Source organism: Girardinichthys multiradiatus, chromosome 10, assembly GCF_021462225.1.
Source record: "Girardinichthys multiradiatus isolate DD_20200921_A chromosome 10, DD_fGirMul_XY1, whole genome shotgun sequence".
NCBI lineage: Eukaryota > Metazoa > Chordata > Actinopteri > Cyprinodontiformes > Goodeidae > Girardinichthys > Girardinichthys multiradiatus.
Window position 1 is genome coordinate 31,921,332 of NC_061803.1, and position 144,179 is coordinate 32,065,510.

The 144,179-nt window shown below is 40.8% G+C and overlaps 3 protein-coding genes and 2 long non-coding RNA genes across 9 annotated transcripts; 2 read left to right on the forward strand and 3 right to left on the reverse strand.

Annotated features, from left to right (window-relative positions):
• Nucleotides 1-19,621: 19,621 nt before the first annotated feature.
• Nucleotides 19,622-80,927, reverse strand: stxbp4 (syntaxin binding protein 4). Of its 3 annotated transcripts, none has more exons than XM_047377837.1 (21): nucleotides 80,360-80,927; nucleotides 62,947-63,020; nucleotides 62,742-62,837; nucleotides 62,584-62,653; nucleotides 60,498-60,572; nucleotides 54,309-54,394; nucleotides 53,453-53,606; nucleotides 52,443-52,575; nucleotides 50,807-50,898; nucleotides 50,446-50,671; nucleotides 49,841-49,922; nucleotides 48,168-48,247; nucleotides 42,029-42,125; nucleotides 39,225-39,349; nucleotides 38,685-38,774; nucleotides 38,519-38,584; nucleotides 24,775-24,954; nucleotides 24,448-24,564; nucleotides 24,207-24,256; nucleotides 20,597-20,733; nucleotides 19,622-20,459 (listed from the first exon to the last, which is right to left on the reverse strand). In XM_047377837.1, the coding sequence occupies exons 1-21, from the start codon at nucleotides 80,413-80,415 to the stop codon at nucleotides 20,446-20,448; spliced, it is 2,100 nt and encodes a 699-aa protein (XP_047233793.1). In that variant the 5' UTR covers nucleotides 80,416-80,927; the 3' UTR covers nucleotides 19,622-20,445. The 3 variants fall into 3 exon arrangements, with proteins under 3 accessions (XP_047233793.1, XP_047233791.1, XP_047233794.1); XM_047377835.1 differs by having other exon boundaries at nucleotides 50,807-50,913; nucleotides 80,360-80,923; XM_047377838.1 differs by lacking the exon at nucleotides 80,360-80,927 and adding an exon at nucleotides 63,370-63,389 and having other exon boundaries at nucleotides 50,807-50,913.
• A 3,249-nt stretch (nucleotides 80,928-84,176) lies between these two features.
• LOC124875448 (hydroxycarboxylic acid receptor 2-like) lies at nucleotides 84,177-95,226 on the forward strand. The gene is made up of 3 exons (XM_047377616.1): nucleotides 84,177-84,238; nucleotides 91,327-91,750; nucleotides 92,554-95,226. Exons 2-3 carry the CDS (start codon nucleotides 91,355-91,357, stop codon nucleotides 93,226-93,228), a joined length of 1,071 nt encoding a protein of 356 aa, XP_047233572.1. The 5' UTR covers nucleotides 84,177-84,238; nucleotides 91,327-91,354; the 3' UTR covers nucleotides 93,229-95,226.
• A 5,079-nt stretch (nucleotides 95,227-100,305) lies between these two features.
• LOC124874845 (microfibril-associated glycoprotein 4-like) lies at nucleotides 100,306-127,143 on the reverse strand. 2 transcript variants are annotated; one of them, XM_047376432.1, is made up of 7 exons: nucleotides 126,344-127,143; nucleotides 125,998-126,153; nucleotides 103,367-103,516; nucleotides 102,934-102,972; nucleotides 102,050-102,146; nucleotides 101,787-101,954; nucleotides 100,306-101,356 (listed from the first exon to the last, which is right to left on the reverse strand). In XM_047376432.1, exons 1-7 carry the CDS (start codon nucleotides 126,446-126,448, stop codon nucleotides 101,103-101,105), a joined length of 969 nt encoding a protein of 322 aa, XP_047232388.1. In that variant the 5' UTR covers nucleotides 126,449-127,143; the 3' UTR covers nucleotides 100,306-101,102. The 2 variants fall into 2 exon arrangements, with proteins under 2 accessions (XP_047232388.1, XP_047232389.1); XM_047376433.1 differs by lacking the exons at nucleotides 125,998-126,153; nucleotides 126,344-127,143 and adding an exon at nucleotides 103,790-103,896.
• A 1,642-nt stretch (nucleotides 127,144-128,785) lies between these two features.
• LOC124874777 lies at nucleotides 128,786-137,837 on the reverse strand. Of its 2 annotated transcripts, none has more exons than XR_007039888.1 (4): nucleotides 137,758-137,837; nucleotides 133,222-133,304; nucleotides 132,249-132,342; nucleotides 128,786-128,965 (listed from the first exon to the last, which is right to left on the reverse strand). It is a non-coding gene; the product is annotated as an uncharacterized LOC124874777 (long non-coding RNA). The 2 variants fall into 2 exon arrangements; XR_007039889.1 differs by having other exon boundaries at nucleotides 132,249-132,345.
• Nucleotides 137,838-139,196: 1,359 nt separating this feature from the next.
• Nucleotides 139,197-139,472, forward strand: LOC124875428. The gene is made up of 2 exons (XR_007040032.1): nucleotides 139,197-139,353; nucleotides 139,429-139,472. It is a non-coding gene; the product is annotated as an uncharacterized LOC124875428 (long non-coding RNA).
• The last annotated feature ends 4,707 nt before the right edge of the window (nucleotides 139,473-144,179 follow it).

Here is a 144,179-nt window from a genome sequence, read left to right on the forward strand (position 1 = left end):
CTTCCTTCAGCAGCAAAGTATTAAACATGCTGGACAGCAGATGATGATCTCATCGGTTTACTTGTCAGCAACTTGCTGATCACCAGATTACTCCCTATTCAGTAGTAAAGTAGTTATAATAAAGAAATATGTAAGAATAACCTTAATGGATGAAAATGTTATACATGCTGCAAATTTCAACATTAAAAAGTGTTAATTTAACAAGTTAAGAATTATATCCTTACACAGTTTTATTTTGTTTTTATTTTAAAAACCCAACCTGAAGTTAACAGATGTCTATTTGAAACTAATCAGAAACCATTGCAACCTACATGTCATACATATTAATGATCAAAGAAAATATGATGCAAAAAACATCAGAGAAAAATAATCAGGAATAAATGAATAAATCTGTATGGAGCAGATCATTGTTTACAGTGTTGGAAAATCTGGTTTCCAACTATTTGTTAATTAGATAAACCCTAGGTACAGACCCCATTATTATAATCAATAGTTCCAGCAGGTGCTATCTTCATTGCTGTTTTCTCTGCACAAGTTTGTCTTTTTTATGACTTCTCCCTTTTCTAATAATCATTGGTTTTGCAGTAATTATGGAAGTAAAACAGTCTTATATTGCTTATATTGTTAAGTTGTTTTATCTTTATTGAAAATAATATTTTGTTATAACTTGGCTGTAAAGTGGACCGCAAAGTTGAACAAGGTAAGCTTGTAGAAAATTCGGTTTAATGAAAATAAATCCAAACTTCCTGAAAACAACCCAAACCAAAAACATTGATCCAGAAGATAAGTGGTAAAAACTTGAATCAAACAGGATCAACTGAGCAGATCTAAAAGGAGGACATGGCTGCACAGAATTAATACTAAAGCACAGAAACAAGAAAACTATAGTCATTAAACATAATTTAATCCAAAACAGCAATGGCCCTAAATACAAAAATATGACACAAAAACTCAAAAACATGAATAAGATTAAGTAAAAGGAAACACAAATGGTAATTGACATTACAACTCAAATCAGAAAAGACCTGAAACTACAATTCAGTCTGAAAAGACTCACAAAGAAAGGGATGGCAATTAGAAAAGTTTTAATGATGAGAAATTACATGGTTATTTCTTTGGCGCTCGGACCTGGGAGGAAGACATGAATGCTGAGAATGACATGAGTTAAGATGAACATTTGCAAGGTTTAGATTTAGAGATGTCTTCCCCCTCATCCAACACTGGTGGTGGATTAGCGGCCAGGGAGCGAGGAAGCCAGGAGTAGATGTGAAGGAAGATGGTGGAGGTGGGGTGGAGGAGGGATGAGCTCAGCTGACAAGCGAGGAGGAACACAGCCGAAGGTCCTTTAAAAACAAGCCGTTGGAAGGTGATTGGATGGAGAATCAGATGGACAGGATGCTGATTGGAAGGCCGGGAGACGCACAGAAGAGTCATTGGAAGGTGGAGGCGGTGAAGGTGAGTCTTTCATTCTGAATTTATGTCTAAACTCCATTAAAACCACAAAGTGAACACAATACCAACATCAAACATGTCATGACATCCCATGACATGGGAATTCTACACCTTTCATCTCAGTATACACACATTATACACAACATGGGCGCATCATTAAATTCTAAAATAAATTAAAATGTTTGCTTCATTTGAAAAGAATGCATCTGAAATATTATTAAAGGGACGCAGGAAGGAGGAACCAGCCTAAAGAGTCTCAGTCACAAATGCTAAATAAAACTAAATAAATGAATTTGTTGTGGTTCTGGCGCGTCTGCTCTGCCCTGTCTCCCTGGCTGCAATCAGCAGATTAGATGCACCTGGTGGCTGCTGCAGTGTAGTGCAATCTGTGGAATGCCAAGCACCTGTGTCTTCCCTGATATATACTGAACCTGACAAGCAGACAGTACCAGATTTTTGAAAGCCATTGTGTGAGTAGATATCCAGTGTTCCTTCCTGTCTGATCATTGTTCTTGACCTTGCCTTGCTTTTTGGATTTATGCCTCTGCCTGCTCCATGTCAGACTATTTGAATTTTGGTTGTCGACCTTGTTTCCTGCATCTGGTTTATGCCTCTGCTTGCCCCTTGCCTGACGCCTCTTGTCTGAGTCTGAATCTTGGGTCAGCCTTTTTCTGATTCATAGCAGAAAAATCTGGCCAAAAATGGACCCATCACCAGCACAACAGTGGCGTACCCACGTTGATGAGACCCTTTCCTGGTTGGGTTCCGGCATGGAGGAAATAATTTCCACATTACGTTCTGGCAATCTTGTCGCCGAGCCGCCACCGTCACAGAGAAACCACGCCCAAGTAACACGGACAACAGCAGAGGTAAGGGAGCCACGCCTCTCTCCGCCTGAGATGTTCAGGGGAGACTCAGACCAATGTCGAGCTTTTCTAACTCATTGTGAAATTCATTTTGAGCTTCAGCCGTCATCCTTTCCCACTGAACGTTCCAAGGTGGCGTTTGTTATATCTCTGCTGGCAGGAAAGGCAAAACAGTGGGGAACTGCTGAATGGCATAACAGGTCTGCATCTTGTGATCTTTAGGAAACTTTTTCCAAGGAACTCATTCGAGTTTTTGACCCGGTCATTCCAAGTCGTGAGGCTGCAAGAGGATTATTGTCCCTCAAACAGGGTGATCAGCCTGTCTTGATCTATATAATTGACTTTCATTTGTTGGCTGCAGAGAGCCATTGGAATGAGGCAGCACAAATGGATGCATTCATGAAAGGATTAAACGAAGACATCAAGGATGAGCTAGTGACCCGTGACTATCCTTCTTCCCTGAAACAACTCGAGGATTTGGCTGCTTGCATTGATATTCGGCTGGCAGAAACAAGGAAGGAGAAGCGCCATGAGAAGGGTCGCTCATCATTAACTCATTTTTCTGCACACTGGTATGAGAAAAGGAGTCGGTCACCTCTCACTATGGAAAATGATAATTGTGAGCCCATGCAATTGGGCAGAACCAAGATTACCCCTGAGGAGAAAGATCGTCAGAGAAGATTCAAGCTCTGTTTTTATTGTGGAGAGAAGGGACATTTAGCACTCAGGTGTCCACTAAAAGGACAGGCTCAGCAGAGGAAGGGAGGTCTCTACTGAGCCGAAGTCAACTATCTGCCTCCTCCTTCTTGTTTCCTGCCCATTTTCAAACCTCTTCTTTGTCTCTCCATGGGGCCGTGTTTATTGATTCAGGAGCAGACACTGAATTCATGGACAAAACATTTGCAAATAAGAACGGCATAAAATTTATTCCGTCAGCTGACACAAGAAACGTGCTAGCTTTGGACGGTCACAGCATGAACAATTCACATCTCAGGACGGAGGAGATTACCTTAACAGTTGGAGGTAATCATCAAGAAAAAGTAACTTTCATGATCATTAATTCACCTGAACTTCCTGTAGTCCTAGGGGCCTCCCGGTTGCAGAAACACAACCCTCACATCAACTGGAAGAAAAAAGAAGTTTTGGGTTGGTCTGAGTCATGTTCTGCTGACTGTCTTTTGTCTGCTGCTACGGAGGTCAGTGTGGAGAATGAGGTTGAGGAGACATATCCAGATTTATCCAAGGTACCGCAAGAATACCATGATTTAAATGAGGTTTTTAATAAAATCAAGGCCACAGCTCTGCCACCCCATAGACCTTATGATTGTGCTATTGATTTGCTTCCTGGCACATCAACCCCTAAAAGCAGAACATATTCATTGTCTGGTCCAGAGCACAGGGCCATGAAGAGCTATGTTGATGAGGCATTAAAGGAAGGGCACATTCAACCCTCTTCCTCTCCTGCAGGTGCTGGTTTCTTTTTTGTTGGGAAGAAGGATGGTTCATTGAGACCATGCATTGATTATAGAGGCCTTAATGAGATAACAGTTAAAAATAGATATCCCTTTTGATCAGATCCAGGTAGCCAAGATATTTTCTAAGCTGGATCTAAGGAATGCATATCATCTGGTCCGAATCAGAGAAGGAGATGAGTGGAAAACAGCTTTCAACACGCCTATGGGCCATTATGAATACAAGGTCATGCCATTTGGACTTACTAACGCTCCTGCAGTTTTTCAGTCATTGGTCAATGACATTCTAAGAGACATGGTGGGTCAATTCGTATTTGTTTATCTTGATGACATACTGATTTAATCTCAAGATCTGGAAACCCACAGAAAACATGTCAGAGCTGTTCTCCTGTGTCTTCTCCAAAACCAGTTGTTCGTCAAGGCAGAGAAATGTGAATTCCACATAACTACCACTTCCTTTTTGGGCTTCATCATTTCCCCAGATCAAGTGCTTGTCGACCCCTCCAAGGTTAAGGCCATATTGGAATGGCCTCTTCCAACTGATCGCAAGCAGCTTCAAAGATTTCTAGGCTTCGCAAACTTCTATAGGAGGTTTATTAGAAATTACAGCCTGGTTGCTACTCCCCTAAATGCTCTTACCTCTTCCAAGGTGAAATTGATGTGGAATAAGGATGCAGAGAAGGCCTTCAATAGGTTAAAGGAACTCTTCACGTCAGCTCCAGTGTTACGGTCTCCTGACCCAGAGAGACAGTTTATCGTGGAGGTGGATGCCTCAAGCACTGGGGTCGGAGCTGTATTAAGCCAAAGAGGTGAGGATGATCGTGTTCACCCATGTGCCTTCTTTTCAAGGACTCTGTCACAGGCTGAGCGGAATTACGACGTGGGAGACAGAGAGTTATTGGCTGTCAAGTTGGCGTTGACAGAGTGGAGACATTGGCTGGAGGGGACTAAGGAGCCGTTTATGGTGTGGACTGACCATAAGAACTTGGAGTACCTGAAATCAGCAAAACGGCTAAACCCCAGACAGGCTAGGTGGGCTTTGTTTTTTGGTCGTTTTAATTTCTCCCTATCTTACAGGCCAGGGAGTAAAAATGGCAAAACTGACGCCCTATCCCGGATTCAAGAGCCTGAAGAATCTCAGTCTGCGGGTGAAGAGGAGTTTATCCTTCCTGAAACCGTCAGGTTGTCTGTGTCCGGAGTGGAGGTGGAAAGAGAGGTCCAGGAAGCCATTAGAGATCTGCCTATCCCACCATCATGTCCACCTGACCGCTGTTTTGTCCCTGAATGCCTTGTGCCTAAGGTACTGGAGTCTTGTCATTGCTCTCATTTAGTTTGTCATCCAGAAATCAGCAGAACCATTCAGACAGTTCGAACTCAGTTTTGGTGGCCATCGCTGGTCAAGGATGTCAAAGACTTTGTTGCTGAATGCACTCAATGTTGTCGAGCTAAGCCTTCTCGTCGCTCCCCTGCGGGGTTGTTGCACCCTTTGCCAATTCCCCCTCACCCATGGTCACATATTGCAATGGATTTTGTGACAGGTCTACCGGTTTCTAATAGTCACTCTGTACTACTAACCATAATTGACAGATTTTTGAAAATGGTTCTTCTGGTGCCCTTGGAGAAGCTTCCATCTGCTAAGGAGATATTGACCCGAGAGGTTTTCAGGCTCCATGGAATTCCAAATGACATTGTTTCCGATAGAGGACCCCAATTTGTGTCACGTTTCTGGAAGGAGTTTTGTTCGTTGTTGGGAATTTCTGTTAAGTCTTTCCTCAGGGTTTCATCCTAAGTCTGACGGCCAAACCAAGAGAGCCAACTAAGAAGCTGAAACCAAACTTCGTATTTTATGTGAGTCTGACTTGACCAAGTGGTCACAAAATTTGCCCTGGGTTGAATACGCCATGAACTCTATGCAATTAAGTGCCACTGGTTTGTCCCCTTTTCATGTTGTGTTTGGTTTCCAGCCACCCATATTTTCAGTTCAGGAGAGAGAAGCTAATGTTCCGTCCGCCCAAGCGGCTGCCCTAAGGTGCCAAAGAATTTGGAGAAAGGCCAGGAGATCGATGATCAGAATGTCACTGGTTCAGTCAAGAACGGCCAACCGGAGACGGATCCCTGCCCCTAAATACCAGGTGAGGCAGAAAGTTTGGCTCTCCGCCAAGGACCTCCCATTAAGGGTAGAATCTCGGAAATTGGCACCCCTATTTGTTGGACCTTTCCCAATCTCTAAGATCATCAACCCTGTCGCTGTACGACTGAGATTACCCAACTCCATGAGGATTCACCCCATGTTCCACATTTCTCAGGTCAAGCCCTTCGTGGAGCCCCGACTTGTTTCAAGTTCCACTCAAGACAAAAGCAGGTCAGTGGCTTTTCTGATCCCTGCAAAATCTGGAAAGACTACAAGTCACTAATCGCTCTTTCTGCCTCAGTGATTTCTGGAAGCTGTGAGGAGTGTTACCTGTGTGACGTTTTCCTGTGGCTGAATAAACCTTTTAAATTTTCAGTACCGTGCGTGGCTGAATCTTGGGTCCGCCTTTTTCTGATTCATAGCAGATTTGTTTTGACGATTCTTATAAAATGTCTGCTGACAACATTTTAGCTCACATTACAGATTATTATTTGAGTGAAGAGATAAATCATTGAGTCTCACATTAAACTATATAAAAAAGGCTGATTTTCTTCTGGCTTCTGAAAATACTATTTCACAGGTTTCTTGTACAGTGCTTCCATGTTAACAACTGGATGGTTGGTTTAAAAATCATTACTAGTTAAAAAAGCTAATTTAAAATGAACCAAAAAAAAAGCTTGTTTTAAAAGAACTTCTGAGCAGCTGCACCCAGCAGGGAATGACACTGGAAGGGCTTATCCTGAATTGATTAGACAGTAATGATCATGACGACAGGATGGAGAATGAGCTCCTACATGTTGGTCTCAAGAGATGGACTCTGCTGCTGCTCCATCTCCTCTCCATTTGGTTCTGTCTCTGGCACTGAGGCCTCTTCAGGTGAGGGTGGCTCGGGGCCGGTGGCTTCAGGTAGGCTCCATGATGTCGTCTGGGTCATGTGACTGCCCCAATCGATAAAGCAGATGAACTGCAGGTTAATAAATGTTAAGTTGATCTAGTATCAGTGATATTAGTGTCTTCTGCTGTTCCATTTAATTTCACTTTGGACCTGATCTGGAGTTTGCAGACTGTCTAAAGGGATGATTTATCTGGTTCTAGTCTCTGAGCATTACAACACCCAATGGACATCCAAGAGGAATTTGCATCAGTGGACTAGTGTGGCAGTGATAATGTGATGTACTAAGGAGTCTTAGTCTTTTTTTTTCTTTGATTTCCACCAAATCTTTAATGTTCTCAGTTACAGATCATCTTCTCTATTTCTGAGAAATGTGGAATCCCATCTGGAGTTAAATTCCCAGGATGCACAGGGCATGTTTTATCCTCCTTATCTGCTCTTAATCTTGTCCAAATCCGAACAGAGTTTTAAATTAGACTCTGCTCAGCTTAAGTCTCATTATACAAGAACCAACAGGAAAATAAGAAAAGTTGTTGGACAATGCCTATCAAAACTAGATTGCATGTGGTTTCACCGTAAATAAAGGAACAATGCTGATTTGGACCTTTGTGCTCAGTTCCTCTTACTTGACAAAGTATATGACTCCTTCTGTGGTGTAGGCTTGCTCCCAGCCATAAGGGGGACCTGGCAGGGAGACAATAAAGTCTGGATAATTATTTTGTTTTAGTGCTTTGTAAAAGTACTTACACCCTGAGATGTTTCCACATTTTGTCATGTTTAAACTACTTTCTAAGACAGACCAGAAGGAGCAATGCATAATAGTAAAGTGTAAAGAGAATAATATGTGGTTATTATATATTTTTACAAATTTCTGGGGCAGTGTGGCATGCTTTGTTATTTAGCCTGTCTGAGATAATACAGGTCCTTCTCAAAATATTAGCATATTGTGATAAAGTTCATTATTTTCCATAATGTCATGATGAAAATTTAACATTCATATATTTTAGATTCATTGCACACTAACTGAAATATTTCAGGTCTTTTATTGTCTTAATACGGATGATTGTGGCATACAGCTCATGAAAACCCAAAATTCCTATCTCACAAAATTAGCATATTTCATCCGACCAATAAAAGAAAAGTGTTTTTAATACAAAACACGTCAACCTTCAAATAATCATGTACAGTTATGCACTCAATACTTGGTCGGGAATCCTTTTGCAGAAATGACTGCTTCAGTGCGGCGTGGCACGGAGGCAATCAGCCTGTGGCACTGCTGAGGTCTTATGGAGGCCCAGGATGCTTCGATAGTGGCCTTTAGCTCATCCAGAGTGTTGGGTCTTGAGTCTCTCAACGTTCTCTTCACAATATCCCACAGATTCTCTATGGGGTTCAGGTCAGGAGAGTTGGCAGGCCAATTGAGCACAGTGATACCATGGTCAGTAAACCATTTACCAGTGGTTTTGGCACTGTGAGCAGGTGCCAGGTTGTGCTGAAAAATGAAATCTTCATCTCCATAAAGCTTTTCAGCAGATGGAAGCATGAAGTGCTCCAAAATCTCCTGATAGCTAGCTGCATTGACCCTGCCCTTGATAAAACACAGTGGACCAACACCAGCAGCTGACACGGCACCCCAGACCATCACTGACTGTGGGCATTTCCTTCTCCCCAGTCTTCCTCCAGACTGTGGCACCTTGATTTCTGAATGACATGCAGAATTTGCTTTCATCTGAAAAAAGTACTTTGGACCACTGAGCAACAGTCCAGTGCTGCTTCTCTGTAGCCCAGGTCAGGCGCTTCTGCCGCTGTTTCTGGTTCAAAAGTGGCTTGACCTGGGAAATGTGGCACCTGTAGCCCATTTCCTGCACACGCCTGTGCACGGTGCCTCTGGATGTTTCTACTCCAGACTCAGTCCACTGCTTCGCAGGTCCCCCAAGGTCCCTTCTCCACAATCTTCCTCAGGGTCCGGTCACCTCTTCTCGTTGTGCAGCGTTTTCTGCCACACTTTTTCCTTCCCACAGACTTCCCACTGAGGTGCCTTGATACAGCACTCTGGGAACAGCCTATTCGTTCAGAAATGTCTTTCTGTGTCTTACCCTCTTGCTTGAGGGTGTCAATAGTGGCCTTCTGGACAGCAGTCAGGTCGGCAGTCTTACCCATGATTGGGGTTTTGAGTGATGAACCAGGCTGGGAGTTTTAAAGGCCTCAGGAATCTTTTGCAGGTGTTTAGAGTTAACTCGTTGATTCAGATGATTAGGTTCATAGCTCATTTAGAGACCCTTTTAATGATATGCTAATTTTGTGAGATAGGAATTTTGGGTTTTCATGAGCTGTATGCCAAAATCATCTGTATTAAGACAATAAAAGACCTGAAATATTTCAGTTAGTGTGCAATGAATCTAAAATATATGAATGTTAAATTTTCATCATTACATTATGGAAAATAATGAACTTTATCACAATATGCTAATATTTTGAGAAGGACCTGTACTTGGGAGAATGAATGACCTTTCGCTGGGGTTGCAGATGCAAGTGGTTTGGTGCATATCTCTACCAGCTTTGTTAAATAGCTAAAGCTCAGTCAGAGTTGATGGAGAGCATCCGTAACCATTCCTTTTCAATTATTGCCACAGATTCTCTGTTGGATTTATGTCTTGACTTTATCTGAACTATTATCAAAAGTGAACCTCCACTTCAGCCCCAAGTCTTTTGCAGCCTCTAATATGTTTTCTTTCAGAACTGTCCTGTCTCTGGCTTCATCCATCTTCCCATCAACTCTGACCAGCTTTTCTGTCCCTGCTGAAGAAAAGCACTCCCACAGTGTGATGTTGCCACCACTGTATTTATGTTTTTAGAGTGATGATTGGTGTTGATCTTTTTTAACACAGTGTTTTGCTTGTAGACCAAAAAGTTAAACTTTGGTCTTTTCTGGGCAGAGAACCTTCTTCTACATGTTTGCTGTGACTCAAACATGTCTTGTGGTAAATTTCAAAATGGAGCTTCTTGAACCTTTCTTCTTGCCACTCTCTGTTTAACGTTCTCCTTTCCCCGCCTGTCAATTTAGTTGAACAGTCATGTCTTAGTAGGTTTGCAGTTGTGCCTTACTGCTTCCTTTTTCAGGTAATGGACTGAACAGCGCTCTGAGAAGTTCAAAGCTTGGTCAAATATAGTTCTCTTACAAACCTCCGAGGCCTTCGCAGAACCACTTGATTTATACTTAGATTAAGTTACACATATATGGGTTCTCTTTCACTAATTAGGTAACTTTCGAAGGCAATTGTCTGAAAATTACTTTTTAATTACTACTACTAATTACTATTTAAGGGTATCTGTGTAAAGGAGGCTAAACACAAATGCATGCCAGGCTTTTCAGATTTTTATTTGTAGAGTTTTGACACTTCCTCAGAATTATGCACTGCTTTATTTTGGTCTGTGACAAAAAAAGTTAATTAATATACACTGAAGTTTGTAGTTGAAATGGGACAAAATATTAAAAGGTTGAAGGAATGGGAATACTGTTGGAAGGCCTGGACAACCATAATATACAACATACTCCTTCCTCCTCAGAGAATTTGTCTTTTCCTTAATTTGGTAATTATTTCAGATATACATAGAATCCTAAAGCTTCTTCAGCTTCCTTTGTGTCACATTAATATTTGTTGTCGGTCCAAAGTACAGGTAAGAGCTGGGCAGCCGCACGTTGAGTGATCTTATTCAGAGGTATCCAAACGTAACATAAATCACTGCAGGAACATGGAACACATGGCAGTCAAGGATAGAGACCCGAGTTGAGAGATGAGGAACCAGCAATCAACACATGAAACAGACTAACTAATATACTAAGGGAATACAAAGGGCAGTTAATCAAAGGAAGAGGGAACAGGTGAGACAAGGAGGCAGGGAGACAGAAGGAACAGGTGAAACTAATGCAGAGACTAAACATGGGCGAAGGGATTAATTAATAAAAAGACGCAAACCAAAAACCAGAAAGAAAGTCCAAAATGTCACACCGTGACACTTTGAGTATTTGATTTCCCAACTCTTTGGAAATCTTTGCTATTTTTTGTACGGTTTTTCTATTTTTTGTACTTTTTTACCTGCCCTTATAATTTTGAACATTGTTTTGTATCTGTCCTCAATAACATTCAAATGCTTAATGTTTGGCCTGAACCATGTCTTTCAGTTATGCCTAAAGTGGTTGCGTATTAAAATGTCTAATCAATGGCAATTTAGGATTGTTAAAAAATATGACCACACAAAATAACTTAAATAATCACGCTGAATAGTTAATGTCCTGATTGCAGGTATGTTGGAGATAAAATACTTTGAAGAAAATCTCAGAGAACAAAAGTGAAAACAATGCCAGAACAAAAATATCAAAAGCATGGAGGAAAGGCAAAGAGAAAAAAAGAAACAAGGGAGGTAATAAATGAGCAGGACACAAACAGGAGGAAGTGACAGAAAAACAGGTGGGGATACTGAGGGTGTGAGTGTTGGATAAGCGACAGGCGTATGGATTAGATAAAATGAATCAACAGGGGGAACTGAAACCTGAAAAAACTGGAGAAAACCATGGCTGCAACAAAATCAGTAAGCAGAAAAACCACCCTTTACATTAAAAGGATTGCCTTGAACAAATGTGACATCAGGAGTGAAAACACTGAACTGCAGCACAAATTATATCTATATTCTTTTAAAGAACCATAGCAGATGTATTTGTTTTGTGCTCTGGTAATCTCCCAGATGATGTCACGTTTTTGAACAAACGTATTTTAGAAAGGACTAAATCTGAAATTTCATTGTCCAATTTTCTCTTTTATCATAATTCAGTGACACATTACAGGTAAAATAAAACAGACTAAACTCCAGCCCCAGCTTGATTTCAGCTTATTCGTGAATTCATGTTACTCCCTAAAGACAGCTCAAAGAAGAATGTGGCTCTGCAGCAGCTGAGGTACATTAATAAATGCACACAGACACTTCACTCATCAGTTCTTCATGCTACATGTGAGAACATGTCTCAGATCTTCTTCCTGACAGAAAGAGAAATCGTGCACTGTAACTATTGTAACTATCACTCCCCTGAGTCTTTCATTTATCCCTTTTGCCACACGTTTTCCATGAACTTCATCACCTCCTTGCAGCTCCAAACAACAGCTGACATGTATGTACACAGAAAAGACAATGAGGTTCTCACTGCCAAACAAAAATACCAGACCTGAGGCATACAGCTGCTTTGTTTTGCTCTGAATACAAACTTTGATACGTTTCACCATCCAGGCTGAGCGACCTGAGGAACCACAGGCAGGTGTTGAGTGCTGATGACGGGTTACAGAACGACAGTAGAGATCATAACAACAACAACCATCCTCAGGTAGATGCATGGGAATAATCTGCACATGATTTTTATGTTTGTTAGAAAGTATTCAAATAAAGCCTCACGGATGAGAAAGTTCAGGTATTTCAGAACATTTTCCTCTAAAAAAAAAGTACCATTAATTACAATAATGAGGTGTCTGTGACAAAGCAGAATGTTTAGCTGTTATATGAAACATTTATTTCCATACCTGTTTCTTTCTGCTGTAAGGCAAACAATGAGAATGATTGCAGACGTTTTGCCAGAGGTTGTCATCTCTTTTGTCTTTTTTCATACAGCATGTCAGGTGGACTAAAACTGAGTCAACAGACGTTCTATGTCTAAAGAAAAAAACTCTGAAAGGGCTCCAGAGACCAGGAAAAAAAAAACATTAATAACTAGACAGAAATCATTTCCAGATTCAAGGATAGTCAGAACAATCCTAAGAAGGAGGAAATGCATAAGGGATTTAATGACTGAATAATAGTTTAATTGCAGGTTTGAAAGTGAATTTCTCCCATTAACAGTGTAGGAAACAGCATTAGTTTATCTGGTTCTGCAGGAATTACCACAGATTCTCAGGAGTTCATTTCAGTGCTGATCATTAATTATTAATGATAAGCAGCAGAGTTCGGCAGGTTCATTCACTTTACAGTCACTCCATGTGTTGCAACCTCTCAACTCTGGCTGTTCAGTGATCTGCTGCTTTTATCAGTTTGCTCAATGGCTGCATTGGTCATTACTACACAGATGTACCCTAGTTCAAAGGGCGATAAGCCTCTAGAAGGGGCAACTCTTTTTGTCGTGCGTCTTGTCTGAGCATCCTTTCTATCCCAGACCATTTCCCCATTCAAACATCTATTTGTGTACTAACCTGGATGCTCACTTTTACCAAGGAGCCCTTTTCTTCAACTCAAATCAAAATTCAGTATTACATAAACTGAAAAGTAGGGGACGAAATAGAGGAGCTTGAAGTGCACCAAGATTATTATCCTATACTTGCGAAGTTTTCCCATCATTGCAAGCATGGATTTAACAGGTGACCATTCGTTTTGTGCCCTGTTAATTGTTCCAGGTAACCCCAATTCACCTTGTGATGCTATAGAGGATGAAACAGGAATGGAAAATGACTGGATGGAAATTATACTGCTTTTAAGCCAGTTTTCATTGCATGAGCCTAATTTTCCCTTATTTGTTCCATAAGGCAAGATTAGGTTGTTATGTAAGGCTGGTTTGGTGAAAGCATCAAAAACTCAGTAAAATACAAAAAAAGTTGTTTCAAAGAAAAACAGTATATACAGTTTAGGACACGCTATGACAGGCTTTGTGTTTTTTTTTTAAATTATAATTGGACATGTATGATGAATATCCTTTTAAACACTACTGGAAAATTCAAGTAATATAATGAAATAAAATAAAACTTAAGAAAAGGCCTTGTAAAACTTTCTGTAAAATGTAATTGCAAAAACTGCTACTGAGGAGTTTTATCAAGACACAACAATTGTTGGTGTTATATATTAGTTCTATGTGGCTATATGATGTCATATATTAGTTCTTCTAGTTACTTCGGCACTCTTCTACCTGCCATTTAAAAAAATAAAAAAAACAAATGAGGTGAGGTTTGTCTGCTTGTTTTTTTCTTTTGGCTTTACTGTTTATTTTCTTTTGCTTTGTCTGAAAAACAAACTTGTCTCACGGTGTTATTCCCTTCCAGTGAAGCTGTAAATGCAGACAAGAGCCATTACTTCTGCTTTAAAAGTTGAACCTGCAGATTTTAATTATAATGAAAAGCCATGACTCACTGAAAATAAATGAGAAGAAGCAGCTGCTGTTGCTGAAAGCTGCAAAACGTTAATAAGTCTCAACACATCGAGTTTATCGCACCTGAAAAGTGTTCTGTTCGGAGCACCGAGCTGGAGATGGATGATAGGTTGTCATGGTAACAGTGTCTGTCTCATTGTCTGTGGATGCTGCTGAATGCTTTACTTTCTGTTAATTGTCAGTGGTTGAGAAACCTGCTTTCCTGCTGAGGACAAACAACAACATAAGTAAAGGGATCTTGTTTATTGAAGTAGTCTCTCAAATAAATGGTGTGAATTGATGATGACACAATGGAAAGAGCAGTGAGTGCTGCTGCCTCACAACCAGAAGATTCTAGTTCCCAATTCCAGCTGGAGTGTTCCTGTTTGCATCTTCTTCCCGTGCACGGATGGACTCCGTTCGAGTTCTCAGCTTTTTTCACACAATTCCAAAAGTCCTCATTAGGCTAAACTGAGACTCTAAACTTACTTTAGGTTTGAGTAAATTATTGTGCATTTGCCTGAAGGATAACTGGCTAGAGACAGGTATCTGTGGTAACTTTGCCGTAGTTCTACAATGGTTAAGCTGGTACTGTTGTAGGATATATAAAAAAAAGTCCTGCCAGCAGCTTTAACGTTTTAAAGCTGAACCTGTTTCTAGGCAACAAGGGGACTTTAATCTGCAGCACAGACCATACAGAGTAGCTCATATATTTTCAGACTGTGTAACAAAATTCACATTGACTGACTCGTTTTTTTTCTTCCTCATCAATGAAGCAAAGAAAAACCCAAGCAAATATAACACTGCAATTGGACCTCAGATTTATCCGCTTGATTCTGGGATTATCCGCTGCTTCTGTGACTTCCTGTTAAGTTCTTATTATGATGTCCCAAACAAATACTTTGCTTCTCTTATAATGCTGGTGTCATCAGTCTAATGGATTTGTTGTGTTTTTGCTGTCTGTTTCATTTCTACTGACATCATGCTGTGGCTTTTTAAATCAACTTAAACTCTTTTTCATCATGTAACTGCTTTACTGCTGGCAGGATGGTGAGGGATGACTTCACATCTGTCCGTAAAGCTTCCTACTTTCTGAATATGTAACTCCAACTAAAATATCATCAATAAAACTGTTGATGTCTGAATGTGTACTATAAAGGCTGACCTACTTTCTGCGTGAGTCGTGCTCAGTCTTACGGTTCTTCCTCCCTCCTGATTATCTGTCAATGCTGAAAATACGTCTGTGGGTTTGAGACGCCCACATCCTCCCAGTGATGCTCTAAAATAAATTTAGGTGAAGACAACCAATGCAAGCATATCTGCAAGACGGACTTACTGCACAGTTTAAAAACATCCGTAAACTGTACCAGACATGAGATTGTATGAGCTGGAAGAAAAAAGGCTATCAGACATCATAATAAGCACATCTGGAGAAATGTATTACAACTAGTTATTAGAAATGCCTCCAACTCTGCTCCATTATTAAAATAATTTGTTTCATCCAGCTTCTATGAACAACTTTTGAACTGGATCAGTCTACTTGCTGAAAAAAAAGCTTAAATAACACTTTCCAAGCCTGCTTACCTAACCAGAAGCTTTCCGTCTCATAAGCTTCAGATCTACCTGATAGGTCTGGTTTTCCTGAGGTATCGAGTTCCGAATGTTGACCCTATTTCTGTAACACTACAAGCTGTTTCGTTTGAGCTCCTTTCTTCCACAGAGATCACAGTTCAATAAAAAAGTGGTCCCAGATTAATCCTCCACCAACAGATAAGAGGTTCTGCACTAAACATAATAAACATTTGAACAAAAGAGAAATCAGTTAACAGGAAATTATTAACAGATGGAATTTATTCAAACTTCACAAAAAGTCACATTTTCCTTAAACAAAAATTCAAAAATAGGGCAACCAGACCCACCCAAACAGCTTTAGGATGAAGAATATGTCTGCACGAGACAAGAATGATCCCAGAGCTGAAGGGTAATCTAAAATTTTATTTAATGTAGATTTAATGTGGCTATTTGGTTTTTTTGTACTTTTAAATCTTATAAAAAGGCTTATTTTTCATCGTTTCAATATTAGGCTCAAAATAAAAACATGGAAAATTGAGCCACAGGACAGACTTTGATTATTATACTTAATTGATCGGACCTACATGACTGAGAAGCAACTTTCTTGGTGACATTAAGGGTAGCTTTGTAACTGTTGTTGTCTATCTCCATCCATCAATATACCAGAGATCCAGATCTGTCCAAGCTCTGCTTCTGACAAATGTATTTTTTCAATCTTTAAAAGCTTACTTTTAAACACTGCAGGCTTTCTGTCTGCTGCAGAACCCAGGAAATATCTGTGTAAGTCAAATCGTTTTTCTGTTGAGCCAATTTTCAACTTCAATTAAGTAAAACTCTTTCTATCTTGGGCAAATCTTGAAACGGCTATCGATGCCCTTGTTAGCTCAAGACTTGACTATTGTAACACTCTGTATATGGGAATCAGTCAATCCATTCTTCACAAGCTGCAACTGGTACAAAATGCAGCTGTCTGACTTCTCTCCAACGCGCTGAAATGTGCTCATACCACCCCGATTTTGTCTTCTCTCCACTGGCTTCCAGTATGTTTCAGGATAGACTATATGGTCCTGCTTTTTGTTCTCAAGACCATTAATGGCCATGCTCTGGAGTACCTATCTGAGCTTTTAACAGTTCATCACCTTGTCAGGACTTGGTGCTCATCTGAGCATGTAAATCTTCAAGATATAACAAATGGGGAATCGCTCGTTTGCTATTTTTGTTACTAAGATCTGGAACTCTCTAACATCAGAGCTATGATCCATCACTGAGCTGGGAGGTTTTTTAAATCACAGTTAAAAACACATTTGTTTAGAAGAGCTTTAGTTGATCTTTAGTTGATTGATATATATATATATATATATATATATATATATATATATATATATATATATATATATATATATATATATATATATATAAAGGGGTTGGACAATGAAACTGAAACACCTGTTATTTTAGTGTGGGAGGTTTCATGGCTAAATTGGACCAGCCTGGTAGCCAGTCTTCATTGATTGCACATTGCACCAGTAAGAGCAGAGTGTGAAGGTTCAATTAGCAGGGTAAGAGCACAGTTTTGCTCAAAATATTGAAATGCACACAACATTATGGGTGACATACCAGAGTTCAAAAGAGGACAAATTGTTGGTGCACATCTTGCTGGCGCATCTGTGACCAAGACAGCAAGTCTTTGTGATGTATCAAGAGCCACGGTATCCAGGGTAATGTCAGCATACCACCAAGAAGGATGAACCACATCCAACAGGATTAACTGTGGACGCAAGAAGAAGCTGTCTGAAAGGGATGTTCGGGTGCTAACCCGGATTGTATCCAAAAAACATAAAATCACAGCTGCCCAAATCACGGCAGAATTAAATGTGCACCTCAACTCTCCTGTTTCCACCAGAACTGTCCGTCGGGAGCTCCACAGGGTCACTATACATGACCGGGGTGCTATAGCCAAACCTTTGGTCACTCATGCCAATGCCAAACGTCGGTTTCAATGGTGCAAGGAGCACAAATCTTGGGCTGTGGACAATGTGAAACATGTATTGTTCTCTGATGAGTCCACCTTTACTGTTTTCCCCACATCCAGGAGAGTTACGGTGTGGAGAAGCCCTAAAGAAGCGTACCACCCAGACTGTTGCATGCCCAGAGTGAAGCATGGGGGTGGATCAGTGATGGTTTTGGCTACCATATCATGGCATTCCCTTGGCCCAATACTTGTGCTAGATGGGCGTGTCACTGCCAAGGACTACCGAACCATTCTTGAGGACCATGTGCATCCAATGGTTCAAACATTGTATCCTGAAGGCGGTGCCGTGTATCAGGATGACAATGCACCAATACACACAGCAAGACTGGTGAAAGATTGGTTTGATGAACATGAAAGTGAAGTTGAACATCTCCCATGGCCTGCACAGTCACCAGATCTAAATATTATTGAGCCACTTTGGGGTGTTTTGGAGGAGCGAGTCAGGAAACGTTTTCCTCCACCAGTATCACGCAGTGACCTGGCCACTATCCTGCAAGAAGAATGGCTTAAAATCCCTCTGACCACTGTGCAGGACTTGTATATGTCATTCCCAAGACGAATTGACGCTGTATTGGCCGCAAAAGGAGGTCCTACACCATAGTAATAAATTATTGTGGTCTAAACCCAGGTGTTTCAGTTTCATTGTCCAACCCCTGTATATATACTGTATATATCTTTTATATCTCTTCTTTTAAATTGTATTGTTGTGTATTTTATCATCTAACACTTTAAATGTAAAACACTTCTTCGAGCACTAGTTGGATTGTTCTCAAGTGCTATATAAATAAGCTTTGATTGACTGATCCATTGATTGAAGATGAGTTTCTCCCTCTTTTCTGTCATGCTCAAAGAATATTGTGCTTCTAAGAACAACAACCTAATGATGCATTCAGGTAATCTTCAACATTTTTGTGTGGTTTTACACATGGTTTTAATTATTTATCATCAAATCTGAACAAAACTTCAATCACTTTTATGCTGGTTACTTTTTAAAATACTAAAGAGAATAAAATACAGTTGTTATCTTGATTAATAACAATGAAGCAAATGTGGTGAAATTGTGAGACTATTTTTATTGCAGCATCAGTACCATAGACAGCAGCACCTCAGACTGGACGGCCATCCTTCCTTGATTTTATATTTGCTTTTATAGAAGTTTAGATTAAAAGTGTGTAAAAGTGTTCTGTTTTGGTCAAATTTTTTCAATGACCAATACCAATATATAACAGTTGAAAACGGTCAGGGATGTTACTTATGAAATGCTAAATAAGACTTTGGTGACATTTAATGATGTTAGAATTTTTAACTATTTCTCACTGCATGTACAACAATCAAAATGGCTGTCCTGCAGCCATGGGTTTTGAACATTTGAGGCAGTAGGAAGAATGGGCAATGGATCAACGTTTTGCGTAGTCCCTCTAAAGGACGGACAATTTATGTACACACATTGATGTTCTATCGTTCCCTGAAAGGGGTTCAGGAGGTGAACCCCTTTAAGTGTTCTAACTAGGATTCATGCATTCATCTAGTTTGTGTCTAAAGTTTCAGAACCTACTGGGTTTATTAGCAGCTGTTTGCTGTTCTTTAAGCTTTGAAAGGGCCAAACGTTATCACTGCTGAGGCTTAAATTCTACTTGTTTCCTCTCTGATTGGGTACTTCAGGCATCTCATTTATTCTTAGTGGTTATTTGATGTGATTTGTCACTATAACTCCGCCCCAAGGTCCTCATTGGTTGTTGTTGGATCTAAACAAGTCAAGAGTTAGAGCTGATCTGGAACCAGTTTTGCTTAGAGAAAGTTGGTTGCAAACAACCAGAACCAGAAGTGCTTGGGTTCAGGAAAAAGAACATTCAACGCATATAATATTTTCAGAAAAGCAAAACCTAAACCACACTGACACATTTTGCAGCCTTATTTTAACCAAATGTTAGAATTTAATGTATACCCAGAACTTTTAACTCATCTTTAGAGATTTAAAGCTGTTTCAGCCAAAAGCAGAGAAGCCCAGATGTACGGTTTGTTGCTCTCAAACAGAACAGCACCTGAAGTTTTTCAAACCAAAATATTTATTTATTTGATTGTATCAATCACAACCCAGCTGGTCAAACAGAGCAGCAGCTTCACAAAGCTGATTTTGGGTACAAAGAACAACTAATGATCCATGACCTGAATCTTAAGATTTACTCTGAAAGGAACAAACAGCTGATAACTCCCTCCTGGTGTCCATGGGTAAATTGGGTGAGCTGGTTTTCTCTTGATGCTTCATTTTCTTGGCTAATCTACTGCACAAACACGAGAGTTCAGCTTCTAAGACACAAAGCTAAACACGGAGCTGTTAACAGTGACAGAAAGCTACAGAAACTTGGATTCTACATGTATGGATTCTGGATGGAGCAGTAGCTACAGAATGCGGCAACCATTTAACTGTGATGTTGAAGTTTCTGATCTCTATAGATCGATGATGGTGCTTACTGATACAGAATATGGGTCAGAGTTAAGTCTACACCAATATTACAGGAGTTCCACGTGCCGATCACTTCAGATTGATCTCTGATCACAGTGTAACTGACGATGAGTGGGTCAAGCTTTGAAACATTCATATCATCCATCAGTTTTTCCAGCATATTAGCCTGCAGGAATGTTCTGCACAGTTTCTGTTTCAAAGCTCTGTGCAGGTATAAATGCTGAGATGCAGATGCAGACGCTCAGCTTCGCCATAACAAACAGGTGTCATGCAGGTTTGCTGCAGGAGTCCCTTAGCAGGAGGTGAGGAGATGAGGAGCGTTAGGGACGACACTGAAGACGACCGGATGAGGCTGTTGATGTCCGGCTGATGCCTTGCAGACTTTGGTCTCCTGCAGCAGGTGCTTCTCTAGAAGGTCAGCACTGAAATGGGGAGGATAGTCACTCACAGTGGCAGCTTTCAGCTTCATCCGGCAGGAGTGGCATGCAGGGCAGCACAGACACAGAAGAGAAAGAGGAGAAGGAGGAGGAAGAGGAGGAGAGGCAGACAGCTCACTTACAGTCCACCTCTAAGATGGCTCTGACGGACCGTGTGAGCTCTTTTGCTTCCTGGGCAAGCGTAGCTGCCGTCCATGGACTTTTCCTGTAGCGAGGAGGAACTCCGTGAGATGATGAGCTTGCTTTAACATCTCCAGAGCTGCGAAAAAGGAAAAGTTGAGTCAGAGGAGGAACAACTACAACACAAATATCACAAACAAATGCTTTCAAAAGAATTTGTAAAACAGAGTTTGAGCTGTTCTAACCCTGACTCTGAACCCGTTGGACGTCACTAGCAAATATTCTTCAAGAAATGTCTTTTATTTGGTAGCTGGATTCAAATTTACCCCCCAACCCATTTCTGTATGGAGTTGGTATATTCCCACTGCATGTGTGGGTCCTCTTTGGGTACTCTGTCCAAAAACCACAGTCCAAAAACATGCATGCCACATAGCAAAAAAGATCTGGCCTAATTCTGCTACATGCATTATGCAGTTGGACTCAGCCAACATACTCCAAAGAATGACAACCCCTTGGGGGTCCAGAACAGGTTTCCCAGATCTGGAACTCGAGAACCGGAACACACGGTGCTGCCATTTTCATGCTTGACAGCTGGTAAAATCTTTTAGGTCTGAGAGCCTCACCTTGACTCTTCCAAGCATACTTCTTGTCATTGTGTTCAAACAGCTTAATCTTTGTCGCGTCTGGACATGGAATCTTTCTCAATAAGGCATTTGGTATGTTCATCTGTTCAGCTGCAGAGTTCGGTCCGGTTTAAAGCTGTTGATTTTTGAACATAACTTCTTCCTTTGTCAGCACCCTCTCAGTACTGTGAAATGTTAGACCGTCTTCACTGTGTGCAGTAACACTGATGTTCTATTCATTTCCAATTCATGGAAGCCTTAGCCTTGGTGGTTCTTGGGTTGTTTTTGAACATCCTAACCAATTTCCTTCCATCTGAGGTGGGCAGTAAGGCTCTGCTTCCTGACCTTGGCAAAGTGGGAGACATCTGATTAACCTGTACTTACATTCAGTTGTTTGAACTGTTTATTTTGGAATCTGCAGTTGTTTACAAATGTCTCAGAAAGATTCTCCTGTCTTGTATGAGTCTACAATTTGTTGTTTTTAAATTTCATAGAGTTCCCTGGAGATTCCCATAGTTCTGAGTATTGGCCTATAAAATGATTGCTTTAAAATGGATGTTTATGCAGCAAAGAAAAACAACCAGCTGCATTCAAACATGATCACTAATCAGAATCTTCAGCGGTATGACATAATACCTGTGAGTTAGAGCTCATCACTGTTTTCTCTGAAGAAACTTGATCTTGGACGTGGGCTGCTGTTCAGTTGCTGTTAAAGTAGCTTTAAACTGCAGAAAACATTTTATCTGCAGAGCTTCAACCCATGAAAGCTTTAATTTCCTACAGATCTAATGGTGAATTTTCATCACAGCTATACCGACAATTTCTCTGAGACCAACTTTCTTTTCCATAACCTTATTTTGTTACTGCGGTGACCACTGAGTAAATTATGGTTTAAATCTGTGTCAGAATACAAAAAGTCATTAAGGGAGCCTGAACAGGCCATTTATTTCAGACAAAAAGCAACAATGCTTCATGTGTGCTTCCTTTAATGAATCAATGGATCACCGGGTGACCTAGAAACGAACAAGCAGGTGAGTAAAAATAAAAAACAGGACCAGAGGTCCGATATGGGTGTGTGGTGTCCAGCAGTTATGAAACCTCAAGTGTCCCACTGACCTGCAGTGAAATAAAAGAAGCTAGCAGGAGGTTTCATAGATGGATGACTTAATAGCATGACCAAGTGACCGGATTTACAGAGTCCATCTTACACAAGCTGCGAGGGGGAGCGATAAACTGGGATCAAGACACCATGTAGGAACAAAAGGATGAGGACAGATGGAAGGAGACATGAAAAATAAACAGAGAAAAGAAGCGGAGAAGAACCAGGATGAGAAAAGGAAAAAAAGGCAGTTATGAAAAGAAACAGAATAAAAACTGGAAATAAGTTAAAGACTAGTTTGATGAAAAAATATAAAAAGGTAAAATGCAAGCAAACCAAAGCTGAAATCAGTGTTGAAACAGAAAACAAGAAAGTAAAATAGGCAGGGTGAAGAGATCCACAGTGAAATGTCAGTGGGCCAAAAGCATGTAATGATGAATGGGGAAATGTGAAGAAAGAAGTAAAAAGGTCAAAATATTTGCAATCTGGAAGAGTTGCAAGAAATAAGGGAATTCATCTGAGAAATTAAATAGTACAAAGTACTACCATACTAATCTAACTGTATGCAAACCATGTGATGACAATATTGTTATTCATTTATCCATAAAAGACAATTTCAAAGGCATACGAAGAGGAGAGGCAAACACACGTGAAAGCTATCATTTTGATGTAGTAACAAATTACCTACAGAAAGGTTGAAATCTACCCATTTGTGTCTAGAGATTATGACCTCAATCTTTAAGGTGCTCAACTTAAACCGTGCTAGATGATACCAGCAGGACCTGTTCATCCGTGTTGAGCAACCTGAAACTACTTTAGTTTGAGCTTATCTTCATAGGCTGCCTGTTTACAGAATTTAAAGTTGTATCTGAAACACGGTTCTCTAAGTGAGCACTCTGCCATCAGACTGCAGGTTTAGATTATAACTGAAGTTAAAGTTAACCTGTTTGCTTATTTCGAGATGATTAGTGTTGTGTATTGGTTGTACAGTATATAAATAAAGACCAATAACTGGATAAGGAAAAGTAAGTGGTGACCTCGTACTCTTACTTCAGGTCGAGACATTTCATAATGCTGCTGCTCACTGCGGGCGGCCACTAACAGGAGCCAACTTGTGTCCTACCTGAGCTGAAGTGGGCCAAGCTGGACCACTGAGTGGCCAGACTAATGGGTTCTCTGCTGGAGTCATCATTACATGACTAAGTAACACACATTTCAGTTTTCTTCACTTCCACTTATTTCTGTGGACTAATTTGGTGAATTTGGTACATATGTAGCTATTTAGAAATCAAACATACTTTAATTTTTTATTAGTTTTATTAGTAGAATTTTCTTACTTTATTTTTCACAGAAATAATATCAAATAAAATAAAATCCCTAAAATGTTAAAAATACCAACAAAAAAGTTAATAAAAAAACAGTTAATTGTATTTTATTCTGTTTAAACATTTTTCAACATTGTTCTCCCCTCTGTGTATCATAGTTGCATTTATATTTCTAGTAGCACCATTAATGAACAAACACACACTAGATGTGTATATCACCAGCAACACAGCAAGACAATGTGGTATAAATACACACAAAATGCAACCACAGTGCATTTTCTATCATTATGGTGTAATCATACACACACACATACACAAAGACTGTAAATAACAAGCAAAACAAACATGTTGAGACGAAGGCTGCTGGTTGCTACGGCAACCATTTTGCCTGAGGAATTGGAATCGTTAGTGAGGAACTCTAACGAAAAGCAGGCAGCCAATCAACCTTTTGTCACTCTGACACACACCCACACATGCACACACACACACACACAAACACACACACACACACACACACACACACACACACAGCTTCAGTCCACACAGACAGGTTCATATTGTGTACCTGTAGCTCTTTATGGGTCCATGACTTTCCAGCAAAAACTCCTGAATGTTCTGCAGAAAAAGCAGAAAACAAACCAAACATGGTTATGACTCAAACTTTGCCCATTCACCTCCACTATCTCTAGTTCTGAGGGAATACAACACATCAGTTTTTGCTGCAGAACTTTCAGAACTTCCATTCCAGTTTGATTAGGATGCAGAACCATGGAAGGTTCGATTCAGGTTTTGGTTTAATCTCTCACCTCCACAAAACTTAGTAGCTTTCCTGTTGACATCTCTAAGCCCTTTTTGGCCGCTTCACTCTTCCGTAGCTGACACTCCAGTACAGCCACCTTCTTCTTCAGCTCCTCTGTTTCCTCCTAGTTTAGAAGTTAAAGAATAGCTTTTTTACATCTCTTTGCTGAATTAAATGGAACATAAAGTTGTACAGAGCATTGTTTAAATTGCTGATAAGCTGATTTTTTCTCCAGTAGATCCATTTTAACTCAAATGATTTTGTAGTCTTCAGGTAGAGCTGTTATTCTATAGCACGCTGCACGTGACACAGTGTTGACTCAGTAGCGGGTTACCTTCTTGGTCACTGCAGGATGCTCCACCCTTTGAGTCTTCAGCTCAGCGATTTCGGCCTCCAGCAGGTGGATGACTTCCTCATAGTCCATCTCCATCCCCCTGGCCTGCTTTTGGGCCTCCTCAGCCAGCTGGATCCGGGTCCTCAGAGTCCGACTCTCTTCTGCTCCAACTTTGGCCTCCTGCAGAGAGTTTATGGTAAGGGAGGAACAGAAGGTCTTTTGGTGAACATATTACCCAGGAAAAATGTATACAGACTTGGTGTTATGTGCATGACCAGCTGAGCTCATACTGTAGTGCTTTGTGGGATGCTTTTTGCTCTGGACACAAAGGGTTCATTGAATCAGCAGGATGGTAGACCACAGGCAGGTCTGTCGCATCTCAGCGTTTCCCTCAGTTTGATAAGGTTACCAGCATTTGAAAAGCAGCATCAGTGCAGGATTATCTATATTTTTCTTTCTGAAAGAAGGCAATGGCTCTTTTCTTTCTAAGAACGATATGAAAGCACGACAGGTTTGCAAATTGCATCAGACTGAAGTATAAACATAATTCTGGAACAATGTACTTTGGACAGATGAAACCAAATTGGAAATATCTGGCTAAAACACAGCACTATATTTGGAAAAACACAAACGCCTCAGATCTACTGCCAAGCATGGTGGTAAAGGGCTGATGGCTCGGGCTGATTTTGCAAATACAGGAACTGGGCACCTTCTTGTCATCAGCTTCTTTTACAAACACTAAAGGCAATGATTCAGACACTTTTCACCATCTCTGTCTGGTTTTCACTAACAACAATAGACAGAATTGGGTTGTTAACATCATCATGCTGCTGCTATGCCTCTGAGATGCCAACCAAGGAAATCACAGTCCTGCACTGGCTGACCTATGTAGAGCTGAGCTGGCTTCCCCGCTCCAGAGTGTGATGTAGAAGTTACATGGTAATTTTCAGCAAAGACACATCAGGAAGAGATGGTGCAGAATCTCCAACATTTCTCCCTACATGCAGCTTTTACACTGAAGTAAATTGGAGGACATGAGAAGTTTCTTCAACGTCTGTGACACCAACCTGAGTTTTAAAAGCTCGTGTATGCAGGAAAATTATTGGCTTGATTTGTGATCTCAGAACAAGCAGAGGAAACTTAGGGGTTTGCCTCTGCATGCTTATGATGGAAATGTTTTTCGAAAGAGGATCTTAAGAGGATCTTAAGTCCATGTAGTTCGCAGTATACCAAACAATGAAGGTGTTGTAACGGCCTAGTCAAATTCCAGACTTCAATCTGATTGTAATGCTGTGGTGGGACCTTCAGAGAACTGACCGAACAAATGTCTGCTAACCTAAATGAAGCAAAGCAGCATTGGAAAGAAGATTTCCTCCACAGCTCAGAGTTATTGCAGCTGTGGGAAGATCTACAAACCTCTTAACACACTGCTTATGGATTTTGGTTTGGATCTGTTGTTGGTTATCTAAAGTGTCATTTGTCTGATTTTAAACCCCAAAAACTTTATACTAAACGTATTTAAGCATCAGTCTTTTCATGTGGTCCCTACAGGGCTCCACACTTTTTGGGAATGGGAATCAGTCACTCCCATTGCTGGTGGGACCAAACTAGTGGCAGTAACTCTGGTGCATGTTTATCTCATAAAACTGTAAAGTTATCAATTTTTAAAGACTTGCCAGAAACACAAGTACTCTGCTAATATTTAAACAGGCAGCAGCACGGATGAACCCGGGTCCCCACGAAGATCAGACCCTGATCTTCAGCTCCAGTATTTAGATAAGAAAAATCTGACTGTTTGCAAAATTTGTTTAATTTAATTTATTCTTTGCAGCAAATTCAACAGATGCTGGAGACTGAAACAAAGCCAAGAAGACTGTCAGGCCAGAACATTAAATTCTGTTCTTTCCTATCAGAATTCTTTCAGTTCAACATTATTTCTGACAAGGTCATCTGTAAAGATCAAACTGTCTGTCAGGGTTTAAGGAGAGTTCCTGATGTCTTATCAGTACCTCTCAGGCACAAGGACACAATCCTGCATTGAGTTTCTGGTGAGAAATGACATATTTTTTTCTTTTTGGCTCTTTTCTATATCTCATCTGTGAATAAACGTGGTTTGGACTGTCAATAACACATGATCCTTAGGTTCTACCTGTAAAAATCCTGAGAAAAATATAAACATACTGTATGATCACTGTTATATAGTTATATAACATATTTACATTAATGAACTTTTTCCATCTAAATTAATGAGGAAGTAAAATTTTTCCCTATCCAGATAAAGCTATAGCATAATATAGATGATTATAAAAAACGTTCCTGTTTCATTAAGACTTGTTTAAGATGCCTGGAGGTGTGCACCTCAGTTGAAAAAGGTGTAAAATGATTAGAGTTTTATTATTTCCCTGTGGAAAATAATAAGACATGCAAACATGCAGGAAGAGGAAGTCCATCTGTTAACGTTATCACTCCCAGCAGGACTGCTTATGCTTCTAAACCTCTACAAATTGCTGTTCCAAAAAAAGATCTCCGTGTACCACCCATCTGTCTCTGTGAGCTCACCTAGAGTCAGGAAAGTTTTCCTACATCTCTTTGCTGAGTCAAACAAGCTTTTTAGACGCTATCTACCTGGATCATGATTCAGGACTGAAATGAGTCCTGAAAAGGTCTTCTTACCTGGTGCCAAGCCCCTATTTAGGCCCCATCAGACTTTCCCAAACTGACCACTGAAGCCTAGCACGTCCTGGACAATCTCACCTCACAAAAGGAAGCCAGCATCACAGACAAGGCAGTTGCTCACAGATTCGACCTCCATCCTCAATCCACAGCTCCTTACAAACTCTGGTCTGAGACCACCTCCCTCTGCAGCTCAGAAGTAGGGCAGATTTAATTTATGAAGGCTCTGGCTTTCATGTGGTTTAGAAAAAGGAACTTTGGACCATCAAGGTGTAATACTGGAATCATATTTGTCTGAATGTGACATTTGCTGTTTCCATATTTCCTGGACAACAATATAAAACTAGCGAGAGGTCATAATTGTTAGCAAAAAAGATGAATGCATGATAAAAGTACAATTTAGAACAAATTTGAGTTTTAAGGGCATTGCGCATGGCATAGCACTAAAGCGCGCCACCAATATATGGAGGCCTCAGTCCTCGATGCAGGCGTCCCGGGTTTGAGTACCGACCCAAGAGAACTATGCTGCCTTTCTTCACACTCTATTCACCCACTTCCTGTCTGCTTACTTAGTGCTGCAACATTTGAACCTCAGTGGCCAAGGCACTTTAGCATCATTTAACAATGTTTCATAAAAGACCAAAGATAAATCAGAGCAAAGTCCAAAAATTTCCTCATTCACTAATGACTTCAATGCAGGCTGTTGGGAAATTTCTCTTTCAAGAATCTAGAAGCGTACATTAACATGTTGAGAGGTCCCACCGAGGCCGGCTTTAAACAAATGCTTGGTCCCCTCAAATCAATTCTCAATCACACAAGCAATTTAGTGCCACACCAGCTGAAAAACACTTGCATTTTCTTCCAATCAGCATCCAAGCATGAATGCGTAACACATTGCCTACATGTTTTGAACTCATAAAATCCAGCTGTTGACTGATGTTTGTCAGGTTTAATGAAGAGACAGAGAGGGAGATATACAACCAAACAGACAAATTAGACCATTTTACTCATTTCACTTAATAATTTTGATGGTAAAGTCTGAAGAAGAAAAGAAAAAGCAAGACCACAACCATTTTTCTGAATGTCTAGTAGTCTAACTCTCACAATAAAGTGTTGATAATAAAAAACAAACATACAGTAGTGTATTATTACAGCATAATGGCCAAACTCTGTTCTGTGTAGGTAAAAGTCACTTTACCTCAATGAACTCTCTGCATGCAAGCATTTCTACTCCCAGTTGAGGAATCATTTTGCTAGGTAATTAGCATTATAGGCTAATATTTGTTGAAGGCTGAATATAATGTTCTATGATAGCAAGCAGCAAACAAATAATTATGAATAAATAGGAAAAATGTACGTAGCTGTCTGTTCGATTATATTCGCATAATAATAGAGCCAATGTTAACATTAACCACCTAAAGAAGGTTTGTGATTTAAAATGAAAGGTGGTCATTAAGTTGAGCTACGTGAAAGTGTGGTGAGTTATGTTGACTTGGTAATGGTTAATTATTAGTATAATGTTTCAACTCTGTCAGAAAACAGTCATATAATGTTTATTGTTTTCTCACCTGATTCAGTGAGTCTCTTTGGATAACAATGCATAGCAGAACATTGATTTATTTCATTTATAAATTTTGCAGCATAATTCCAAGAAAAGGGACGCTATAAAAGCATAAATATATCCTGTTTTTTTTATTTTAATTTTATAAATTAATTTGGCAATGGATGCCCTTTTTTGGCTTAAGCACCTTTCTCCAAAAATGTACGTGCATGTTCTGGTCTGGTTTTAGCTACCTGGATGTCTTTTGTATTTTCCTCTTCAGCAGGATGCTGTTTCTCAACATCAAGTCAAAGCTTAACAAAGTGAAGGCTGCACCTTAGTGTATATTAGATGAACTCTTAACAGCGTTTTGGGCGTTTCCAATTGACCAATATAATTTTACATTGGCAGTTGATTAACCAATGACCATCACTGATTGATGATGTCATGTTCAACAGACTGTCTTTTTCAAAATAAATGAGCTATTAATGAGTAAAAAGACACAACATTTTGAGATGTGCAGGTTTTTACTTTTCTGCCACCAATGACAACTATTTTGATGTGAATAATTACTAAAAACATTCCAAATGTTGTAAAAAGCAGCCCAAATTTTAACAACCCATCCAAAACAATTTTTTTCCAGCCCAGCCCAACATGTTTAGAAGAAGCCCAACTGGGAGGAAACCCGTGCAGTCTGGCAAATTGCACAATACTACACAGTTTACCCCAATCCCATAAAGAAAACACTAATCAACAACAACATTAAACATGCACATAATGTGTACCCATGATGATGCCCACTTCACATTTCTGCCTCCCCCCTCATGCATGCACAGAACCGGCCCTGGGTCCCACACTGAAACAAATCATGCTAGCTTGCAAATATGTTCTGCTCTCTCCTGATACTATGCCTGTACAGTCAGATTTAATGCCTCCTGAACATACAGTACTGTGCAAAGGTTTTAGGGAGTAGTGAAAAAATGCTGTGAACAAAGAATGCTGGGCTGCACGGTGGTGCTGTTGGTAGCACTGTTGCCTTGCAGCAAGAAGGTCCTGGGTTCGATTCCCAACTGGGGGTCTTTCTGCATGGAGTTTGCATGTTCTCCCCGTGCATGTGTGGGTTCTCACTGGGTACTCTGGCTTCCTCCCAGAGTCCAAAGACATGCCTGTTAGGTTAATTGGTCACTATAAATTGCCCTTAGGTGTATGAATGAGTGTGTGCATGGTTGTTTGTGTGTTGCCCTGCGATGGACTGGCGACTTGTCCAGGGTGTACCCCACCTCTCACCCATATACTGCTGGAGATAGGCACCAGCTCCCCCACAACCCACTATGGAATAAGCGGTAGAAAATGACTGACTGACTGACAAAGAATGCTTTCAAAATGGAAGTGGTAATCATTTATTTTCATCAATCAACAAAACGCAGTGAATGAACAAATGAGAAATCTAAATCAAATCAATATTTGCCCTTTGCCTTTAAAACAGCATCAGTTCTTCTAGGTACACTTGCACACAGATTTTGAAGGAACTCAGTTGGTAGGTTGTTCCAAACATCTTGGAGAACTAACCACAGATCTTCTGTGGATGTAGACTTTCTCACATCTTTCTGTCTCTTCATCTAATCCAAGACACACTCCATGATGCTGAGATCAGGGCTCTGTGGGGCCATACCATCACTTCCAGTAAGTCTTGTTCTTCGTTATGCTGAAGAGAGTTCTTAATGACTTTGGCTGTATGTTTAGGTTCACTCACTTAGCATTTTGTAAACTGATAAAAATAAACAATCATCATTTATATTTCTGAAAGCATTCTTTGTTTATAGCATTTTTTCACACCTGCCTAAACCTTTTGTACAGTACTGTATATTTTCTGCTCGTGTTTAAATACTGCTGTATACACTCAAACTTTTACCCTGCTTGTGGGTAAAACCTGTGCTTTCAGCTGTGTTTTCTCTGCTCAATAACCTCTTGGAAGTCAACACTTAAGGCCTTGGGACAGCTTTTCATGTCCATCTAAATGAGACTCTCAGATGTTGCGAACAACTACCTTCTACTATTTGAACCTTTTTGAGCTCAGCTGAAGAACCACAATCCTCTCAGTGCTTTGTACTTTTACTACAATGTCATACAACGCATTAATTTGCTAGGTTATATACAGTTCCCTCAGAAGAGGAGATGAGAAAAAGCGAGAAAATTATTTCTCCCCAGAGTCAGGACCCTTAATGGTCCATAGTGCGAGGGCACAGGGGTTAAAAATTAAGCCACGACTGCTTCAGGGTTGAGCGGACACAAGAGCTAACTAGGAGGTACAATATGAATTTGACTTTATGTGCACATCATGTAGAGATGGTAAAGTAACACTTTTATTCTAATAACTGGAATTATTACCAGGAAGAGTAATTACCTTGTTGCAAGAGAGAGCAAAGAAATCTGGGAGCAAATAAAATATTGGACTGCAGGTTTTCTTCCCACAGAAGAAATCAAAGCGCTAGGCACAGAATTCAAACAGAAGACATTTTTGCAAAAGGAAATTTCAGCATAGGAACAAGCAAGATTTTTTTGTACATAAAAGCAACGTTTTAAGCAACCTCTATCTTAAAGTAAATATAAGAAATTTCTGCTCCTAAATTGAAAATATATGCTGCAAATTTTTGGAGGACAATTTCACCAAAGTAGGTTCATGTTTTGTAAAATGACTGGCGTGCAAAGGGGGGTTGAAGTCAACCAGTCACCATAATGCCTCTGACTTCTCAAGTGAAGTCAGTTGAGATTAACACACATGGCAGTTCGCTGGAACAAACATAGTTTGTTAATGTTAACGGGTGGCAATTTGCTTTGTAAGGATATAGGGAGGCATGAATACTTGCAGTGAGACGGATGTAGGTTTTCAAGATAAAGAGCAGCAGCGATCTGCTTTCTGCAGGATGAAGTTGTTGACATGAACATAAATCTGAAGTACATTACGGAGTGTTCATCAGAGATCAACATTAACCCGAGGCAGACATGAAGTTGTCATGTTTGGGGGGTTGGCAGGACCAACAGAAAGTATAAATACAGGGGAGAATAGATGAGAAGGCATGGCAAACAGCTGAGAGTAATATGGGGAGTAATGAACAGCAGCTGAGAACAATGACTACAGAGAGCTGAGGGAGAATAATTAACAGGGGCAGAAAGGATGGAACACCGGGAGGAAATCTAAAAGAATATAAAACAAAATGAACCTAAGAATGAACCATGAACCTAATCTACAATGAAAGAACTAAAATAGCAGCAAGAAAAAATAATAAATAGGGAGGAAACAGAGATAATAAAGAAACTCAAACACCTGATAGTAGTATGGTTTTATCTCTACAAAAGAAGGGTATGTAGTCTAACCCATCAGACTCCACTGCCCATCTCCATGGAAACTAATTACCCTCATCCATGTATGCCACCTCACATCTCTTTCACTGTAATATAGTCACACATTATCTATTGTATAAGATTGGAATATCGTATGGAATATCGCCTTCTCTTCAGAAGACCTTTGTACAACCAAAACCCTGACCTTCAATAAATCATCGTCGCACAGAAGAACTGTGTGTCTGTGTCTGATCAACAAACGTGCAGACACAACACTGGTGTTAAAATTAGACTCATCCAGCTGATTTTTGGTGCAGTGTCCACTCAGCATGTACTTGAAATGTAAGGGGTTGTTAGGTAATTGAATGATCCCAGCGTGATGATTTGTCCCTCCAGCTGTGGCCTCGACCATCTTTACAGATGACCTCCAGCTTCAAGGAGAGGGACGATCAACACACCAACCAACTACTTTTTGGAAAAGGAGGAATTATGGAGGAAAGTAAGCACAAGCTGCACAGCCTGACAGCTAAAGGGAGGACAACAGCTAATCCTGAATCAGCTCAGATGAGATGTTTTACCTGTTTCCCATCTGTTACAGAGTTTAAATAATTTCTATATCTTAAAATCAGTGACTAACATCAGAACAAAACAATTTACTGCCCATCAGCTTGTTGTAGAGCATAAATCAGCCCTCAGATCCTTAGTTTAACACATATCTGGGACAACCCAGGACACGCTGGAAGGACCATGTCTCTCGGCTGGCCGGGGAATGCCTTGAGCTTACCCCAGCGGAGCTGGAGGAGGTGTTTGGGAAGTGGGAATCCTGGGCATCTCTGCTTAGACTGCAGTCTCGGAAAAGCGGAAGACGATGACGAGTCTTTAGAATTATTAACTATGATTTCCAGGGACAAACACACACGGGCAACTAAGAGTCAGTGGGTGGAGTCTTTTAATTGAAAAGTTCTATGTCCAAAACTATGACTATAAGGTTAACTGGTTACTCTAAATTGCCTTTAGGTATGAGTGTGTGCATGGATTGTTTGTCATTTGTGTCTGTGGTGACCATGGACTCCTGAACTGTCAAGGTTGTACCCCAACTCCCACCCAATGATTGCTGGTGATAACCACCAGCCCTCCCATGACTCTGCATGTATAAATGGTTATGGGTAGATGGATGGATGGATGGATCTTTGCATTTTGGGAGTAGTTTTCTCTGACATGGATCTTTTCAGAAGATGACTTTTAAAATGTGTTTTTTAATAACTGATCACAAAGTGCCGGAAGGAGGAAACTGTTTATTTATTTATTTAATAGATCCATTCATCTATCATGGAAATGGAAAGCACATCAATAAAGAAAAATAAAATAAAATAAAAAGACCAAACCAAAGTAATACTCAGTTAACATGAAACTGAAGTTGAGTAAACAGTGAAATTATTCACTCAGAGTTTATCTTCAGCGCTGCCAAGAATCTCATCATCTCTTTCGATTGTCAAACCAACAGATCGGAAACATCCTGACAGAGTATTTGCTGTTACCCTACATCTGTTAGCTGCTTCTAAATCTAGACATCGATCCGTTTATGCAACGATACAGAAGCTGAGAGGCAGCGAAGTGGGAGCGAACAAGGCCGAGACCCTTCAGCTGTGAATCAGAACAAACGAACGGGAGGAGGAACTATTTTAGAGCCCAAAAGACGAGCAAATGGAGGCCTCAATGTCCTCCTTCTGCTGAGTGGGTTCAACTCAACCTCCCACACTCTCACACACTCATGTCCAGGAGGCTTTACTCCCATTCTGTGCAGTGTGCATGTGTGTGTGTGTGTGTGTGTGTGTGTGTGAAGGGCTCCACCTGCTGATCTATTTTTACCGAAACATTCAGTCATACAAATTCTAAATTTATCAGACAGCGCTCCTGTACCACCTTCCAAGACAAAAAAATACTTTGATTTTGTTAAATATTTCACTTCTGGGTTTGTGCTGCAACAACAGACATAAAGAACAACAGAAGACAGAAATCTTAATTTTACACCCTCAAGTATAAAACTGGCAGATTTGCATTGTCAGCGTGCACAGAACCTCACAACATTGCTCCTCTGAAACAACCCTTTAGGAGTGTCATCTGACGTGGAAACAAAGGAGGGAGTTCATCTGCTTTGATTCTGCAAACCTTACTGCAAACACACATAGCCTTTGCTGTGCTGACTGAAATATTAACCTTTGGCCGTCTTTCCATGAACCTCAGAGAAGTTCTTTCAAGACTCTTTGGAAAACTATTTCAGGTGACCAGCTGATGAAGCTCATGGAGAGAATGGTAGGGTTACAAAGCAGTAATCAAAGCAAAGGCTGGCTATTTTGAAGAATCTAAAACATAAAAAAGTTTAGATTTATTTCACAATTTTTGTTTACTACATAATTCCATGTGTGTTCTTTCACGGTTTTGATGCCTGTGGTGAGAATCTAGGGTTATGGCAAGAAAAGCTTTCAAACCTGAAAGACATGGAGCTCATTAAAAGCAATGAATACTCAAAAATAGCTGTGTAAACTCTGTGCAGAGAAAGATATTAATCTGAAGTTCTATAAAACCCAATGTGTGCAGGAGCTTTCTTCATGTCAAAATTAAATAGATTGCAAAACAGTTGCAGATATCTTTTTTGCGCTTCAAAGGCAGTGAAGTACGATGTGAACTAATTATGCAGCTGTGTTAAGTATGGTGGCATTTCACTGCAAAAAAATCAGCGAGCAAAAAAGAGATCCGCGCAAGCTGAATTTCAATCCAGGGTTCTTCTCCTTGCATGCGAACGAGCAGGATTTCAACCCGCATGCGCAAGCGATCGAGCAGGATGTCTCTCCTAGGGTGACCAGATATCAAAAACCAAATTCGGGACGACAATGATGCTTATGAGGGACATTGTGGGACACATTACCAACACTATGGTGACATCATAAAATGTAATTTAACAAATATCTTACATTACATTCATCAATCTCTGCTTTGCCTGTTAGTGCACAACAATCAATGAAAAAGACTGAAAATAAAACTTTTTAAAATGTTTTTGGAAGTTTAACAAAACTGTTTAAAAACTGTTTTAAAAAGATTAACAAGGCTTATCAGAAAAAAAAAAAACAACTTTACAAGCTTTTAAAGTTTAAAAGTAATTATCGGCTGCTGTTACCTTTTCTGTCTGGCAGTCATCTCTGGGTTTGAGTAAAAAGGAGTCCATCAGCAGGCAGCTTTTTCAGCTGTGCATTTCTACAGTGTCGCTTCACATCGTGTTCCCTTTTGTGTGAAACTGAAAAATAACTTTAGCAAACTTCCTAAAAATCCCTCAGAGACCACCTTCCACTGGCCTCACCCAGTTATAAAAAATTTCCCAGTCTTTGTTGTAGCTGCATTTTCTTTTCTGTGACATACTTTTTATTCTATTCTGTATAGCCTACTGATATAACCTCTACAAGAAAATCATCTTCTTCTGTTTTTCTTTTACTAGCATCGTGGCATGCAGGTTGGTCATGACGTGCAATGCTGATGCGTATTTTGATTGACAGCTGATGCGGCTCTGTGATGATGACTGCAGCTCTGCTGTCTTTACGTTTCAGAAAAGCTCCAGTCAAATTGTTCTCTGACTTATCAGAATCTGACCCAGTCAAATGCGGGACATTGTTTCTGTTTAAGGGACACAGGGACAGGAGTGAAAAATGCGGCACAGTCCCGCACAAATTAGGACATCTGGCCACCCTAGTCTCTCTTTGGGGGCGTGTTGCTTTTTGGCAGTGGGTGGGTGGATCCAGTCCGCCTCAAATTGCAACACATGAGTGGTTAGTCCATGTCCTCTGTGATTGGCTGTCAAAAGAGGAAGAACAAACAGTGGTAGTGGAAGAGCCAGGACAGCTGCATGGCAGACCATCAGGAGGTAAGTTACATATGTCCTGCACTACATAATTATCTGTGCATATTGGGTGTGACACAGCTTATCATTTCCTTAGCTCGACATTCAATTCAATAATTTTGGTAATTTACTTTCTGTTGCAGCCGCTGTCTGCCAGTGTGATAACTGGTGGCGGAGATTAATCGGTGGTGGCTGTTGGAAAAACGCAGATGTTTCTGTGGGCGTGGCTTTTCAGGACCTCGTCACGGAACACGAAATAAACAATGTTCAACTGAAAGAACTGCAAACCATTGCAAAATACTCAGAGTCCATAACAGATCTTTTAAAATCTTAAGAAAACTTCATAGAAAAGATATTGTATTGCTGTAGTATTGCATATTGCATCTTTTGAAATAATTCTTGCCAAACCTGCCTACTATACAGCTTGTAAATTAAGCAGAACTTGCCCTGCGCTTCCGAGCCTGAGAATCATCAGAGAAAAATCTAAATAGATTTCAAGATGCCAAAGAACAAACCGATCTAAAAGCGCTGACAAATCACTTAAAGCAGGCAGAAATGTTGAAGAGCCAAGTGAGATAAAATAAAATGTTTAAGAAGAACGAATTTTTCCCTCATCATGTATGATATTCATTCATGATGTTTATGTAATATCATACAGATCAAATGACACAAAGGAGAATTTGGGTCTCTTGGAGAAAAACAATTGCCTTTGAAGGTGAATTAACTTTTCCTCTTCGTTTTAGAATAAAGTAGAAGTTTAAAGAAGGTTTGAAATGTGATTTCCGGAACAAAATGGTGAGGAAGCAGGTTGAACTTGTGTTTCGTGATTAAAGTTGAAATATTATGTTGGAGAATAAAGCAGCGATATTCAGAAGAAAGGGTGAACTAGAGAAATTTTTCAAACCCGTGTATTTACGTTGCAGTGTTTAGATCAGCCATCGACGCAGCCACCTACCCACACGAACATCTGGATCCTCCAGCTGCCACCACCAGTTAATCTACCACACCGGCAGACAGCGGTGGCAATGTAAAGTAAATTACTAAAATATTTTAATTGAATGTCGAGCTAAGGAAATGTTAAGATGTGTTACACCCAATATGCACAGATAATTATGCAGTGTAGGACACATGTAACTTACGTCCTGATGGTCTTCCATGCAGCTGTCCTTTCTCTTCCACAACCACTGTTTATTCTTCCTCTTCTGACAGCCAATCACAGGGGACAGGGACTAACCACTCAAGTGTGGCGATATGATGCTGACTGGATCCGCCCCCACCCACTGCCAGGAGAGAAACCCTGCTCGCCCGCGCATGGATCGAAATCCTGCCTGCGCGTATCTCTTTTTTGCTCGTGGACTTTTAGAGGTGATAAGCCGCCATAGCTAAGTTGATCAGCAAAATGTGTTCTTGGGAACACATTGGGACTGTGTCCCAAGCAGAGTTCATACACCCCTATCCCTAGCCACAAGTATCTGCAGTGGTGCATTATATGTAGAATGATTGGTGTGTGTAGCATATTGGCAGGCCATCATTAACAGATATCTGAATTATCTGCCAGACTTGAAATTTGATCAAGTTATTAAAAAATAAAACATCACCTTTACATTATATGTTTGTGAATGGGTCCTAAAAGCACTTCCATCTTGGATCATGGTCAATCTATCCTTAGTGAACGGTTATGTACCCACTTTTTCAGTTTTTTAGGTAGCATTATTTAAATCTCTATCCAAACGTTGTGCTTGTTTTGAATGGTTATTTGAACATATGGACCTCGACCAAATCTCTCCTTTATCAGACAAAATGTTATACAAAGACCAGCAACTTAAATCAGGGATATTTTTCACTGAAATAGTTCAGGTTAGAGTAGTGTTTTAGAGGTTTTCATTGCACACAAACAGCCTTAAGTGATATTGTAACCCCTCAGCGAGGTGAAGGTTAAATCTAAGGGCTGCATTTGATGGAGGCGATCACAGTATTCCCTTATAAAGGCTCAAACATGCTGTGGGGATAAAGGGAATAACAAAAAATTGGTTTAAACATAATTGTCTGACTGATTAAAATTTGTTTACGGCAATGATAAATCTTCCTCATTCTTCGAAGCTTCTTATGGTGCATCACACTGTTCAGTGCTCGGACCAATAGGTTTTACCTTAAATTAGCTTGTTCTTAATGAAAATTCAGACAGTGGGATAAATTGTATGCATCAGCAATGCCATTATTTGCTTGGATTAGAGACACAATTTATGTGTTGTGGTCTGAAATTGAATTTCGATTGGATCTTTGCAGCAGGTGAGATTTACCTGTTTGACTTTAGTGAGCTCGCCCTCCAGCTCATGGTGGACTCTCTGAGACTCAACAAGCTGCTCCTGCAGGGACAAGCAGGAAATTAGGAAGAATATGAATGTTTTTCCCAGGATGAAACCTAGAACAATCCTCTAACATTTTATCAGACTTTTGTGAAATTACCTGCAGAGTCTTGATCTCCCTCAGAGCCTCAATGTGCTCTTTCCTCAACTTCTCCATCTCCTCAAGGTCGTCTGAGTCTGACAGTGACGGCTGCATAAAGACAGAGTAAATCAGTAATGCAGTAATGTTGGGTTAAAAATACTCCTAAGATGCGTTTGTCTCAGTCATTATCAGAAATTCTCAACAGATGACCCAGAGTTAGATGGATTAAGGTTTTTAGACATCTGATCGAGATTCATGAATTCAAATTCTCATTTTCAAGTTTAACATGTCAATAAACAAAAATGTTTTTTGCTAATTTGAGGTGTTAATGTAACTATTTTCAGTAGCTGTTATTGCCAAAAGGCCAGTGTGTGAACTAATGTGCGTGACAGTTATTCGTGAATCCCAGTAGTTATTGCCAGTTGGTTCTTTTGTTCTGAAGAAAATTTTAAGTATCAGTTAAAAATGTTTAATAAACCCTGAAGATGTTTAATTAGTGTGTTTTAGTTCTCTGATCAGCTGCTTTTTCCCCCCTGGTCTTAGAAGTGGAGCTGTTACCGGTGGATCGGTGGGAGACTCCAGCAGGCTGGAGAAGTCGTCTGACATGAACCTGGAGCTTGAATGAGTGCCGAACAGTTCCTCCAGCTGAGGCTTGAACAGTTCTCGGATCAGGCTCTCAAAGTCTGGAGACACAAACAGGAAGCGTTCAACAGGACTCAAGATGAGCACAAAAGCCATTTGACGGGACATGTTGCAGCTCTTTATGTGATCTATGGTGTGTGCTGCTCTCTGCTTCTAAATTTCAGGTTTTGAGTACTGCTCCTGCAGAGAAACGCTGGGGTTTTTCAATTGGATTTTGGATCACATAGCAGGATACAGTGCAGCCAGACTGGTAAGCCAGTCTGCGCAACATTTAACATGCCTAAGAGCTAAATGTTCAAGTTGAAGAGATTAAATAAAATGATTTTCATTTAATAATCATTTGTTGTACATTCTATTTTTGCCCAAATGGGCGGCTGCATATTGTCCTGAACTCTCTCTGCTTTCTGACTGGACTGTTCTCTGGCTGCTCCTACAAAAACAGAACTGGTTTGTTTTTAACTAAAGTGGAGCGCTGCTGATATTAACTCTCTGTCTGAGAATCCTTCGGAAAATATCTTCTGAGCAGGTTAAACATGTTCAGGTTGTCTTTGACAGATTTGTCATAACTAGTCCTAAGTACTACTAAACTGGTTATCATTAATATTTGAGTCAACCCCAGGTTACTTAGTCTAGATGTGTGCAAGTCAGTCATTAAACATGGAAGAAGTGGAGTAACAGGGCCAAAAAGAAGAAGTAGAGTGAGGAAAACTGGTCAAAAACACAATATTCCAACTGCGCAACTTCATTGTATTAAAGGCTGCAGGAGTAACCTGATGGACATCAGAGAATGTTTCAATATGAACATCTGTACAACACCTTGTTTGCACTGAATGATCCATAAATATAAAAGTATTCCGTCCAGCAGGGGGAGCTATTGCAAATGGCTAGGTTCATGTTGTGCCATCCAGACATGTTCAGGCTCATTTGTGGCAAAAAAAATAATCTGGTGAAGAGTTATAATTCTGAACCAAGATTGACAGAAAATATAGAACAGCTTGAGTACTGTGATGATATCTGTGTCTTCACACAATTAAAAACAATGGGAATGTAAAGTCAGATTAAAAAGGTTTTCATTAAAATAGTTGACTCTAAGTTTAGAGCAATCAGTCTGTTTTAGGTCCATCAGGATCAGTTCTGATGAGATACACAATACTGGCAAAAGTATTCGCTCACTTGCCTTGACTCGCATATGAACCTAAGTGACATCCCATTCTTAGTCCATAGGGTTTAATATGACATTGGTCCATACTTTGTAACTAACACCTTTAACTCTTCTGGGAAGGCTGTCCACAATGTTTAATGTGTTTGTAGGAATTTTGACCATTCTTCCAGAAGAACATTTGTGAGATCATAGATTTATGTTGGACAAGACGGTCTGGCTCTCAGTCTCCGCTCGAATGCGTCCCAGACCTGTTCTATCGGATTGAGGTAATGACTCTCAGTAGGATAGTCAGGCTCATCAACACCAAACTCTCTCATCCATGTCTTTAGGGACCTTGACTTGTGCACTGGTCCACAGTCATGTAGGAAGAGGAAAGGGCCATCTCCGTTCCCACAAAGTTGGGAGCATGGAATTGTCTAAAATCTCTTGTAGCATTGAGAGTTCCTTTCATTGGAACTAAGGGGTCAAGATCAGCTCGTGACAAACAACCCGACAGCATAATCCCCCCTCCACAAAACTTTACACTAGGCACAAAACAGTCAGACCAATAGCTGGCAGACAAATACCCTTTCTCCTGGCAACCACCAAACCTAGACTAAGATGGAGAAGTGCAATTCGTCACTCCAGAGAATGTTCCCTTCACTGCTCTAGAGTCAAGTGGCACCAGGCTTTATGCAATTGCACCCTTTGCATTGCACTTGATGCACATGATGTATGGCTTGGATGCAGCTGCTCGGTCATAAAAACTCATTCTAGGAAGCTCTCTACGCAAGTCAAGTAAAGTTTATTTATATAGCGCTTTTCAGCAACAAGGCACTCAAAGCGCTGTACACAAGGAAAAACATTACAATGAAACAGAAAACCAAACACAGAAAAACAAATCAAATGACATTACTAATCCTTGGGGGTTTTCTGGTTCTAATCCAATCTTTCTAATAGAGGTAATTAGCTAATTAAGTCCTCTGTGGTAACGAATTCGTCCTGTGCTAGAAGAAAATTGATAATGTTAATCCTTGAGGTCGCTGGTATGAGGCAGTTGTGGTCCCATCATTCAAATAGTAACAGTCATGGGGACTCACTGAAGTCTAAGTAGAGAAGCTGGGTCACTGGTAGGTCCAAATTTACGCATTGTTCTTGATCCAATCTGAAGGCCACAAGATGTTTGGAGGTCTGTAGCAATTGACTCTACAGAAAGTAGGTGACCTCTGCGCACCAGCACGTCAGCATTGGCTCCCCCTGCTCCATCAGTTTATGTGGCCTACCATTTTGTGGCTGAGGTTCTATCGTTCCCAGCATGGAATTATTTAGCATGGAACATTGATACTGCTATGAAACAACCTGTTAAAAAATATCAGTCCAATGCATAACTCCTGATGATGCAGCGTTTTGATCGAAAAGATAAACTTTAGCTTCTTTACATGGAAAAAGTGCATAAAATAAATCAGATAACAGAATCAGAGTAGAAATTTACAAACTAACTAAGTATGAAAGAACCATGAAATTCAACAGCTGAAGTTGTTTGAATCTCCTTCATGTGACTATAAAGTGATGGAAGTACCTGTGAAGGCCACCGTTCCAGTCAGATCAGCTCGTAATCTGGACCTAAGCGCCTGTCGCTGAGCATCTGTGGGCTTCAGACCGATTAGATCCAGAGCCTGAAATGCACACATACACACTAATCAATACACACAGCTGGGGGTGGTGAAAACATCGACCAGGATGATGTGCTTCACTCTGGTTCTCCTCACATGTTTTAATAGGTTTTACTGTGATCATGGTCTGAGTTCAATTAATAATTCTGTGAAATGAACTGATATTTTAAGTTTATTTGCTCTGCAAACAAACATCACAATCAAAACATATAAATTATATAAATAATATATAGTGTATATATATACAGGGGTTGGACAATGAAACTGAAACACCTGTCATTTTAGTGTGGGAGGTTTCATGGTTAAATTGGACCAGCCTGTTAGCCAGTCTTCATTGATTGCACATTGCACCAGTAAGAGCAGAGTGTGAAGGTTCAATTAGCAGGGTAAGAGCACAGTTTTGCTCAAAATATTGAAATTCACACAACATTATGGGTGACATACCAGAGTTCAAAAGAGGACAAATTGTTGGTGCACGTCTTGCTGGCGCATCTGTGACCAAGACAGCAAGTCTTTGTGATGTATCAAGAGCCACGGTATCCAGGGTAATGTCAGCATACCACCAAGAAGGACGAACCACATCCAACAGGATTAACTGTGGACGCAAGAGGAAGCTGTCTGAAAGAGATGTTCGGGTGCTAACCCGGATTGTATCCAAAAAACAGAAAACCACGGCAGCCCAAATCACGGCAGAATTAAATGTGCACTTCAACTCTCCTGTTTCCACCAGAACTGTCCGTCGGGAGCTCCACAGGGTCAATATACACGGCCGGGCTGCTATAGCCAAACCTTTGGTCACTCTTGCCAATGCCAAACGTCGGTTTCAATGGTGCAAGGAGCAGAAATCTTGGGCTGTGAACAATGTGAAACATGTATTGTTCTCTGATGAGTCCACCTTTACTGTTTTCCCCACATCCGGGAGAGTTACGGTGTGGAGAAGCCCCAAAGAAGCGTACCACCCAGACTGTTGCATGCCCAGAGTGAAGCATGGGGGTGGATCAGTGATGGTTTGGGCTGCCATATCATGGCATTCCCTTGGCCCAATACTTGTGCTAGATGGGCGTGTCACTGCCAAGGACTACCAAACCATTCTTGAGGACCATGTGCATCCAATGGTTCAAACATTGTATCCTGAAGGCGGTGCCGTGTATCAGGATGACAATGCACCAATACACACAGCAAGACTGGTGAAAGATTGGTTTGATGAACATGAAAATGAAGTTGAACATCTCCCATGGCCTGCACAGTCACCAGATCTAAATATTATTGAGCCACTTTGGGGTGTTTTGGAGGAGCGAGTCAGGAAACGTTTTCCTCCACCAGTATCACGTAGTGACATGGCCACTATCCTGCAAGAAGAATGGCCTAAAATCCCTCTGACCACTGTGCAGGACTTGTATATGTCATTCCCAAGACGAATTGACGCTGTATTGGCCAGAAAAGGAGGCCCTACACCATACTAATAAATTATTGTGGTCTAAAACCAGGTGTTTCAGTTTCATTGTCCAACCCCTGTATATACAGTACAGACCAAAAATTTGGACACACCTTCTCATTCAAAGAGTTGTCTTTATTTTCATGACTATGAATATTGTAGCTTCACACTGAAGGCATCAAAACTATGAACTAACACATGTGGAATTATATACTGAACAAAAAAGTGTGAAACAACTGAAAATATGTCTTATATTCTAGGTTCTTCAAAGTAGCCACCTTTTGCTTTGATTACTGCTCCGCACACTCTTGGCATTCTGTTGATGAGCTTCAAGAGGTAGTCACCTGAAATGGTTTTCACTTCACAGGTGTGCCCTGTCAGGTTTAATAAGTGGGATTTCAAGCCTTATAAATGGGCTTGGGACCATCAGTTGTGTTGTGCAGGAGGTGGACACAGTACACAGCTGATAGTCCTACTGAATAGACTGTTAGAATTTGTATTAAGGCAAGAAAAAAGCAGCTAAGTAAAGGAAAACAAGTGGCCATCATTACTTTAAGAAATGAAGGTCAGTCATTCCGAACAATTGAGAAAACTTTGAAAGTGTCCCCAAGTGCTGTTGCAAAAACCATCAACGCTACAAAGAAACTGGCTCACATGAGGACCGCCCCAGGAAAGGAAGACCAAGAGTCACCTCTGCTGCGGACGATAAGTTGATCCGAGTCACCAGCCTCAGAAATCGCAGGTTAACAGCAGCTCAGATTAGAGAACAGGTCAATGCCACACAGAGTTCTAGCAGCAGACACATCTCTAGAACAACTGTTAAGAGGAGACTGTGTGAATCAGGCCTTCATGGTAAAATAGCTGCTAGGAAACCACTGCTGAGGACAGAAGAGGTGAACGGATGGACTCTACATGCCTGGAGGAGGAGGTGTGATGGTGTGGGGTGCTTTGCTGGTGACACTGTTGGGGATTTATTCAAAATTGAAGGCATACTGAACCAGCATGGCTACCATAGCATCTTGCAGCGGCATGCTATTCCATCCGGTTTGCGTTTAGTTGGACCATCATTTATTTTTCAACAGGACAATGACCCCAAACACACCTCCAGGCTGTGTAAGGGCTATTTGACCAAGAAGGAGAGTGATGGGGTGCTGCGCCAGATGACCTGGCCTCCACAGTCACCAGACCTGAACCCAATGGAGATGGTTTGGGGTGAGCTGGACCACAGAGTGAAGGCAAAAGGGCCAACAAGTGCTAAGCATCTCTGGGAACTCCTTCAAGACTGTTGGAAAACCATTTCAGGTCTAATTTGCTGTCGCTGGTGATATTTTAGAGGTTCCTATGTGAAATTTCCCTGGGCTTTTTTCTTTTTGGAAAAAATTTTTATAAGCCCAAAAGATCTCAGACAATATCCCTGTCTGGGGGGACATGGGTCATTGGGTTAATCAATATGATGGAGAGAGCTTCTTTGCCCTTAAAACGAGCAAGAGCGTGGGGGTTATGCAGCTGTGCAATCTGTTCCATTTCTTCCAACAGTTTCGTCAAACTATTTAATTGATTTCTGCACTGGATTCACGAGGCAGTATGAGGTAAATATATTTAATGGCAATTTTACCCATCAAGTCCAGCAAATGGGAACAGTTTGCACTTGTTCATTTTATCAAGTCACAGTTGCTGTCTTCAGCCACAGACACAACAGATGCATTTTTTTAATTATACGTTTAATCAATCCACTTCAGTCCTTTGAGATAGTATTTTTTTATTTATACATATATTTTTTTACATTTTTACATATTGACATACAGATTTTGCAGTGTTAACACAAATGGGAGATAATTAGCAATGTTTTGGGGTAAATAAAACATTTTCCAGATTTCATTTTCCTTTAAGTCTTTCTTAGTGTTATTTAAAGTAAATAGAACGATCTGTGTCTCTTCGGCTTGTTGTGCCTTTAATTGTTTTCAATACCTTTAAAATGTCGCGTGTTATTGTTTCCCACTATGTGTTTTGACCCCAGCCATGAACCTTTTCGGAATAAATATATCGCATTAACCTACTTCCAGCTCAGCCCAGGGAGAAGAGGAGTTAGACCTGAGCAAAAACACCGTGTTCCGACATGGCAGCCTCTACCACACAAATCCCCAGCAGCACAACCGGACAGAGGGACACAGCATGTGTGAGTTGTCTCCTTGCTGGCAAAAAGGCACTCTTCAACTTGGATCCAAAAATGACTATGGTCACATAGGTCAAAGTCAAGTAATGATCTGCTGTTCAAAATAATCAGCATTCATTTATTAAGGGAGTAATAAGACAAGCAAGGCTTGACTTTCCTTTGAGGCCTACATAAGCTACAGAAGCTCCCAAAAGACGTCTCGAAGTGAAGCTGTTTTCCCCGGCCTGACAGAGAACAACGGGACCGCAGCATTGCACGCCTCCCTTGCGTGCACGTGCAGGTAGCTGCACCGCGGCCACAGAAGGAGCCGCAACGTGCCCTTGTCATACAGTTCGGCTGGTCCAACTAAACAGCCAACCCCCTCCCAGCTACTGATAGTCCCTTTGATCAGCCACAAAAGGATGACCGGACAGCTCAACTTCCCAAAATCACCTCCCATTCAGAATCCCTTATCCAAAATGGTAATGTTTAAGCAGAGAATTTAGTTAAGGATGAAATAATCTGAAATGTTTATTTCAAGAAGTTTGCTTTTTGTTGTGTTGAGAAACTCAGCTATTGAAGTGCTAGCAGACTAGCTGCTCAACTAATGAGCACCGCAGGGACTACAACAACTCCCCCAGAGAAGAGCAGGGGAGAGTCCACCACCCAGCAGCCACATCGCAGAAGCCCCAGGGAGCTGCAGCGACGAGCCCACAGGCCCCGCCAGCAGCCGTCTATGCCCAAGCAGATTCAGCCATGGACCCAGAGACCCGAGACCCCAGGACATATCAATCCCCAAGCAGAGGCCCGACAGAAGGGTCTACATGGTCCAAACTAGCCCGCCAACCAGAGCCACCACAGAATGAAATAGTTCCAACCCCATGAATTCAGCTTATGGGCAAATTCTTGTATTTTAAGAAATTGTGTGAATTTATTCCATGTGTGCGCAGAGTTTTGCTGTTCAGTAATGCCAGATGCTCACACCATCTTCTCTATTGTCCCAACACCACCTTATTGGTCTGGTGCTCATAGGACAACACTTAACATACTTAATGAAATCTTAAAATATAAATAGCAAATAAAATAATCATAACAATATTTACAACAAACGTGAAGATATCTTTTTTTTATGTACTGTAAATCTTTGTATCAGACAGCTGCAAAATCCAGTCTCCAGTGTTCATATGTTTCTGCCGGTGAAGACTGACTCTCATTGGCTGTGTTGTTTCAGAGCACTGAAAGCGTCAATCTGATTGGTGCCTTAATTAGAAATTATAATTCACTTTCACCCATCTGACTCATGATGGCGATGTTTTAGGCTCTCTCAGGTTGCTAAGACATAATCTGTTTTTGTCATGATCTGCACCTGTTTGTGTTTCTGTTGATTGCACTCACTTGATTTCTGTTAAGCCTGTTGTATTTAAATCCATATTTTCTGTTCCCTTATTGTAGGGTTGTCTGTTTGTCCAGCTGCTTTGCTGTGAATCCTGCTGTTCTAATACTCCTGCCTTTCTCGCATCACAATCATCTCTACCATCATCTATGGTCTGGCTTCATCATTATCTTCAGGTTTCCAGAGCACTGCAGCCCAGCCAGCCTCAAGTCTCCAGAGCTCTGCAGCCACTATGGATCCCAACTCCTTGTTGTCCTTATCTTCATCTGCTGTTACAGCAGTTCCTACATCCTTGGAGAAAGCAGCTCTCTGCAATAATTGTGTTTTGAGTTCTTGCAGTCTTTTAAAGGCCCCCTCTGCCAGCCCTGTTTGTGTAGTTTGGTGTTATTGGTTCTCTTATTTTTGTGTGTGTGTGTGTTGTAATGTCATGATTCGCACCTGTTTGTGTTTCTGTTTGATTGCACTCACCTGATTTCTGTTAATCTACGTTGTATACGTTGTATTTGCTGTGAATTCTACTGTTCTGTTACTCCTGGATGTTGAGTTTTGTGCCCTGTGGGTTTTCTTTATTTTATTAAATGTATGCATCCACCATCCACCTGCTCATGTCCTGCTGCCACTTTGGTCCCTCACCACCGCAAAACCGACAGTTTTAAGTCAACTTTCCATTTTAGTCGACAATTTAAGCATTTGAGCCTGTTTTCTTTTATCTTGGGACAGACATCATGTTTTGTGATAAAAGGAGAAACATGGAAAATGCAACCTACTTTGAAAGCAACATGATGATTGACAGAAATGAAGGCAGCTGAGCCTTGAAGATGGTAATCATCTCAAATTTCCAGTACTTGTTCTCTCTGAGTTTTGATTCCGTTTTCATGTGGATTCACAGAATGATGAAAAGTTTTCTGATAAAAACTCTTGATTTCACTGTTTGGATCTAAATACATGACTGCAAAGCTGTTTCTGCAGATGAGCACCCTGAACTAGATGGACCCACTGAGATGGAGCTGTTTTTTCTAAGAAGAAACAGTTTTCCTTCACATTTAAACCAGACCCCAAACTGACCTGTTCCAGTCTCTCCAATTTGAATCGACAGCTGGAACTGAGTGAACATTTCCTTTGAGGGGCCTGACTGCTCCCAGAATCTGAAACACATAAACACAGATTTTAATTTCTGTTCAGGTGGTTTTTACACTTTTACCAGAAGTTAAAATATGAGACCAACCTCAAATCTGTACAGTAAACCATCACACAGAAATAACACGTTTCTTTATTTTTAATTGCATTGTTCTCAAAGCTACAAATAAGAAAGCCATGATATAAAATGGTGACTTTTTGTTATACTGTCCTACAATTATTGATTTTCATATTGTACACTAAAAACAAATATAACAGAATGACCTGAGAAGTGAAAATTCAAAATAAAATGATGGTGATGCAGATTAACAGAAAGTGTAAAATGTTTGAGCTGGTTTTACTGGAGTGACCTTACATTATGACGTCAAAGATGAAAATCTGGATAAATTAACATATGGAGGGAGACCTCAGGATTCCTCTCACACAGAGATGTGATCGAACTTCACACCTCTGAAGCCAATCACAGCCGAGACCTCCCGCCCACATCACTTCCTCCATCCTCCTTGAACCATCTGCTTTGCTGCTAATGTAAACTCACAGTTTAGAGGCGCTCTGCTGTTCACAATCTGTCTGCATTTACAATCAGGAGGTTTTGATGAAGCCACAAACCATCACAAAAACCATCTCAGTATTTAAATGCAAGCATGGATGAATGTATGAGCTGTACTAAAGTGTGACAGCGATGGATATTGGTTTATATAGCAGAGGTCTGGAACATCAAGGTGTATCATCTGCAGGTCTAGTTGTATCTGCAGGTTTTTAGTTGCTGGACAGGTGGTTATTTAATCTGATACAAAGTCCAAAAAAGAGAATGTGCAGCTGGAATGATTCTTTCAGCTACAATCATGGAAAAAAAAAAAATATCATTTTTTATTTCTAAGGTTTTATAACTTAATAAAAATTATCTGTTTTTTTTCCTGAATGAAAAATAATTTAATCAATTCCTAAAAACAGACACCACCCTGGAATATTGCATTTCATTTATGCCAAACGTCCATTGCTTTGGTGTCCAAATAATAACATTTTTCACTCATTTGTCCAAAGAACATTATTCCTGAAGTCCTTGTAGTTGCCATCTTTCCCTCTGACAAACTTTAGTCTGACCTTAATGGTTTTCTTAGAGAGCAAAGGTTTTGTAATAATCTGAGGCTCAAGAGGCAAATTAATATATTAATATAAACACAGATACAAAGAAGATATTATATCAGGGCCAATTCAGACAGAAATAAATATGTGGTGATCAATTGTTAAAAAATACAAATCCAGCCAAGCAAGTCAGACTGGATGGAAAGTTGTATTAAATGGTACTTTACAAATATTTCAGCAATGAAAGCTAGCAGTTAGCTTTAAACCCAAAATCATCAATCTTTCGGGATTTCTTTTTCAGCTCTCAAAGTTTACACACAAACTTCAGTTTAACAGATTTTAATTCTTAGCTAGAGAGAAATAGAAGGAAACTTCCAGGTTTCAATCTAGAAACATGGGATTGTTAATATTCTAGCTCTCCTGATGAGTTTCTGTGAACCTTCCGGTTGTGTTTCCGGTGAGAGTTCTCCTCATTTAATTGGTATGAATCTTCTTTAGAGGAAACAGGAACTCACTGGGGTTTGTGTCGACGCTACTGTCACTCTGCTGTGCTGAGGACACCCCCGTCTGCTCCGTTCTGCCTGGAGAAACTCGCACCTGAAAAACATAAAATAATCCTGCTGAAGAGAAACTGTGGCAGGTCAAAGGTTGAGGTCCTCCTCAACTCAGACATAAGCTTCCAATGAGACACATACAGTATTTATCATTGACTGTTTTGCTGTAAATTACAGTAAAATGCCAAATCCTGAAAGGCTTAAAATAAAATTTTGATTTTTCTGACACAGTCCCAACTCCTGTTTTATTCCCTGTCTCTCTGTTTGCTACATTTAGGGAAGTAGGCCCTCTGCTTCTAAAAAAGCATTTAGGAATCCCATAAAACAAAGACAAGGTGACTCACCGAATCACCGAGTTAACCCGTGTTTTAAAGTCAAGCCATAGTTTTCCAAATCATTTACAACAGGTTAAATAGTTCCTAGTCTATCAATCCAGCAGCAGTTGGATCCTGTGATGAGAGTTATGTACCACCTGACCTACAGGTTTGGATCTAAATATGAAACGTTATATTGTGGTCCATCAGTTTCTGTTCATTGTGCAGCTTTAAAACTTCTGCGTCTCAGACCTGGGTGACGTTGACCGGTGGCAGCGTGTCGCAGGTGGGGTTCCTGCTGGAAGTGATCTTTGTGACCATAACTGGCTGTGGAGCCGCGGAACTCATCCCGGGGGCCTTCGTCTGGGGCCCGGCTCCACCGCCACACCCCTGCAGACAGACAGGGCTGTGGGAACCACTGCTAGAGCTTGACGACGACCTCCGTCTGATGAAGGCGATCTCTACTGTGGGGTCTGGTCTGCAACATAGCATACGGATGTGTTTAAAACCATTATTTTTCCCTAATAAGCCTCTTCGTCTCATACAGACATTTAAACATTCTGCAGATCAGATTTAATCCTCCTTAAGTCTGTCTCTTTTGTTTGTGTTGGACCTGAGTTTGGTGCGAGTCAGGGTGCTCCTGACCTCCTCGTACGTCACTCCGATCAGAGATTCCTTGTTGATGGACACCAGCTGGTCTCCCACCTGCAGCCGGCCATCCTGCAACACAGGAATTATCAGGTCCTGCTGGGTACCAGCCCACCTATGCCACTCTGAGCAAAACTTTCTGAAATGAGGTTATCATGCTGATTTTTAAAATAATAAGATGTGCATTTTTTTCCAACTACAATAATTAAATTGAAATAAATATATTAATCTGACACCTGCAATAACAATATGTACATAACATTGAATAACCGTGAGCCTGTGCAGTATCCGGCTGTCCAGCTGCCAAAATATGTGCAGAAATGTCGTAAACTAGGGCTGAAGGAATTCTGACTGAAGTGCAAACATTAAAAGAAAATTGAATAAAATTGCTCAACATTTTCTGCGGACATTACCAGCTAGCCACCAGGCTGCGACAAACAACAGCAAAATATCAGAATTTAATCTATTATTCTTATAGACCCTTATGGCCTGTCTCCTGGGGTCTCCGCAAAGTTTTCCCTGCTGTGCTGTGTTTGGAAGAATAAGAGTTTGTTTTTCACAAAACATATGCTGGTGTGGATGTGCCGAAAATCTCCGATTCTTCACATATTCTGCAGGTTCTCAGTGTGTAAAACAGAATAAATAAATCTATACCTGATGCTAATTCAAGTTAATCTTCTTCGATAAACTCCCTGCAAAAGAGACTTGCAAATATTTCCTCTGAGATCCAGATGTAGTTTTGTTCTGTGTGAATGAGAATTCATTGTTACTAATAAAATTGCTTTACTCTTGGCTTTAAGATCTGAAAGCTTAGCGCTTAGTTTAATTTTTAAGAGCTGCGTCAAGCACCTGCAGCATGGACCAGCCACAAAATTTGAAAGTAAATGGTTTTCTTCCAGGATTCTCCTTTATTTAACTTTAAACATCTTACCATCACCTCTGACCAGCTTTCCTGTTCCTGGTGATGAAAACCAGTCCCATAGCACAATGCTGCCACCACCATGTGTTATTGTGGGGATGGTGTGTTCAGGCTGATGTTCTCTGTATTCCTCCACACACTGCTTTACATGCATGCCACTCTTTCATAAAATGTATATCTGCAGCTCACCCAGAGCTACCATGGACCTCTTGGTTGCTTCTCTGATTAAAGCTTTCCATGCCCAGAGTGTAAGATTAGGTGGACAACCATGTCTTGTTGCAGTTGGTCCATCCTCTTTCCATGTTTAGATGATGGATTAAACAGTGCAATGTGTGATGTTTAAAGCTTTAGATATTCTTTTAGAACTTAATCCTGGTTTAAACTTGTCCACAGTATTATCCCTGACCTGTCTGCTGTGTTCCTGTGTCTTCATGGTACTGTTCGTTCACTAATAGTCTCTAACAAACCTCTTTATGGAACAGCTGCAGTTATACTGGGATTAGATTACACAAGGGTGGGCCGCATTTAATAATTAGGTGACCTCTGAGGGCAGTTGGTTATGCTGGATTTAATTAAAATATAAGAATAAAAGGGTCCAAAAACAAATACTTGCCAACTTTTGAGATTTCATTTTGACATTCCAGTTTTGTTATAAATAAATGTTCAGTGAAAGGACTCTGACCTTCTGGCAGTCTCCTCCAGGCACTATTTCCTGAATGAACACCATTGGTCCTTCAGCTCGGTTGGTTCCTCCCTTGACGACAAGTCCCAGGCCTGTTCCCTTGGCGACACATATCAACTGAATGACGCTGTCACTATGGGTAGAGAAGAAGAGATGATGGGATGACAGAGATTAAACTCTGAGCTCGGAGTCATCCGGAGCGCAGGCTAATCTTCATCCATCCTCTGCTTCAGAACTGCTGAAGATGCTTTTTACTATTTTTAGTTTCTGCGGGTGTTTCCATTCAGCTCAGTCACAGATGGACAGTTTATGTAACCGCAGACAAACTTTCTGGAACTGCTGAATGAACCTAAATTTCTCTAGACAGGCTGCAGCATGTGTAAAGCAAGAAAGAAGGATTTATGACTTACTTTCCTAAAGGACCAAATTGAACTTTTTAAATGTTTCTGTCAGATGCTGGCTGGGTGTGTTGCAGGAAACTGAAACAATTCCTTTAGAGAGTTGCTCGGAATCAAGAATTAATTTAAAGCTTTTCATGGAAGATTTTCAGTTGATTTTCTTAAAGCTCAGCTGAAATGTTTCTTTTCAGATAATAAGATGTTCAGAACTATCATGCAAACTAATGAATATTTAATTTGTTCTTAAATCTTGGCATTCAGAATAACATTTCTTTAAGTACACTTTTAGTAAAGGTGTAGAATCCTGTAATTATTTCTTCTCCGTCTCTAATTTTACACTAACAGCTATAGGTGGTGCAACTTGAACATAAGTAGTTACCCGTGCAGATCAGTGAAAGGGTTGAAAAAAATTACAACCAGAACCACCACCAGAGGGCAGAAGAGGTGACATAATATGTTATCAGGCAGCTCCTGAAGCATCCAACAGTCAGGATGGGGGGTCAGCAGAATGCATCATCAGGCAGCATTACAGCAATAGTAGATTAAAAGAGGGGTCACATTGTGGGTTTGGATAAAGGTATCCGCATCTGAAATCTGCTGCATCCCTCCTACCTGAAGGCGTGTACTGGCGTATGCATGGTGTATGCAGGGGTGGTGGTGTAATGTGGAGTGTGGCTGTAGGCGGTGATTCCCTCTTTAGGACTAAGAAGCTGTGGGCTCTCTGACCGGGAGGAAGAGGAGGAGGAGGCTGTGTCTGTTGGCTTCCCTGAATGGAAACAAGAGAAGAATAAAGTAGTGAGCAGCAAGAGGTGGGAGATGGAGACAAATGGAAGCAGAGGAGGAGGAGGAGGAGAAACAGGAACAACAGATAATGTTATAACAAGTGAACTTAGGAGTGGAAAATATTTAAAATCTCCCTCTTTGTTAAGATCAAACAAACTAGAAAATAGGATTTGATTCTAAAAGAGTGGGAAAGAATGGAAATAGGATCTCTAAGGAATGTAAAAAATGTCCTGATTTAAAAAAAAAGTATTTTAAAAACAAATTTAGGAAAAGTATAATGTTTCTAAAAATCAATCAGGGTAAATTATCCTGGAAACAATGAAGACATTTTAGTAAGAAGAACTTTGGATGTTTGACTGCGTAGAAAACCTTTCCAAATAACGTATTTTCAGAACATCTTCCATAGACATCTTCCACAGCCTTGTGGAAACACTAAAGCGGTGGGAAGGTTTTGGTAGGTGAGGTTGCTCTCACAGACAGAGAAATGATGATAAGGAATGCTTTTTCACTTGATTTCTTCAGGCTGTAGGGATATTTTAGGAGAAATGTGGCATAGTCTGAAAGTCAGATTCTTTGTGAAATTGAGTATTTTTGGAAGAAAAATAGTTTAAAAAACATTTCGCCAGGATGTGTGGAATGTCCAGCCGTTTTAGGAATGTTTTGAACATCGACTGCAGGTTTTTACCCGTGGACAGCTGCGTTGGGGAGATTCTTCCTGATGCTGTGACATTATTGGAGCCATACTTCTCCATCAGCTCAGCAAACTCCCTCCTGAAGGACACACAGACACATCACACTGATGGAATTTTAGCATAAATAATGAAAACAATGCATTTCTTCCCTGAACTAAAACTGCTTAATTAATGTCAAAATTACCATCTCATCAAAAGCACACACGCAATCTGTTTCTACAGATATTTGTTTCTAATGCCATACTTGTTTCAAAATGTCATTGATTTTTTATTTTTATTTTTTGCAACTTTTACACAATTGCAACCAAATTCATTGAACTTTAGATAAAATTTTCCAAAAATGCAGCTGGAAAATTCATAATGTGTAAAACAAACATTCAGTTTGTCTCTTTTTGTTGCTTTTAACAGTGGTTTTAGAGTTGATCTGAATACACAAAACTGTATAAAACTGGAGCTCCACCTTCTCCGTCACAGCCTGCAGCATCGTTTCTATTTCTGAGGCATCAAAGGTTTTTTCCTTATCTGATCTGTGAGTGTTTGTCTCCCTCACATGGAGGTCAGCCGGCCACACAGCATCATCCATCACCATCTGATCCGATTGGCTGTTAATGCCTTTTAAAGTGGATCTGAATGGCTGCAAATAAAATACAATTAGGAATTACACCCTGATCCTTTCAAACCTCTGAATTCCTGCCAGTTTAAGGAAGTTCAGGCACTTAAGGAAGTGCAGACATTTTCCTAACATTCTGTGCCCAGATCTGTGTTTCTGCGACACTCCCTGAGGAGGAGAATAGATGGAGCACGAAGACCTGAGATTAAAACTAATCTGGTTCATGTTCACAGTTCATTCTGCAGAACTTTAAACTTAAACTTGCAGTCGGTATCCTCATGAGATACAATTTTCTAAAAAGTTGGATTTATAAATGTTATAGTATTTAAAAGGTTTGAACATTATTCTTGGCAAAATGTCAAGTGGACAGCCAGTGGACATACGTATGTTCTTAAAACCTCAATAATAAACAAATATTTAAATAAATAAAGAGGATGTCCACATTGTATTAAGACATTGGTGGTAACATGTTTTCATCTTTTCTGACTCTGAAATACAGTGCCTTGCGAAAGTATTCGGCCCCCTTGAACATTTCAACCTTTTGCCACATTTCAGGCTTCAAACATAAAGATATAAAATTCTAATTTTTTGTGAAGAATCAACAACAAGTGGGACACAATCATGAAGTGGAATAAAATTTATTGGATGTGTCAAACGTTTTTAACAAATTAAAAACTGAAAAGTGGAACGTGCAATATTATTCGGCCCCTTTACTTTCAGTGCAGCAAACTCACTCCAGAGGTTCAGTGAGGATCTCTGAATGATCCATTGTTGTCCCAAATGACTGATGATGATAAATAGAATCCACCTGTGTGTAATCAAATCTCTGTATAAATGCACCTGCTCTGTGATAGTCTCAGGGTTCTGTTCAAAGCCCAGAGAGCATCATGAAGACCAAGGAACACACCAGGCAGGTCCGAGATACTGTTGTGGAGACGTTTAAAGCCGGATTTGGATACAAAAAGATTTCCTAAGCTTTAAACATCCCAAGGAGCACTGTGCAAGCAATCATATTGAAATGGAAGGAGTATCAGACCACTGCAAATCTACCAAGACCCGGCCGTCCCTCTAAACTTTCATCTCGAACAAGGAGAAGACTGATCAGAGATGCAGCCAAGAGGCCCATGATCACTCTGGATGAACTGCAGAGATCTACAGCTGAGGTGGGAGAGTCTGTCCATAGGACAACAATCAGTCATACACTGCACAAATCTGGCCTTTATGGAAGAGTGGCAAGAAGAAAGCCATTTCTCAAAGATATCCTTAAAAAGCCGCGTTTAAAGTTTGCCACAAGCCACCTGGGAGACACACCAAACATGTAGAAGAAGGTGCTCTGGTCAGATGAAACCAAAATCAAACTGTTTGGCCACAATGCAAAACAATATGTTTGGTGTAAAAGCAACAAAGCTCATCACCCTGAACACACCATCCCCACTGTCAAACATGGTGGTGGCAGCATCATGGTTTGGGCCTGCTTTTTGTCAGCAGGGAAGATGGTCAAAATTGATGGGAAGATGGATGGAGCCAAATACAGGACCATTCTGGAAGAAAACCTGTTGGAGTCTGCAAGAAACCTGAGACTGGGACGGAGATTTATCTTCCAACAAGACAATGATCCAAAACATAAAGCCCAATCTACAATGGAATGGTTCACAAATAAACGTATCCAGGTGTTGGAATGGCCTAGTAAAAGTCCAGACCTGAATCCAATCGAGAATCTCTGGAAAGAGCTGAAGACTGCTGTTCACGAACGCTCTCCATCCAACCTCACGGAGCTCGAGCTGCTTTGAAAGGAAGAATGGGCAAGAATTTCAGTCTCTCGATGTGCAAAACTGATAGAGACAAACCCCAAGTGACTTGCAGCTGTAATTGCAGCAAAGGGTGGCGCTACAAAGTATTAACGCAAGGGGGCCGAATAATATTGCACGCCCCACTTTTCAGTTTTTAATTTGTTAAAAACGTTTGACACATCCAATAAATTTTATTCCACTTCATGATTGTGTCCCACTTGTTGTTGATTCTTCACAAAAAATTAGAATTTTGTATCTTTATGTTTGAAGCCTGAAATGTGGCAAGAGGTTGAAAATTTCAAGGGGGCCGAATACTTTCGCGAGGCACTGTATATTTCTGCACAGTGATTTCTGAGGGATTGTTGCAAACTCCACTCAGCTGGTCTTTTTGTTTTTGTTGGCATTTTATGATCAACTGACTTTGATTTTCCTTTTTTTTAGTTATGATTAAACTGGACTGTACATAATTGGACTGACTTGAATTTAGTGTTGGGTGGAATAGAAAGGTAATATGTGTTGTAATTCTGAGGTAAATAAATAAACTGAATTTAATTGAAGTGGTTCTAATTAAATAAGAATTTCAAAGATTTAGAAGCAAATTTCTCAGGAAAGAAAAGAGATGTTAAGAAGAAATGTTTCTGTGGTTAGATGCCCAGCTAGTCATCCTCCAGGTGGACTGAATGTAGACATCCTAAAAGATTTTAGGTCACGACAAAGAAGCGATTAATAATTACAACGGTTCGAGCAAGTGGACCCTAAAAGGCTAACATGCAGTAGGCCTCACATGGGGCACCACCAAATGTCCCTGTGTGTGTTTTTTTCTGGGCAGTCCGACTGTGAGATAAACACAGGAGACATACACTGTGAAAACTTTAAACCTGCATGTTGTAACATGTTAAACTCACATAACATCACACTGTTGCTGCTGAAGTCCATTTCTACAGATGGAATGGAGGATATAAACATTGTCGTCTAATAATTAAGATGGAAAATCTTCTAATGTTGTTTAAAACTATGTCAATCTTAAAATACATTTGAAATACTAAAATTAATGGTACGAATGTAATTCTTCCTGTAAAATGTTTGTAAGACTTGCATTGTATTTGTCCTGAAATCTTTTGCTGACCTGACGGTCTGAAACATTTTTTTTACCCTTGGTGCAGCGAGGACACAGTCAAATCCTCACTGCATGATTGCATCAGGGTGTCCTCACCCCAGCCTGCAGATAATCATCATAATTTGTTTTTAAAGTGTGAAACACATCGCTGTAACAATGGAGGTCGGGCTGAGGGGTGAATATGTGACACGTCATCACAAAGCTGCTTCCACAGCAACACTCTGCTGCTTTCGTAACCGAGAGGATGGAAACGAACAGAGGTGAGACGACCTCCTCTGTGCACTCGCAACACGCACTAAGCTACTAAACTTTTTTTCTATTTCAGCACCATCTGTTCGCCTGCAGAGCGTGACCCTCAGTGAGGACACAAATTGTTTCTGCTTAATTTAGGAATGCTGCTGTTGTTTGGGATCAATAAAAGTATTATCCTTCCGTGTTTTACAGCTGAGTGCGGCCTTAAGACTTTATTCACATCAAAAAACTTATACAGCACATACGATTTTAGCTTTGTGCAGAGCTGGGTTAAGATGTTTATGTCCAGATGCTGCAGATCTCGGTCATTTAAGGGAGGACCTCCAGCAGTCTGCAAAGTATATTGTATTGGTGGTGCCCGTCACCATGTTTTGCTAATTTCAGCAAGTTGCTCTGCAGGAATCCTGTAGACAGACAGCAGGGTGTCCTTATTGTGTCAGACCGAGTTTGAGTTTAGGCTGAAGGCTGACGTGGAAAAGCACTTGGGCCAGCAGAGGGTCAGATCAGAGTGAACCACATGCATGTTTTTATGAGCAGACGGAGCTGGAGGAAACAGTAGCTGTCTGTTGCTGCGAGACATCAGCTGGTGTTGAGTAAACATCCCGACGGGAAGAAATGTTTAACTCTTTCCTTCACACCCGATAAAGGAGAAAAATAAGAAAGCTCCTTAAAATGGACAAATCTTAAAGAAAAGAGCTGAATCCTGCAAATACTCCAGCACAATCCTTACATTTTTAGATTTAGGCAGAAACATAAATCACTGAGTGTTGCAGTGTGGCTGTAACTTGGTCCACATGCAGAGCAGTGATTTACAAGGACCTGACATGTCTGGAAGGGGAACCAGAGAGCATTTATTCTGGTATCAGTAGTGGAGTGATAGTGATATCAGTGAAGTTGCTAAAGTGTCAGTAAATCAGAACATTGAGTAAACCTAGCAATACTGGTTTGTGTGGCCCCCATGTCATGTATAGACCACCAGCAGGTTCATAAATCCCCACAACCTTGCTAAATATGTTTTTATGCATGTTCAATAACCTCCAGCATTTATCACACTCCAGTGTAACGGGTTCCCTACTGCATTCTTGATGCAGCTGCAGGTTTTGCAGCTGCACCAAGTTTTCAAAAAAAAAAAAAAACTGAATCAAAGCAAGTTTTGGCTACTCCCCACCAAGAACTCAGAAGTGAGGAAGAGCACTGAAAGCAGTTGAAACATCTTCAAGAATTACAAAAAGTCCAGTTTCTTTTGATTCAGTTTTTTTGACCTTGACCTGGATGACTAAGAATCTACACCAGCATCATGCATAAGTTGTTTTTCTCTGCGTAGCCTGGCTTTATGTTAGTTGGTGTTGGTCTTAAATATGTGTGTGTCTTTGTGTTGGTCTTGAATGGATCTGCAACCCTGCCTTTCACCCAACGACGGCTGAGATAGACTCCAGAACCACCAGCCTGATCCTGAACAGGATTATGCAGGCAGAAAAATATGAATGGATGGATCCAACAAGGCTTCACCCACTTTCTGGTCTGCACTAGTATAGTTAAACAGAACTTTTTATTCAGGTGCTGCAGGCTCATGAGGTGTTTTAATTGATCTGGAAAAGACTCAACCAAACAAACTGTGGAAACATACATTTCACATAATGATACACAGAGAAAAAAAACAACTAAATTCATTGTAATTCATATTTGCAGTTTGTTGAAAAGTTTCCGTTTATGTGATAACAGTGGATCAGACTCATCTTGTTCGGTAAATGCACAGATTTTTAATATTTAGATACAGTCAAAATTCTGTTTCTTTGAGTTTTATAACGTTGATTGACGTGTACCGGAGAAGCAACCCCTGAACTTAAAATAGTCCGAGAATAATGAATAAAAATTAGGAAACTTAAAGAAGGAAACCGAAATAAAATTAAGAAAAACAAATAAGGTGAATATAAAACAAACAACAAATACATTTAAATAAGTTTATTAGTTTAAATTATTACTAATACCAACCATAATATGAACTATACTATATTACCTTCATTCACATAAGAAGCATTTTAAAGCAATATTTATTTATTTCTTAAATAAGGCGACTGTGGCTCAGTAGGAAGAGTAGTCGTCTTGCAATCAGGAAGGTTGTGGGTTCGATTCCAGCTTCCTCCTGCCATATGTTGATGTGCCCCTGGGCAAGGCACTTAACCTCAAGTTGCTTACCGATCTTTGATCGGTGTATGAATGTGTGAGCGTTAGTGAGTGTGATTGGGTGAATGTGGCTCTAGTGTAAAGTGCTTTGAGTGGTCTGTATGACTGGAAAAGTGCTATATAAAATTCAGTCCATTTAATGAGCTTTTGAGAACATATTGATGTGAAGAACATGCAGTCATTGTGAAGAACATGCAGTCATTGTTTTCTTGAGAAAGTGATTGTCTACCTGGATTTATCATCTCTGGCAATCAACAGCGACATGTGATTAGAGAGTGAGGCACTCCTCAGGATCTCCACCGCCCTAACAAACAAACAAACAAACAGCATGAGATGGAAATAAACAACTGCAACATGTTAAAAAAAAAATCACATAAGGCAGACGTTTAGGCCTTTTTTAACTCATGAGCCTTGAATTTGATGGAAGTGTTACATTTCTCAATTGGAGGTTGCTCAATTGAAGAAAAAGTATCATCTCTCTAATCAGTTTATCCGAACAGAATCAGCAGAAACTTGGACAGCACTGTCAGCAAACACAGTTGGCTGCTTCATCTAGAACTTTACATTTGCTCATTATCAGCATGAATTCATATTATTTGAAGCTTCTTATGATTTGTGTCAACAATTTCTTTTCTGGGGTGGAATGCTTATAGAATATGATTTGATAAATATTTGATTAAATGTCTCAGAGTTTATAGATTAACCACCCACTTTCTGGAGCCTTAAACAAGGTCCTTTCTGATTAGAAATGGCACTGGAAATGGTGTTTAAGCATTGTCCACAAATTTTCAATAGGGTTTAAGTTGAGGCTTAATGTTTCGCCCATTGAAACACCCAGTTGACCAAAGCTGTCTTTCACATTTAAAATTATGGAAGTTGGTTAGGATATTCAGTAAAAACCAGGAACCACCAAAACGCGCCCCGGGCTTAAACTGGAAACTATTGGATCCAGCTTTGGTGATGTTTATGCCCAAGAAAGAACCTTCAACAGCTTCAAACATGGCCAGAGGCCTTCTAGGAAAGGTTGTGACAGTCAGATGAGACAAATATTGAAGTGTTTCAGTACAATGACAAGCAGTATATTAGTTATGCTGTACCAACTGTCAAGCATCTTGCAGTGGGACTGCCAGTCCAAAAGATGGATAGAGTAATGAAACACTATCTATGCACTATGAGGACTATCCCCAAGTTCTTCAACTTCCCCAAATATCAACAGCTAGCTTCTGGAACGGCCAATCAAACGCTCTGATCTGAAATCTATTGAAAATTTGTGAATTGTATAGGAAATTGGATGATGTATGGATAAAACAAACAGATTTAAATGAACTCTACCAACTGCCAGAAAGATGACAGAAACTTGTTGATGGATACAAAACGTTTGTGGTAAAAGAGTGTGGAACATAAGAGACATTTAACCAAATCATATATTCATATAGGCCTCTAATTTTGACCTTTTGTGGATTAAATTCTCACGGAACATCAGTGACAAGATGAAGGACCATCAGCATCCGTCGCTGTCCTTCAGATCATGTAGAACAGGATACTGGATGCACGTTTCCATTAAGGTACTTTTTTTTTGCTGGGACTTACCAAGATGATCCCAGATTTAATTCTGTACAACTTTCAGAAGTACAACTTCCTAGACAGTTTTTGAGCTTAATCAAGATCCGTCTCATGGTGGAAATGTTCGGAGCATCAAGAGGAGAATCAGAGCAACAGCCATGGACCAATGAGCTGTTGAAATATGGGATTCAGGAAGAACAAATTGCGATAAGTACTGAAGGTTGATAATGCTAAGCAGCTCAGGCAGCAATGAACTAACACACAGACGCAAGTCTGGATTTCAAATCACTGCATCAGTTTAAGAACCCTCACCGCATCCACAATAAAGTTGTAAACTCCTGAAAACATGAAATAATCCAGAAATGGTGCTGCTTACTCTGAGCTGAAGATCAATTAAAAAAGATTGCCCTGGTCTGAACTTTTAGAATCAGCTGCCTCACCATCGAACCCAAGGAACAGTTTCTAAACTTCAGATCAATAATCAGCATCTGTAACGGTTCAGGTGGATCATCTGAACTGTGCAGGTTCTGGAGAAGAACAACACATCGTTCAGACAGCTTCTGTCTAAGCTCTTTGGTTATACTATTCGCACTTTGCAGCATTTCTGTCAGGAACACCCTAAAAGCAGTGAGCAGGGAAAATCATTCAGATTTGATTAAATGTGTTGCTGCAAATCAGTCAAACTGAGCTGATTAACCGAAGCAAAGTGTTTTTATTCTTCTTGCACACACAGAACACACTCAGCCTCTCACCTCTCATTGGTGACTCTTATCAGGCTGATGTTATTGACATCCAGAATCAGGTCACCTGACTTAAGCCGACCTGGAGCAGACAGACAGACAGGTGAGTGGGAGGGCGGGGGTAATGACATATTTTCTGAAATGAGATAAACACTCAGAGAGGACGCTACCGTCCAGAGCAGCTAAGCCACCAACTATCACACGCTTGATGTAGATCCCAAAGTCTTCACATGTCAGCTCCCTGTAGCCTCCGATTATTTTGACTCCTGCAGGGAGCGCAAAGAAAAGCTCAGAGAAGTTAAACTTTCTGAATGCAACACACTGACCATCGGTGAGTTGTTGCGAGGTGGAGAAAGTAGAGGTTCAGGTGCTCACCGAGTCCTTTCCTGCAGTCGGAGAACTCCAGCCTCTGGACAGCTCGGTTGATGCCGTGGGGGCCCATGATTGTCCTGGCAACAAACAGAAAGCTGATGGGTTCAAAAACATTTCAACATGGTGCCTCGGGCAAATCCTCTGCGTGTCCTTAGAGCCCTGCTGCACAAAATAATCAAATCATCACAGGATTTTGTTATTGTCTGCCTCAATCTCTACCTCCCTCCCTCCTCCTGCCGGCCACATGCAACCAATAATATCCTTCCCCTCCCAAACGACACAGCAGCTGAACCACAAGCGACCTGGATGTTAAAAGGCTCTAGCAGGTGAAAACATTGACTCAGAATAATCGGAGGAACAGGATAAATTGATTGTTAAATCCCAGACGATCTTCACAAAGACATGCAAGGGTGAGAAGGTTCAGACTTAAGCTTCAGAGGGTCCTCATGGTGCAGCTTTCTGTTGGTTCTGTCCTCAGGCTCAGCTCAGTGTCAGTCGAGCATCATTCAGATGTTTTCGGCTGATTCTGTGACGGCTGCAGAAACCAACACAATTACACAAAGCAGGATTCAGACTTTATAAGGCTCAAAGCTCAGTTACAGCTCTGACTCAGGATGTTCTGCGTGAGCCTGTCAGAGCAGGGGCTACATAAGTTTGATCTTGTCCTGAAGTGGCTCACCTGTTTAATATTAATGCAAATCAAAAGAGCTGCAAGCAGGGGGCGCTGAAGCAAGAAAAAAAAAGAAAAAATTTTTTTTACTTTGTTTCTGCAGAGTTCATCTCAAATTACTGGTTATGGTCTTCATAAAATAGATAAAGAAAACATGTCAGAGCTCAGAGAGATGCATCAAGGTTCCAAAGTGATCTCAGGTCTATCACTGCTATGGCTGTTCTCCTCTCATGTCATTTCAATTAAATTCAGTAAAACTGAATTATTAATGAAGAGAAATTAGATGTAGTAGCTCTCAACATCTATGTTTCTTTAAAGTGTATAGATGGTTACAGCTATAGACAGGAAGGATCCCCTGTAGGGGTCTGTGTAGCAGGGGATCTGTGGTATTACTCTCTTATGAAGAGGATCCTCAGGCTTGTTTATTCTGTCCTTCATTTTATGAAGCAGCCTTCTTATTATGATCATCTTTAGAAGTACAAGAATGGAGTCAGCCTTCTTTATCAGCTTTTTATATTTGTTTTTTAAGTCACTGGCTCTAATGCTGCTACCCCACTATATGATGGCAGAAGAGATTGTACTCTCCATAACAGACATGTAAAAGATCTGCAATGTCCTGCTGCAAACTCTGGAGGTCCAAGGGTTCCTCAAGAAGTACAGTCTGCCCTCTTAGTTATTGTAGACAGCGTTACGGTTTATCTTCAGTCCAGGCCTGCTGTAGGGTAATTTTTCCATTTCAATCAGGTGTGTTGGAGCAAGGAAAAATCCAGCAATTGTAGAACACTGGGGCCCTCAGAGATTCATGTGCTGGTAGCACTTTTCCACCAAAGTGGTTTTAGTGGTTCGCCATGTACCATAGCCAGTTCTTATCTGATGCTTTAAAAGAACCCATTATGTTTTCCACAACCAGAAAGCTAGGTCAGAGCTATGTCATTACTGTGTCATTTTAAATATCTCATTCAAGAAATGCTTCATCCATTTTCATTCTGAATGTTTGTGAAATTCACAATGCTTTTAAGTTTAAATACAAAAAAAGAGGTGATTTATCTTATCTTATCTGATGCCCCAATATTACCCCCTCAATTTGTTAATGTTGTTAAGCATTGTTTGTTTCAAAGCAATAACCAGCTAATCACTAATTGGTATCAGAGGTCCTGCAAACTAAAGTTACACACAGTAGTAAGAGCAAGAGTCAGAGTAAGAAATGGTGATCCAGGGAAAATAGGTGCAGAAAGCACAGTTCTGTGACAGGGGAAACTGACATAAACAGCAGTTGCTCCCAAAAGTACAGTAATTCATTATCACATGGTACTCACTTATGCCAGAGTAAACTGATTGCAAGAAAAGCAGATTGTATTAGTTCAAATACATTATTGTGTATGTGTGGCAGGTGCCCTGTATTTGCAGCCTTAGTGTGCCCTCCTCTGCGCTCCTCTATCCTCCAACCCCAAGGCTGAACCCACAACCTCCTATGTGGAAGCACCTAAGCTCTGTGGTTGTACACATGGCGCTCACAACAGGTTGATTGGTTGCTAGTCTCTTTGAGCTCCCTTCCATCTCCCAACAAGCAGTTCTTTCTTGTAGCCTGGGTCAAAGTGGGAGCCAAGATAGCACTAGTTTATGGGTGCCAGAGCCAGAGCTTGCTGCAGTTTAAACAACCACTAGTTTGGTGGAAAAACCACCATTATGACCAGTGCCACAAATGCCTAAAATTTCTGAACTTGAAAATTGTTGGACTTGTTTAATTTGAAAAACTCTGATCAGAACCTTCTTCTGTGCTCAAACAATCACTGAAGCCTTGAGTTGAAGATTTAAACAATGTTTAATTCAGGTATATATATATTTTTAAGTTCTGTTCATGGCAGTGAAAGAATAAAACAAATCCTGAACAGGACGCTTCAGTGGGAAAATGACGGGTTGTTATTCTAACAATTAATATCCCCAGAAAGGTTCTATGCTTCACTTTTACACAAACCAAACAGATAAACCATGCTTACATCTTTGGAGCTAATTTACATAATTTAAGGAAAGACAGATACGTAAAAATGCAGTTCATCCTGCTGAGGATTTGGCCTCCAAAGCAACAGTGAAGACATGATATAAAGAAACAAATGTCATCTAAGTTGTTCCCGGCCAAACGTTCAGGCTGCACAGAAACGGTCATGACTGAAGTTCAGAGTGAAATCACCTTTACCTTCACACTCTGTCTCATAAAGCTATATGTGGATGGTTCTGCTTTGTTAGAGTTTTCCTGAAACAACTTAGAGAAAGATGTAAAAAGTTCTACAAAGCTTTAGAGTTTACCTCAGGTCTATTACACAACTATTTCTTTGGACGTTTTGCTTTATCCTGAATAGCACAATGTTTTCTAAGAATGTTTGGGATCATCCTGTTCCTTAAATGCGGTAAACACAGAGCAGAGACGGTTCCCTAGAGTTCCTCTGCTCTGGTTTTCTGTCAATACTTTCTTTGTTTGCTGCTTTGAATGGGAAGCTGCACTGCTATCAGGACCAGCGTGGATATACTTCATGTTATGAAAGGGATTATGGGAATTGAAGTCAGGGTCACTTTGATCTGTTTGAAGAGGCTTAATTAGAAATAATAACATGATCCATCTTAACAAACAGCCAGCAGCCATATTTACTGCAGGGATATTCTTACACTCAGAGCTGTGCAGAAATTAGCCACAGATTGGTTTTCATCATTGAGGAATCAATCAGTCTCTTATAATATCATAATCTAACATCACACTAAAAACAGGTTTCCTGCACTCTGCAGGTTTAACTGACAGAAACAGTCTGTTTATGTTTTGGCAGAAATGTTATTATACTGAGCCTATGTAATTCTTTGGGTTGTTGTTTCTCTTGCTGACTTCTCAAAGGACTCGCATAGTTTCACATTTTCTGTTGTTGCCCATGTTTATTTTGTTTCACATTTTTCTGCCTACCTGCATTTTGGAAGAAGTAAAAACCATTTTTTTAAGTAAACTTCTAGTTTAGTTGAGTCTAGCATAAAACTAACAAAACTAACACTCCATATCAACCTGATTACAGCATCCCCAATGTGTAACACAGGGGTAGCAGCATTATTATGGGACTGCCTTATTTTACTAAGGACAAGGAAACTTGTCAGAATTGTTGTGAACTTGGCTAGAGCTAAATACAAGACAATACTGGACCAGAACCCTTGTAAAAGCCTTGAGAATGCGGATGAGGGTTACCTCCCAGCAGGACAATCACTGTAAACATACAGCCAGAGCAACAATGGAACGGTTTAGATCATTACATATTCATGTGTTAGAATGGTCCAGTCAAAGTCCAGCCCTACAGCCATCTTAGATTCAGTGGCAAGACTTGAGGATGGATGTACTCTCCATCCAATCTGAGCATACACTATTTTTCAAAGAAGAATAGGTGAAAATGTCATTCTCTAGATGTGCAAAGCTTGTAGGGTCTTACCCAAAATGAAGATGGTTCTACAAACTATTGACTCTGTCAGGATTTTGAGATTTTTGGGTTTTGGTTTTTCCCTGCTGTTTATTACATTCTTAAGGCCTTGTCTTATTCAGTTAATTTCCCTGTGCTCATTACTGGTTAGTAGTCGTTGCCAGATAAGTTCTCAGTTCATTCTTGTGTTCTTTGTTCCTTTAGACCATTTTCCTGTCAGATCTCTGTTAGACATGTCCCCAGGGTTTTCATGTATTTCTGTTCTGCTCCATTCATGTTTATAAGTCCTTCACCCTCAGCCACAGCCATGTGCAATCAAGTGCATTCTATTCAATTAGTCCATAGCATGCACTGGTTTCTTTACCCATTTAAGCTCTCTGTCATTTTCCCTACTGGAGTCTACTGTTTGCCTTCCTGATTCCATGCTCTTTTTCAGCACAGTTTTCTGTCCATGCTTCTGTCCATGCATCTAGTCTTGGATTTAGTGAACCCTTGAGGACAGATTAATTTGATCCAACAAAATTCCGAATGGAAATTTGTGATTTAATTTTTTCTGCATCCACCTCTACATGGATCTTCAGTAATCTGAGTTTTTACCACACATGTATTAAACATGTCTTCCTGCTTTAAAAAGTTCAAAGCAACATCAGTTTCTTAAACCAAACCAGTCAACAATAGTTTCCAACATGTAACAAACCAACTGCTAGGACACAAAGCAGCAATTAAACTGATCACTTAATACCTGATGATCTGCATTACCTGTTGCAAATCATTACCATCACACACACAGGCTGCCAGGATGACACGCAGCGGCACGGCAGCAGTCACACAGGGAGAACGGCACACAGAAGGTTCTGCTGCTCCACGAGAGGAAGAAAACCCAAGGACCAACAGTTTACTCTACTGTTTTAAAAAAAATTAAAGTAGCATTTAATTTCATAAAACCACACCTAAAACTGTTGCAACCACTGACTAACAATGAAAGAACAGATGGTAAGAGCCAGTTTCTTATTAGAAGGTGCTCCTAAACTTTAGTCTTCAAAAATACTGAGTTGCATATCTGCAGGCTGGGCTTTATTTAACTCTTTAGAGTCCCATCAGCAAAGAGGAGTTAATCAGTTATGATTTACCATGTGAACCAATGAAGCCTTTTGTCTGTCCATCCATCCATCCATCCATCCATCCATCCATCCTCCCTCTGCCTATCCAACATCAGGTTGTGAAGGTATCCAATCCAGCAGAGATCCCAAATTGGTTTCAGACCAGAGGGCTCCGACGCATTTGCCCCAGGATGCCACAGCATCTCTATCAGGCTCTCTATCATCCACAAGAAAACCTTAATTTCTTGAGCCATTCAGATGTTGATCTGGATCATTGTCTTGATGAAAAACTGAAGCTGAAGCTTAAGGTCACAAACTAACAGCCAGAACTTCTCCCTCAGGAATTTCTTGGAGCAGAATTCAAGGCTCCATCAGTTGCCTAAAACCATCACAGTACCAGCATCATGTTTGACTTTAGGTCATTTTACTCAGTCTATTTCTAATAGCTGAATCTTGAACACTGGCCTTAACTAAAGTAAGTGAGGCCTGCAGTGCTGTAGTTGCCATGGTTTAGGGTTATTTTGTGACCTCCTGGATGAGTCTTTTATGCATCCTTGGAATAATTTTGGTACTCTTGAGAAGGTTCCCCACTGTTCTAAGTTTTCTTCACTTGTGTATAACGGTTCTCCCTGTAGTTCACAGGTGTCCCCAAGCCTTTAAAATGGCATTGTAACCCTTTACAGACAGATAGAAGTCAATGACTTTGTTTCTCATCTGTTCTTGAATTTCTTTAGATAGAGCCATTTTGTATTGCGTTGAGACTTTTAATCATACTTCATGCTGTCTGATTCTATTTATTCTGATTTTATTTTCTGTCCTGGTTCTATTTAACAGATTTTTTTACAGGTTTAGAAATAATCAGGCCTGATTATTCAAACTAAGCTTCCCAAAACTTTAGTTAATTATAATGAATTTATGACTTAACAAGGGGCATAATTATTTTTTTTACATAGATCCAGGATGGTGGGCTTTTTTCCCATAAGAAAAAAAATCATTTAGAAACTGCTTTTTGTATTTACTTAGGTTATCTGAGTCTAATGTTTGTTTGTTGAAATATTTAAAAAGCAAAAACTGATTAAATCTGTAAAGGCAAATACTTTTTGCCACCATTGTATATATTCCATCCAGAGAGTTCTGGGTCTGTCCCACAGTCATCACCCATTGGGACATGGGTGGTAAACTACAAGGAGAGGGATCCATTAATCACCCTAATCAGATGGACCACCTCAGCTGATTCCTTTCAATGTGGAGGACAAACAGCAGTATTCTGAGCTACCTCTGGATGATGAAGATCCTCACTTTATCTCTAAGGCAGAGCCCAGCCACTCTACAGAAGAAGCTCCTTTCAGGTCCTTGTATCTGGGATCTCCTTTCAGTCATTCTCCATATCTCAGGACCAGAGCTGGAGGTGGAAACATAGATGGAGCAGTAAATCTGGAGCCTCTTCTTCAACATGACAGACCAGAGCAATGCGCCTCGTCTTACTGCAGCATCTCGTCTTGGTTTCCAGAACCAATATCCTTTTCTACAAGCAAACCACAAACAAGGGCAGCATCCTCCTGACAGCAAACAATTTAGAGGAAACATTCCAACTTTTTCCAGTTGTGGACCATAGCCTGAACCTTAAAGAAGCTGACCCTCTTCCATCTCTTATGGACGCTGAAGGTCATGGATTTTATGCCAAGTTTAACGACACAGCTCCTGCTTTAGTCAGAGGGGGGGCAGAGAGCCTGTAAAAGGCGGTTCATGTTCCAGCACCAGCCACCACAAGATACCCCTCTCAATATCTAAAAATCCCTCCTCAATCAAACCCTTCATGGGCACATTGAGCAGATAGGAATCTAGCCCACTCTTCTGTGAGTTAGACCAAAACTGCCCAGGTTTATTCATCAATCATTTGAAACATGTGATGATCTTTATCATTGAAAAGTAGAATGAGTTTTAATGAACAAATGTGTCACTATTAAAAGGGATTTTATTCCATACAAAAATACTGTTTAAAGTGGAAATGAAACCACCATAACAACACAATATCAATTTCTTATTGTATGTGAAAATCTGCGCCTGAACCACAAGTATTTCCTTTTTATTCGAAACTAAAGAATAGAGACCAACTAAAAAAATTGAATGCCTTTCCAGCGCTATCTGTTTTTTGGAGAGATTTGCACTGTCTGAGGATTACTGTTTGCTGTTTGCATATTTAATCTCCTCCTGTCAGCTTCTGCCATATGTTGAAGTGTTGAATAAAAACAAGAGGAGATCCAATAAAAAAAGATGAGTCTGTCTGCAGACTGATCCTAAGGGACCATCAGGAAGCTGGAAGCTAATCTCCGCTACTTGTATTAACGCAGACAATTTATCCACCAGGTTACATGAACCCTGTCCTCCTGAGTGCGTCCTAAATTTCTTACATATAATCTTCATTTATGGGGTGATTTTTTGTGCTTTCAGTTACAATTACTGTCCAATAGAACATCTGTTTTTTTTTTTTTTTCTACCAACCAAGAAATTCTGATGTTTGAACAGTCACTTATATCCATATTCTGAACATCTATAAATTAATAAACCGTACAGACTTTCCCACCTCATCAAAAAATGTATCTCAATAAGAAACAAACCTGAACTGAACAGTTCTGGTGCTGAACAACATTGAGATAAACTCAGATCTCCCAGACAGATCAGTGCAGACCAATCCCTGCTGACAAAATAAAGTAACTATGGAAGGAGGTACCAATGGCCTTTCCTTTTTACATTGTCCATGAAATTTTACTTCAGCACACACACAAGCAGCAGAAATGATTAAACTGGTCACCATAAACTATGACTGGTTAGACAGCTATAAAATGGAGCTGCACAATATTTCGACAAATGACTGTTTGGATGCAATACATGGTAGGATATTAAATTATAGTGGTCATGCATCCAAACTGTTTACCAACATCATATTTGGTCCCATGTTATGGATTGCCCACACCTGAGGACAGTGGTCAGGTCATTGTAATGATGTAAAAAGACTTGTGATTTTATAGTTTCCTAATATACTGCAGTCCAGATATAAAACTAACTGCTTGAACCTTTGTTGATTCTCAAATATTAATTTGAAAATTTATTGATTTCTTACTTTCTATTTTAAATGTACCTACAGATATAAGATTTTTAGATCTATATTCTGTGTGAGAGGTCATGTGCTCTTGGGAGAAATCTATAAGAATACAATGATTATTAGTCAGGCTGCTAATGGGTCTGATGATAAAGTTGCTAAATAGAATTATTTTAGGAGTTTAGAGTTGAGATTTTTCTTTTTTTGGGGTGTTTCCCTGCTTTGAGGTGCCTGTTTATGTTGATAAATGGAGAACAATCTTAAGGTATGACAGTCTAAAAAAAAAATTATTTCTGTCAGGCCCTGAGTTTTTTTCATCAGTTTTTCCTTGTATTAATCAAGTATAGAGGGTGCTTTGTTCAGCTTTGTACTTTTTTTAATGCCAGAAAAGTTTTCTAGTTGCTGGGACTGTCAGAGAGGCTACTCAGGTGTTCCAACACCAGCTGCAGATTATAAGATATGTGCTGAATTACAGCTACAGCCACAGAAACTCAGTAGTGCCAGCATAATTAGTAAATTTGACGAATCCTGTTTAAAATGTATGCATCTGTTTAATACTTTATAGTGCAAAAACACCTAACAAGGCCTAAAATAACTAGCATGATTTGGTTTAAATCAACTTTACCGCACCTATTTTCCTACTGGGGAATTTTGGTTGGTAAACATGTTTCTTATGGCAGCTTGAAGTTTGCTTTTAATAGCAAGAGAATTCTCCGTGGATTTTCTTTGTAGGTCTGTACTGCCTCTTTTTAGCTGGTGATAGAAATCTGTAATTATTTGTACAGTAAAATATCACAAAATAATAACCAGAGTTGAAGATTAGGCTTATAGTGACCCCAGTTATCCTGAAAATGTGCCTTTAATAAAGATTTTCCAACATCTTTTATCTTTGAAAAACTCACTTTAAGGGGTCACAACTTAATATGTTCAACAATAAAATGTGTGAATACAAAAGAGGAAAAAAATTAGTCCTTGCAGTTTTCTGTTAGAATATAAAGAGCTTCTTTGGTTCTTTGGAGCACACATAACAGAAAAAGATCAACTGAACAGAGAACTTGTTTAAAGAGTCAAAGCATTAGCCTGCACACGCCTGTTTCCCCTGTTGGAGGGACGCCCCTCCCCTTTACCACTCCCCCAGATGGTTAAATGTATTTTCTAATTAATATATATCATCACAGAAATTATTTAAAGTAACGTTTCCTGTAAAAAAAAAAAAAAAAGGGTCCACACATTATCCTTTTATGTAATAAACACAATGATCTTGGTACTTATGTTATTTTCACAACACTTTGTCATTTCTGCTTCTACATAGACATGCTTCTACAATCTTCTGCTTTCTGTATTACTCGTGGTATGTGTGTACAGTAGTGACCACACACCCCTACTATGGCATTATATTTGTGCCACCAATCTGACCACACAGTGAGACTAATATGAGCTCATATATCTACGTAAATAAAGTCATTTGTTGTGTGTTTAAATCTCATACATGCTCGCTAGATACATTTTCTGGCACTCGCTCAACCCTGATTTCCCTGCCCCGCTTGACCCATGCTTGCACTCTGCTTGGTTTTGGTGCTTGCAGCTCATCAAGGGGTATGTAAATGAACCACACCACCAGCCAATCACAGACAGGTGTGTTCTATTCAATTAGAGTACTCCTTGCAAATACTGCAAACAGTTGAATGAAAAACAACCAATCACAAACCGCAACTCAAAATACTGCAGCAAGTTGCAGAAATTGCAAAAGAAAATGGCGGGGTTTAAGGAAAACCCAAGAGAACATAATAAAAATAAACATTTGAAATTTGTAGTCACCAAATATTTAGTTTAGTATACAAATATGCTGCTCAGGTAATATTTCTAGATTTCTTGAGCGACGTGAAAAAAGGCTTTTGTCTCATTTTCAGGATTTTATTTCTTCCAGTTCCTGAGGGGTGACGCAAAATTCTCTTTGGTCTCTATATAAGGAACATCTATACAATATCCAGAATAAATATTGTATTTTTCACTGTAGATTTTGAAGAGAGACCCAGATGAAAACACACATATACATTCTGGCATCCGAATACTATTTTCTTTCACAATTTCACCATTTCCATTAATTTTGTTATATTTAATAAAAAATGCCAACATCAATATTCACAACCTTCAAATTAATAAATGGAAAAGGCTTTAATGGCATTCTGGCAATCAAACAATTCTTATAATTGCTATCAAGCCTTTTGAATGTTTTTTGTATTTTCAACTATTCATCACTTGCAAAGACTACAAAGTCTTTAGAGTTTTGAAGGCCTCCTGGCCATCACCTTAATCTGTAGATCATTTCACAGATTCTTTATTTCATTCAAGTCTGGACTCTGGGTGGGATGCTACTAAATATGCATTTTACTTTCACTCAGAAGAATCATGTTGGTAAAATTTAAATATTGCTTTCAAGGAAAACTTGCCAGTGAGATTAATGTTTTGGGCTGAACTGTAACTGAAGCCAGTGCAACACCTACAGAACTATTTGTTTGTTGAAAAAAGCTATGGAAAAGTGAAAGATAAGCAGTGATTTTAATTTTTGGTCAACAGAAACCAAGCCTTCATGGTTAAAACAGTTCGCCTTTTAATATGACATCCATTGAACGTCCCAAATTACCTCGTACAGACTGATAATGCGAAAAACCCACAAAATCTCCAAGGCTACATAATAATGATATGAAAATTCTTACTATGCTTATTATAGATAAAAATAGGGAGATGGAGAGAAACAGATAACGATCGAAATGTGGAGAAAAACACAGATAAAAATAGAAAGATGTTGACAGAAAGATATATCTACAGACCAAAGGTTTGGACACACCTTCTCATTCAAAGAATTTTCTTTATTTTCATGACTATGAATATTGTAGCTTCACACTGAAGGCATCAAAACTATGAATTAACACATGTGGAATTATATACTGAACAAAAAAGTGTGAAACAACTGAAAATATGTCTTATATTCTAGGTTCTTCAAAGTAGCCACCTTTTGCTTTGATTACTGATATGCACACTCTTGGCATTCTGTTGATGAGCTTCAAGAGGTAGTCACCTGAAATGGTTTTCCAACAGTCTTGAAGGAGTTCCGAGATCCGAGCCACAGACATCTAAAGGCCCCCCAAAGCACAGGAACCCCAGGAGAACCACCACCGGGACTACCGCAACCCCCCCAGAGAAGAGCAGTGGAGAGTCCCAGGTTAACCAGCCAGCAGCGACAGTGCAGAAGCCCCAGGGAGCTGCAGCGACAAGCCCACAGGCCCCGCCGGCAGCCGTCCACGCCCGAGCAGATCCAGCCATGGACCCAGAGGCCCAAGACCCCGGGACACACCACCCCCCAAGCAGAGACCCGACAGAGCCCAGGGGGCCAGGCCCTGGCAAGCAGCCACCGGGAGTGAGCCAGCACACACCAAAGCACCCGGCCCCGGACACTGAGAACCACAAGTACACCAGCGGGCAGAGACTCCAACCACCGGTAGGCGGTGTGGCGGGGAGGAAGCTGATCCAGGAGAGGGAGCAGTCCAAGACCCAACCTGTCGCAAAAAAAAAGAAAGAAAAAAAAAACAGGCACACACAGTCACAATCACCCACTCCCACCCTCATGCATACACATAAAATCACTCACACCCAATGTAAGGATAAACAACAATGGACATCATACACTCACACTCCCCATGCATACTCTATACTCCCAGGTCCAGGCGCCGGTACCCCCTAGGGGCAACCGGCTACCGGACCCAGGAGGTGGTCCCCTTCCCTCCCGGGGCAGAGGCAGGCAGACAGCGCCGGTACTGCCCAGACCCGGGCGGCCCCGGCCCGGCTCCCGCCCCCACGCCCCGAACCCAGTCCCCAACAACCCCCATCCACCTCCGGAGAGGGGGCTATGTACAAAAGAGGGGTCCACATGGCCCAAAGCAACCCGCCATCCGGAGCCGCCCCAGGACGGAGCAGTCCTGACCCCCAAACGAGCTCCGATCCCAACCCCATGAGTCTCCCACCCCCAGTGAACCCCAACAAGAACCTCCCCACAGAGCCACCCCCAACAAGGACACCGATATCAAACACATGAAAATAAAGACAACTCTTTGAATGAGAAGGTGTGTCCAAACTTTTGGTCTGTACTGTACATATATACAAATACATAAAGAATAAATAAGGGATTATTATTAGTAATATTTATTACTATAATTAATAATAATAATTTTATAGGAATGTTCTGTGGAATATGTAGAAAATGATTAAAGCAACCGTCGAGGGTTATATTATCATGCTTTAGAGCCAAATCTAAATATCTTAAAAGAATGACATGGCACTTTTCTGACAAAATAGCTTTCAAAACCTGGCCTCTCCACCACAGAGCATGACTACTGTAAACACAGGAAGCACTCTCGCTTTCCCAGAAGATCCTCAGTGCGGGATACGTGTGTGGGCTTAGTAAAGGTATAGATGTGAAGATGACAGATTTCTTCTCACCCACCAAAAAACTGCCTTTCGATCGAAAAAACCATTTTGCTCTAGGACTGTTAATCAGTTGTAGTCTTGGCTGTACGGAAGCAGATGGCTCTAGGGTGTTGTTTGTGAGCATAAAGTTTTTTAATTAAAAAAATGTGTTTTACTGTTTTTTACATTGTATGTGTCCCGTGTCAGAACAACTCTTCTGTTGACCTCTGTTCTTGTTTCTTTTCGTCTGAGACAGATCAACCACAGATATATCGCAACTCGCTGACAGAACATAAACACACAAAGAGATGGCCACACTGTCACTGGATATAAACATGGCTAAATATGCTGCTAACATTAAAGAGGCCAAATGTGCTATTCATTTAGACACATGGAGAACACCAACAGGTCTGAAATTATTCATTTCCCTCAATGTTTCGGGGCATCAAAAAGTAACTACGATCTCATGCAACAAAGTTAAGTAATGATTTGCTGTTCGAGTATCTGCCATTTTTTCATATAAAGGGTGTAATGAGACAAGAGTGACATGACTTTTCTTCTGAGGGCTCCAGAAGTAGCCCTAATCAAAGTGGATTTGCCCCACGGCCTGGAAAAGAAGGCCGTGAGGTGCAGCAGGCACAGGCATGCGACTGCATCGCACGCCTTTCTGCGTGCATGTCCAGGTAGCAAGAGCTACCCCACCGGATCGCGGCCACGCAATGAGCCAAACGTGCCTTTGTCGTATAGTTCGGCCGGGCCAGCTAAAAGCCCTTCCCCACAGCTACGGAGGTTGGCTGCAAGCTAACTCTTTGTTTACCCACACGTGGATGTTTTCATCAACGCCCAGGACAATTTCTCTTGAGCACGGTTCACGTAAGAGGTAGTGTTTGGGCAGAGAAGATTAGTTTAGAACTAAATAATCAGGTAATGTTCATTTAATGACGTTTGTTTATGTTTGTGTTGAGAAACTCAGCTAATGATGTTCTGTGTTTGTAAAGTTAAGACAAACTAAATTTAAAGGGTGGTTTTTAAACACAGATCGGCCATAACGCACCATATTAGTGGTATTTTAAATGTACATGTTAACAGCTAAGAACACAAGCTCACCCACCTTTTAAGCAGTGTTGCCAGATCTTGTGAGAAAAACAAGCAACCAGCTCTATGAAAACAAGCCCAAAACAAGCCCAACGAGCAACCACCACACTATGTAAAACAGAGGGCAATTATAAACATTATAATTGTATACAATTATTATGGCATTATACATAAGCAACAGCAAAATTATGCTAAACACTTTAACCATGAAAATGTTGAATAACTTCAATTCTTTGAATAACTTCTACTTTTAAACTCTGATATAAAGAGAAGTGCATTTTGCATACAAAACGGCAAAATGAAACAGTCAATAAAAACTCTCTTTAAACTGCTTAAAAGAAAAGACACTCTTGAGCCAATTCAAACAGGCTCAGTATAAAACCATTTTCGTTCATGTTCAGAAATCACATATGTAAAAATTTGCATAAAGCCTGGCACAGATAAAAAAGATGTAAAAAGGCATTTACCTGGACTACAATACATCATTACTATTTTCCCCACTTACTGCAACTCATTCTCCTGCTGTCACTCTGAGCTCTGGCGTGTGTGTGTTTGGGGTCTGTGGTCAACTCGGGCGGGCGCCACAATAACCAGGAAACAGGGGCGTGGAAAGGACAAACTACCTTCCATTCGTGCTTTGCTTTATTGTGGGGAGCTGGGAGATAATCAGGGGGTTTCACTTGGAAAGAAAGTCAAGCCCAAAAAAGCAACTTAAAAGTCAAAAACAAGCCCAAAAAACTGCAACCCGCGACTCACGAGATTTGCAAGCGACTTTAGAAAAAAAGAAGCCCAAAGTTGCTTATAATAAGCGGACTTGGCATCACTGCTTTTAAGCCAGCTAAAGATCAGTTGCCCTGAAAGGTTGTTATTTTCCAATTTAGGAAATAATATTTCCCCAAATATTATTTTACTAAGCGTGATAACTAATTTAACACCACTAAAGATCATTTACCCAGAAAGGTTGGTGGTCCTCATTCAAAATACTAATTTCTCAAATGTTATTTTAACATTTCCTTAAATATTATTTGTACTAGACAAAGCCAACTAATTTAACACAATTAAGACCCATCTTTCCAAATGTTTGGTTCTTATTCAAAATAATATTTCCTTTAATGTTATTTTAATAAATAAAGGCAGCTTATTAAACACCGTTGAGAATTAGTCATCCAGAAGGTTGGTTTTATTCAGCAAATCATTCTGTAAAATTGTATTTTATTAAAATAATGATTTATCTAATCTTGCATTGTGAATGGTTGTCTAAAGGTACACCAATTATTGCCTAAGTTGGTTCCAAGACTAACTTAACTTCATTTCCAGATTCTTCAAGATAATCCTTGGTTCTCAAACATAAACATTGCATGGTAATGTTGCATCACTCTGTTGGTCATGGTATCAACCATTTTTAATCAACTTGTTTATATTGTACATAGCCCATTAGTCCTCCTTATTCTTTCATTCTGCTTGGTAGTTTAGTTGGATTGTTTAGCATAGTAAAGAGTTTGTTGATTGAAATATGTTTGACTTTGAGTTGACTTATTTTTGTTAATACATTCTCGTATTTTAAGAAACTGTTTGAATTCATTCTGTGTGTGTAAAGAGTTTTGCTGTTCAATAATGCCAGAGCTTGGCTCATCCCTTTCAATTATTGTCCTATTACCACCGCCTTATTGGGCTGGTATTCACAGGACAACCCTTAACAGACAGAATTATTATTTGATAAAATATTATATATATATTTATTCTTCGTGGTTTCCAACCACCAAGCTGCTCTGTAGAACATGCCGTGGCCACCGTGGTCCTTTAATAAATTATTAAACTCATGGTGGAGGTGGACATGACCAAACAAGGATAGGATGGAGCGACATTGCTAATACTTTTTAGCTTTTGACTAACAGATTGTAAGCACAATAAGCAGAATTGCCATGCATTTTGAATGTCTGACAGACCATCTACCACCCCATTTTCATCTAGTCTCGTCAAGAAAAGCTCAGACATCTCATCATGTTTTAGCCATCAAAGAGCCATGTTTAGCTCGTCGTCGTCTCGTTATAGTCATGAAAAAGGGGCGTTAACAAAATAATATCGTCATAGATGACATAAAGAACACAGCTTACATTCAACATTGTCTCGCTGCTACCTGTAACACTTCCTGTTCCGTTTACTCAGAAGCTGAACACTTTGATTTATTTACCTACTGCACGTTGCCTTATTCATTATATTGTACTTTATACCTTAAAATGTTAACCTCTTTACTGTTTAGAATTAAGAAAAAAAAAGGTTTATATTGTGAATTTATAAAATGGTTTTATGAAAAATTTTGCAGCTCAGATTAAGAGGAAAAAAGCCCTATTCAGTGCGATATATAATGAAGCAGTGGACAAAAATAGACATGGACAAACAGGTGTTAATTTAGTCATTACAAAGACAAACAAGCACTTTGATTCATTGAGAAATTCAACATTAACATGTTTTAATCTCTATTACTTTCCTTAGAGCACAATTGTCTGTTTACATTTCTAATAAAACAAATATTTAATTTTATCAATTTTCAAAATAACTAAGCAGCCATTAGTTTTTTGAATGTCAATCAAATTTAACCTGATTTAAAGGTAAGTGCTAAGAAATATTGAAAGTTTGAAAGATAATTATTAAATGTTATTTGCTAATTTAGGACTAAGAAAAGTTAGTCAACCCTATTGTACCCCAAGGTGAGGTCCTACCTCTTGGCAGCTATCCCATCCAAGTAAAGTCCAAATGCACACGGACAGAAAAGAAAAATGTGTAAGAATGAGAAAATATGTCCTTTAACGGTCCACCTTTGTTTTCTTTTAACTTTTGGTACATTATGTTATAAAGTGTTCCTAAGTTTATTATTGTTATGATTATTATTAGACGGTAATTAACCGGGAAAGGCTCATAAGAATTCCCTGGCCAAAATTAAAGCCGATCAACACGAAACAAAAAACATAACAGGTAAAACCTTTATAGCTTATCCCATAACGGAACTGTAATAAATTAACTGTTCAAATATATGTTTTCTATGTTCTCAGACACTTAGGAATTAAAGATACATATAGAATATGATCTAAAAAAGCAGCCCTGTATTAATCTTAAGAAGCTGCAAATTAAAGCTGCCTAACAGAATGTTTTTAAAGCCATGTTTTACTTCTGATCGCTTAATTCCGCTCAGCTTCTTTGTATTTCAGGTAACAAAAGCAGCGTCCACGTTTAAAGGCAACAAGCAGCGGCTCCCAAATACTCATAGAATAAAAAAACTGCACGAGAAACCTGTATTACTCTAAAATCTCGTGGAGAAAGACAGAGGCCGTAACACGCAGCCGTCCTTTAAAACGTGCGTGACCCAGAACTGCGCACAAGCATGTGGACTTAAACTGCGAAGCATCTGTCGCCAGACAGGCTGTAAATCTATCCCACCTCTGCGCAGATTGACCCACATGAAGCATTTTGTTTTTTAGATGAACAAAAAATATGAGAATGATGTAGGGAAGGAATTAAGGGAGTGAGGAAGGAAGGAACTCACCAGTAAAGTAGAGACAACCCATCGAGGCGCTCAGGTTCCTGTGGGAGGAATGGCATCGCACACCAGAGTGTGAGAGACCAATAAAATGCCCACGCACATAAAAAAAAAAAAGACACGCTCTGCTTCGCACACACACAAACACGAGGCTGCCGGGATACTGAGAGGAGGAGACGGATGAGAGGAGACAGCAGCGGTGATTCAAACCAGTTCGGTGCGCCGAGCGGAGTAGCACAGGGATGGAAATCCGCCCCGACAGGGAGAGACGCGCTTACCTTTCCCTCTAATCCAGCCTGATACACGTCCGTCAGCTACATATATGGCCCTGCACGCACTGTACGCGTACACACGGCGTGCAGAGGACGCAGTTTAAAGCAGAAAAGCTGCAGGAACGTCAAGACTTTAAATGTGTTTAAAGTGTGGCCTCAGTCAGCAAAAACAGACAAAAATAATAATAATCGGAGTTTCTTTGCCTCCCACACATATAGGCGGTGAGCCCCGCTGACCACCGCTGATAGGATTAACCCGAAGACAGGAGAGGATGAGGCTGAAACCAGGCGCATTATGTCAGGAACTGTCTAAATGCTGGATCATGGCTCCTTTGTAAACATCCAGAGCAAAACGACGACTTCCTGTACAATGAAGGGTGTATGCAACTTTTTAATTTGAGTCGTTTACATTTTCTGTTGTCATAGGAACTTTAAGATGACCAGTCAGCTGGTAGATGATTTGGAGAAAGCTGACTGTAGACAAGATGAATGACAACTAGTGGACCAGGACTTGATGCGACACTCAGACCAATCTAAATGAGGGTTTCTGTAATCAAGGGAAGCCTAGAACTATGGAATCATGAGACACTAGAAACAGAAGAGTTCTAGAGGTTTAGTTCGTTGGGTTATCTGCTGCAATCTCTTTCCGTCTAAGGTTTGAACGGAACGAGGAGATGTAAGTTGTTCCACCTCAATGCCTGCACTGATGACTAACTCAGAATCTATTAAGTTCTGCTTGCTGCCTGAATCCAACATGGCAGACAAAGTCAAAGTATGTTGATTAAATATGATAGTAGCTGGTAGGCTGAATCTGGGGGCTTTGCAATTCTGTAAGTGGTCCACCAACTAGGTGAGTGTAGTCAGGTCGCCAGGGGTAGAGGGAGTTGGGACCCAGGTGTGCGAAGCAGAGATATCCAGATGGTTTTACTTGAGCTGTAGAGTGAGTTCTGGTGAGTTCAGGAGTTAATTCAATGTTCAGGTACTTGCGTTGGAGGGTGGACAGGCTACGCTTCTGCTTTGGTTCAGGAGACGGAGGATAACAGGAAGCTGCCAGCTTGGTACTTGGAAACAAAATCCACCAAACATAGGTAATCTTGATCATCCAGAAACGTCTGGAACCGAAGTCAAAGTTCAACAAAGAATGATCAGAAGGTTCAGGTTTCTGCCTGCGAAGGAACATAAACATCAGCTTAGAGACAAAGAACGAAGCATAGCTTAGAAGTGGCTGAGCTTGTTACCACAGAAGGCAAAAACTCTGGCATTGAAGTGCTGGCAGCCTCCTGCTTAAATACTCCTCCAATGCAATCAGCGGATCAGTTGCACCTGTCACCCAGCATACCTGAGAAACTCCAGCACCATTTGGAAACTGAAAACAAAAGTGCAGACAAAACACAAACACACACACTGAACCCAAAAACCCGACACTTTTAGATTGCAAGCTTCACAAGTTGTTAGTGGTGTTCCCCAGGGCTCTGACTTAGCCCCCCTCTGTTTATTATCTACATCTTTGGCAAATTTTTAGGACATTGGAAATATAGTTGTTTATCAAAAGGCTATAGTGGCAAAATCAAGTCCAACCTGAACATATAGCCAAGAATCAAATCCACCATTTATCAACTAATGTTTAATCACCACTAATCAACTAAAAAAGTAAAAAGTAATTAAATTCAATTCAGTTTATTTATATAGCACCAATTTACAACACATGTTGTCTCAAGGCACTTCACAACAGTCAGGTACATACATTCCAATTAATACTAACAATTGAACAGTGCAGTCGGAGTTAGCTTTTTATTCAAATTAGATAAAGAGTTTTTTTATCTAAGGAAACCCAGCAGATTGCATCCAGTCAGTGACTTGCAGCATTCCCTCCTCCCGGATGAGCATGTAGAGACATTGGACAGTCACTGGCGTTGACTTTGCAGCAATCCCTCATACTGAGCATACATGTAGCGACAGCGGAGAGGAAAAACTCCCTTTTAACAGGAAGAAACCTCCAGCAGAACCAGGCTCAGTATGAGCGACTATCTGCCATGACAGACTGGGGGTCATGGCAGATGCCACAATCCCCAGTCGTAAAAAAAAAAAGAAAGAAAGAAAGAATTTTCTTTTTTTCTTTTCTGGTTTTGCGCCCCTGGTAAGGCACAAATCCACAAGGGAGATGCCACGACCTCCAATAAATAAAACATAACACTATTCTATAGTATACTTTTCAAAACCAAGTGACCAGGATAATCCCACACCAGCAGTAAGAAAGTGAAAAATGCATTACTTTGGCCCGAGATGTGCTGTTTATCTTGCTCTTCAGTGAAAAAGTGGATTCTCTAGATTTACCATGAATCAAATCTTTCTGAACAAACAGATACTTGGCCATACAGAAGGTCACCTTTGTTAGTATCTTTATTGTTAAAGTTTAATTTTACTCTATGAAATGTATGACAGTCAGTTTTCCTTTACAAACAAAACCTCTTGATTCTTAAAAAAAATCCAGTTAGGAAAAAGTCACAATCTGTTGACTCAACACATACATTGGTAATATTGTGTTTTCAAACTTCCTCTATTATTTGGACATGCCACAATAAAAGTTTCACTAATTTCCTAATCCTGTGACAGTCAAAGTTTGACCTGCTGGAACACAGTCAGCAATGACGCTTAAAAGATTTCAGCAAGTGGGAACACTACAAGAACTGTGACCTAATCTGACTCAGAAACACATGAGCTGAAAAAACCCACAGATGGATATTTTGATTATTATTCATTTTATTATCTTAGATCACCTGCTTTGATAGATAGGAAACAGATTATCACAAAACAAATGAAAAGATTAAAACATTTTAATTTGCATTTGATATGTTGCTATGTTTTATTAGCTTGTTTTTATCTGAGCTGGATAGTTTGTCATTACGTTACCATGTTTTTTACTGACGCTCCACTCTCGCTGGAACTCAGCACATCCTGCTCTCAGCCTTTCTCCTCTGTGTATAATGCAGGTCTGAACAGAACCTCAGAGCTAGACCTGATGTTCCTGCGGGACTACAACCACCAAAAACAACATTTTCCCACAATTAAAACAAATGAATTTTAAAAAGATTTTTTGAAAGATAAAATCTGACAGTTGGCATCATCTGTTATATAGTAGTGAGAAGAGAGTGATATTAAAGAAAATCAGAATTTCAAACTGTTAAGCTTTTAAAAATACTGATGAAATGATTTTGTAACACAGCTCTTTGTTTTGAAGATTTTACCATGTCAAAAAGCTTTTGTTGTTTAATGAGAATTATATTTGCATTCTCATTTAACAACAAAAGCAACATTTTAAACTGATTCTTCAAGAATCAGTTTAAAAGTTGCTATGTTTCTATTATCTGATGTCATGTCTATCAGAAATCTGTGCCTGCAAAGTGTTGTAGTCACTCAGGTTATATTCCTCTTTGTACTCTTTTGTTAAATGTCTTACAAAATGTTTTTGGTTCCTCATTTCACACAGTGTAACAGAACCAGTGTGGCAACTAGGCAGGAACATCCCCCCAGTACAAGCTATAAATACACCAGTGGAGGGCATTCATCTGTCCATTTCTTCCTGCAGCTCTTTATGAATGAAACTCTTCCACTGGTGAGTAGTGGATTAATCTAATCTGCTCTAATTCTCTGCATTCAGAGTGGAAACATACAGTCTAATTTTACCATTCTGTGTGGCCAGACTTGTATTTTTGCCAAAAATGTGGTAGAGAGCAACATGCCATTGTGGTGAATTCTCAAAGGGATTAAATTCATTTAGGTATTTATCTACAATTATGGACATTGTAATATATAAAAATTATTATATTTTTATAATATACTCCACTCATTTGGTTTATGTTATTATTAATGTTGGTATTATTATTAGGAGTAGTAGTAGTGATAGTAGTGGTAGTAGTAGTAATTACAAATTATAAATATGATTTATATTTTTTCTGAATCTTTAAGTTTATATACAGTAACCATTATAATTAAAAAGTTAATCAGACTTCCACTTTTTCTTAATTTAAAATTCAATTTTTAGAGTTAAATGCTCCAGCCATTTTAAACGTGAGTGACAAATGTTTCATTTTAATTTCTCTGATCAGCATGTAACAACTACAACTACTTTGAAGAACCTAGAATATAAGACATATTTTCAGTTGTTTCACACTTTTTTGTTCAGTATGTAATTCCACATGTGTTAATTCATAGTTTGATGCCTTCAGTGTGAAGCTACAATATTCATAGTCATGAACATGAAGACAACTCTTTGAATGAGAAGGTGTGTCCGAACCTTTCGTATATAAAGTGTATATATATATAACACTCAAATAACACATCCTAGATCTGAATGAATGAAATATTGTCATTGAATACTTTGTTCTGTACAAAGTTGAATGTGCTGACAACAAAATCACACAAAAATCATCGATGGAAGTCAAATTTATTAACCAATGGAGGCCTGTATTTGGAGTCACACACAAAATTAAAATGGAAAACACGCTACAGGCTTATCCAATTTTGATGTAATGTCCTTAAAACAAGTTAAAATGAGGCCCAGTATTGTGGGTGGCCTCCACGTGCCTGTATGATCTCCCTATAATGCCTGGGCATGCTCCTGATGAGACGGCGGATGGTCTCCTGAGGGATCTGCTCCCAGACCTGGACTAAAGCATCTGCCAACTCCTGGACAGTCTGTGGTGCAACGTTACATTGGTGGATGGAGCGAGACATGATGTCCCAGATGTGCTCAATTGGATTCAGGTCTGGGGAACGAGCGGGCCAGTCCATAGCTTCAATGTCTTCATCTTGCAGGAACTGCTGACACACTCCAGCCACATGAGGTCTAGCATTGTCCTGCATTAGGAGGAACCCAGGGCCAACCGCACCAGCATATTGTCTCACAAGAGGTCTCTTCTCGGTACCTAATGGCAGTCAGGCTACCTCTGGCAAGCACATGGAGGGCCATGTGGCCCTCCAAAGACATGCCACCCCACACCATTACTGACCCAAACCGGTCATGCTGAAGGATGTTGCAGGCAACAGATCGTTCTCCATGGTGTCTCCAGACTCTCACATCTGTCACATGTGCTCAGTGTGAACCTGCTTTCATCTGTGAAGAGCACAGGGCGCCATTGGCGAATTTGCCAATCCTTGTGTTCTCTGGCAAATGCCATGCACAGTGTTGGACTGTGAGCACAACCCCCATTTGTGGACGTCGGGTCCGCATACCATCCTCATGGAGTTGGTTTCTAACCTTTTGTGCAGGCACATGCACATTTATGGCCTGCTGGAGGTCATTTTGCAGGGTTCTGGCAGTGCTCCTCCTGTTCCTCCTTACACAAAGGCGGAGGTAGCGGTCCTGCTGCTGGGTTGTTGCCCTCCTACAACCTCCTCCACATCTCCTGGTGTACTGGCCTGTCTCCTGGTAGCGCCTCCAGGCTCGGGACACTACGCTGACAGACACAGCAAATCTTCTTGCCACAGCTCGCATTGATGTGCCATCCTGGATGAGCTGCACTACCTGAGCCACTTGTGTGGGTTGTAGAGTCCGTCTCATGCTACCACGATTGTGAAAGCACCACCAACATTCAAAAGTGACCAAAACATCAGCCAGAAAGCTTAAGTACTGAGAAGTGGTCTGAGGTCCCCACCTGCAGAACCACTCCTTTATTGAGTGTGTCTTGCTAATCGCCAAAGATTTCCCCCTGTTGTCTTTTCCATTTGCACAACAACATGTGAAATTGATTGTCAATCAGTGTTGCTTCCTAAGTGGACAGTTTGATTTCACAGAAGTTTGATGTACTTGGAGTTATATTGTGTTGTTAAAGTGTTCCCTTTATTCTTTTGAGCAGTGTATATATATTGCACAGTATAGAGGGATTGGACAATGAAATTGAAAAACCTGTCATTTTATTGCGGGAGGTTTCATAGCTAAATTGGACCAGCCTGGTAGCCGGTCTTCATTGATTGCACATTGCACCAGTAAGAGCAGAGTGTGAATGTTCAATTAGCAGGGTAAGAGCACAGTTTTGCTCAAAATATTGAAATGCACACAACATTATGGGTGACATACCAGAGTTCACCCCTCCTTGAACCGCCACCTTAATGTGGTGGAGGGGTTTGAGTGCTCGAATGATCCTAGAGGCTATGTTGTCTGGGGCTTAAATGCCTCTGGTAGGGTCTCCCATGGCAAACAGGCTCTAGGTGACGGGTCAGACAAAGAGCGGTTCAAGAACCCCTCATGACGACTACAAAATCGAGGCATGTGACGTTGCCCGGTACAGCGGAGCCGGGGTCCCATGCTGGAGCCAGACCTGGGGCTGGGACTCATTGGAGAGTGCCTGGTGGCTGGGTTGCTCCTCGCGGGACCCGGCCGGGCCAAGCCCAAACGAGAGACGCGAGACCATCCCCCAGTGGGCCCACCACCTGCAGGGGGAACCGTGAAGGACCGGTGCAAAGAGGATTGGGCGGCGGACGAAGGTGGAGACCTCGGTGGCCCGATCCCCGGATGCTTAGGCTGGCTCTAGGGACGTGGAATGTCACCTCGCTGGGGGGCAAGGAGCCTGAGCTGGTGCGGGAGGTCGAGAGATATCGACAAGAAATAGTCGGGCTTGCCTCCACGCACAGCGTGGGCTCTGGAACACATCTCCTCGAGAGGGGCTGGACTCTCTTCTACTCTGGAGTGGCCCACGGGGAGAGGCGGCAGGCTGGGGTGGGTTTACTTGTCGCCCCCCAGCTCAGCTGTCTCGTGTTGGGGTTTACCCCAGTGGATGAGAGGGTCGCATCCCTGCGCCTTCAGGTTGGGGAGAGGTCTCTGACTATCATTTCAGCCTACAGGCCGAATGGTATTGCGGAGTACCCGGCCTTCTTGGCGTCCCTGTCGGGGGTGCTCGATAATGCCCCTCCTGGGGACTCCATTATTCTGCTGGGGGACTTCAACGCATGGGAAATGACAGTGACACCTGGAGAAGCGTGATCGGGAGGAATGGCCTCCCCGATCTGAATCCGAGCGGTGTTTTGTTATTGGACTTCTGTGCTAGTCACGGATTGTCCACAATGAACACCATGTTCAAACATAAGGGTGTCCATCAGTGCACTTGGCACCAGGATACCCTAGGCAGGAGTCAATGATTGACTTTGTTGTCGTATCATCAGACATTCGGCTGCATGTTTTGGACACTCGGGTGAAGAGAGGGGCTGAGCTGTCCACTGATCACCACCTGGTGGTAAGTTGGATCCGCTGGGGGAGGAGAAAGCCAGACAGACTTGGCAGGCCCAAGCACATAGTGAGGGTAAATGGTAAATGGACTGAACTTATATAGTGCTTTTCCAGTTATACAGACCGCTCAAAGCGCTTTACACTGGCGCCACATTCATCCAATCGCACTCACTAACACTCACACATTCATACACCGATACGCAGATCGGTAGGCAACTTGAGGTTAAATGCCTTGCCCAGGGGCACTTTGACATATGGCAGGAGGAAGCTGGAATTGAACCCACAACCTTCTGATTGCAAGACAACTACTCTTCCTACTGAGCCACAGTCACCTCTGGCAGACCCCTTGGCCAGGGATGTATTCAACTCTCACCTCCAGGAGAGCTTTGACCAGATGCCAAGGGATGTTGGAGACATAGAGTCCGAGTGGACCATGTTCTCCTCATCTATTGTCGATGCTGCTGCCCATAGCTGCGGCCATAAGGTCTGCGGTGCCTGTCGCGGCGGCAATCCCCGAACCCGGTGGTGGGCACCGGCAGTAAGAGACGCTGTCAAGCTGAAGAAGGAGTCCTATCGGCTGTGGTTGGCTTGTGGGACTCCTGAGGCGGCTGACGGGTACCGTGAGGCCAAGCGTGCCGTGGCCCGGACGGTGGCAGAGGCAAAAACTCGGACCTGGGAGGAGTTCGGTGAGGCCATGGAGAAGGACTACCGGTTGGACCCGAAGCGATTCTGGCAAACCGTCCACCGCCTCAGGAGGGGGAAGCAGTGCTTTGCCAACACTGTTTACAGTGGGGGTGGGGAGCTGCTGACCTCGACTGGGGACATTATCGTCCGGTGGAAGGAGTACTTTGAGGATCTCCTCAATCCTGTCATCACGCATTCCCTGGTGGAAACAGAGGCTGGGGACTCGGGGTTGGACTCTTTCATCACCCAGGCTGAAGTCACCGAGGTGGTTAAAAAGCTCCGCGGTGGCAGGGCTTCGGGGTTGGATGAGATCCGCCCTGAGTACCTCAAGTCTTTGGATGTTGTGGGGCTGTCATGGTTGACACGACTCTTCAACATTGCGTGGCAGACGGGGACAGTGCCTTTGGATTGGCAGACTGGGGTGGTGGTCCCCCTACACAAGAAGGGTGACCGGAGGGTGTGTTCCAACTACAGGGGGATCACACTCCTCAGCCTCACTGGTAAGGCCTACGCCAGGGTATTGGAGAGGAGAATCCGGCCGATAGTCGAACACCGGCTTCAGGAGGAGCAGTGTGGTTTTTGTCCCGGCCGTGGAACACTGAACCAGCTCTATACCCTCTACAGGGTACTCGAGGGTTCATGGGAGTTTGCCCAACCGGTCCACATGTGTTTTGTGGACCTAGAGAAAGCATTCAACTGTGTCCCTCGTGATGCCCTGTGGGGGGTGCTCCAGGAGTATGGAATCGGGGGCCCTTTACTAGGGGCCATCCGATCTCTGTACAAGCGGAGCAGGAGTTTGGTTCGCTTTGCCGGCACTAAGTCGGACCTGTTCCCGGTGCATGTTGGACTCCGGCAGGGCTGCCCTTTGTCACCGGTCCTGTTCATAACTTTTATGGAGAGAGCTGAGCCGAAAAGCGAAGCTCTCGATTTACCAGTCGGTCTACGTTCCTACCCAAACCTATGGCCATGAACTTTGGGTCATGACCGAAAGAATGAGATCCCGGATACAAGCGGCGGAAATGAGCTTCCTCCGTAGGGTGGCCGGGCACTCCCTTAGAGATAGGGTGAGGAGCTCGGCCATCCGGGAGGGGCTCGGAGTAGAGCCGCTGCTCCTCCACATCGAGAGGAGCCAGTTGAGGTGGCTCGGGCATCTATACCGGATGCCTCCTGGACGCCTTCCTCGGGACGTGTTCCAGGCACGTCCCGCCAGGAGGAGGCCCAGGGGACGGCCCAGGACACACTGGAGGGACTATGTCTCTCGGCTGGCCTAGGAACGCCTTGGGCTCCCCCCGGAGGAGCTGGAGGAGGTGTCTGGGGAGAGGGACGTCTGGGCATCTCTGCTGAGTCTGCTGCCCCCGCGACCCGGTCCCGGATAAAGCGGAAGACGACGAAACGAGATTTTTACCAGAGTTCAAAGGAGGACAAATTGTTGGTGCACGTCTTGCTGGCGCATCTGTGACCAAGACAGCAAGTCTTTGTGATGTATCAAGAGCCACGGTATCCAGGGTAATGTCAGCATACCACCAAGAAGGACGAACCACATCCAACAGGATTAACTGTGGACGCAAGAGGAAGCTGTCTGAAAGGCATGTTCGGGTGCTAACCTGGATTGTATCCAAGAAACATAAAACCACAGCTGCGCAAATCATGGCAGAATTAAATGTGCACCTCAACTCTCCTGTTTCCACCAGAACTGTCCGTTGGGAGCTCCACAGGGTCAATATACACGGCCGGGCTGCTATAGCCAAACCTTTGGTCACTCATGCCAATGCCAAACGTCGGTTTCAATGGTGCAAGGAGCGCAAATCTTGGGCTGTGGACAATGTGAAACATGTATTGTTCTCTGATGAGTCCACCTTTACTGTTTTCCCCACATCCAGGAGAGTTACGGTGTGGAGAAGCCCCAAAGAAGCATACCATCCAGACTTTTGCTTGCCCAGAGTGAAGCATGGGGGTGGATCAGTGATGGTTTGGGCTGCCATATCATGGCATTCCCTTGGCCCATTCCTTGTGCTAGATGGACACATCACTGGCAAGGACTACTGAACCATTCTTGAGGACCATGTGCATCCAATGGTTCAAACATTGTGTCCTGAAGGCGGTGCCGTGTATCAGGATGACAATACACCAATACACACAGCAAGACTGTTGAAAGATTGGTTTGATGAACATGAAAGTGAAGTTGAACATCTCCCATGGCCTGCACAGTCACCAGATCTAAATATTATTGAGCCACTTTGGGGTGTTTTGGAGGAGCGAGTCAGGAAACGTTTTCCTCCACCAGTATCACGTAGTGACCTGGCCACTATCCTGCAAGAAGAATGGCTTAAAATCCCTCTGATCACTGTGCAGGACTTCTATATGTCATTCCCAAGACAAATTGACAGTGTATTGGCTGCAAAAGGAGGCCCTACACCATACTAATAAATTAGTGGTCTAAAACCAGGTGTTTCATTTTCATTGTCCAACCCCTGTATATACAAGTATAAAAATACAATGAATATATTGTATTTTTAACATGTAACCATCCCCAAACAATCTGACTCTTTGCATTCAGATGCAAATTGTGAAACATGTTCTCTCTTTAATCTGCTTTAAATGGTTTCTACTATTAACAGATAGGTGTAATATTATCGTATAAAAATTTGGTTTGTCTAATCCAAGCCATCTCTAAGTAAAATGCTAAAAGTGTTGCAACTATCCCTTCTCCCTACTTAATCACTAAAGCCACGACTGTGTTTGTAAGCAACACATCATAAACGTTTTATTTTTTCTTCTTATTTTCTGCTCCACAGGCTATCTTCTTATATCTTATTCTGAAAAATGGTTCCAGAATTAAACTTCACCACAGTTTCAAACCTCACAACCCCTGTACCTGGGGGTGGTGGATGCCCACCTGTCGGGATCCAATTGGAAGGCCTCATCATGCCTCCAGTCCTCATCATTGATGTTGTACTGGGACTGCTGGGAAACGTGGTGGCGCTGTGGATATTCTGTTTTAAGATGAAGACCTGGAACCCCAACTCCCTGTTCCTCTTTAATCTGGTTATTGCTGACTTCTTTGCCCTTGTGAGTCTGCCTCTCAGGATTGATGCCTTGCTGAGGGGCCACTGGGTGTTTGGAGATGGCATGTGCCGGATTAATCTCTTCCTGATGTTTTCCAACCGATCGGCAAGCATCGCACTCATGACCGTGGTGGCAATTTACCGCTACTTCAAGGTGAGGAAAAACAAAATCTTAATTTGAGAGACCAAATATTATTTTTGTAGGGGTCTTGTCATTGGGGTTCCTTATAAGAATGGCGCACTGGTCGCGCCTCTCTTTCTGCTGCCCCTGACACCAATAACTATTTTCTACCTCTCATGGTTGCTTCCATACCAGAAACATCACAGAAATCCCAGTTTGTGAAGACAGAATTTCTTCAAATTTCCCAGTTGAGAGTAGTTAAATATAGTGCCCAGATGCTCAATAGCTAAAGAAAAAGATGAAGCCATAAAATAACTGGTGCCTCACTTTACTTGAGCATTGTGTGATTAACAGCAAACACATCCTTTCCCTATTTTCAGCACCAAGTAGGGGGTGGTTTCTCAGCACACAGGGTGCCAATTCCCCATTGACTGCACATGCATAAAAACAACAGAAAACCTGTGTATGGCGCAAATGACAGACAACGCCCCCCTTTTCAATTACCCATATTGCCTATATTAAAAACAACCAAGTCTAGTGTGTCTAGCTCTGGATGACCCCAACCATCTCACAATTAGAAACAAATAACATTAATTTTCATTTCTGATATACAGAGCAGATTTAATGTTGGAAGAATGTGCACACCTTTACACTAGGGAAAAGCTGTTTTGTGTTGAGTCAGTGTGTGCACAGCCACATAAAACAAAGACAGCTAATTTCTAAAAACTTTTTTTTATATCATTAAACACCCTGAACAAAAGTGATAAGAAATTAAGTAAAAAGAGAACAACGCTGATGTGATTAAAGTAAAAATGCCTAATCTCTTCTTGTTCCAGATAGTCCACCCTCATCATCGCTTCAACCATATGACCAAGCGGCAGGCTGCATTTGTCTCGGCATTTGTCTGGCTGTTGGTAATCGGTCCTCGGGTTCCCATGCTGGCCTACAACCACATTAAGGGCAGTGGTGGGAAAACCCAATGCTTCTTCTTCACATCCTACAAGGAGGCATCCCGCGCCATCATCTTCCTGGTGGGTATGCACCGCATTTTGACGGTGCTGGAGTTCATCATCCCCATGGCCATGCTGCTGTTCTGCTCCATCCGGATCTCCAGCTTTCTGAAGCAGAGGCAAATGGGGAAACCTGACAAGGTGCGAAAGGCTATGAGAATGTGTGCCGCCATAGTGGCAGTGTTCATTGTGTGCTTCCTTCCCACTACGGTGACTACAATTGGTGTATGGATCATCCGCTCATACCGACCATGGGACTGCACTGCTTTCTACACCTTTACTCAGCTCACCATTGTGTCTTTGGGCCTGAACTTCCTAAACTCTGCTCTAGACCCCATCGTCTACATCTTCTCCAGCTCCATGTTCAGGAAGGCACTGTTGGGACTAATACCCTGTAGAAAGGATGAAGGCCAGAACACAGAGTCCTCATCAGGAACCCAAAGCACCACTAAGCAGGAATTGAAGTCTTTAAAGACCAATAAAGGCAGTGAGGCCACTTAATAGGCTGGACCACTGTAATAATGATGGAACAAGACAATCAGAGACTACTTACTTCCACCACTCATTGCACAAAGGTTACTGAGGCCATAGATTCCTACTTGGCAAAGTGAGTTACTCCAGTTACGTGAAAAAACAAAAAAGGTTCAATTCTATGCCTTCTTTGGTTTTTATTATATTTGATTTCTTTTACCATGAGCACATACCACTAGCACTTGGATTCGCATTTATATTACTATTAGTTCAAAAGTACCAAATCTGTTAGCACCTACCCAACCAGTAGAACTTCAAGTACACATTGATGTTAGATGTACATCTCTAGCTTTATTTGTTGCCTTACAATAACAAAGTTTCTATTGGCCCTAAATCATTTACCATATGCTTGATCTTCATTAAGAACTTTATGATACAATAGAGCATATGATTATGTTTTACCTTTGTTTTTGTCAAGCCTTTGTGCTTTGTTTTTGTGGAGTTATATGCAAAAATGGTGAACAATCACTTAAAATAATCCTGGATCTGGATTGTGATCCGGATCACCACAATTTAAGGCGTTCTTCCTTGGGCTAGGACTGTGGTAAAGAATTCACTAGAATTTGTCTGTAAACTTTTTCATAAAGTTGCTAACACGCACACACACACACACACACACACACACACAAACTCACACACACAGACAGACAAGTCAGGGAAACGGTGTTCACTCCTGCTTTTGATTAACTCTGTTGTAATTTTCTTTATATGTTGAATACCTTTTATGTTAAACCTTGGACTAAATCTAAATTTTTTCTGATGTACCTGTCTGTAAATATAAAGGTAAACATTTAAAGGTTCCTCTGCAAATATCTCTATGCAGCTTGATGTTTAGGTCAATTTATGTCAGATTATTTCATAGATAGCACACTGAATAACATAGATTCAAAGGAAGCTACACAGCTCTAGCTTTTCTCCAGACACTTCTTATGTCTTGATGCAGAGTGTCAAGATTTGCATTCCAGCCCAGCACTTCAAGGCTGCCTTAAGGACCAGGGGTTTGAGACATTTTGGGACATAAGAATTAGCATCCCAAAAACTAAAGTTAACGTCCTGGCAAAAAAATCTCGACAAGGAACAATCAACTGGATCAGCGTGTGAGGAAAGTGATGTGTGCTCCGCTCTGAACCTTGCTATTTTAGGGGACGCTGTAAAAAGAGTAGGCAAAGTTGGTGGACATAGTGGGGTGAGGTTTTGTTCTTTAAGAAGAAAGAGCAGGAAGTAGTATATGACTGTCCTGCATCATTTCATCGATATTGCTGTAAAAAACAGCTAGTTACTCAGCAAGGAGCTGTGTGGCAGCTGATGACCAGAGCTTTCAGGAACACAGCTGAGTTCTGTGAAGTGGCCTCACAGCCAGTCCCAGAGAGCTATCATCACATCCGTTTCCTATGATGAGGGGCTAAGTGGCCCAAAAAACGCCACACAGGGGGGGCAAGTAGTACCTCTGGGTGTTATCATGGACTGAAACTGTCACAAGGGCTGTCACACATCCATTTCGCTATTAAAGAGTAATGTCTGTTTTGTGTTTCTCTATTCAAGTTCCTCTAACATTTTGAACTTTGGCTGCACATTTGGAAACAGGTTGTTCTTATATATATGCTGTCTTTTGTAAATTGAACACAATGTGGATTTCATTTTTCCGTTTTGCTACATTTCTAAAAATGTGTATGTCAAAAATGAAGTGGAATGCTTCTATGGCTTCTATTTTGTGCAGCTTTTTTCATTCATCATTTCATTGTTTTGAGGGATACAGCAATGAAATTTTTGTAGCTAGAAAATCATGAACAAAAGTTCCTTTAGTTCCTTTGTGTGGTATTGTACTTTTTAGTTATGTATTTAGTTACATTTTAGTTATTTAGTTAGCTACTACATACATATAAAAATTGTATTATAATGGACGCATCGATGTATATCTAGTTGAAATGTCCCGAAAAGGAACTACAGCTAATAAAATTTAAAGATAAGGTTTGTCATTCTTGTTCTGTTGTAAGTCTTAAAGGGTTAAATGAGTTTAAATCACTGCACTTCCAGGGAGTTAATGTTTAAACTGGCAAAGGAGATCAGAGAGTGAATCTCTTTGGTGTCTAATTCCCTCAGTGTTAAGATAGAGAATTTATCTAGCACCATCTACTGGACAGATTATAGCTACGCCTGTATTTGAGGTTTCCAAATGTGACAAAAAAAATTATAAAATTTTAACTCATAGACTTTAGTCCCTTGGGCTGCACAGTGGCGCAGTTGGTAGCACTTGCCTTGCTGCAAGAAGGTCCTGGGTTCAACACCTGGCTGGGGGTCTTTCTGCATGGAGTTTGCATGTTCTCACCGTACATGTGTGGGTTCTTTCCGGGTATTCCGATTTCCTACCCAGTCATGCCTGTTAGGTTAATAGGTCTCTTTAAATCCACTTCAGGTGTGTGAATGAGTGTTTGTTTGTGTGTTGCCCTGTGATGAACTGGCAACCTGTCCAGGGTGTACCCTGTCTCCTGCCCATAGATGGGCACCAGCTTCCTCACGACCCACCATGGAAGAAGCAGTATAGAAAATTACTGACTGACTTTAGACTCTATGAGCGACTAGCTGGATGTCATGCAGCATCACTGTCTGCACAGACCGGTTTGAATTTGCTCTTGGGTTTAATAGAATTTACTTTAACATATGGTAATAACCTGATCAAAGGTTTTCAGGTGGATTTCACATCTGATTTAATAATCTCTAAAGTATCACATCCTGAGGAAGAGTTGGGTTCAGATTATCTGAACAGTCTGAAACATGCTGATATGGACAGACCTGCAAATACAGGAGGGGGAGTTGAGGGGATTTATCTCTATGAGTTGCAATAAACACTTCTCTTTATCAAGGAAACATTTTAACAAAAAACTTGTGGAAAAAAAGAGTAGAAATTTGTCATATCCGCAGAGCTGTGTGGGCTGCTGTGTGTATGTGTGCATCTCCTCACTTCTTCCTCAGCAGGGTGTGACTGGCAGGTGTACTCCCACACCTGCAGCTCAGCAAGCCTAATCAGGAGGAGCTTAAGAGGAGCAGATCACCTGAGACAGGTGCCAAATTGTATTGCCCTCATGCATGGAATCAGTCCTACATTCATCCTCAGTTCACACTTTCCAGTGCTCTGCTTCCTCGTTCCCTTTATTTGTTTAAGAAATCCTTTCAAGTTTCCCTTTCATGAATCTCCTCACTGCTCCCCTGGCCGCCCTCCTGATATCTGCTGTTCGATTCTCAAGCAACTTATCACTTGCTCACCTGCCTGTCCACCCTCCAATGTTCCCCATTTTTCAAACACCACCTCTGTAGGAAAACAAAGAAAAACATTACCAAGCAGCCACTCACCACCATCTGCCAACCTCAGATTCTGCTGATATTCTCACCTCCTCCTGCTAATGGTAAGAATTCAACCGCTATAACACTTCAACGGGATTCTTCTTTTCTTACTTCTCCTCAGTGGCACACTGGAACCCTGCCGATAACCATCAACCTGTGTTTTGATTTCAATAAAACCTTTCAAACCTTCATGTTGTGTACGTAATAGTTGCCAGACAATCATGAAACCAAAATCTATTATATCAATAAAAAGATGTGAGTGGCAATTAGTGCTACAACACTCAATACTCTAAGGATCAAATGAGAAACATAATAAAAATTGAAAAACAAAAATCTAAAACTAGTTTAAAAATATTTTCATACATTCCTGAGCACACTTCGTCGACAAACCCAGGAAAAGATAGCTACAGAGAAATATTCACTTGGATAAATAATTTGTCTTTGTAGGACAGGTACTTCAACTACATAGATGTTGTGAATTGATTTCAATTAAAATTTGAAAATTAATAGTAGCAGTAATCTCTATATTTACCTGTGGCTAATATAAATATAAAGGCACAAATTAAGCTGAACAATGATTCTCAGACAGAATTCATGATTTAAGGTGTTTATTGAAAGGTAAAATACCCAAATTGACTGATATGGAATGAAAACAGTAAATAAAAAAACTTTTTGACAAGATTTTAAATTAAGAAAGAATGGAAAACTTTGTTCGTACAAAAGAAAAATCTTGGCCACTCAAGTTCCTTCCAGACAGTCAATCTCACATTGAACCTGCAGATACACAAACAGATTGGTCAGACCTGTAACACTGCTGCTGGTACAACTGCTTGTTTCAGAACCAGAGGCTGACTGACCTCCCACAGGACTCTGAAGTCAGAACATTGCTGTTGGGCTAACACTTACCCCTATGTCCCACCAGCTGTATTTATTTTAAAAAAAAGACCAATAAAAGCTTTACATATCAATAACACTTGAGTGTGTAACTAAGTAGAAAGTCATGCCCATAATAAGCCTAAATTGTATATAAGGCCAGTTAAGACCCACACAGTTGAGGCGACTCACTCAAGGGGTCTGCTTTGTTATAGGTGAGAGATCTGTGCTGTGAGTCCATCATGTTTATCTTCTAAGAGCTGAATAAATGCCCAGAGGAGGTTGGAAATTGGAAAAAATAAAGTGGAATATTAACTAATTTAATATTGGAATACATGACATGATTATAATCATAATAATCCATTCAAACCTGCCCTAACAGTAAAGTGATTCAAGCACACAGTGAAAACCTGAAAATAACCCACAGATGAATGAGTAACAAAACCTCTGGGATCCGCCCTGCGATGGACTGGCGACCTGTCCAGGGTGTACCCCGCATCTCGCCCATAGACTGCTGGAGATAGGCGCCAGCTTCCCCGCGATCCACTATGGAATAAGTGGTAGAAAATGACTGACTGACTGACCTCTGGGATCCTAATGAAACATTGAAGATGATCATTATTTGGAGATCAGAGAATTTTTTTTGTGGAATGTTTCTGGTAAAATCGCTGCTTTAATACAGATCAGGTGTGAAATTGAGAAGATACTCAGATTGCGCAATAAAATATAAACCGTGGGAGCACACTGTGGCTGAATGGTTTCAGTTCCAGCTTCTGTCTCTGTGTTGGAAGGGCCCATATAGAATTGCATCATATTTACTCAGCAGGGCACCAGTGGCGGATCTAGAGAATTTTACATGTGGGGGTAAAGAAGGGGCAAAAGGTCTAGGCAGAGTGACAATGCTGGACCTCTTCATTCAAGTTCATTGTTTTAAAAAAAATATATAGTAATATTGTAATTAGAATGACTTTTCTCTGTGTTTTTGAATTGTAGAATTTGCTTTTATTATAACGTAAAATTATAACATAAATTGGCTACATCTATAAAGCCTGGACTATCTAACAACACACCTGTAGACCTGAAGAGATGTGTTTTTCATTGAAACATCTAATATCTCTGCACTGGAATTTTTACCTAGAATAAATCCATACCAGCTGGATAGGCTGGATTCCCTGACTCTGTGCCTTCCTTCTCTCCTTTATCAGTTTTCTTCTGAACTGTCTTTTCTCTCTGGCTCTGAAATCTTGTCATCTTCAATGCTTACGCTAACATCATTTTTCTCATCTTCACACATTTCTTTACCTGTTGAACTTTCAGTGGCCTCCTTCACCTGTGATGCTCCTGGTCTCTCTATCATTCATCCTTCCTCAGATCTCACAGCCTCTTCTTCTTTCTCATCCCTCACTTTTTAGCCAAAGAAACTGGAAATGTCTCCACTTTTATATTTCCTCTTTATTGTGACCTGCAATGTTACATTTTAGAAAAATTGCCCATTTAGTACCACAAGAAGTCTATAACAATATGAAATCAGAAATGATCACATTGACCCAGGTCACACAAGCAGTTATATTTAGAAATCTTATTCTCATGGCAGCCAATTTATTATTTATCTGACCGACTGGATGTGACGTGGTTTAATTGTGCCTCATTGCCGTGATATTGATCATATAGAGCCGTCAGTGAAACTGCAGCCCCTAAAAAAGCAAACCTGAACATTTTGTTTCATAGCTAAACTTTCATTAACTGTTATTGTGCTTACTGTAAGCTAAACTATCAGGGGAAATATGCTAACACTCTTACAAATCACACACAAGTGAGTCACTGTTGTCAAACGATTAATAAATGTATTACACCAAAAATGACATTCATTGCAAACTTCAGTTGCCTTTACAGTTGTGTGTTAAAACATCACCTGGACAAACTGACTTTATCTGCAGAAACCTGAACAGCTCAGTTGCTCCACTCTACTGAGCTGCAGACAGACTGATGCGTTAATGTGCCTGACATACGGTGTTTAATGCAGGGCGATAACTAAGTTTTTCAGATTACATCTACAATTTTATAGTTTTAGTAAATTCATGTTTAATTTGAAAGCTGCACGAGGCTTTTGGACAAACAAGACATTAGTAATTAGAAGTATTTTAAGGACATAAAAGTAGGGGGGAAACTGGGGGGGCAAGACTCTACTGCGGGGGAGGGGGGGGGGGGGGGGGTGTTGCCCCCCTTGCCTCCCTGTAGATCCACCCCTGCAGGTCACACAGTGTGTGTTCTGCAAAAGTAACTGTTGGACTTTACACACAGAGCATGAGGTCCATCAGTGTGAGGAAATACGTTTCAGAGACTTACAGTTAATGCATGTACAGCAGGTTAAAGACCACATTTTTAAAGCCCTGAAGTCAGTGGAGTGGCTGCTTACAAAATTCATTATGCATGGTTTTACTTAGTAGCTTGTCATATTGATATATTGATGACATGACAACAGACAGAAACAGGTAGACAATTCGGCTGAGCTCATAGGTAAAATGTCTTCCAAATTGACAAGGCCTTTTACTACCAGAGATTTAAAAAATGGAATAGATAATATAATATATGACAATGCAATATATCAAGTAATGCACATTTTTCACAAAGCTGTGAAAAATACTTTGCCTTTAACAGCAGTTAAAGCTCCCCCCTTTAACAGCAGAAAGGCGGGAGTTCAGGTTTTAACAAATGACTGAATAGGTGATGTCTGATTTTAGATGTAAAGAAACAAAAGGATAAACAAACCCAAAAATGAATAAATAAACAAAAATTTGTCACATACATTTCTTACAACAAATAAAATTAATGTTTGTCATTGACTACCAGTTATTTATCGTTTTGATAATTACAACGGCATCAACCTAATCTACAAAACTTTTTCAGGCAGCACATTTTTATCGGTTTACAATGAAGCAAGTAGAAATGCCATGGTATGTTCAGTTTAAATAAGGCCCATCCATGAATAATTTTAACCAGCCTGTTTATTCCTTTAGGATAATGTGGGTTTTTTAAGAAATATCTTAAGATCGAAGTTTTTTTTGTTTTTTTTTCAAAGATTTTTTTTTGCGGCACCGGTGGCCTTTATTTTTAAGTGTTTTTTTGACAGTAGGCAGACAGGAAACGGGTGGAGAGAGGGGGAAAGACATGCGGCAAACGTCGCCGGGGTCAGGACTGAAACCCAGGAACACATCATATTAGCTGAATATTTGTTACAGCAGAAAGTATATAATCACTTAATGTATCAAAGTAGTATCTCGGTCAGAAACTCAGACTGCAGAGATTCACAGATTCAGTCTTTTGTCACTACCACATCGTGCTGACAAACACAACAGCGACATCTGATGGAGGAATAAGGTGGTTGCAGCTTTTTAAATCTGCTGGAGTTGATGAGGCAGGAAATGTTTTACGTCATTGAGTTCTTCATGATTTCCTGACTTCAGTGCTTGAGTGGCATGATTTTGTCTGGGTGAACTGGGTCTGATAATTTCACCCGTATTTGTTTAGGTCCAATGTTTCACTCAGCTGCTGCCATGATTTACAATGAGTTCAGGTAAAAGTTCCTGTAAAATGTTGATGGTGTTTAAGGGCCACACACATCATGTGCAAGTTCACTGGACTGGACGGATCTTCATACTGATGGCCTTTAGGGAGTAGCCCCGTCCCTTCCAGGAAATCCACTCCACTCCGATGGCATAAAGCGAGTTATCAGCACCCCAGCGGTACACGCCATTTGGGTTTGCAGAGTGACAATCGGAAAACCAGAACCCTGCAATAAACGTTTGGGCACAGTTCTTCTCCCAGGTATCCTGATCTTTGTCAAATGTAGAGAACTTTTGTCCACTGATATGACTTAGAGAGTCTCCTGAAGAAACACAAAAAGACAGAATATCACATAAACTTATTTGCATCACATTATTTTCATAGCTTATAAATTGTCTTCCAACAAGTTTTTAACTCCTGGCAATAACACTATGATACAGTCTCTGACATTATGTTGATTATGAATCAAATCTGAAAGAAAATGTTATTCACTAATCACATTTATTGACTGTTTAAAAAGGGTTGTCAGTTGTATTCCGCCCCTCATTATCTCTTTTAAAAGCCTATTTGAAGCGGAAACGAAACCAGTCAATTCCCCAGATGAGTTAAATCACATCTAACTGAAAAACTAGTTTAAACATGCTGAAAAAATGAAACTTTTTGGTACAAGGATTGATTGGAGTTACTTTAGTCCTGAACATTTTACCTGAACTTATCTCACCAAAAACAGCTACAAGTCTGTTGTTACGCACCTGCCCCTCCATTAGTGATTCCAGTCAGGTGTAGTCTGTAGCCGTCAGACTCTGGGCCGACGCAGAACGAAGTGTAACGAACGTATGATTTGTTTCCTTCAAAGTCCTCCATGTCGATCAGCAGTTCAGATTTTTTTCTCTGAGTCAGGTAGAAGACATTCTCCAGACCTGAACACAACAGAAACACGGAGAAACTAATCTCTCAGAACTTTTGGGGTGTTCTCTCTGGTTTTCATGACTATTGCGTTGGCTTCACATCTCACCGAGCCAGTACTCTCCTGCGGCATTTCCAAAACCGAACTTGTATTGATTCCAGGGCCTGTAGAAGTTCACCGAGCCATCCATCCTCCTCTGGAAAACCTAAAGGGAAGTTAAGGTGGTTAACCAGCTGAACATAGCCCAGATTTCCTCACAGTGAGGTTTGTTGCACTTTGAAATCATAGTTTGTGTTGGGTATCTGAAATGCTGAAATTAAAGTGATTTATTGTAGGAGAGTCAACCAGCTGGGTTGTTGTTGTAAATGTGATTGTTAGGATGTTAAGAACTTTTTTAAAATTATTTTTATTATTTTCACTTTGTAATTTTACAGCATTAAAGTTGCATTACTCTGCATACCAGCTGAACCTAGCATAATCATATGTGTAAGAGTTTGCTTGCGGGAGCGTGTGGCCTTCAAAAGACTATATCTGCTTAACGTTATCTCACCTGAGTTATGAGAAAGAGCCCTTTGACTGTAGACTAGGAAAATTAATATTGTGTGCATCTAGAGGGGGAGACTTGCAGATAAATAGAGACACATTGTCTGTATTAGGTTAGTTCAGCTGGGGTGTTATAGGTGAGATTGTACATGCTATATGCTCTGTCTGTTGAACTCCTTGCGCAAGTAAAATGGCCTGTGTAATCGAGTCGAGTGTCTGTCGTTTCTCTTTTAGAAAGGTGAATAAAAGAATCTTACCAACAGTTGTGCGGAAAACATGAAGAGTACTGCACTAAATATAAGGAATATAGATTCAAAGTAGATACCATTACAGCTGTTTTAACACATTATTTTCAATTAAATTATGTCAACTTTCCAAACAATTATTGAAAGTTCTGCGTAAAATAATAAAAAGCAAAAATATGTAGAAACAAAAGAAACAATCCTTACTGTCCATTTTCCTTCCAGAGACTCCATGTCACAGTAAACCTGCAGGCACAAACATAGAAGCTGAATGTTGGTCAAACCAAACTGATGGTGCTGCACAGTGACTGCTTGTTTCTGATTTTTCACAAGCACCAAACAGAACAAGAGCCTGACTGAGCTCCTACTGGACTCTGTAGCCAATGCTGTTGAACATCGAGCCCCATTATGTATGAATCAGCTAGAAAGATCTTCATCCTGCAGCTCATATATTGTTAACAGATGACATGGATTTGATGTTTGTGATTTTTTAAGGGTTGTTGTTGAAAATGTGTTTAGATGTTAAATAATTTGCTAACAAGATACATCTTTACTTCAACATCAGGCAATAATAATGCATATTTGAAATGTTTGAAATGAATTGCTGATCATTTGATTACTGCTGGAGGTTTGAGTGTACCTGAACAGCAGATGTAGTTCCAATGGGATAGATGGTGTAAACTCCGCTGGGTCGGCTGGTATCTTGGTTGTAGATGTCGCTGCAGTCCAGAGGAAGGCTGAGATCGGAGCAGCTGGTCACCACAGGGATGAGGAAGAAACCCAAAAACATCTGCAGCAGAGGAACAGTTTATTCAGTACAATCCTGTAGAGTGAGAACTTTTCTGATCTTTAAATAAAATTAAAATCCAAAACAAAGCAGCAAGAACTAAAATCTCAGATTCTGTGGCGCCCTCACTGGAAAATAGGCAGCATTCCACATAAAAAATAAAAGCCTAAAATAGATCAAAGTTTTCACAGATTTGTGTTTTCTTCAGAATGTTTTACAAAAGGTTAAGGTAAACTTTTCTGATCCAAAGATAGTGAGGAACATTTAAAAATTCACCTTCATGGTGATTGTTCTGCTGCAAAGATCTACAAAGTGATGTCTGTCAGTAGGAGCTCTGCTGCAGTGAACTCATGAGTCAACTGCTTTTATAACCCACATGTTAATGAGTTACTGAACCCTGACGGTCCTGTGGATGAATAACAAATTAAAAGAGACCACTATTAAGAAACCAGGGAGTTTTCCTTTACAATGTTTGTGTAAGTGTTTTAAAAAAAATCTCAGCGTTAGTACAGATCAAGTGTTATGAAATTCTAGAGAAGCTGAAATTGCGCAATAACATAAACACAGGGCTGAAGGTTTAGAGATTTTTACTACAGGCTGCATGAAATCATTTGAAATGTGCAATGTTGGTTTCTCTAATTCAGGTATGTACAGGAACTGAACAGCAGAAGAAAAAATTATTCCCTCTTTCTTGGACAAAATATTTGACTTTTTCTCTTTGTACAAATCATTATCTTTATGGTTAAATGGGCAAAACAAAGCACTAAAAAAAAAAGAAAAAGTAACCTAAAAATCCTAAAACTGTTGAAAATTGGTCATATTTAAAAACAATCTGTCAGGTGCGGTGTAACGGAGGACCCCGGAATGCAGACAAGCAGGCAGCATGACGGTAAGTAAAGATTGCCGTGATATTGATCAGAACAGACAGAACACAACGTGACTGGAGCAAAACAGAAATTCAAGGATACAAACTAATAGAAACATAACTAGAAAAATATGAAACTAAAGCATAACCAGATCCAAAAACCTAACTTGACAAAACATGAACTAGAAGACAAAATCTAAAAATAATAAACAGAAGCATGATTCAAAACCTTAACCGTGAGAAACATATAAAGAAAAACTGCAACCAAAAACCAAACAACCCCAAATCATAACACAATCTTTCATTTATTTTAATTGGCCTTTTATACTATATAACCAAGAAGTCAATTGATTTTACAAGTGAAAACTGTCCAAGGTAGCAGCTATACAAATCCAAACGGCATAAAACACATTGAAAATAAAATAAACCAATGGTTATTTAAATATAGTGACCTCTAAAGAATATACCCTTGAACTCATTTTTGGAGGTCAGAGTCTTTAGCTCAACAACGCATTGTAGATTTTTCAATGACCATGGTGTATGATGGGAAAATGCTGTTTTGCCAAGCCGTCAGAGCCCTGTGGACATTTAAGAGCAACTACTGGAACACATGCAAAGGATAAACTTAAGCCCCATATTAATCATATGGCTGGCAGATTTAGATTTAAAATTATTTTCAGTCAGTCAACCAATCAGTTCAATCGAATTGTTCCCGATAAGAAATGAGACAGGTGTGTCTCAAAATATAATCAAACAATGTAAAAGGAGTATCTGTCTGGTAAAGCACTGTTTCTCTGTCTATTTACATTTTAATAACAAATAGCAGGTCAAAAACTCTTTATACCCTCCTTAATAATTAATGGAAAACAAAATCTTCATCAGCATTACAGCAATAACATCCTTCTTATAATTGTTGACGAGCTATTTGCATGTTTCCATGTGTATTTTGATAATTTATCAGTGTTGATGAGTTCTAAGTCTTCTAGGCTGGTAGACCAACGCTAATGTTTAGCTCGCTCCACAGATCTTCTATCAGATTCAAGTAAGGACACTGGGTGGGCCACCCCAACATGTTATATATTACTCCTGGTCAGAAGAAACATGTTGGTAAAATTAAAAGATCACTTTAAATATAAATCTTTCAGGAACATAAAAAATTTTTAATCAGATATTTATATGGCACTTCTTTATTGACACATCATTCATTTAATATTAATGTGTAGTACATGTAGAAGTATTTAACTTTTTTTTCATTGGAGAGTAAAAAAGTAACCTATCATAGTTGTCCGAACTACCGCACCCTGTTGGCGGTCAGACATCTCGGAGCTCCTCCGGTACTTGGTTCCCGGAAACAGTCACTCACTCTATCTAAAGACTCTTAAATGAACGACTCTCAACCAGTTTCTAACTTTTAGCTCCTTTAATCTAAATTAAGGCCACACACATCATGTGTAGGTTCACTGGACTGGACGGATCTTCATACTGATGGCCTTTAGGGAGTAGCCCCGCCCCTTCCAGGAAATCCACAATAATAAAGGTTATTCCTAACATAGTCATAACTGAAACTTTTTGGTAAATACTCACTACTTTACATGTAGTTTGTATAAAATATGTATTCCAAGAAAATGGAAAAACATTGAATTTAATTTAAACGAGCCACATACTCTATTGTGGCCTCGTTAGATGAATACATTGTGACATTTTGGGTGAGGCGGGCCAACAGCCTGGACCGGACAGCCATGCTCGAATTGCCAGCCTTCTCCTACCAGTAAAAAAGTAACCTATCATAGTTATAACTGAAACTTTTTGGTAATTACTTTACATGTAGCTTGTATAATCTGTATAATAATTATATAATCTCTGGTTTTCCAGAGTAATTACTGCTGGTGGTAAGGCGTATTCTTCACTTTCTGTTTTCGCTGTTGCACTTGGTGGATTGTTTGGTGTGTGAAGGCTCTCTCGTTTGATCTGATTTCTCTCTACTGTGATATCTCTTACTTGTTCTTATACATAAGCACGTTAAACACATACTTTTTGTTGCTGCATTTAACTTTTGGGGACTCTCTGTATCTTACACGTTTTTTTCTAGTAGTGGTAAGGGGTTGCTAGCTTAGCGTTAGCTTTAGCTCCACCATAGCTACCCGTTCTGCTGTTTCTTTCTCTGAGTCTTCTCCTCTCTCCTGCTCTCTGTGTCAGATGTCAGTTACTCCTCTGCCTCCTTTAGTGATAATGGTACGTGTAATAAATGTAGTACTTTTGTAGCTTTGAAGGCGAGGGTGTCGGAATTGGAGGCCCAGCTCTGCGCTGTTGAAAAACCAGCAAATAGCTGAGGCCCCTTTGCCAGCGCGAAGCCACCGAGGGTAGCTCCCCGTAGCAGTCCTCCAGCAGAGACCGCGCAGCCAGGGCCTCAGGCTGGCTGGGTGACGGTACGTAGAAAGCATAGTCCTAGATCCCAGCCCACAGGTCACTACCAACCCGTCTGCATTTCAAACAGATTTTGCCCGCTCAGCGACACACCCGCTGAGAAGCCAACTCTGGTAATTGGCAGCACCATAGACAGAAACGTGGCACTAGAGACACCAGCGACCATACTCAAATGTCTGCCAGTGGCCAGAACGGGCGACATCAAATCCTACCTGAAACTGCTGGCTAAGGATAAGCGTAAATACAGTAAGATTGTTATTCACGCTGTAATGACACACTGTTACATCAATCGGAGGTTGCCGAATTTATTAGTTCTCCAAAACACTGACAACCCAGGGTTCAGACCAGGAAGCAGGGTCGTAGTTTAACACCCGTCTCTGCAGCTTCTGTACTGCTACCCACCCATTAACCTATTAAGACAGTGTCTCGCCCACAGCCAAAATTTAATAGATTAAAAAATAATGTAAAAGGAGGAAATCATGAAAATCTCATAAAAATAAACACAACTCAGACTGAAAAGAAAAATAAAACAATTAAATGTGGCCTACTGAACATAAGATCTCTCTCTTAAAAGACTTTGCTAGTTAGTGACCTGATTTGTGACAATCAGATTGATTTATTTTGTCTCACAGAAACCTGGCTGCAGTAAGAGGATTATGTTACTATAAATGAGTCAACTCCTACTAATTATTTAAATTTTCACATTCCTCGAAATACTGGGCGAGGAGGAGGAGTAGCAACCATCTTTCAGTCCGATTTATTGATTAATCCCAGACCAATTAATAGCTACAACTCTTTTGAATATTTAAGCCTTAGTTTTCCTCATCCAAATTGCAAAAAACTAAAGCCACTTCTGTTTGTTGTTTTGTACCATCCACCAGGCCCTTACTTTCAGTTTTTACATCAGTTTTCAGACCTTTTATCTGATTTAGTGTTAAATACAGATAAAGTTATTATAGTGGGGGATTTTAACATTCATGTTGACACTGAAAGTGATAGCCTAAATATGGCCTTTAATGCTATCTTAGACACAATTGGCTTTGCTCAAAACATTAACAAACCTACCCACATTTGTCTTCATTCTCTGGACCTTGTGCTGACATATGGCATCGAGTGTAAAGACATAACAATATTTTTTCATAACCCTGTCCTGTCTGACCATTTTTTAATAACCTTTGAGTTTAATTTAACCGAGTACTCCACAGCTGAAAGACCATTTCATTATTGTAGATCATTATCAGAAAACAACCTTTAAAGAATCTGTTCCACTTTTAATTTCCTCATTATCACAGAAAAACACAGTGGAGGGCAATAATTTAGTTTCTTCCCGTTCACAAATTGATTCTCTTGTTGATAGTGTTACTTCATCATTGCGTGGTGCATTAGACAATGCAGCCCCGTTGAAAAAGAAGGTAATTATTCATAGGAGGCTGGCTCCCTGGCTTAATTCAGAGCTGCGAACTTTAAAGCACAATGTTATAAAATTGGAGAGAAAATAGCGCTCTACACACCTAGAGGATTCCTACTTAATCTGGAAAAATAGCCTACAGTTGTATAAAAAGACACTGCGCCAAGCTAGAACAGCTTATTTCTCATCATTAATAGAAGAGAACAAGAGTAATCCAAGGTTACTCTTTAATACAGTTGCTAAACTTACACAGAGTCATAGCTCTGTTGAGCCATCTATTCCCTTAGCTCTCAGCAGTCATGACGTTATGGGATTCTTCTTAAATAAAATGATTCTATTAAAAATAAAATCTTTGACATACTCCTGAAGATGATTACTTCATCCTAAGCAAGTGAGACAACATTGGAATAACTGTAGAACCTGATCTGTGTTTGGACTGTTTTGATCCTGTGGAGCTTCCTGAGTTATCAGAAATATTAGCTTCATCTAAACCTTCAACTTGTATGTTAGACCCAATCCCAACCAAATTATTTAAGAAATGTTCCCTCTGATTACCAGCCCTATTTTAGATATGATTAATCTATCCTTAATAAATGGATATGTACCACAAGCTTTTAAGGTAGCTGTAATTAAACCTTTACTTAAGAAACCTTCGCTTGATCGAGATGACTTGAAAAATTACAGACCTATATGCAATCTTCCATTCTTATCTAAAATTCTTGAGAAAATAGTTGCTAATCAAATGTGTGAGCATTTACACAGCAATGACCCGTTTGAAGAGTTTCAGTCAGGCTTCAGAGCTCATCATAGCACTGAAACAGCTCTGCTGAAAGTCACTAATGATATTCTTAAGGTCTCAGATAATGGACTTGTGTCTGTACTGGTTCTGTTAGATCTCAGTACTGCATTTGATACAGTCAATCACAATATTCTCTTAGAAAGGCTGGAATATTCTGTAGGGATCAGCGGAAAAGCACTAGGCTGGTTTAAATCTTATTTGTCTGACAGATTCCAGTTTGTTCATGTTAATGATAAATCATCTTCAAACTCCAGGGTTAATTGTGGAGTACCACAGGGTTCAGTATTTGGGCCAATTCTCTTTACTATATAAATGCTTCCAATAGTTAAAATTATCACGCAGCAAAGGATACATTTTTACTGTTACTCTGATGATACTCAGCTCTACTTATCCATAAATCCTGATGAGCCCAACCAGTTAGATAGACTACAAGCTTGTCTTGAAGACCTAAACTTGGATGACTTTAAATTTTCTGCTTCTAAATTCAGACAAGTCAGAAGTTGTCGTCTTTGGACCAGAGTCTTTAAAAAAGAAACTGTTTAGTCAATCCCTTAACCTGAATGGCATTAAATTGGCCTCTGGTAATAAAGTAAAAAACCTTGGTGTTATTTTTGACCAGAACATGTAATTTAAATCCCATATTAAACAGGTTTCTAGGATTTCCTTCTTTCACCTCCGGAACATTGCCAAAATTAGAAATATCCTATCCAGGAATGACGCAGAAAAACTAGTCCATGCATTTGTTACTTCAAGACTGGACTATTGTAATTCTTTACAACCAGGATGTCCTCAAAATGCAGTTAAAAGCCTTCAGCTGATTCAAAATGCTGCAGCAAGAGTTCTGATGAAAATTAAAAAGAGAGATCATAATTCTCCTACTTTAGCTTCCCTTCATTGGCTCCCTGTTAAATTCAGAATAGAATTTAAAATTATCCTCCTCACATATAAAGCCCTTAATGATCTAGCCCCATCATACAACAGAGATCTGATTGTTCTATATGTTCCTAACAGAGCACTTCGTTCTCAGACTGCAGGTTTACTGGTGGTTCCTACAGTCTCTAGAAGTAGAATGGGAGGCAAATCCTTTAGTTATCAGGCTCCTCTCCTGTGGAACTAGCTGCCAGTTTTAGTCCGTGAAGCAGTGGCTTAGGTAATCCTGAGCTATCTCTGTAATGCTGCTATAGGCTTAGGCTGCTGGAGGACATAATGACCACTTTCACCCTCTTTGCTACATTCTCACACTACTCTCCAATTTTGCATTATTAGCTGTTATTTCAGCTTATAATTTTATGTTCTCTCTCTTTTCTCTTCCTAGAAGCTACACCTGGCCTGACTCTGTGTCTACCTGTGACACCTTTCTGGAGGGGGCATCGTCCAAGCTTCTGCTGGCAACAACTTAATGCTCACCCTCTACCGATGATCCACATGGCCTGGCCCGGCCCTGTCTTTCAGTATTTAACCCTTTCTCTCTCCTAGACATAGCTACTGACTGAGCTTCTACTGTGACTAAATCTTTGTGCTTTCTTTCAGACTCTAACCTTGAAAACTGGCTCAGAGTTTATCTGTTCTTTCTTTCTAGGTGAAACGACTAAAGGAGCTACATCCATTAACATTTACTTTTCCTTCCCATAGAAAGTACTCCTAGATCAGTGCTTCTGTGTTATTTTTGTGTCTCTGCTCTGTTCTCTCAAACCCCCAGTCGGTCGTGGCAGATGGCTGCTCACACTGAGCCTGGTTCTGCTGGAGGTTCCTTCCTGTTAAAAGGGAGTTTTTCCTCTCCACTGTCGCTACATGCATGCTCAGTATGATGTAATGCTGCAAGTCTCTGACTCAATGCAATCTGCTGGGTTTCCTTAGATAGAAAAACTTTGTATCCAATTTGAATAAATAACTGAATCCGACTGCACTGTTCAATGGCTAGGAATTGAATTGGAATGTATGTATCTGACTTTTGTGAAGTGCCTTGAGAGAACATGTGTTGAGAATTGGCGCTATATAAATAAATTGAATTGAAATTGAATTAAAATGTGTATTCCAAGAAAATGGCAAAACGGTGAATTTAATTTAAGCGAGCCACATACTCTATTGTGGCCTCGTTAGATGAACTCATTGTGACTTTTTGGGTGAGGCTGGCCAACAGCCTGGACCGGACAGCCATGCTCAAATTGCCAGCCTTCTCCTACTAGCGCTCATAGTGGTGCAGCCATGGTGCCATTTGTGTGCCGATTACTTTTACATTTTTTTGCCTTTCTTATTTTTTCAGTCATTGCCAAGTTTTTTTGAAGGGGCCAGTGAATCTATGGAATATAGTAGAAACAAATCAGCTTGTTGATTAACAAGAAAAATAATCTTGTTCAATAAATGCCTGTGGTGCCTATGTGAAGGGGTTTGTTTCTTGAAGGCAATCTTAGATTAAGTTTAATGATGATATTGAGGGGATGTGTGGTGCTATCTGATCAGATAGTGGTGCTATCTTGGGCAGGGACCAAGTGCAGACATGAATTTTGGATGAGGAGCATAGAACTGATTTATTAAATAAGAAACATAAAAGGTTACAGTAGAGCACAAGGAAAACAGGACTTTAATAAAGTTTCAGAAAGCCTTGCTGCAGCTCAGAGTGGGTAACAAAGGGTAACAAAGACTGGATAACGGACATGGAGTACAGTAGGTATAAGCCGGGAGGAACCATCAAGAACAATGAAACCAGATAGTCCAAATGCTGAGGAAGGGGGGAGAAAGGACCAATGAGCAATGGGAGCTAATCAGAGGGAAATCAGGAGCAACTGGTGGGAGAAAAGATGCAAGCGAACTGAAGGAGGGAGGCGAATTAACACAGATGAGCAGGGAGTCCAGTGAAGAAGCAGAAACATCTAAGCACAAGAAAAAAATCATGAATCTAAACTACAGTGAATGAACTAAAACAACAACAACTGAAAAACAGAGAAGTGCAGAGAAAACAGACAAAGAACTCAAACTCTAAACCAAACAGGCAGATGCATGACAATTTTAAGCCTTTTTTCTTGTCATTTTTACGATTATGTATGGGAAGAAAATTGTGCTATCAGAAACTTAACTTTAATTGCTCAGACTGAATCTGCATTTGGGTAATTTAAAATGGAATGCATTGGTTTGAAAATGAATTTCACTAAACTGAAACTGAATTTAATGGTTTGAAGTTGAATATATTTGCTTTACACTGAATTTAATGCTTTGAAACTGAATTCATTTGCTTTTAAAATGTATTTCATTGTATTAAAAATTCAGTTTGACTACTTTCACTTTCAGGTCTGAAATTCAATTTCACTTCCAAAATTTAGTTTTTTGTGTCACGCATCCGGGTCCTTGAGAATAGCCACAGATTAATCAAACACAGATTCATCGATTTATGTTTCACATAAAAGTCATTTTATACAAATAAAAGGTACTTTTACTGCATTTTGAGCTGGAGCAGTGCAGCATACATGAGCTTGGCGGATGTGAGGCGGAATAAGATGGCGGGTTGAGCAGCTGTGTTTTTGAAGATCGCACAGCAAGTCCTAAATTTTACTGATTATTTAAGTGGACATTCCATCAAAATATCGAGATGGCTTCCCAGAACATTAACAAGTCTCTCAAAGCTAAAGCTGATTCGAAAAAGAAAGAAGCGACCCAGATTAAAGACCATGGCTATGCCATGGTACTCTCCACTCAAAATAAAAGGGAACGAGGCGACTCGGCACCTGCAACTCTGAGCAAGGCACCAGGTGAGAAACAAATCAAGTCAACTGAAGATCTGGGAGATGAGGACATTTCTGTCAGAGATATAATGAAAGGAATCACTCAGCTCAGAGAGAAAGTGGACAATATTGATCAACAGGTGAGACATAGCAGTGTTATGCTTGCTAACCTAGCCAAAGCGGTGGAAGGCAATGCTAACGAAGTCAAAGAATGTAAAGAAAAGGTGAAAGAGCTAGAAAAGCAAAGTGAACATCTTCAAGAGATAAATGTTGACCTTAAAAAGAGGCTCAGAGAACAGGAAATATATAGAATGAGGTGGAGCCTTCGGATTAAAGGCTTGAAGGAGGAGAAGGATGAAGATATCAGGTCTTTAGGACTTTAAAACACATCATTCCTGAATCTGAAGCGAGGCTCAAGGAGGAAGTGGATGTTGTACACAGGCTAGGAAAGAAGATGGATAAAAAACACATAAACATCATTGTTTTGTTCCCATGAAGAATTATAACTGTCAAGAGCGGGGCATCAGGTTTGTTGAAATGCTACCCAAAGAGGACTGGGAGGAGATAAATCGTCTTTGGCCACTTATTGAAGCCAGGAAGGCTGGAAAGGTGGCCTACTTTCGCGGTCCCTTTGGATATATTGATGGGCGCCATATCGGAGTGGAAGATGTGCATGCAAGATAAGATGGAGATGCAGGATTTGTTACAGGACTTGCAAGTGTAATGCTTCCGCCTGAGCGTTCTATTGCTAATTTACTGAATAGCGTTTCTTATTTGTTCAACTGTTTCTAGGGGTTAAACCCCCTTTTTTCAGTTTTAAATCAAGGGTTTGTTTCTGTTGCTTTTTTTTTCAATTTTTCACCTTTTTTTTGTGAAGTGAAGAAATTTTATTTGGTACACTCAATGTTAGAGGCTTAAAAGACATTGTCAAAACGAAAGCATTATTTCTGTCTTCAGAAGGACAGAAGAAGAATTGTTTTTTTATTTCAAGAGATTCACTCATCGAATACAGATGAAACATTTTGGGCTAACCAAAGAGGCAACAGGATTTTTTTTAAGCCATGGGAGAAATCGAAATGGAGGTGTGGCAATCTGTTTTAATAATTTCACTGGGAAAATTTTAACACACAAAGGAGACACAAATGGACATTGGTTAACAGTGGTGACCAAAATTGACCACCTTATCCTCATAATAGTAAATGTATATGGCTTTAATAACGACAGTTTAAATAGAACTCTTCTGAATGAATTATCTCAGGTTATTCTTGAATTAAAAACACTGTATCTCACTGATCATGTCCTTTTGGGAGGGGATTGGAACATAAATCCAAATGAATGGTTGGATAGGTGGCCTCCATGATCAGGCAAACAAATATACAATAGTCTGATAAATTGTTTTATGACAGATAACAATTTAACTGGCGTGTGGAGAACTTTGAACCCAGAGCTGGCTGAATATTCATGGATAAAACGGACAGTGTACATCAAGATTGGATTATTGGTTAATAAATAAAGATCTCTTAACACACGCCACAAAATCATTGCTTTATTAGCTTAACAATAGGACCTAATATAAAGAGAAACAAAGGCTACTAGAAATGTAATGCCAGTTTATTAGACAATGACTACTTTACAGGATTAAATGACTTACTGTAACAGGATTAAAATATATATGCAAAGATGTGGAAGCTGATCACTCAATTAGAGATGACATGAATAAATGGGTATTTTTAAAATATAAAATAAGATTGGGTACAATACATTTTTGCAAAGAACTTAGGAAGAAGGGAAAACAGTATGAATGTGATCTATTCAGAGAAATTAACAAAATGTGTAACTCTTCAGATAGAGTCAAATATTAATGGAACTGCAAGCTAAATTAGATGCTTTATATCTGCAAAGGGCACAAGGTGCTTAAGTCAGGTCAAGAGCAAAATGGATTGAAGCTGGAGAAAAGAATTCTGCATACTTTAGCTGCTTAGAAAAAAGTTGACAGCAAGGAAACTCTATAATGTCTTTATTGATCAATTATGAGGAATGCAGTCAGTCAGTCAGTCATTTTCTACCGCTTATTCCATAGTGGGTCACGGGGGAGCTGGTGCCTATCTCCAGCAGCCTATGGGCAGGAGGCAGGGTACACCCTGGACAGGTCGCCAGTCCATCGCAGGGCAACACACAAACAACCAAGCACACACTCATTCATACACCTAAGGGCAATTTAGAGAGACCAATTAACCTAACAGGCATGTCTTTGGACTGTGGGAGGAAGCCGGAGTACCCGGTGAGAACCCACGCATGCACGGGGAGAACATGCAAACTCCATGCAGAAAGACCTCAGGCTGGGAATTGAACCCAGGACCTTCTTGCTGCAAGGCAACAGTGCTACCAACTGCACCACCGTGCAGCCCATGAGGAATGCAATAACAGTAAAATTGTTAAAGAAGCAATGTTAAATTTTTTTTCCAATCTATACTCTACTACCTTCTCAATACTGGATTCTAATTATCTTTTTGATAAAATTCAAAACAGCATTCCACAAATTGAAGCGTCGAGAATTTATGTGTCAGAATTTAAACCAGAAGAGTTAGAGACAGTGGTATCTAAAATGCTGTTAAATAAATCTCCAGGGACTGATTGTCTTACATCTAATATTTATAGGTCTTTTTGGAAGGAGATTAAAAATCTTTTATCTAGGGCTATTAATGCATGAATTGAGAGAAAGGCATTGAGTTCTGAGTATGAAGGAAGGTATAATTACCTTAATTCCCAAACATGGAAAGGATAAACGAATGATAAATAATCTAAGACCAATTACTTTGTTAAACACAGATTACAAAATTATCTCAGGGGTTATTGCTGCAAGATTAAAAGAAGGGGTCTCATCAATAATTAGTGAAACACAATCCAGTTTTCTAAAACAAATCAATCAATACACAATAATATTAGACTTGTTTTAGATCTGCTTGACTATAGTCATTTGTTTGATGAAAGGGGGTTAATATTATTTTTAGATTTTTATAAAGCGCTTGATTGTGTTGAACATCCCTTCATAATGCAGACCCTGTCTTATTTTGGTTTTGGAAAAAAGTTTCTTACTGTTAAGGGAATGCTTTATAATAGCATTAATAGCTCTGTCTCTCTGAATCATGGTACCAGTCATAGATTTAATATCAAAAGAGGAATAAAACAGGGATGTTCCTAATCACCTTTATTGTTTATAATGGTGGCAGAAATGTTATCTATTTTAATTAAGACCAGTGACACTGAAGGCTTTAATGGATTTGGACAGAATATAATAATAAGTCAATTGGCTGATGACACGACTCTATTTATAAAGAACAATGATCAAATTCCCAAAGCATAAAACTTTTAAATTGTTTTTCTAAAGCATCTGGATTACAATTAAATATAGACAAATGTGAGACCTCTGTATATTATAAAAGTGAGGAAAGAGGTAAAATATTATATATATAATAAATATATATGTTTATTATATATATGACTCGAAAAGGGAACACTCAAATAACACATCCTAAATCTGAATGAATGAAATATTCTCATTGAATACTTTGTTCTGTACAAAGTTGAATGTGCTGACAACAAAATCACACAAAAATCATCAATGGAAATTGTTGGAATAATTCTCTAGAGGAGACATTTGGTGGTGGTGTGGTGACGACAAGTTATTTGATCAATTACCTTCAAATGTAACGGGACTCTATGCTCTAGTTACCTTATTGTAACCAGTTTTGGTATATCCTATGTCAGTAGATGAAGTAACACATGGACTATCTAGTGTAATACCACATGACTGGCGTAATAGCAAGCGCAGAGCTGCAGCTCGGCAGACTGAGGGAGACCCTACGTACATCGATGCTATAGATGTACCTCGAGGAGTGCCTGATGAATATAAATTAGCTGATCAAGTAGTTGCAGGATTTGAATCAAGTATCTGTTGGTGGTGTACAATGAACAAAAACGTAGACAGGATCAACTATATCCACTACAATGTTCAAAAACTACGAAATTGGGCACAAAGCGGGTTTGAAGCCATCCATGACCAGTTGGCTTCAACTTCCCTGTTGGCATTGCAGAACAGAATTGCTTTGGACATGTTAGCTGAAAAAGGAGGAGTTTGTGCAATTTTTGGAGAACAATGCTGCACATTCATACCTAACAACACTGCTGCTGATGGCAGCCTCACCAAAGCCATAGAAGGTTTGAGATCTTTAAATGGCAAAATGAAGGAGCATTCTGGAGTAGACACCTCGATGTGGGACTCCTGGCTGGATGTGTTTGGGAAGTATAAAGTTTTAGTATCATCAGTAATAATTTCCTTTGCAGTGTTTGCTGCAATTTCGACATTGTGTGGATGTTGTTGTATTCCCTGCCTTCGTTCTCTTCTTAACCATCTCATCACCACAGCTATTTCTCCTATGGAAGACAGAGTTACCCAACTCTATCCGTTACTTAAACATCAGGATGATGAGGATGATGAAGACTGACCACTTTTCTGACCTGTACCCGGATCCATCTCTATATGATTCTGTAGTTTAAATGTCAGTAAGTGCCTCTGAGTGTAATTATATTTGTGCTCATAAAAAATGATCTTACAGTTAAAAATCCAAAAGAAGTGGCTGTTTAAGTGATATGAGAATATGAGCAAATATAAGATAAACAGGGGGGAAATGTTGGAATAATTGTATATAGATTTATCTTATATTTTTCCTTTTTTATTAACTTTACTATTTGATCTTTATAACCTTCCATGTATGTGTGAGTAAGGATGTGATGAGTTTGTTTGCAGGCAAGGATCAAAGGTGGAGCCGGGAAGGAAGCAGTCACAGTTGAGGATGTCATAAAGATGGAGGCTGATTGTGCTCAACAAAGGACACACAGATCTTAAGATGGTGGAGACTGTGGAAGTGTGCTGTTACAAGATAATGGTGTATATAACTTGTTTACGTTGCAGCAGTTTATCCGACCCTTCAGAGCAGCAACGTTCATGTAACAAGGGACCACCCTAAAGATAATAAAAAGAGAGGATTGGACAGATGTGTTTTCAGAGCGGTAGATTTGTAACTCAAGCACATCTCTGTCCGTTCTCCTCGCAGCAAATAAGAAACTAATTCTTTGTCTTTCTCTTCTTTTGTGATGTTATAAGTATTTTAGGTTGTTTGAACCTGACATAAATCTAATTTATTAACCAATGGATGCCTGGATTTGGAGTCACACACAAAATTAAAGTGGAAAAACACACTACAGACTGATCCAACTTTGATGTAATGTCCTTAACGCTAGAACTCCCAGGGCCGTCATTTTGACGGTTTTGAAAGTTTGACATGCCATAACTCTGGTTTATTAAAACTCTGATCTTTCTGGCATCCTGACTTTTTCTAAACCTGTGTCTTGTGTATTCCTATGTCTCTTAAAAAAAATAACAAAGTAAATTAAAGATCTAAGTATTTCTACCTCTAACTACCACAGCCGCTATTTTGACGGCCCTATTAATTACATTGATATTTTTTTTCCCGCGGCTGAGTATACGTGCGAGCGTTGCCTAGCAACCACCACTCTAGAACGCAGTCTGAGAAGGAGATTGTTGGCATCCTACAAATGGCTTCTAGAAGGATATTTTCTGCTCAAGAAGCATTGGAAATGCTTCAAAAATTAGATGATTGTGATTCTGGGGTCGAGAGGGATTCTGACGGCTCTTGGTCAGTATTCAGTTACAGTGACAGCGGGTCAGAGAGTGAGCCTCCCCCGGCTAAAAAACACGAGTCGTCCCGTTGTGGCACATTATTTCAAGGTAGTAAAAGATTAGCCTATGTAACGATTTTATAATTTTAGGCTATAGTTTACAAATTAGTAAACTAATAATATATAAACTATAGCAACAGTGCCACCATCAGCGCAGAGACAGGGAGACGAGCCTGGTGCCCAGTGCCCAGCTATAAACCCAGCAATCCAGTTCCCTGGCAGGAGAGAAACTACAAATCAAGGTACTGAAAATGGACAAAGAAATAAACAATATGTTAGGTCAGCCCAGTACCAACAATCTATTCTGCGCTTTACAGCGTTTTCAAGATGAGCGCACACCTGGGAAGGAGGAGATAATAGGAAAGGATGGCACTGTGTAGACAGTAGTAGGGGAGGAAGAAAGTAGAGGGAGGCGTCAGAGCCAGAACGCGTTGACAAAGTGCCAGATCCAAGATGCCCAAGACCGCATTCCTCTGCTTGGTGGATGCCGAAATACTTATCCACGTTCAGGGCTGCAGTGTGGCTGAGGCCCGCAGAATTTTAGGAGATGATTTCTCCTCGGACATGAGTGTGGATGAGCTGAAGGCATTTTTAGCACTAGTTTATGTCCTCGAAGTGAGGGGGGGGAGGAGTTGTCCAGCTTTTGGTCAGATTAGTAAAGCTTTTTATAAAAACTGTGTAATTTTTCAGCACTATTTATAAATAATAATACAACATAGGTTTTGATCAAATACTATTATTAATTCTTGTCAAAACCATAATTTTATAGCGTGTGACCTTTAGCATTCTGACCGCTTGTAATGCGATGACGTCATCACCACCCTCGCATCCAGAATGCTCGACGTCAAATTGACGGGCTTGGGAGTTCTAGTAGTGTTAGAATTCTGGGAGTCCTAGTGTTAAAACAAGTCAAAATGAGGCTCAGTATTGTGTGTGGCCTCCACATGCCTGTATGACCTCCCTACAACGCCTGGGCATGATCCTGATGAGACAGCGGATGGTCTCCTGAGGGATCTCCTCCCAGACCTGGACTAAAGCATCCGCGAAATCCTGGACAGTCTGTGGAGCAACGTAATGTTGGTGGATGGAGCGAGACATGATGTCCCAGATGTGCTCAATCGGATTCAGGTCTGGGGAACGGGCGGACCAGTCCATAGCTTCAATGTCTTCATCTTCCAGGAACTGCTGACACACTCCAGCTACATGAGGTCTATCATTGTCTTGCATTATGAGGAACCCAGGGCCAACTGCACCAGCATATGGTCTCACAAGGGGTCTGAGGATCTCATCTCGGTACCTAATGGCAGTCAGCCTACCTCTGGCAAGCGGCCCTCCAAAGAAATGCCACCCCACACCATTGCTGACCCAAACCGGTCATGCTAAAGGATGTTGCAGGCAGCAGATCGCTCTCCGTGGTGTCTCCAGACTCTGTCACGTCTGTCACATGTGCTCAGTGTGAACCTGCTTTCATCTGTGAAGAGCACAGGGCACCAGTGGCAAAACCCCCATTTGTGGACGTCGGGCCTTCATACCATCCTCATGGTGTCGGTTTCTAACCGTTTGTGCTAACACATGCACATTTGTGGCCTGCTGGAGGTCATTTTGCAGGGCACTGGCAGTGCTCCTCCTGTTCCTCCTTGCACAAAGGCGGAGGTAGTGGTCCTGCTGCTGAGTTGTTGCCCTCCTACGGCCTCCTCCACGTCTCCTGGTGTACTGGCCTGTCTCCTGGTAGCGCCTCCAGGCTCGGGACACTACGCTGACAGACACAGCAAACCTTCTTGCCACAGCTAGCATTGATGTGCCATCTTGGATGAGCTGCACTACCTGAGCCACTTGTGTGGGTTGTAGAGTCCGTCTCATGCTACCACGAGTGTGAAAGCACCACCAACATTCAAAAGTGACCAAAACATCAGCCAGAAAGCATAGGTACTGAGAAGTGGTCTGTGGTCCCCACCTGCAGAACCACTCCTTTATTGAGTGTGTCTTGCTAATCGCCAAAGATTTCCCCCTGTTGTCTATTCTATTTACACAACATGTGAAATTGATTGTCAATCAGTGTTGCTTCCTAAGTGGACAGTTTGATTTCACAGAAGTTTAATTTACTTGGAGTTATATTGTGTTGTTTAAGTGTTCCCTTTATGTTTTTGAGCAGTGTATATATGTATAGATACATGTACATATATCTATACATTTCATAGACACTCGATATTGTTTTATCTTTGTTTGGTTACCTATTTTACCCCTTTTGTGTAGAATTTTGCATGCTTGATTAGGTGAAGATTATTGAATCAGAAGAGCAAAGTGTATCAAGGTTGTTGATTTAATAAATATTCACGTAGATAAAGAGAAAGCATTTGTGTTTATTTTGAGCAAGAGTGATTTATCTGTCAAAATAAGGTCAAAGTTCCTGCACTCTCCTTTTTGTGCCAAAGGCATATCAAGGCATATCAATAATAATTCTAATTTACTAAGTAGTAATTAGGTAATTAGTAATTTACTAATTGTAATTATTAAGGGCTTTGAGCCCATAATCACAGCACCAGAGGACATCTCTGATTTCTATTCGTAAGTACTGATTTTTGGTTAAGAAATTATCTTCCTGAATTATGATTTTTAATTATATTTTAATTGATTTAATTAATCAATAATCATAACCCTTACACACTCAAACACTGACTTGGTCTCTACTATGCTAACTCTTGCTGTTTTGCTGCAGCAACAAATATGTGTTAATATTCTCCATACACTGAAATAAATATTTCTAATTCAATCGGCAAGAAATGCGCACTTCAAGGCCTATATCCTCCCGTTGCCATGGTAAATCTTGTCACTGCCATTGATGAGGGCTTCTTATATACTCGCGCCTGTGCTTAACTCTGGCCACACTTGTTAACCAATTGTTACCACATGTTTTGAAACCGAAAACCCTGAGTATCACAGTGTCTAGTAGTTCTACTCAGGGTTGTGCTTTCTACTCAGAGTTTGTTAACCCTGCTTTCTGAAACGGGGCCCAGGAATATGTAAAGGGGTAAATAAAAACCATGTAGTTATTTACAGTGGAGACAGCGGGATTCAGGCACCATTTGTTCGGCTTCACAGGGATCTTCTTCACCTCTAGGGGCAGGATTTTTCTTTATGTCTAAGAAAGATGGTTCACTCCAGCCACGCATTGATTATAGAGATTTAAACCAAATTACCATCAATAACCATGTGTAAAATCAGAAAGCTGCAGCTCAGTCAAAATGTTGATGCTACAGTCCTGACCAAGACCAGGTAAACAGATTATATCACACCAGTCCCTAAATCATTTTACTGGCTCCCTGTTTGTGAGAGGACATAATTAAATATTTTCTTCATTGTCTAAAAGGTGCTGAACAGTCTAAGGTCTTAACAAATTTCTAAGTGGCGGCCCAGATATGACACATGTACAGTAGGTGATGAGAGACTTGGTTACTCTGTTCCATGGACCAGAACTAAATAAGTGCAGGAAGCATTTAGTTACGATGCTCCTTGGCTCTGGGACCAACATTCTCAAACACATTGCAATTTACTGCAGCTTTTTCATAAAGATGTCATGGCCATATATTTATTTTAATATTGCATTTTATCAGTTTTTTTACTTTAATTCAACACATTTAACAACTTTTGTTTTAATATATTGAATGTGTTTCATGTTTTTTATTACTGTTCCTTTAACTTCCAGTAAAGCATTTCAATTACCTTGTTGGTAAATGGTGCTATATAAATTCTCTTTAAATCAAGATGTTACACACTTAAGTTTAGAAATTTAATGCTATTACAAAAAAATCACTTATTTGCAAAACACCATACATTATAAGGGTTGGTATCAGGGGAAAATACTTAAAACTGACAAATGGAGTTTAGACAGAGATTCAACTTGGAAGATTCACCTCTACTTCCAGCTCCATCTAACTACTCCAACCAATCAGCTTCTGGTCCGCCTTCCTCTTCAGCCAATCATCCCTCAAGGCTTCGCCTTAAAAGACCTTCACACGCAGAATCTCCTGCTCTTCAGCTGAGCTTCAACCCTCCTCCACCCCATCTCCACCATCTGGCTTCAAGCTCCTTCTGACTCAGGCCTCCACTCCACCACCAGCATCAGTAGCAGTGAAACCAAACAGAATGCTTTATGTGGAAACACTTGAAATAAGACCTTACAGTGACTGGTGTCCATTACAATTTGTTTACTGACAAAATATTTAAATTTTAAAGTGGGTTTTTTAATGCAGTTCCAACTGCATTTGAATAATTTGTAGAAGCAACATTTTTATTTAATACAATTTTTGCAAGGTAAAAACTCATCTTGCATAAACTAAGAGCAGGATTCAGTGTGAACTTTTGTTAAGTTATGTTATTGGTTTGCCCCATGATGAACTGCTATACCCCACCTCTTACCCAGTTAAAGCTGGGGTGGGCTCCAGCTCACAATGTTATCTTTGTGGTCCTTGGTGCCTACAACCTGTCACTTCTTTAAAATATAGTGTTTTACCAAATGAACTGAACTCTTGGTTTTATCATCAACTGTGAACAGAGTCCACTGAGTCAAGACCTGCTGGATTTAAGCATAAAAAAGTTGAAGATAATGTGCTTTGGTAAAGTAGCAGAATAAAACACCAAAACTCACAAGAAATAAAAAGGAAATTATACTAAAACATTCAAAAATCCCAAGTACCAGAGTTAGGCGTACTCATATACCGGAGCCAGGCGAAAGGCTATTTTTGATCTGCAGTCAAAGGACAGAAATGATGTACTACATGTATTTTGCACAGGTTGTACCACTCTTCCACTCTTGTGTAGCGGTAACTGAAAGTACACGATGACAAAATAAAATGTACAGGGCTGCATTACTACAGTTTATCACCAAAATGTATGGTCACTGCTGCAATTACAAATAAAGAAAAGAGTTGCAATTAGAATGAATGATTCTACGTGCCTGGGGCTTGGAACAACATCTAAACATTGAAAACGAAAAACTTTAACATAACATAATTTACAAAACAGAATTCATTTCTGTCATTTGAGAAAAAGCAACACATATGAAAAAAGAACTTAAAATCAAGAGCGATCAGCATTCCTGACCTGCAGAAACTGCCCTAATAATGGAGAATTCCAGTCCCAACTTGAATCAAGCGTAGAATTATTGGTGTTAAATTGCACCAGGAGAGGCCAATTGAAAAAGATGAAGTACCAATAAAACAGCTGCATCCACTAACCTGTTCTGGCCCCAAACCTCCTATTAAAGAAAGTTCACTTTGTGTAACATGGAGTTTTAGCATTATTTGTGATGGGTTTTAGTGTGCTGTGTGTAAGGATTTTGGAGTTTTCCATTTGTATTTACAGGTAAGTCTTATCAGAATCGTGTGAATTTGTTACCTTCTTTTCAACATTGGAGTCTGCTATCCTGCAAAACACATTTCTATGTTACTGAAAGATGTCTACTGTGATATGCTTCACTGTAATCTGAGTAATGAAGAGGATTTTGCATGAACTTCTTTTTTGGTTTCTAGGTTTAGGTCAGACTGGAGCGGGTTATAATTTTGGAGTTGGTTCTGGCTTTACCGGTGGAGGAGTTTCGGTTGGCTTCCGTGCTGGTTCTGCTAACACCAGTTGTGGTGTTAGATCTGGTTTTGGTGCTGGATCTAATGGTGACCTTGCAGCTGTGCAGGATGCAGGAATTGCTCAGACGATTGCTGACCTGATGCACTTCAGCCCCAACCGGCTGCTGCTTTGTTTCCCTTGGAGCTCTGAAGATGTTCCCTTGGGACATCTAGACATCTTCCGGTTTGACTTGACATACACCCAGACTACTTTTGACATATTCCAATGCCTGGAGAGCAACCTGGGAGCCCCCCAAAGCCAGGGTCCAACGGGCAAGCACGAACTAAGGGACACGACAGCTAAAGGGTATCAGAAATATCAAAAAAGCCTCTTTTGTACACAACACTTTTGTTATATGAAGGTGAAAATTTCTGAGAAACTCTTTAAATATGTTTGTTTTTTTCCTTTTGGTAATTTCTTTTTAATTTAAACTTTACACAATTCTTAAAACAGTCTTGTCACTGGAGTCGCACATGTCCCACACTAGATATATGAAGAAGGGGTAGTCAAAACCCTCTCCAAATCTGGTAAAATAGGGTAGAGTAGGTACTGGCAGTGGAAAGTCACTAAGTGGCACACAGCCTGGATTGTTAAGGGATTAGGTTATTTGAGTTCACTTTGTCAAATCTACCAGATGTTAGAATTATAATCAAATCATTTTTCATACAATGAAAAAGTTCCCCTTCTTTCCAAATTGTCTTACTTCTCTCTTCTCCCCATCACATTTTGTCTTTTAAAATGGCACAGTTTTGCTCAAAATATTGAAATGCACACAACATTATGGGTGACATACCAGAGTTCAAAAGAGGACAAATTGTTGGTGCACGTCTTGCTGGCGCATCTGTGACCAAGACAGCAAGTCTTTGTGATGTATCAAGAGCCACGGTATCCAGGGTAATGTCAGCATACCACCAAGAAGGATGAACCACATCCAACAGGATTAACTGTGGATGCAAGAGGAAGCTGTCTGAAAGGGATGTTCGGGTGCTAACCCAGATTGTATCCAAAAAACATAAAACCACGGCTGCCCAAATCACGGCAGAATTAAATGTGCACCTCAACTCTCCTGTTTCCACCAGAACTGTCCGTTGGGAGCTCCACAGGGTCAATATACACGGCCGGGCTGCTATAGCCAAACCTTTGGTCACTCATGCCAATGCCAAACGTCGGTTTCAATGGTGCAAGGAACGCAAATCTTGGGCTGTGGACAATGTGAAACAAATATTGTTCTCTGATGAGTCCACCTTTAATGTTTTCCCCACATCCGGGAGAGTTACGGTGTGGAGAAGCCCCAAAGAAGCGTACCACCCAGACTGTTGCATCCCCAGAGTGAAGCATGGGGGTGGATCAGTGATGATTTGGGCTGCCATATCATGGCATTCCCTTGGCCCAATACGTGTTCTAGATGGGTGCATCACTGCCAAGGACTACTGAACCATTCTTGAGGACCATGTGCATCCAATGGTTCAAACATTGTATCCTGAAGACGGTGCCGTGTATCAGGATGACAATGCACCAATACACACAGCAAGACTGGTGAAAGATTGGTTTGATGAACATGAAAGTGAAGTTGAACATCTCCCATGGCCTGCACAGTCACCAGATCTAAATATTTTTGAGCCACTTTGGGGCGTTTTGGAGGAGCGAGTCAGGAAACGTTTTCCTCCACCAGTATCACGTAGTGACCTGGCCACTATCCTGCAAGAAGAATGGCTTAAAATCCCTCTGACCACTGTGCAGGACTTGTACATGTCATTCCCAAGACGAATTGACGCTGTATTGGCCGCAAAAGGAGGCCCTACACCATACTAATAAATTATTGTGGTCTAAAACCAGGTGTTTCAGTTTCATTGTCCAACCCCTGTACTTGGCAGTTTGTCCCCTTTGTTTTACCTGGGTCATGGGCATCAGGAGGCTCTTGATCTTTCTTCCCTGAGCACCACCCTTCTTGCTAAAGACCTTGAGCAGTTTTGATGATTGAGCATCCAGCTCGGAGAAGAACTTTTGCAGCAAACCGACTGTCGTTATCCTCTTGAACTCAGCACTTAACTTGACACAAAAATGGGTAAAGAAAAATGTAACTACCATTGCATTGAAACAACAAATTAGTTTAACAATTTAAATTTTCCACCATATCTTGGAAAAAGGTGACAATAAAGGAGAAATAACCAAAAACAAATGTTTCCAAACTATTTTTGAATTTAAAATATGGACATACTCTTATCACTTATTCAGTTACCTCATGCACACTGAAGAGAGCTGGCCATCTGGTTTTGAAAATTGCAATCATGGGTGCATCTTGAATAACTTCTTGCCTTCTATGAGAAAAGGTCTCGGCCATCATTGCTGCCACTGTGTCCTTTTCTTTGCTTCTGAAATAAGGGCCTCTCTTATCTTTTCAAGTGTCTCTGCCGATTCTCCTGATGGGTAGGATGGGCAGTAATTCACCTCAGCTTTTCTGGGCTTCTTCACACCGTAAGCAGGACTGCTCTTGTCTGCAGGCTTATTTGTTAAGGAATTTAGTTCGACCTCTGGGCATCCAAGCCGCTTGAGCTTCTTTCTGTAGTTGGCAAGTTTATACTTCAAACTAACTTTCCAGCCAACATATCCAGTGGCAGAGCCTGGTTCTCTCAAACAAGGATGTGATGATACAAGGGCTTCTGCTGCCTCTTCAAACTCCATCAGTGGGGTACACTTTGTGCTGTACAATTGCTTCAGCCAAACTGTCAAGAATAGCAGTTTTAAGTCTGATGTCAGGGTCGAGCAAAGTTCCAGTTGTTTTGAATGCGGCAGTGGCTTTTTCCAGCTGCAGCTCACAATCGTATGGGAATCGGGGAACAACAAAAACAACAGGCCATCCAGACGATCTTGAGGCGGCAGAATCAGGAGATGACAAAATGTCTGGGTCAACTGAGCCACTTGAAAGTGATGAGTCATCACCAGAGCGTGATGTAGAAGGAGCTGAATAAGGTGGGGGTGGAGTGTCACTAGGCAGGCCAGAATCAAAAATTAGCTTTATGGTACTTTTGTCCTCGATCTCTGATATACAGGTCCTTCTCAAAATATTAGCATATTGTGATAAAGTTAATTATTTTCCATAATGTCATGATGAAAATTTAACATTCATATATTTTAGATTCATTGCACACTAACTGAAATATTTCAGGTATTTTATTGTCTTAATACGGATGATTTTGGCATACAGCTCATGAAAACCCAAAATTCCTATCTCACAAAATTAGCATATTTCATCCGACCAATAAAAGAAAAGTGTTTTTAATACAAAAAACGTCAACCTTCAAATAATCATGTACAGTTATGCACTCAATACTTGGTCGGGAATCCTTTTGCAGAAATGACTGCTTCAATGCGGCGTGGCATGGAGGCAATCTGCCTGTGGCACTGCTGAGGTCTTATGGAGGCCCAGGATGCTTCGATAGCGGCCTTTAGCTCATCCAGAGTGTTGGGTCTTGAGTCTCTCAACGTTCTCTTCACAATATCCCACAGATTCTCTATGGGGTTCAGGTCAGGAGAGTTGGCAGGTCAATTGAGCACAGTGATACCATGGTCAGTAAACCATTTACCAGTGGTTTTGGCACTGTGAGCAGGTGCCAGGTCGTGCTGAAAAATGAAATCTTCATCTCCATAAAGCTTTTCAGCAGATGGAAGCATGAAGTGCTCCAAAATCTCCTGATAGCTAGCTGCATTGACCCTGCCCTTGATAAAACACAGTGGACCAACACCAGCAGCTGACACGGCACCCCAGACCATCACTGACTGTGGGTACTTGACACTGGACTTCTGGCATTTTGGCATTTCCTTCTCCCCAGTCTTCCTCCAGACTCTGGCACCTTGATTTCCGAATGACATGCAGAATTTGCTTTCATCTGAAAAAAGTACTTTGGACCACTGAGCAACAGTCCAGTGCTGCTTCTCTGTAGCCCAGGTCAGGCGCTTCTGCCGCTGTTTCTGGTTCAAAAGTGGCTTGACCTGGGGAATGCGGCACCTGTAGCCCATTTCCTGCACACGCCTGTGCACGGTGGCTCTGGATGTTTCTACTCCAGACTCAGTCCACTGCTTCCGCAGGTCCCCCAAGGTCTGGAATCGGCCCTTCTCCACAATCTTCCTCAGGGTCTGGTCACCTCTTCTCGTTGTGCAGCGTTTTCTGACACACTTTTTCCTTTCCACCGACTTCCCACTGAGGTGCCTTGATACAGCACTCTGGGAACAGCCTATTCGTTCAGAAATGTCTTTCTGTGTCTTACCCTCTTGCTTGAGGGTGTCAATAGTGGCCTTCTGGACAGCAGTCAGGTCGGCAGTCTTACCCATGATTGGGGTTTTGAGTGATGAACCAGGCTGGGAGTTTTAAAGGCCTCAGGAATCTTTTGCAGGTGTTTAGAGTTAACTCGTTGATTCAGATGATTAGGTTCATAGCTCGTTTAGAGACCCTTTTAATGATATGCTAATTTTGTGAGATAGGAATTTTGGGTTTTCATGAGCTGTATGCCAAAATCATCTGTATTAAGACAATAAAAGACCTGAAATATTTCAGTTAGTGTGCAATGAATCTAAAATATATGAATGTTAAATTTTCATCATGACATTATGGAAAATAATTAACTTTATCACAATATGCTAATATTTTGAGAAGGACGTGTAGAAGTCAAGTTGGTAAATTAATTGCCAAAATCAGCATCCATGAACTGAAGCATGAAGTCAAACTGTACTCCACACTGCTTCTTAATGTGATCAACAAGTTCAGGAACAGTCGCTGGAAGTCCATTTTGTAAAATCAGTCTCTGGGAATTGTTTTCTCCTATTATAATTCTGAGCTTCACTGAAGCAGCCATTTCCCACCACTCTGAAAATTAGAAAAGAAAAGAAAACATTTAATTCATCACTCATTTAATATGGGAAACAAGCATCATGGAAATAGAAATAAAGCATTTCATCAATTACTTTGTAATTATGCAATTAAAGCAGATATTTTTATAAATATATTTATCAATCAATCAATAAAAAGCTCAAATAGAAAATAGGACTTACAAAAAAAAAAAAAAAAAACATGTTTTACACAAGAATTACACCCTATTAACACCACATGGTAAAAGGAGAGGATATATGATTCAATTTTAACTAAGATGAAGGAAATGCATCTCCAAAACAGAGCTGCAAATAGAAAAGAAGAATGCCATTTTGAATGCCAAATCTAATTTATTTTTCTTACTTCAGTTTTTGAATACTCTTTTAAATTTTTACAATTTTCTTTTAAAATCATTCACTTGATTGAGAAAGTGTGTAATAAAATTGACTGGTAGTGTATAGACACATTATGTTCATTGATATGTACATTTTAATGTCAGCATACCTTAAATACTTATGTGTCTTTTGAGTGTCACCATTCTCAGAGATCCAACAAAGTAGTCTGCCCGAGGGTAGTCATCTGCCAGATTACTAAACTCAATCAGATCTGTCTCTTTGGTTGGACATGCTATGAGTTCAAAGGCTCTGTGGTGCTCACTATACAATCCAGAAAGTATCTTAACTGCAAAAACCAGTCTCTCTTGTATGACAAAAATGTGATCTATCTGTCCGAACTCAGGTAGCCAACTGGTAGACCCATAAGTCACGATCATGCCCTTTCTGAAATGTACACCGTTGGTTGTCACAAATGTAGTCATGTGTACCTACCTCTCTTGTGCCAGGAAACATCTTTTCAATGTTCTCCATTATTTCTTTTTTTTTTAGAACATCGACAGGAACAGTTGAAACAGTTGTGATCTCAAAAGCAGGTTTTTCAAAACTTGATGCTTTCATGTGATATAAAATCATGAGCTGGTGCTTGACAGCCAGCGTGAGGGGCACATTTTTGAAGCAGTTTGAATGTTGGATGACCTGCTTAAAAAAGCTGTGCTTGGCCTCAAATCGCATAGTCCAGAGATTAACAAGAGGACCAAACTTCCTGATGAGTACAGGATAGTGTTCCAAGTAATGATGCTTGGGTAGAAGTTGCATACCAGGAATGAGTTCTTGGAATCTTTTGCGATGCTCTGAAATTTTGCACTCAAGGTAAGCAATGGATTCCTGTGTGTGTTGGAGCAACCAAAAGCTCTACAATATCCTTTAAATCCATTAGAATTTGCCAAGCCTTGTCACCCTCTGGCACCAAATGCCCAATGATGAATGGGAGAAATCTTAGCAGGGCTCAGTTCTCATGGGCATTCCCCCCAATTGTTTTAGAGAACGTGTGTGGAATTGGATGAGGCTTGTTTGTCTTGTCTGACCACTTGTACGGAAAACCAAGGATGGACTTGTTAAGATGCTCAAGACTAAAATATTTCTTGGATATTAAAACTGACAAACACTGTGCAAGCTCCACAGTCACAATTCCCTCGAACACATCATGCATGATATCAGGGGAATAACCTGAGAGAACATTAAAGTGAGCAAGGTTTTTAGTGAATACACATTGTCTTTTGACTCCAAAACAGCTTGAACTATCCTTCTGTGCAGAGTTCACATGTGTTTCATGTAGCACTTTGGTTCTCAGAATGAATGAACCTGATCTCACGTCTTTTGTTTGGATCTCTTTCCGTGTTGTAGTGCAGAATCGGCATATGTGCCCTGCGGTAAAGCTTTCATTAAAACCTGCAATACTGTGAGCACCGAGGTTATCAGCAAGAACAACTTGAACTGTGCCTTTAATACACCTACCAAGCAAAGGAACAAAAATTCCATCTTGCTCAAGGGTTTTTAAATCTTGAAGTAGTGGTTGCAAGACTTTGTCATAACCATACTTCTTCACATCATCAGATTTGGTTAAGACTGCCAAGTAAATCGAGGACAGTACTGAATGCGATCCTGGAGGCAAATTACTCAGAGTCCAGTAGATTCCACAGAGCTTATGTTTTCTTCGAGAAGTACCCAAAGGATTGCATACTTCAAAGTCATCTGCATACAATGTTAGCAAAATTCTCAACTCATCCCCTGAAAGGAAACTGTTTTTCTTAAAGTGAGACCCATCCTGAAATGACTTGTAAGTATTCGATTCTCCAGTTATCCCATTACTCTGACAGGTTACTCTGTGGTTCTCAATGATCTTATCCATAACATCCTTCCTATTTAAAAGTTGTTGCAAACTCTTCAGTATAGGTACATACTGGCAGCTTTTATTTTCCTTTTCATCAAGCATGTACTCAATGGGCTTAGTGACATTAAAGGTCCCTCTATAAAACTTGTTGCGGAGATATGATGTGCTCAAACAGCCACCCTCACCTATAGCTTTAAGTAAGGGGTGAGAGACTGAGAGGGCTGTGGCTACTTCAGTTATCACTGACCAATCAGATGTGGAACCATGTTTCCCCAAGTACATTTTCAATAATGTTTGCAGAGAGGGGAAATTTGCCTGCGCTAAATAAATAGTATAGTTCCTCGAGAAACTCATCCATTTTTGTGGCTGGCACATGAGCAAAATGATCAAGTTTGAATAAAGCTGCACCTAAATTTTGCTGAATTGTATCAGGCAGAGTCTTACTTAAATCTACATCTTCACATGGAAAAGGATTGTTTATTTCCATTGCAGAGTCATTCGAGTTAGGTGCATCTTGCTCTGCATTGGCAGACAACTCTTGAGAAACTCCAGTTGTAGTCACTATGCTTGGGTTAAAATCATTTAGCGTATGGGGGTTGTGTTTCCTGTTTTTGTGAGAGTGATATGTTCCGTAGATATTTGTTTTGTTCTTACAATCTCTGAAAACACAGGCAACAGTTTCATAGCTCTTGAAATGAATGCCTAAATGTGAGAAAAAATCTCTCTCAGTAGAAAGACTACTACAATTGCACAAATGACAACTAAATGTTGTCAATTCCAGAGGCTTCTGAGAATCTGGTTTGGGATGAACTCTTGATAGGTGGATGTGCAAAGCATTCAGCGTCTTGAAATTACACAGGCAATTTCAATACAGGCATGAGTAGTGTTGCCTATTGCGGTGCATTAGTCTTATATGTTTGAGAAGCTCATACCTACTCTGAAAACACAAACTGCACTCCTTACACCTCCACATAACTCAGAAGTAAAACCTAGCCGAGCCTATCTGGATATATCACAGCTGTTTGCAAACTTCCCCTTTTCATGTCGTCCTTACATATTTATACACTCAGGCCTGTCACTGGCAGACGACCCCCTTTTCTGGGACACTTTTGCGAAGGGATGGCAGTTGAGGTGAATGGCTCCACACACTTCTTGAAATTATGTGATGACCAGAGAGAGAGAGAACAATCAATGAGGGTGAAGGAGAGATATATTAAGAGAGAGAAAGCCAAATAATTGCAGCAAATTTTACCTCCTCATGCCATGAACAGAGAACAACCAGTGGAAACTCAGAAAATGAATAACTATTTGTTTATGTCTATGTTTGCACATGTATTAATATTTGTAAAATATTTATTTCTCTCATTCACTAAAATGAGTTGAGAAAATGAATATAAAAAATGTATTGTGTAATTTAGACCAGAGACTGATCAAATGTAGGACAGAGATACACAGAAAGAGAGTAAGACAGACAGACAGACAGACAGACAGACAGACAGACAGACAGACAGACAGACAGACAGACAGACAGACAGACAGACAGACAGACAGACAGACAGACAGACAGACAGACAGACAGACAGACAGACAGACAGACAGACAGACAGACAGACAGACAGACAGACAGACAGACAGACAGACAGACAGACAGACAGACAGACAGACAGACAGACAGACAGACAGACAGACAGACAGACAGACAGACAGATAGATAGATAGATAGATAGATAGATAGATAGATAGATAGATAGATAGATAGATAGATAGATAGATAGATAGAGTTAAGTTGGTGAGAAATGAGAGACAGGAAGGATAATTTCTAAGGAAGGTGTGTGTGTGAGTGACCACTCACTAGTTGCTATGCAAACAAACACTTCTTGAAAATTTTGTTGCACTATTACAGAATTGCAAAGTGAACTGATATATGAAATCTATCCATTTTTACCAGAAATATAAAAAAGGATAATAATCAGAGATACCCTGATTCACTTTCTTTCAAGTGTTCAATATTGATAGTTAATACATACATTGGTGGATGACCCTATACTGCAGTCACTTGGTTGATGAAACAGGTTTTGCTTGATGACAGAGGAAACTTGGTCTTGAATATCTGTGATAACAGGAGATAGAGTAATCAGAGAGAGTGTAACATTTTTAAGCTGTTAACACGAACATGGAGGACACTGGATGTTTCATATCCTGTGTATACAACCGCACATATTAAGAAAGCTGTGTGTATGTTGTCTGGACATTTTACTAACTCTGCTACAAATCTTAAGTCTTGCAAACACTAGGACACCCAGCCTCTCCCCTTGCAGTCACAGCATGCTACAGGAAAGGGAGAACATCAAAATACAATTAATTTTAGAATTTTGATCATGACTAATCATAATTAATCACAGAGTAATATTGCTATTAATAAGTTACAAAAATCTAGTTTGACAGCCCTACTAAATACACATACAAACACTATACTGACTATGGTTAATCATGATTAATCACAAATTGATCGCACATCGTTATCTGCTCCAAACTCAACTTGCAGTGGAATTTTTCCAAATGAATAATACTCCATTAATTTAAGTGAGGACACATGCTCTTTTTAATTACTATTTTCCAATTAAATTAAAGTTCAAAGTTAAATTACAGATGGAGAATTATGAGCACCAGTCAAATGTATTTAAATTAACCCAATAATATCACATTGAAAACAAAAACTGGATGTCACAAATTAAACCATATTCGTCTTGTCTCGTCTCGTCGTCTTCCGCTTATCCGGGACCGGGTCGCGGGGGTTGCAGATTCAGCAGAGACACCCAGACGTCCCTCTCCCCAGACACCTCTTCCAGCTCCTCTGGGTGGAGCCCAAGGTGTTCTCAGGCCAGCCGAGAGAAATAGTCCCTCCAGCGTGTCCTGGGCCGTCCCCTGGGCCTCCTCCCGGTGGGACGTGCCTGGAACCCCTCCCGAGGAAGGCATCCAGGAGGCATTCGGTATAGATGCCCGAGCCACCTCAACTGGCTCCTCTCGATGTGGACGAGCAGCGGTTCTACTCCGAGCACCTCCCGGATGGCCGAGCTCCTCCCCCTATCTCTAAGGGAGTGCCCAGCCACCCTACGGAGGAAGCTCATTTCAGCCGCTTGTATCCGGGATCTTGTTCTTTCGGTCATGACCCAAAGTTCATGGCCATAGGTGAGGGTAGGAATGTGGACCGACGGGTAAATCGAGAGCTTCGCTTTTCGGCTCAGCTCTCATTTCACCACAACGGACTGGCACAGTGCCCCCATTACTGCGGCAGCCGCACTGATCCGTCTGTCAATCACCCGCTCCATTCTTCCCTCACTCATGAACAAGATCCCGAGATACTTAAACTCCTCCACTTGAGCCAGGAACTCCCCTCCAACCTGAAGAAGACAAGCCACCCTTTTCCGGTCGAGTACCATGGCCTCTGACTTGGAGGAACTGATCTTCATCCCAGCCGCTTCACACTCGGCTGCGAACCGCCACAGTGCATGCTGTAGGTCTTGGCTAGAGGGGGCCAGCAGGACCATGTCACCTGCAAATAGAAGAGACGAAATCCTGTCCATAAATGTTATGAACAGGACCGGTGACAAAGGGCAGCCCTGCCGGAGTCCAACATGCACCGGGAACAGCACCGACTTAGTGCCGGCAATGCGGACCAAACTCCTGCACCGCACGTACAGGGACTGGATGGCCCCTAATAAAGGGCCCCCGATTCCATACACCTGGAGCAACCCCACAGGGCATCATGAGGGACACAGTCAAATGCCTTCTCCAGGTCCACAAAACACATGTGAACCGGTTGGGCAAACTCCCATGAACCCTCGAGAACCCTGTAGAGGGTATAGAGCTGGTCCAGAGTTCCACGGCTGGGACGAAAACTACACTGCTCCTCCTGAAGCAAAGGTTCGACTATCGGCCGGACTCTCCTCTCCAATACCCTGGCGTAGGCCTTACCATGGAGGCTGAGGAGTGTGATCCCCCTGTAGTTGGAACACACCCTCCGATCCGCCATCTTATGAAGGGGGACCACCACTCTAGTCCGCTAGTCCAGAGGCACTGTCCCCGACCGCCACGCAATATTGAAGAGGTGTGTCAACCATGACAGCCCCACAACATCCAGAGATTTGAGGTACTCAGGGTGGATCTCATCCACCCCCGGAGCCTTGCCACCATGGAGCTTTTTAACCACCTCAGTGACTTCTGCCTGGGTGATGAAGAAGTCCAACCCCGAGTCCCCAGCCTCTGTTTCCACCAGGGAATGTGCGATGGCAGGATTGAGGAGATCCTCGAAGTACTCCTTCCACCGGCCGATAATGTCCTCAGTCGAGGTCGGCAGCCTCCCACCCCCACTATAAACAATGTTGGCGAAGCACTGCTTCCCCCCCTCCTGAGGCGCTGGACGGTTTGCCAGAATCGCTTCAAGGCCAACCGGTAGTCCTTCTCCATGGCCTCACCAAACTCCTCCCAGGCCTGAGCTTTTGCCTCTGCCACAACTCGGGCCGCAGCACGCTTGGCCTCACGGTACCCGTCAGCCGCCTCAGGAGTCCCACAAGCCAACCACAGCCGATAGGACTCCTTCTTCAGCTTGACAGCATCACTTACTGCCGGTGTCCACCACCGGGTTCTGGAATTGCAGCCGTGACAGGCACCGCAGACCTTACGGCCGCAGCTACGGACAGCAGCATCGACAATAGATGCGGAGAACATGGTCCACTCGGACTCTATGTCTCCAACATCCCCCGGGATCTGGTCAAAGCTCTCCCGGAGGTGGAAGTTGAATACATCCCTGGCCGAGGGCTCCGCCAGGCATTCCCAGCAGACCCTCACTATGCGCTTGGGCCTGCCAAGTCTGTCCGGCTTTCTCTTCCTCCAGCGGATCCAACTCACCACCAGGTGGTGATCAGTGGACAGCTCAGCCCCTCTCTTCACCCGAGTGTCCAAAACATGCGGCCTAAGGTCTGATGATATGACGACAAAGTTGATCATTGACCTCCTGCCTAGGATGTCCTGATGCCAAGTGCACAGATGGACACCCTTATGTTTGAACATGGTGATCATTATGGACAATCCGTGACTAGCACAGAAGTCCAATAATGAAACACCACTTGGATTCAAATCGGGGAGGCCATTCCTCCCGATCACGCCTCTCCAGGTGTCACTGTTGTTTCCCACGTGGGCTTTGAAGTCCCCCAGCAGAATAATGGAGTCCCCGGGAGGGGCACTATCCAGCACCCCCGACAGAGACACCAAGAAGGCCGGGCACTCCACACTACCAAACGGCCCGTAGGCCGAGACGACAGTCAGAGACCTATCCCCAACCCGAAGGCGCAGGGATGCGACCCTCTCATCCACTGGGGTAAACCCCAACACGAGACGGCTGAGCTGGGGGGCAACAACCAAACCCACACCAACCCGCCGCCTCTCCCCGTGGGCCACTCCAGAGTAGAAGTGAGTCCAACCCCTCTGAAGGAGATTGGTTCCAGAGCCCACGCTGTGCGTGGAGGCGAGCCCGACTATTTCTAGTCGATATCTCTCGACTTCCCGCACAAGCTCAGGCTCCTTCCCCCCCGCGAGGTGACATTCCACGTCCCTAGAGCCAGCCTAAGCATCCGGGGATTGGGCCGCTGAGGTCTCCACCTTCGTCCGCCACCCAATCCTCTTTGCACCAGTCCCTCACGGTTCCCCCTGCAGGTGTTGGGCCCACTGAGGGATGGCCGTGCGTCTCTCGTTCGGGCTTGGCCCGCCCGGGTCCCGCGAGGAGCAACACGGCCACCAGGCGCTCTTCGGCGAGTCCCGACCCCAGGCCTGGCTCCAGGGTGGGACCCCAGCTCCGCCATACCGGGCGATGTCACGTGCCTCGATATTTTAGTCCTCATGAAGGACTCTTGAACCGCTCTTTGTCTGACCCGTCACCTAGAGCCTGTTTGCCATGGGAGACCCTACCAGGGGCTTTTAGGCCCCAGACAACATAGACTCTAGGATCATTCGAGCACTTAAGGTGGCGGTTCAAGGAGGGGTTAAACCATATTCCTGACTTTAAAATACAGAGTGAGGTTGTTTCAGAGTGAGTTTGTAAGATTTTATATTCGTGGCAAAGTAAATTAAATTATTAGATGACAACAAGAAGGTTCGAGTGATTCTGTAATTAGGGGTACATTTCAGATAATGAAGGGGAAAATATTCATGGTTGTTTCGCTTGAAATTCTATGTTTCAATAGTATATACTCATAGATTGTGCTACATTCATTAATTGGCATGCTTACACTAACTGTTTTTTTTTAGATATTTAAATGAAAACAAACATCTACTTCATTATTTTGTCAATGCTGTTACCGACAAAAGTGGTGTGTGTATGTGTGTGCGCGTGTATGTTTAACCAGACTAGCTAATCCTAATACAAGGCTAAGCACACGTGGAATATATCGCACTACGAAAAGACTGTGACAAAATTAATCGTTTAAAATCATATAGCGGACAATAAAAAGTTATGTGACATTTCTGTGCAGTGATTTATTTTTTAAGATGGATGGTAAATGATTTACCTTACCACCTTCCCCAACTTGTCTGTCTTCCCGCGTCTTTTTCGTGTGTTGCTCTTCTTCTGCACTTTCCGGAAGTAAATTTTGTAAATGGACTCCCTGCTCACACAATACTGCCACCTTCTGTTCTGGAGTTGTACATGGCATTTGATATCTTACCCAAAAAGCATTAGGCTCTGTCAGCATAACTGAATTTAGTAAATGTTAAGTTATTCCACATCATGCTAAAATAACATTACTTAATGATGTTCAACCACAAAACATGACTATATATGGTAGAAGCAACATGTTACACTTAGATTAAATTAGCACACACCTAATCTGGCTTTTTTGAGTATGGAGAACGTAAAAGGTTCAGCGAAATCATAAAAATAGGACATTTAATTAGAAGCATGCAATGGTGATGCCCTCGTCTCAATTGATTGAAATAACAGTATGTAACAGTTATGTCTGATTTTATTAAGGAATTTTATTAAGGAATGTAACAGTTAAACTAAAACACAAGATGCCATCATGTCAATAAGGTGTCATGTGCCCTTGAGCATCAGGTACAGATCAACTGTATTTAGGATAATATTTTGTTTTTTGACAATATTCCTACCGTTTGTGCATAGAAATGAAGATTGTAACTATACACATTGGGGTGAACAGCTTTGAATTTTGTTGTACATGTCAGACCACGGGCTTGAGAATGTTTCACCCATTTTTAAAAAATATTAACCTTCTACCAGTGGAAAAAAGTAAAAATAAAATATCTCTTTCAAACATAATCCATCATGATTAAAGGAATCACACAACTGTTCAATTTCATTATTCAACATGAAAAAAAAAGAAATAAGGTGAAATATTAACACACTGTCAGATATGTTCTCTTTGCTCATTGCTGAATCTTATCCACTGCCTCTTACAAACAGCCTGCAATATAAACAGTTGCTCCTCCAAGCAATGTTCTGTGTCAATTTTATTCAAATTTTGATTTTAACTTCTGCTGACCCAAATATTTGCTAGAAAAATGCATGCCAGAATTTGTAGCAGTGCTCTCTAGACAGTTTAGTCCATCTGACCTGATAGAGCTCATGTACCTGGTGTTACAGCATCTCTTGGTATTTCATATTAGACAGACAATTAAAAACGGAAAATAGTAAAGGTACAACTACTTATCTTCTTTTTTGGTAAAACATTGCAGACTTTAAAGGACGTAGAGCAAATCTATAATCAGCCTCCGGCTCCTAATACCAGCCTGCAGACTGAATATAAAATAGTTGATCTGATCAATTATGTAGAAAACTGGTCCCATTTGCTGCAAAAAAGAAAAAACATTTCAAGAGTCAAATCAACTAAAGAATATTGCATCAGTCCTAACCAAACCAGTTTCAGTCAAATGGACTGAACTCAGCTCATACGTGTAGCTGAAGGGTTCCAGGTGAGCACGATGAGTTTAATTGGAGCATCTGAGCCATCAATATAAAGTCAGCTGCAACCACAGAGCAGATACACTGCAAAATTTTGTATTCCACAGTTCTTCATCTTGTTGAGTGCATCCTGGTCCAGCTGTGCAGTAATCCCAGCAGTCAACATGATGTTTCAAAGTGTTTTCAGGTGAATTTTGGGGCTTCATATTTTTTCTTTTAAGATTTTTGTTGATATGTATATTAATGATTCTTCTCTGTTCAGGTGTTCCTGGATTTGCCTGCTACTCTTTAGTGTTGGAGCTTGTGCCCCTGCACAAAAAAGCAAGTATATGTATTTGTTTTTATTTTTATTTTTTAAGTGAAGACTGTAGTTGTACTAAACCAATTTAATCTCTAAACAATCATCTTAACTTCCATAAGTCTGAGAAGTGGTGTCCAAAGTCAAACCTTGATCTACATATTTTTAGCTCGTTCTTGCTTTAACAGGCCTCTTATCAGATAGCTGGAATGTTAAAAGACCTTTGCAGAATCTTGTTGCATGCTGAAGTCATTTAGTCAATATTTTCTGTTTTTAAAGAACAAGGGCATAGCTTAAAAACCTGCAGGTTTTCTGGCCCTTAAGGATTAGAGCTAGACATCCCTGGTCTTTACTAACTTGAGCATTATATCAAGGTGTCCAATTTCACAGTACTCCCTATTTATTTATTTTTTTTATGGCCTCTGTTTAGGTCAAACTGGTGAAGGCTACCACTCCAGAGGTTCTGGGTATAGGAGGGGCAGTGCTTGGTCTGATGCTGGAGGTGTCTCTAGATTTGGAGAAGGGTCTGCTGGCGGTGCTGTCCCCAACTTCAATACAGGCTCTGGTTCTGCCAGCAGCTTCTGATGTTGGCACTGGCTATTCAGCCACCCAAGATGCAGCTATTGCTCAGATGGTTACTGACTTGCTGCGCCTGAGCCCCTACGGTAGCCGTTCTCTCCTCCAGTCTCACTGGAGCTCTCACCATGTTCCTATGGGGATAGTTGAGATACGCCCTGTGTACCCTTCATCCCTCATCGTCCACACAAACAGCAGCTACCAACGAGCACGAGACTTCCGTACTGACTCCAAATACACCGAGGATGCATTTGACCACATTCCTCAACCTGGAACACCAAAGAACCCAGGAAATGGGTCTAAGGGACACCAGATGGGCCAGTGAGGTAAACTATAATCGCTGTATGACGTGATCAACAGCCTGATCAGAGGCTGATGGATTTGTTTCCTGCAGGTGAAACTGCCTGGTGCATTATCCTTTTGAGACTACTCTGCTTTATATAATGTGCCTTACCTTAATATAGCATTGTCTAAATCCTTTTCGTCTTGGTTTTACTAAAGCTTTGAGTGTCAACATGTGACCCTCAAAATTGTCATTCAGACTGATGGGTGTACTGCAGTAAACGATGATCTTATTGTGACATAAAACTGCCAAAATGATTTGGTGTGAAGCCTTTGAAGGGAGAAACTTTGAAGTTAAACTTGTAAAAAGAATTCAGCAAACTGTGCAAATTTGTATTCAGAGATGTTTAGTGCAACTAGATGGCAACCACTGAAACAGGAGTGTTTGTGTGTGAAATGAATTGGGGGTGGGATTTGTTTTTTTTTTTTTTTTTTTAAAGCCTAAAATTAAAAGTGCATCAGGGTGAATGCACTCATCCAGACTTGAGGTTAACACTCAATAAAATTGCTATGGAGACCAAACACCAGTAAAGCTTGTAATTTGTCAAACATTGCACAAATCCTGCTAAGTTTCTTTTGCAGCCCTCAAACCTGATCCCTTTTTAAAGTTTGAGCATGCAACTTTTTTATTTTCAATTGATCCGCATAAACTAGTAAATGATATAAATCGCAAGTAAGGGGCATCGTTTTTACAAGAATAAAGGCTAATCATGTAGCCCCTTTCAGTTTAAAACCTATCTGCACATGTGAGCCAATCAGAACAAGTGTTTCCAATACATGTCCTGACCCTCTCAGACAGTAGCCAGCTGAAGGAGTCATTACTAAAGCAGAGATTTGAACATGTCTTCACACTGAAACCAAGGCTGATCAGAGGAGCTACTCAATGCACCAGCAAGAGTCCACTCAAGCAATCAGTGTTCCATGAGTGTGCGGAGGTCGCCCTTAAAGCTGATGGCCTCAGATCAAAAGGAGCAGAAGATGGACTGATCTCTTCTGCAGTTTGCTCAAGAACTGCATCTGAAGGTGTAAGATGTCTCTTTTCAGATAACTGTGGCTGCATTTTAACTATCAAGAGAGCAACTTTTGTGCTGAAGATGGAGTTTAAAGATGTCTTGTTTTAGATGGGTGGGTCAAGATAAATAAGATTTCAGTTATTTTAGTCTTTGTGTACCATTTTTCGGGATGTGTGAAAAGCAATCCCTCCCTATGAGAGAGGATTGGGTGGTAAAATATATCTGTAAAATCCTGTTAAACTCAAAAGGTTCCAGTAATTAAATTGTAGCCATAAAACTAATTTTACAGGATTGTGTTCAAAAAACAACCATACACTACTGTGGCTACTTGAACCCACCTTTATTTCTGGTTTCTTCCCATCATTCTTTCAAAAAGCCAAGAAATGAAAACCAATGTGGATTTGCAAAGCCTGTTTACAGCTTAGGGATGAAATGATTTTATTTTACACTTTTTCAGTCTGATTCAGTCCTGTGCCTGAACATCTCATCAGGAATGTTCACTTGTTAAGCCAGATAACTCTGACCTGCATCATTCAGGCAGAAAAAGGCTTTCAAACTCAAGGGATAAATTAAAGCTGTTTCTACATGACTGTTTCCACTAAGGTGATTCCCAAAGAGTTTTATGTGAAACCCTGCTATGAAGTAGATGAGCAGATGAAGAGTTGGTTAGCTCTTTGCTATTTTTGTGTTTCACTGTTTACTAAAAATAAGACTTTCAATTATTGAAGTTTTCTTTTTTCTGTCTTCCACTTTTTTAAGCTTACACTGAACAATATGCTTCCAGGCTCAATGACTTGAAACTGAAAGAAAAAACAGCCAAAGTCCAAAAAAATATTTCAAAATGCCTTAAGAAATCCTTTGTTCCAGATTGCTGTAATAGTATCAGCTGCTTAGAGGAGAAAGTAAAGGGAAATCAGAATTGTTTCACAGGTTTTGCACAGTGCAGGATTTCTCGTGGCTTTTCAACTGATCCTTGAAATGTACTTTCCAATTGGTTTAATAAAACCAAAGTGAACAGCTCCCTCTAACTGGTTGCTGTTCTTATGGGTAACCAATTCATTATCAGCAAATCTTCGCTGGATCTAAAGAAATAAAATCTCAACACTGGTATTTCACAACATGCTTTAAGGAATTTCCTGATCTCTGGATATTTTTTGTGTGCTTTTCCATGTTGGACCACATGTGCTGAATATTGGATCATTTGCACGTTGCTGGATGCTACCAGGCCTTTTGGCGTCATTGGCCATTTTGTATCCCAGGATAGTCCGCTACTACGAATACCAGTGGACACTGCGGCTGATATGACGGGGCGTCCCAAGTCTGACGTCCCAAGACACTATATAAGAAGGTGGCCTCTTTAAGGAGGCGCTTTTCACACTAGAAACCGGACCAGCAACTGAAGCGCATCACTCTGAAAAAGAAGTCCCACGTGGATTTTTTTGTTTATTCTCCACCGTTGGCCAACGAGAAAACTAAGTGAATTAAGCTTACAGGAATAAGAAGGCTTGTAAGTTTTCAACTTTACCGATCGAAGACGTGAGTTTAACACCTAACTAAAAAAAGTTTTCAAGGAGACTCAATTTTCCTCCTTGTTTTTGTACCAGTCGACTAGTGACGGTCCGTCATAATTTTTCTACCTTTCTGTCACGGAGGCCACCAAGGAAGAGCGGACTGCTTTGCTTTGATGAGTATCCTCTTCACCCTCCCCCTCTCTCCCTCTGCTCAGAGGAGACAACGACAAGTAAAATCCACCTTTTATTATTATTTCTTTATTACAAATAGCTTGGGCAGGGTAGAGGAGGTTTTAGTGCAATGTAGAATCGCCACTTATAGTCCAATGTGTTCTGAATTTTATGTGCGTGCAACCTTTTTTTTTTTTTTTTACTTGACTGCTGTTGAATTTTAGAGGCCGCCGAGTCTCACAAGTTGTGTTTTATTGTGCAAACACCTGAGCGCAGGTGCGCTCAGAAACTTATATGGTGAATATCAACCATTTTCTTTGTCTTCAACTTCATGTTTTACTGGTTTGCCGCCAAAAAGGTTTACGATCCTTTCTGTGCGCTGAGTTTACAACTTTGCTCGGGGGTTTTATGACCGCCTGTGTCCCGCTGAGCTATACTTTGGGAGGGGCGCTCCCAAAGCTTTGTTCAACCATATTCCCTTTTTATTTTGCCATAACTGCCATAACTGCTGGTTTGATCTCACTGCTGTTTTTATTTTGTTTAGTTAGATATTTTACCCTTTTTTTTCTGTGTAGAACTTTACATGTTTGATTAGGTGAAGATTATTGAATCGGCATAGCGAGGTGGATCGGGTTGTTGATTTAATAAATATTCACGTAGATAAAGAGAAGTTGTTTGTGTTTATTTTGGGCAAGAGTGATTTGTCAGTCAAAATAAGGTCAAAGTTCCTCATGTTTCGGCAGAAACGGTTGATTAAACAGTGACATCTAGTAATAGTTATCAATTATTACTGAGTATTTAACGGTTGTAATTATCAAGGGCTTTAGGCTACAATTACAACACCAGAGGACATCTCTGGCTTCGATTCATAAATAAGGAGTTTTGGTTAATAAATTAACGAGAGACGCACAGCCATCCCTCAGTGGGCCCACCACCTGCAGGGGGAACTGTGAGGGACCGGTGCAAAGAGGATTGGGTGGCGGACGAAGGTGGAGACCTCAGCGGCCCAATCCCCGGATGCTTAGGCTGGCTCTAGGGACGTGGAATGTCACCTCGCGGGGGGGAAGGAGCCTGAGCTTGTGCGGGAAGTCGAGAGATATCG

Coding starts and splice junctions, on each gene's coding strand:
- stxbp4 (XM_047377835.1), bottom strand. CDS start 80,415: ATGCCATTCCTCCCACAGGAACCTGAGCGCCTCGATGGGTTGTCTCTA. Junction 52,576..53,452: donor ACGCCAGTACACGCCTTCAG/GTAGGAGGGATG, acceptor CTCTACCCATAG/TGACAGCGTCATTCAGTTGA. Junction 38,775..39,224: donor AGTCTCCCACCGATCCACCG/GTAACAGCTCCA, acceptor GTCTTTATGCAG/CCGTCACTGTCAGACTCAGA.
- LOC124874845 (XM_047376432.1), bottom strand. CDS start 126,448: ATGATGGCCGAGACCTTTTCTCATAGAAGGCAAGAAGTTATTCAAGAT. Junction 101,955..102,049: donor CGCAGGAGAGTACTGGCTCG/GTGAGATGTGAA, acceptor TGTTGTGTTCAG/GTCTGGAGAATGTCTTCTAC. Junction 101,357..101,786: donor AATCACTAATGGAGGGGCAG/GTGCGTAACAAC, acceptor GTGTTTCTTCAG/GAGACTCTCTAAGTCATATC.
- LOC124875448 (XM_047377616.1), top strand. CDS start 91,355: ATGGTTCCAGAATTAAACTTCACCACAGTTTCAAACCTCACAACCCCT. Junction 91,751..92,553: donor CAATTTACCGCTACTTCAAG/GTGAGGAAAAAC, acceptor TTCTTGTTCCAG/ATAGTCCACCCTCATCATCG.